General features: G+C 40.4%; 1 protein-coding gene across 8 annotated transcripts; it reads right to left on the reverse strand.

Moving 5' to 3' along the window:
* Window positions 1–29,069: 29,069 nt before the first annotated feature.
* ELAVL4 (ELAV like RNA binding protein 4) lies at window positions 29,070–112,286 on the reverse strand. 8 transcript variants are annotated; one of them, XM_037404689.1, is made up of 7 exons: window positions 112,206–112,286; window positions 72,697–72,937; window positions 49,501–49,604; window positions 38,916–39,069; window positions 38,289–38,514; window positions 36,876–36,914; window positions 29,070–32,549 (listed from the first exon to the last, which is right to left on the reverse strand). In XM_037404689.1, the coding sequence occupies exons 2-7, from the start codon at window positions 72,923–72,925 to the stop codon at window positions 32,222–32,224; spliced, it is 1,080 nt and encodes a 359-aa protein (XP_037260586.1). In that variant the 5' UTR covers window positions 72,926–72,937; window positions 112,206–112,286; the 3' UTR covers window positions 29,070–32,221. The 8 variants fall into 8 exon arrangements, with proteins under 8 accessions (XP_037260586.1, XP_037260580.1, XP_037260577.1 ...); XM_037404683.1 differs by lacking the exon at window positions 112,206–112,286 and adding an exon at window positions 95,154–95,355; XM_037404680.1 differs by lacking the exon at window positions 112,206–112,286 and adding an exon at window positions 94,725–94,856.
* Between the last annotated feature and the right edge of the window lie 20,062 nt (window positions 112,287–132,348).

A 132,348-nucleotide genomic window follows, 5' to 3' on the forward strand; every position in this document is an offset into this window, starting at 1 on the left:
AGAGTTGCATTATGCAGCAGCTATGTTGCTATTGTTACAATATGTATTTGTGATTATCCAGAGTTAGATTAGTATGGCTGATTTAGGGATTTATCAAAATGAGCTTGTACCTTCCATAAAGGTTAACTTTGACTTGTACAAAATGCATTAAAGATGAACAGTCTTCAGTACTATGCTCTTCAGAATTTTACAGTGAATGAGCTACATGTCATTGATTATTTACGGAGCACTCCACACCATAGTAATTCCAAAGTAATATCAAGATATATGTATCCTGAAGCTTGTTGGAATGGAAAAAATGTTACCAGTGATATTTTGTAAAATAAGTACAGTATAAAGGTCATTGTGGGGAGGTGTAAAATTACAGGATATCTTGGCCATGAAATTCAGTTGAAATAAGTTCAGAAATTATTAATCTGTCCTTAGAGTGAAATGATGCATTGGCAAATCTGCAGTGAACTGAATTTCACTTAGTTTTTTGTTTTAAGTGGAAAACTGAAGGGAAGAGAAACCCCAGCTGCACAAAGATTTTTCGATTTCACAATGTTCCCACAGAAGAACTGCAGTTTTGACAGGGCTTCAGCTTCAACTGGCAGCATGTCCCATAAGAGATTTTTTCCTTTCCTTTCTTATACAAAGACAGTGTTTAGTATTGTATCTCTGTGTGTTTGCCTGGAGCAATCTAAGGTACTATGGCTTTTCTAATACCAATTCGCATTTGATTTTCATATTAAGGCTGTTCAAGGTTTCCAGTAGTTTTTAGTTTTAATTTGACAGAAATTAGTAAGTATAAGGAGAAAGATACCATACATCAGCACTGTACAGCAGTATTGTCACACTTCCTAATTTGTTAGACAATAAGAATAATCTACCACTTCCAATTTAGACTCAGTAAAATAAACACATGTATATTAATGATTTTAAAATATTTCTGTTCAGTCAAGCATGTCTTCTTTATGCAGAATAGCATCAGATCAATAATTAGTTGCCATGCATTTTAATAACAAGAGTTTTTGGTTAAGATTTTTTTTCATAATTTTGCATTTATGTTTGACAAGTTCAAGAGCTTGTCTTATTTGAAAGAAAAAATATTAATGCAGAAATTACTTCTCATTGTATTATTGCTTGCCAAATCTAATATGTAAATACCCAGCAGAACTCATGCTTATGTTAATGGAGAGAGGATCATAGAAATCTTGTAGACAGAGTCTATTTGTCCCACTTTGTTCCACACATTAGTATTCTCTATGGTACTTAATTATTCAGTGTTTTAATTTTAAATTAAAAATAAATACTGTACATGAATGATAATTTCAGTGAAATGATAGGAAAACATTGTCACAATGAAATACAAGATATGTTCCCTTACGGTGTTCTTCTGGTCAAAAACGTATAATGAAGAACTACTCCTTATATTTCCTAAATTTAACTCCCTGCTATCATTATGGATATGAAGAATATGTATCAGTGACGGGTTATAATATAGAAAAGAAAGCCAGCCAAAATCGTTGTATAGCCAAAGGCACAGTGAACTTATTATTTAATACTGGATTTATTACTTCTGTGCACAATTTGTGGAGTATGAGAATTGTCACTTTTAGTTACAAATTTCATGCCTAGCATAAGAGGAAGGTTTTATATATGGATTTTCTTTTGTCCTAATTGCTTTTCTCCAAATAATTCATTAAGAACAAGATTATAGCTGACAATTTTGCCAAGACTTGGCTGACCTAGAAGGTTGCTCTGACTGTAGTTGTTGGGCATCATGGTGGACTGTAATACCACTCTGAAACAAGGGGACGCTTTTATCTCCGTCATCGAAATGTCTGCAGGAGTGACCTTCCTCTAGAAAATGGCTTTTCCATTTACACTGAATGCAGTGGCTGGCAACAGAATTAATTTTCTGGGGAAAACAAAATGCTATGGATATGTGAAAGACTTGAAAACTGACTCACTTACTTTGATATCAGGATGGAGATGAAGCTTGATCATAAGCATAAGGAATAAGGAGCCAGAAGCATCTGCTTTCTAATGCACTTCTGAGTTTACGGTGTGAACAACAGCGGCAACCAATGCTGATCACTACCATGAGGTTGTTGCACCAATACAACCCCTCTAATTATCCTGCTATCACAGTTACTGTGGCTGAAAAACAATATGACCTCAGTGACAAACTTTCTCATTTTCAATACCTACACAATGGGGGAACCAGTGCCTTTTCCATCTCCGTTTTGAACATAGTATTTAGGTAGTTTTAGCCTTCTGTGTCACACTGAAAAGAATATTGAGTTGGGTCACCTTGTGCTTACAAGTTTTATTTTTAAAAGTACTTATAAATTCTTATTTAATACAATAAGTAGGCTGTGGGTGGGAATATAGATGAATGCAACCAGCTGTTAAATTGTATTGAAATATCTTTAATTACTTGCTACTAGATTTGAGAACATTTTAAAAGAATCTCTTCATAGAAATAGAGCTAGAACTAAAAGAGTTTTTATGGGTCAGTCTCAGGATTTCAAAATACTCAGCTGTAAATTTAGAAGATAAACACAGATGCCAATTCATTTTCAGTTTCCACATGCTTATTCTACAAAGCCACATGTGTTTAGGTGACAGTACTGATATCAAAGACACATAGCAACCACAAAGAGCTACAAGTAATGATCTAGATGTTAAACCTCTTACTTCCATCCTCCCTCAGACTGCGAACGATGCTCATTTGTAGAAGCAAACCTTATTTCACAATTCCTTTATTGCACTTTCTCCCTGTCGGGTACCTGACTTTACTAGCAGGCTCCACCTGCAAACGGGTGTTTTGTGACCAGGACCTCCCTCTTTCTTGGCCCAGTTCTGTGATAGTTACTCTGGAAGGCTCTCTGTCTTCCTTCTTGATTACATGTGATGATAGCTTTCTTTGCTCTCTTTAAACTAGGAGCCATCTTGGAATTTTGCATTGCTGTGGTTGACATCCTTTGCTTTCCCAGACAAGCTTGGACCTGGACTGAGCTGTGGTTCAGTCACCTCCTACCTCACTCCTCTTTAACAGATTCCACTTCAACCACATTTTAAAACTCATCAGCTTGTTAGCTGCTTTTGTACTCACTGCATTTACTTTGGGGAGTTTGGAAGAGTACCTCAGTTCTAGCAATAAACAAACCACGTAAAATTACACATAGTTGCTGATAATATAGTTCAAGTAATAGTCTGATTGTTGCATTGTTAATTCACAATGGAAACAAGCAGGAAGTCCAATGCCCTGTTGTTACTGGTGCTTAAGTCATATAATCTGGTACATTTTTATTAAGCTCCATCTTACAGGCAATTGGATTTGTTTTCTGCACTACTCTTACTGGAAGCCTGTTCTAGAACACCTTTGCTATTATGATTAGAAACCTAATTTCTAGCCCAAATTTATCCTATTTATACTTTTTGCTTTAGTGTCAGCAATCACCTATAGCAGAGATTTTTTTTTCTCTCTTTAAGCTGTTTCCCATATTAAAATGTTCATTACTGCAGTAATTTTCCCCCTTCATCTTGCTTTCACCCCTCATCCCTCCTGTCTCAGTTGTCATTCTTAGCACCTCTTTGAGTTTTTCATTCTTGAAACTGAAGAGCAGAATTATTCAGACTGTTCCAGAGGAAGTGGAACAAGTTCCTTGTGGAGTGGAGTAAGTTTTTTGCATTTGGAAATACCTTCCTGGAGACATCCTGAAGTTGCATTTGTCTTTTGACAAGTGCATTACACTGACACCTCACAGTATCCGCAGTCATGGGGGAGCATGGGCTGGTGAATTCAGCAGCTACTCTGAGTAAGCCGGGCAGATGCTGACTGTGTGTGAAGGGTAGGGATGTGAATATTTTTTGTAATAAATCAACACTTAAATCTCCACTCTGAAAAAGTATCTGTCAGTTCTAATTGGTAATTTTTAATAGTTTGTAGGCTATAATTTAATAATGAAGGGCTGGGAATTCTAAATGAAACAGAAGAATCAAAGCAAAATTCGGATAGAAGTTACTGCTAAAAGTCATGTTATCCAAGCATTATTTTGTATTTAAAAAATATTATCCATTTATTATATGCTGATTTGCGGTTATCTGGATAAAGATTCTTTCTTCTGTGCCAATGAACAAAATGGAAAGGTTTACCTGAAATGTCGAAACATGAGCTACTGTTTATTTTTTGCTGTCTTGTTAATGGAAACAAGATAAGATAATTCTCAGTTTAGAAGAGCCATATTTCTTCACCTAGAGAACAATTCAATAAAAAAAGGTATAGAAATAAGCCACCTACCTTAGTAAAATATTCCTGTTAACTGGGGCAGCAAATCAATATCACAGGACCAGAGGTATAGGACATTAATAACCTTTTCTAGATGTTAAAACAAGAATAGCCTTTTCAGTGTGTCCTGGTTTTGGCTAGGATAGAGTTAATTTTCTTTTCAGTAGCTGGTACAATGCTGTGTTTTGGATTTACTATAAGAATAATGTTGATCACACTGATGTTTTTAGTTGTTCTGGGTGACGTTTATACTAAGCCAAGGATTTCTCAGTTTCTCAGACCCTGCCAGTGGGAAGGTTGGAGGGGCACAAGAAATTGGGAGGGGACACAGCCAGGACATCTGACCCCAGTTAGCCAAAGGGATATCCCGTACCAGAGAATGTCATGCTGAGTATATAAACTGGGGGGAGCTGGCCAGGGTGGGCTGCTTGCTGCTTGGGGACTGGTTGGGCAATTGATTCCTTTTTCCTCCCTTCCCTTTAGATTTTATTCCTCTCCCCCTTCTCCCTCCTTTTCATTACAATTGTTGTTGTTATTTTATTTTATTTCAGTTATTAAATTGTTCTTATCTCAACCCACAAGTTTTACCTTTGCCCAATTCTCCCCATCCTGCTGTGGGTGGGAGTGAGCAAGCAGCTGCGTGGTGCTTAGTTGCCAGCTGGGGTTAAACCATGATACAGTGGTACCAACCATGGGGTATAGCTGTGTACTAATAGACAGATACTTGAAATTAAGATTGGAGCCATGTTTAATAAGTTAATTCCTATTACACAGAGAAACTCTACTATGAATTACCAAGCAGGGTAGGATTTTGTTTAATTTTAAAATGAGAATTCAGTTTTGACTTGGCAGCTCTATCTTGATCCTGCCATTAGATAAATCATTGATCTTGTATGTTTCAATTTCTATATATGAAACCAGGGTATGACACTTATCTTCCATAAGGTACTAACTGTTACAATCAGGTCTCCTATATATGTAACAAATCGAATTGCGCAGGTATTCCAGTATACTATATGAATATAAATATGAAAATGCTACATCGAAATAATTTAATTATACCCAAACGTGATTTTTATTCTGACACCAGTACTCACATAGTATCTACTGGGGGAGATAATCTTCACAGCTGTTCAGCATAGTCTGTAACTCCACTGACCACAACAGCCATGCCAGTTTTGCTGTGTAGGCATGATTTTACCTTTTACATAGCGTTTTGGATGTTTAGACCCTGCTTTGTCACAGCATTTAATTGTGTGCTTAACATATGATAAGAGTTCAGTGGTAGATTTGCATTTAAGCATAGGCTTAAGACAGTTGCTTTACCTTCCAGCAGAAATGCAATAAGGTGGGTTTTTTGCATATATAGTCCAGAAGAACGAGTGGCAAATGATACATCATCCCAGAGCATATCTAATGTACCGAATATTAGGAATAGCCTGGATTGATATTACAAACAGCTATATTGAAAATACATCTGTTTTTCTATGAAACAAGATCTCTACTATAGTTAAGACCACTTGAAATTTTTTTGTCTAGCTTTGGTTTTGATATAAATAAGATGGGAATTCACAGGGTTGCTTTGGGGGTTAAACTGTGCAGCGAGAACAACAGGGTGAGTTTTGTACCTTACATAGGCATTTCTGCTCCAAAAACCTGTAAAGCTCAGAACTTTGCACCTTGCTAGGGATGGCCATATTCAGAGAAAGGGCTATGCAAATGTGGAGCCCTGTGGTTTAACTTGGACAAGTGCATATTCTGCAGTTGTTTTTCCCTCTGTCGACTAAACCTCCATTTGACCCCACAATATACTTTTAAGCTCAGAGCGCTACAAAGTCGAAATTGCTGTGGAGAAGTGGATGGGTTACTGTATCCCTTCTGCAGTTTCAATTAAAAGGCCTGATCATCAAATAAACTCACACTTCCGGCTTTGCAGTGGGTCCTGAATTGTCATTCACTTGCTAATTATGCAGTCTGGTGCTGGTGATTAGGGAGGAGGAAATAAAGGCAGAGTTTGACTGTGGATCTGAAAGTGAGCTTTCAAAGGTGATGATTAGAAAAACCCTCTTTTGACTTGCAAACTTGATACAGAGTCAGAGAAAGATTAAATCCAGATCCAGGAGTGTTGTTTTGACTGAGGGACATTTCCAGCTGCAGCTAGGCTTCACATGGTTACATTTTAGCCCGATCAGTATGCATAACGGGTGGGCCATGCAGAACCCATGATACTATCTTCTTACAGGGTTAGAAGTTCGCTTTCCAATCAGACATGCATGTTAGGCTTCAGTAAATCTGCTATGCTGAATCTGTGAAGCAATGCTTTTCAAATATGACACTATTGAAGTCAATAAATACAAAGAAATTGTCTTATACTGTATAAAGGATAATAACAAATTTTGGTAATGCTTTAGAATAAATGTTCCCAATGATGTCTCATTGCAGGTATTTTTACTGAGAGGGAATTCTGAAGTTTCAGGATGGTGAAGTCTTCCAGGAATGGAAACAGAGTGATCAACAGGAAGCCTAAGATTTGGAGCATGGAGGTAAAATGAGAACTGAAGGTGGCTTAGAACTTGCAAAAGCAGTTAAAACAAACAGTAGAGGTTTTTATCCATCAAAATTGGATGACAGCGAGGAAAATAACAGTGAGGTTGGCTTAAGGGAGGATGGGTTTAAGGTTGATTTTCAAAATCAACCTTATATTTGATTATATATAGATTATATTATAGAAGATTTCCAAAAATGAGATGATTTTGTGCCTTCAGTGTTCAATTGGACAATGGTTCTGAACTTGGATGGGAGAAAACTGGCTTTATGGGAGTGCATTTGGGAGGTTTGAAAAGATGCTTTTTGAGGTAGAAGTAAAATTTAAGGAGTGCTGTTTCAGGGGATCTGCGTCATGGTAGTCTGAAGGAATTGGCATTTGAAACTGCATTTCAACTTGAAGGATATTTAGGACTATGTTAAAGTAGGAGTGGTATGAGAAATTTCAGACATGACTCCTATATTTAAAGATAGGAAAAAAACGGTGATCTAGATAAATGTAGGCATATTAGCATGACATCAGTAGTATGCAAGGCATTAGAGTGCTTTTGGAAAGAAAAGTAACAGAGAGCATAGCAAATGGAAGAAGTAGGATAACACACAGAATAGGTTTACTGAAAGCAGATTTACTAGATTAACTTGATAATCTTTCTTTAGATTATCCTGATCTTTTTAGACAAAGAAAATGGCAGTAGCTATGATGTATATACACTAGGAGAAAAGCATCTGACACAGAGCTACATGGAGAATTGCTTGACTGGAAAAGATGAAGATTAGAGCCAGAATTGTAAAATAAGTAGAAACTGGCTAAAGGAGATAATAACAGATGATGCTGAAAGAGAAAATACCAGGTTAGAGGGAGCTAGAGCTGGAGTTCCTGAAGGCACAGTCTGGGGACCAATAGCACTTAATATTTTCATTAATCAACCAGGGACAAAAAGAATAAGAACCTGCTAGAGCAATGTGCTGAAGTCTGAAGGTGGGAGGGATTGTCAATAGCAAGGAGGCTCACAGCATACAGAAAAACATAATATCCTCAGGGACTGGGGAGATATAAATGGGATTACATTCAACAGTTCAAGTAGCAAGGTCAGGTAGCTGGGAACTAATGACAACTTCTAATATAAGGTAAGGCTTGTCAGTTGGACTGATACAGAAGAATTGGGCATATATTTGGCACTATATCAAAAGAAGCATTTCCAGTCGAGACGACAGGAAAAAAATTAATGCCCTTTAGAAGGCTTTAGTAAGGCTTTTTTAGGAATGTGGTGACCAGTTGTAACCACCTGTGTCTGAAAGAAAGAAATTCAACCTAGAGTTGGATCAGAGAAAGGTGAATGGTTTGGTGGGGGATACGAATTGTGCTTTAGCATACTAAAGGCTGCAAAGAATCATCCATAAACATGGTAGGAGTGAAGAGGATTTTTTTAAGCTTTGAAAATATTGTTATATAAAAAAATAACTGTAAACTAGCCATCAATAAGTTACCCGGTATTTTAGAAGAGGGGTTCTAATGAAAGACAGGAGTTCCTGGAAAAGCCTTCCACAGCAGCACTGGGGAGAACCCCTGTAACTAATTCTGTAGTGGAGATGGGTCCAGGTCTGAGGGATTCAGCAGTATGTCTGCATGCTGTAGCAGCAGACTGGACTCCACAACCATCATCCTTCTCTCATTCATTCTGGTCCCACATTCATATGAATCCATTTCAGCCTTTAACCCTGAAGTCCCCTCAGGTGAGCCCCCAGCACCACTGATCCAGAGCAGGGTTATGACACTTCTGCAGCTTTGACAGATGGGGTAGCAAGGAGATTCTCCAGCTTTAGGAAATCGAGGGAGGGAGAAATGTTTTGCCTATACCCACCCCTTTGGTATTGAGAAATGGGGAGGGGGGAAGCAGTCAACTTTGCTGTATAAAGATCTAAAATGGAGCTGCTCATAAATAAGAGGTGGGTTTCTCCAGTTACTCTTTTGCCTAGTCAGACCATCATCATTTCATTCCAAAACGTTCAGCTGAAAATAGTGCCTTCCATATTGACAAAATGAATGCTGTCCCCTCCCCCAGCCATTAGGGTTTCTGGATTTCTGTTAATATCGTTTCCATTTTCCATATTTAATTTGTCTAGCAAAATGAAATAAAAACATGCTGACATTTTCAAGGAAATCAGATACTTCCCATGAAAGTTTTGATGGAAAATTTTCAAAGAGCCCTGAGGCTCAGGAGCTGGTTGCATCAGGGTGTGGCCAGCTAAATCTGCTGCCTGAATCAGTGGGAGCAATGCCTGAGCATCTTTTAGACCCTCTGGACTTCCAGGTGATTACTTCTAAGAGGAAAACATCTTTTACAGCAAGCCACGTGCTCTGGGTGGCACTGACTTTGCTCTCACAGCAGTTCTGGCTGACCTTGATGCGAGTGGTGCAGAACGCTAAGACACGGCTGCCTCCACCCTCCCCTTCCTCCCCCTCACACTGCGGAGGCACGTAAAAACTGACCACAGCATAGCCCTAAATGTTTTATTTTTAACTTTTGCCAGACGACACGTGTATCTAAGGCCAAACAAAAAGAGCCAGAGAATGGGGTGTAAGTGCTTGTCAATGTCAGACCCAATCATTGTCAAATAGGGGCTGGATTCTGCAGCTACGCTTCATGCAGAGCTCCCGTTTCCTTCCGTGGTGCTCTGAAGCCACAGCAGTGAATGCCTAGAGAGATGGATAAAGGCAGACAGACATAGATACAGACTGACAGAATCAGCCCCCAGATGGAGGTTGCTTGAATTTACCAGAAATTAAGATGTTGTACTGCTTAAGAAAGAGTTCCATGATCTCATTAACTCTCTTTTATGTCTCCCTTTTTATTTTATCCTCCACGCTCTTACAAAAAAATACTTTGTGTTGTTTGCAGATTGAATTAGAGGAAAATTGTCTATGGACTAAATAAAATGTTTGCATTCTTTTGTACTAGCAAAGTCCTTAATTGAAGGCTTGTGTTTTTTAAAGGAGAAGAAAATGCAGTAGGACATAATAATGTCATATAGTCCAACTTGCTCTTGCAAATCAGGACTTCTTAATGTTTTCCTTTTAAATAAAAATGCCATTTATCAATATCAAATGAAGTGTTAATGGAATCAACTCACACACAAACTCATGCATATATATATATAAAAAAATAAATATAATATATACATAAAAAAATCATTACTGCGGAGAATGATCAAGCACCTTGTCAGCAATCCATATTATATTCGTTAATTTGATTCCTGCCAAAAAATCACTTAAGTGAGACCTTCTGATTTCTTTCTTTAACGCTTGAGGCTCCTTTCATCTAAGCAGTGTTTATTAACCTATTTCTGAAAATCAGCGTAGGCACAAGCTATATTTAATCTGTTCTTTTCATTTGCTTTAAGTTTATTGGTTTTTTTTTAAATGTATCTTGTTTTGGTTTTAATTCCAGTGTAAGAATTAGAAATTGATCATTGGTCAGTATTAAAAAAACCCCACTGGCTCAGGTAGTGACAACTGAAATGATAAATGCTAAGGTTTATTATGTCCATTTCTATTCTTTAGGGGAGACTGATTCTAGTTTCATTCTAGGACTAATGATTATGACAGCAAGAAAAATATACTCACCTGAAGAATACTGTGACCTGATGACCGAGGTTTTGGGGTACAGCTTCAAAACTCTGTGCTCTACCCCTAGTCTTACCACTGTCCCCTTCTGCTGTCTTGAATAGCAAATCCCTTGCCTGCGTGCCTCTGGGTCCCCATCAGAAAGGTGGGTACAAACTTACCGAACTCCTTAGTTAATTTGAAATCTGCAGATTAAAAGAGTTATATGACTAGATATTTTTGTTAACACTTTCTCACAAAAAATTGACTTAAAACTCCAATAAAGCGATAAACTCTGTACATCCCAGAAACCAGATTCAGTCTGGAGAAAAACAGTCGGCAAAGTTTTTACAGAGGCGGCAGATACACCTATAGCTGCATGGAAGAAATCCTGGTCCAATTGATATGAATGGGGTTTTGTCACGGAGATGAACATGTCAGGATTGTACTCATACTTTTCAGTATCTGGGCTAGAACAAGGAGGATTGGAACAAGGCAAACTTGCCATTGTGTTCAGCATAAAAGCAAGGTAGCACAGCACTGCCTGCATGACCTGATTTGTGCGTTCAGTCACAGTGTGGAGATACCCTCAGTCACCAAGTGCTCCACCTTTGACAATATTAAAGCTGGATTTTATCAGCTCCAAGGAGTTTCTCCTAACAGGTTATGTGGTGACAGGTTTTGTCCTTCTCCCAGCTCTGCAGCCAAGGATAAAACACTTAGCAAAACTAGACTATGCCTTGTACAATTTAATGAGGGTTCTTTTACCTGAAGTAAGGTTGTGGCTACAGATTTGTATAGCAAGGATCTGTCCTGGCTGAACACCCCCAAAATTCCTACCAGGAAGGATGAAACTTATTTTCCCAGCTGCTGTAAGAAGATGATTGGTAGTGAGATAGTCCTTATAAAAGTGATGATAATCTGAGAGCTGAAGCAGAAAGATACCAAAAAGGAGCAGGTAAGAAAAAGTTATTTTGTTTTTTTAACCTGTTTATTTAAAGAAGTGGGTGGCCTCCAGTCAGGAGATGACTTTGGGTCCCTTAGAGGAAGTCCTTTGCCTTCCCCATCAGGCAGGCAGGCAGGCAGGGAAAGCAATGGGACAACTTGTTGAAATTTAGAGAGTGCATCAACCTCAAATTCTCTGAGAACCCAAAATAAATAAGGTTTGCTCAAGCCATGCAGTTCAAACACATTCCTGAAAGATGTTATGCTTCACAAGTATTACTTGCATTTGTATACATTGGGAAATAGAGTGGGTAATAAATCTTCTTACTATTTATTGCTCTGCCAATATGTATCTTGGCAATATTAAAATATATGCATGCATGCTTATGAATTTTGTTTCTCTTCAAAGGAGACAGCTTCTTGTACTAACAACCACAGCTACGACTCGATAGACTCCTCTTTACCTGGCATGTCTATAGAAATCTCTAGAGAATTAGCATCCTTATGAAGTGCACTGGAAAGCAGAATTTAATCAAATGTATGCCAAAGCTTGCTGTTAAAAATATGCAACTATAAATTGCATTTCTGTAGAAGTTGTTGCAGTCCTACAGTGACCACTGAAGTCTTTTTTATTTATTGTACCATGAATACAGAATAGATAAAATTAAATCCTCCATAATCAATGGCTGCAATTTACTTGCGTTACTTGTCAAAGTGGCTTTCTCTGGTCCCCACCAAATACTATATAATGTGACATCTCACAAGTCTTGAGGAACATCCTAAGATGAATCTGAAAGATAAATATTGCAGTTGTGAGTCTTTCTGTCATGACGCAAATAATTTTAAAATTGCAGAGATGTATTCCTCTAACAATGTTAAAATTGCTCTAATGCAGGATAAAATGGTAGTTTTAGTCTCTATAATTTTTATAGCAGCTTGTAATTTCCATGCACTCGTTACAATTCTCAGATCAGGAAAGATAACAGGAGAAAACGTTTTCACTGGAAAATCTGCTCTGCTGCTCATATTCCCTGTGAAGAATATACCCAATGTTTAGTATCTAGGAAGGCTTTTGTGAGTTGTTTGATGCTGTAAGTGTCAAAGTCAGACCATTTGATTTGGATTAGCGTCATTTCTGGAGTCTGTTAAAGGGATAAGTATAAGCCCACCTCCTGGTTTCTCCCCAAAACATACTTTTACGAACACTGATGCACTCATTTGTACCTATTTTGTTTGAGGCCACTCACCAGCAGGCTGGGAAATGTTTGAGAAACATGAAATGTCAGAGTGAAAAATTTGTGTCCTTTGGTTCTGCTTTGAATTAAGGTTTTAAGTCCCCAGATTAGAAGAGCCATGATTACACAGAAGGGGTTTTAGAAGAAGCTCTTGAAGAGTAAAACCCCTCAAAATGCAGGTACCGTAAGTGCACTGAGGTCTGATGGAGTGCTGTTGACAGGTACGACTATTATTAAATACACTGCACTGGAATTTTGGGCTTGTTTGGCGATGTTACCACAGTGATCCTTTTGGGCTGTCTTTGGGTTAGGGTGCTGTTGTGACTGTAGCTGTGATGATGTGACAGAGGGGAAGAGCAGCTATTTTCTCGATAAACAGTTAAAGGGGAAGAAACAGGACCATCCTTTGGGCTCATACACAGGTTGGGAGAGGAGGCGGCCAAGGTAGTGTACAGAGGGACCACTGTGACACTGTTGCAACAAGTCACGTTGAGTTTGCATCACTGAGATTGCATCAGGTGTCTATGAATGTTAATGCCACGTCAGGCGGCACACCTACAGGTGGTATATCAAAACTATGTTTTTCTTTTAATTGAGGTGCTGAGGATACATTTTGGAGAGCTTCAGGGTAGCTCCAGGGAGCCCCTGAATGGGTGTTTTGGTATGTGTGAAGGGTGATGCACAACAGTATTGCTCCAGGGGGAATTCAGGTAAGGGTTTGGGCAGCTCAGGAAGGAAGAGTCCTTCTGGAGACCTGCCAATATAAAGAGAAATATTTTTACTTTATATCCAAGGGGAAAAACAGGCAAATCATCTGCTTGACATGGGGTCTGCCCCAGTAGCCCTGTGTTTCTTTGTACGATTGAGAATAGCCTGGGTTTTCTAGATGGTGAAGGGGCAGCAGTTATGCTTCATGCCAGTGGTCAGCAGAGAATTGCCTGCACCCCTCTCCCATTTTGTGTATCTCCATAACAGTTGGGAAAATAACCCTGCACTTAGGACAAGGAAGTTGTCCACAAAGCAAAGAGAGCAGACTCCAGAGGTTAGAGTAAGGGACCAAGCCGGCACATCCTGTCCTTCATCCTTCAGGCTCAAATTAAGGGGAGTTGCAATATCACTGCCTGTACCTGGCTGGAGGGAACTGGAACTGGGGAGTGAGGATGTTTTTCACATTGGTGAGGGGATGAATAATTAACAGTATTTACTTACATTTGACATTGAGAAATGTTTTGTAGCTGTGAAGCAGATTTTGAGAGACTTTGAGAGTTTTGTTGGGTTTTTTTGCTGCCTTACTTAGTGAACTGTATCCTGTGTGCTAAACCCTGTTCTGGTGCCTGAGTGAGGTTGGTAGGAGATGGGGTTAAGACCAGCCACTCTGAGCAGTTTTTGGCCCTTTCTCATTCTCTGGCTGCCAGGACTGGCTCCGAGACACAGGGCCCTAAATCACAAGCCTAGAGAGGAACAAGTCTGGCCTAAAGCTGCCTGTGCCTTTATACCCTTGACCCTGTTTGAAGCAGAGCCCAAATAAACACCTTCATTTTTCAAAGGCAAATTGCCGGAGCACCCCAGAGGCCAGCTGTCTGAGTGCTCAGTGCTAAACCTAGCCTTTCTGTATGACATCACTTCTTTTTAACTCATTCTCCCTGTTCTTAATGCCTGAAATTTAATAATTAAAAATTAAGACAAGTGGGGAACACAGACTTTTGAGCTAGAAACTGATAACCCTCCCTCTCCTTTTAAAATTGACGTATATATTTTGTTCTCGTAAAGAGCTGTTGGATACAGCATCACCTCAATTATAATGAAACAGCAAAGAAATTCCACATTGGGAAAGGTTTTCTAAGGGTATATTCTCAGTTACTGCTGAAGATTAAAAATAACCTTCTCAAGCAATAAATTGGTTGAGACAGTAACAGGACCAAAATCATAGTGAAATCTAGTAATGAAATATTAATGCTACCATGTTAAGCGGGGAAATTCATAAAAATTCATTTTGCAGAGCTGCGTAGATCATATTACTGGTGTCCTGAGCTAGCTAGATTTTAATGTGCAGTCCTTTCTGCTTGTGTCCTGTTCCTATATACAATTCCTATTAGCAGAAAGGATGACCAAACTCTTAAGTCATGTAACTGCTTCAGGAAAGCAAAGAAACCCTGTTGGAGAACATGGCAGTACCTCTCTAGAATTAGAAGGCATGTTGCGAGTGTCACAATAAGAGCTGTCAAGTACCTGGCGCTTTGCTTTACTGCTCCACTAAATGGCCATTGTAGAGCTGCGGCAGACATATGGGGAAATTTTATTTCTAGGGCAACATTATTTTGCGTGAAACTGAAATTAGATAAAAACTAGGCTTAAAGGTATGTTTGAATTTCAGTTAGTGCTTGATCTTTGTATGCCAAAAGGACCTCCCTTGGATACTCAGTCTAGCTGCAGGCTTTCTTTCAGGTCCTGGAACCTGCAGCTTTCAGAAGTCAGGCCAATTTAAATTGTGTAGATTTTGCTGCTTTACATAACCTCTTTGAATTCAGTAGGGTTAAAAACCTGCAAGGTAAATAGGCACATTCTGCATATGCCTGTCCTACTGGCTTAGGTGGTAACTTTAATGTCACACAATTAAACAAAGTGGCCAGAGGAAGCCTCGCAAGGTCTAGCCATGTGGCATTAACTGTGTGTGGTGCTTTCCAGAGCAGAAGGGGTGACTGATTCACTGTCCAACCAAGGTAACTCCATTTTATCAGCGTCCCTCATTCTCCAGCTTTTGTCAGCTACAGTCCCTTTCTGACACACCACAGAGCAGCTCATGCATTATTAGCAATGGCCATAGCTCAGCTGGAGGTGGCTGTGTTAAGCTCATAGATGTAACAAGGACTGTATATGTTCTATTTTGTACAGCAGGTTGGAAGGAGGGTTACGATCCTTACAGTCGGACTGACTTCCTGTGCCCAAAAGAAATGACTCCCAGAGACGCGCTTGGGCACACTGAGACACTGAACAGAAGAGCAGAGGTAACTTCCCTTGGAGAGATGGGCACCTCCAGGGTGAAATGGCAGTCACAGGGTCGGAGCAAGAGCACCTGGAGCAGCAGACCTCACCACAGAGTCCACACCTAGCGTAGCTGGTGCAGAGACAGAGGCATGCTTCCTCCAGAAAGTCAACGTTGGAAGCAAAGTACTGACCCTGTGATGAGGTCTTTGAAGGGGCAATAAAAACGATAGGGACTGGCCTTGTGCCCAGGACAGACATGAAAGCCTTGTAACCAAGCTGCTCTAAGGGGAAGGGATGTAAGAACCAAAGGCTTGTTCCAGTGGCCTGGAGAAATCCTGCTCCTCACCCCAGGCTGGGGTCTTTCTTGATGCCCGGCAGCCACCAAGTTTTGAGGCTGAATTAACTCCAGGCTGTCGCTACTACACTTTTTTTTTTTCCCCTCTAGGGCCTGAATATTGTAGGGGTTTGCTCCCCTTGAAATCTCAGAGGAGGGCTGAGTTAAATCAAAAACAGAGCTGCTGTACTTGAATTTGGTAAGAAAGCTAACAAAAAAAAATATCACAGCAGCTTCCTGGACTAGCCAGCCTGTAAGCATCGCCTCACAGCTGGGTCCCTCAGTGCACAGACCTTGCTGGCCTGAATTTTGCCTGGCCCTTTGCTGTACATGTGAGCCTTGCAGACTGGCCAAGGGGACACTCCAGAGTGACTTTGCAGAGCACTGGGTGCATGTGCCCTGGGGCAGTGCCTAGGCAGGCCGATCCAGTAGGGTAAGTACCAAAACGGAGCAGAGAGCATAATCTATTTTAATGGATCCTTCTGCTGCTGCTGAGTAACTCCCTAGTTTGGATTACTTTTGCTGCAGGCACGATTAGTCAGCAATTGACAGGGCAGGGGGTCTCAGTGGGGAGTCTGTAGCTAGCTAAGAATATGAGCCAAACAAACATTATTTTCCAGCTTATTGGGAGAAAAACCTGCAGAGAGCAGAAAGTTTGTCCCTCGCTGTTTTCCTGGGTAGGGGTGCAGTCTCAAAGGCGATGAGACAAACACTTGAGGATGGCTGATGGCCCTGGAGTGCAGAATAAACAAGGAAATGATACTGGATCCCAAGGCATAGGAATTATAAAAAAAAAAAAAAAAAAAAAAGAGAGAGACTTGCTAAAGACAGCTCAATATCAGAGAGAAGAAAAGCTTCCTGAAACCATGTGAAGTCACTTAAACAAGTGTCTGAAACAATACACAAATGGTTCTCACCTCCTTCCACCTGAAAGAATTGGGCATGTTCACAAAATGCTTCTTCAGTGTTTGCCTTTGAATAATGAAACAGAATATAATGGTCAGTAAAGTTAAGCCATTAAGAGTAAATCAGTTCTGCTTCCATCGGAAAGCAGCCTGGATTACCCTGTAACACTGAAGCCATCTGTAGTTCCCACATTGATTTTCTTCTCCGCAGCACCGAACACACAAAATCAGCAGGCGCCTTTGAGCGCTCTCTCAGCCACATGGAGAAAATAGATAAAAGCCCTCTGGGCCTCCTGTATGTCTATGCGCAACCTCACCTGTGTGACACCTGGCTGTGCCCAGCACAGAAATAAGCACAAGCAAGTTTGGCAGCCTGCTGAATCGGCATATTTGCTGTGGAGGAGAAAATACTGCCAGGAAGGAGTGACCTGCCTCTTCTGCAATGCACCGGTGTCCAGCACCCCAATAGGAGTGGCTTTGTTTTGTGCCAAGCAACTCTGAGACAGAGGAGACTGTGCCCAGTGTGGCAGAAATGAAAAGCAACCTCCTCTATCTGTAATTTGCTATTTTTGTGGAAACTCTGCTTCCCCTGATCTACTGCAAAATGCTGTTTTTGCTTTTCAGGTGGCTACAGTTTTGGCCTTCTCTAGAGAAAATACCTGTTTAAGTGCCTCTGAAGGCATGATAGCTTCTTCACTGCGCCTGATATTTCAGCACACCTGACCCTGCCTTGACCAGGCAATGGTACAGCGCTGGTTCCATCTGAGGCTGCCCATGGCACTTTCGGCATCTGGAAAGCCCACTAGCTCCATTTTCTCAATCTAGCCAAGTGGCTGAGTGGCACATGGCAGTTTCTGTGTCCCTCCTTTAATTAGACACTCTAAGAAGTGAGAACGGCATCAAATAAGGTGAGGCCCCACTATTAATACCTAGCAAGTGACTGTATATTTAGATACTTAAAAAAAGAATCAAAATAAAAACTTGTGAGCTTAAGATCAGAGACAAAAAGAGTCTTTTATCTTTCTGAGCTCATTTGAACTCTGAAGTCAGGGAATACACCCACTTCACAGGACCTCAGAGCCATGCCAAAGCTGTCTCTAGCCTTTGCATTCAGCATTGCTGTGACTGGTCACGGCATATAAGCAGCAGAGACCTAGACAGTCGTGATCTGCCCTCCCCACGGTGAAACGATGCACCCTAGAAAAGCCAGTGCTTTTTGCAGCCATGCAGGATGTGGTGCTGAATCTGTGTGAACCCACCTTACCTACAAAGCACCCTGCAGCAGAGCAGGTGCCCCCTTTTTTCACAGAGCATTTGCTGTGTTGGTCGGTGTGGGAAGAAAGGCAGTGCTGCTGTTGCTGCTGCTGAGCCCCCAGGACTGCCCGAGAGCTGCCACCCCGGTGTCCTGCAGAAAGCCACAAATGTCGGTGGAAGGTGATAAAGTATGAATTCAAAGGTTAGCCTGTTTTTTCCCCCTAAGCTTTAAAGGAGGGAATCACTACCTTCTGAGATGGATAGTATCATTAATCAGACACTGAGAGTTCAGTCCCTTGTACGGTGCCGAATCATCTGGACTTTTATCTTCCCAGCCCTGCACAAAAGACAAATCCAGGCCTGCTAGTGTTTGGGAAGGGGGGTGGGGAAGAAGTTATTAGGGGGAAATTTTTGAAGCATAAACAAAATTTCAGTGAAAGGTTGTTCCTGCCATGACATGATTATAAATGAGATGATCAGCCACAAAGAACGTTATTTTTTGTGGCTTTAGCAAAGCAATGCTTCTGTTCTAATGGTAGAAGTAAAAAATTTAAAGGGAGAAGGAGAAGGTTCCTTTAAAAATTCCAGATATTTTAATTAATGCCAATAGCATTAAAATATTATGGCTTGAGATGCTTATGAAAAGTCTCTTTTATTCATTAAATTTCCCAGACCCAACATAATTAGAATTCTTAACATTCGTGATCTCTCAGCATTGGCTTCCAAAATTAATGGTCTGAGTAATTTCTTACAGCAGATGAACGGAATTTCAAAATAAATGTATTGCAGTAGTAAACATCAGCTTTCTGTAAAGGCAGGATGCACCATTCAAAGACAACTTTCGAGAAGGAAGACATCCTCCATTTTCTCTCTTGGAATTCTGTATTCAAAGGACATAACGAAGGACTGTAAATTCCTATATTCAGAATTTAGGGAATCCCTGAACAGAAGCTGCCTGCACCACTTGTGCATGCAAATCATGCTGCAGTTTTAGTGTCACACGTTATTTCTGCTACGCTTGGTACAGGAGAGGCTGGTGCTCACAATGAATTACGAGGACAGGTTAGTAAGGGATGCTGTTTCCTGCAGGTCCCGGCTTCATTTGCTGTGGAGGTTGAGAGGGCTGTGATGAATGCAGCTGGGCTTGGGATGTTGTCCTGGTTCAGCCGCCTGAATGGTGCCCTGCAGATCTGGGTTCTGCCAAAAGCCTGCTCTGTGAGCCTGGGAAGGTCGTTTAACCGAGACGTTTTGCATGGGGTTGCTAAATGTATGCTGTTCATTTTGGCATTTGATTTCCAGAGCGCAGAGCACTTCCAGCTGCAGCTCCTGTGGGTGGGCTGTGAACCCAGGAAGAGCCACGCCGAGCTAGGAGCTGTAAAACCTGCCATTTCCGACGGGGCACGGCGGGATCTCACAGCTCTTTCTGGCAGCCTCCTGATGGTAAGACTCAGGATCCTGGATCCCATTCCCAGTCCTGGAAAGCTGGCAGCTCCGGTGGGTGCAAATCACTCTGCCCGTTCCCTTCCATATCGTTCTTGTTCCAGTTCTGTATTTTCTCACTCCGTCTCTTTGCCTGGCTAGTCCCAAACCTCCCTGCCTGGGTTCGCTTCCTGAGACTCAGCCCCCTTCTCTGCTCAGCACCAGGCTTCCAACACCTGCTCTGCTGCTGAGTCCTGTTGCCTTCACTCAGCTCAACAGAATTTTTGAAATGTCCCTGCCTTTCTTTATGGCTGCAGCTCCTCCAGGATCCTGGCCCAAGTCTCCTTTCTCCTGTGCCAGCATGGTTGGATTTGTTCCCCTTGTGGTCTGAACGCCAGAAAACAGGTGATCTTGGCACCCATAGCATAGCAACGAGGAGCTGTGACCATGGGCAGTACCTTGCTCTGACCCTTTGACAAGGCATTAACACGTATGTAGTGTGGCGACTGGTGGCATGTGAGCCTGCGCTGTGGTGAGTGCTGCAAAGGGATTTAGCTGCTCCGTGCTGGGGGTTGGGTGGGATGGGGCTACTCCATTCTGGACAAGCTGAAGGGCAAGATGAACCCAGCAGGACAAGATCCTCAGAGCTTTTAGGATTCCCACTGAAAAAAGTTTTTGCTGGAAAAGTTGGACTGGATTTTTTTCAAATGCTTTCACTTGGCCACGCTTGCATAGATTTTCACGGCAGTAATGAAAAGGCACATCCTTAATACAAAGGTCACAAGTTGACTAAATTTCTACTCCCTTATCCAAACCGTGAGGAGCTGTGGTGCATCTTAAAGAAGAGGATGTCAGTTCTTTTTCTCTGTTACCATTACAAAACAGCGCATTGTTCTCTGGCCTTGCCCTTGGGAATAGCTATATTGTTTTGGCTGAAGCCTTCCAAAAAAATTCAGCCTGAGGCAGATGCCCAGGATGGAAAATGACAAGTTACTGGTCAAAATATGACAGTTATAAGCAGCTGAAAGTAGAGTCGTGTAATTGGAAATGTCAGACGGTCTTGACAGTAGGCAGTACTACCAGCCCACCAACCTCAGGAAGTTTGCTCAGGATTTGATGTGTAGGTAGAAGGAGCACGTGCCCCTGCTAGTAGTCTCAGTAATTTTATACATGGCACAAAAAGGAGTAGCAAAGTTTGCTGGGTGTTAAAAGCATGGCAGGAACTGCACTTTTGCTGCTGGCAGTTTTGTCATCTCTTTGGTCACAAGCTAGAAAACCACCATGCCAGCTGAGCACAGCCCTGCCGCTACCTCCCGCCTCTGAGGCTGTGGGAAAGGCTCTGGACACAGAGCAAGGAATGAACATCCATCCACACCTGAGCTTCCCTCTAGCTGTTGCTTTCTCGGTGGAGCTGGATTCTCCAGCACTTGAGTTGCTAAACTGAAGCGTTTTGGGGCAATTTTGCAGGGAGGGATATGGCAGGTCTGTGCCTCCTCAGCGTCTGTCATGTGGATGGGTGGTGGGTGCGTTGGCATTTCAATTAATTTATTGGTCTGATATGTGTGCAGCGATTGGGTTTGATTCTTACAGCTTTTTGACTTTAGCCAGACGTTTGACTTTAGCAAAGGAAAACATCGGAAGGCTCCAGCCACCACCTGCACTTGAGTCAGCCGGTCACTACCTGCCTTTCAGACACCTTCCCGCGAGAGAAATTCACCTTTCCCTGGTGCAGGGGCAACCATCCAGCCCTGTAGTCAGTCACTGCAGTTTCATTAAGTTTTATATTTAACTTTCCCTCAGCACCTGGGACCAGGAGGAGTGTGTTAGTGTCACAGAGCTGGAACACTACATTGAATTACCTTGTTGGTTTATCTGGTCATAATAGCAAGAGAGATCCCAGTGCTATAGTTAAGAGTCTGTCAGCATTTCCATTATAAACCTCTTATTCTCAAGAGGTTTTAACTTAGCTGTAAAAATCTGTTTCATTGCACAAACTTAGTTTATAACATGGGAAAGAACAATATTTTATCTTTTAATATTGAAAATACACACACAGTCAGTTCATATTGGAATATATATGTGTGTAGCCAAAGATATACTGGTTTTAGGCAGTGACCAACCTGTTCAGCCTCTTCTCTTCTTTTTAATTTAGCTGACATGATATTATTACCCTGGCTATTTTCATAGATAAAATACTGTGGTTTGACAAGCTCTTCCATTATGGCACATTAACTCCTTTAATATATGTTAATATGATCATTCACGAGTGCAGCAGAGTCACACTGTGGAGGAAATGTTTGGCCCAAAGGCTGCCTGCCCTCCTTTTCCTTTTATTCTAGACACTCGTTCAATGACACTTTGCTCACACTTTGAGAAAGCAAAGCCAAAGCTTTGACCAGCTGCCTGGCAGGGAAGATTTGGCAAATAAATATGTCATCATGGTTCTCTCTGTTATGGTCTGCCGGGCAAGAAGGCACCAGCAGCTGAGGAACAGCCCCCTACAGGGACCCCTCTCTCGCCTGGACTGTCCTTTAAGGCCTTTCCTCCCCAGCACACTCTTGGTCCGCCAGGCGGTGCGGGCAGGTGGGAGAAAGGCCATGGAGAAGGCAGCAGCTACAGGCTCTGGCTCTCCAGCTCTCACCAGGCCTTCATCTGATTTCTTTCTGTCTTTAACCAAACATTTCTTATTTCCAAGCAGACAGTAGCTGGATCAGTGTCCTTCAGAGGAGCAGTGACTGTCTATCTCACCTAAAGATCCAGCTGAAGGATAACAGCGTTGGATGGCAGGGTTTGAAGTCAATGACAGAAAGCGCCATCCCCATCTGGCGCACATGGCCAGGCAGCAAGCAGGGCTGCTGCGCAGGGTCCCTGCAGGGCACAGTGAATTGTTTCTGAGTTTTTTCTTTTCTCTAAGCACAGGCTGACACAGGAAGGAAGCTCCTTCTCCCAAAGCTGCCAGCCCTCCTGAGATGAGGTGAAGCTTGCAGGGACACTGGGCAGAGTCAGCCATGCAGAGAGCCTCCAGAGTGAGTATCAAATGAAATATATCCCTTAGAAAGTGATTTTTTTTTTTTTCTGGACAAAATGCTCTTTATGTGTTAAGGAAAAACATCTTTTTTTCCCACCCTCAGACTTTAGAAAACACATGGCAAGGTAGTTCATGCTTTGGAGACACAGAAGTGCTCCCATTTTCTTGGTATGACTGCACAAAATTGAGAATGCAATTTTCTGTTACATAGACTGCCTGGCTGCTTTTGCTTTCCATCCCCACCCATATCACATGTTCCTCATTTCTTCTAGCTCTTTCCTTGTTGGTGCTGCTGAATTTCAGAATGGTCAGAACAGTTTGCTCAGGTTGGATCCGTCTTCAGCTACTGCTCAGTGTGGCCAGGCGGCCTCTGGCTGTGTTTGTTGGAGGTGGCTTCAGGATGTTCTTGCTTACAGCTTTCCTACCTCTTCTTCTAAGATCTGCATCCCTCTTGACACTTACTTTTGGACCCCCTTCTCCTACACACACTTCCACCCCTTTGACAAGGCTCATTTTTCAGGACAGGGATTCTATTTCTCATAAAAATGCTGGCAAAGATAAGGGCTGTACAGGTCTGTGGACCAGCTGATAGAAATTCATCTAAATCCCACGCTGACGGTTTCCTGTCGATAGCCAAGGCTATGCAGGCACGGCTGCAAGCCCATGATTCAGCAACTTTAACTGATTAATCAAGTCACTTCATTTTTTATGCATGCGAGTGTGCCCCAGCAGCTGTGTTAAGTCGGCTTCTAGTCAGAGTGTTAGCAGTACTAAGGATGTCAAAGGGTTTTGTGATATTGATGTAAAAATATATATATATATATGTGTGTGTGTGTGTAGTTTTCTGATTAGGTTGTGGTTTTAAATAGTCTTTAGCAGCATTCTTTCAGTTGATGGAATCCTTTCTGCAAATTTACATGCACGTTGTACCTCTGATGCTGCATTTCTTAATTACGGATACTCTTTATCTGAGTTAAACATGTAACAGGCCCCTTAGCATAAATTATACTCAGTGTGTGTGTACTGAGAATACTTCCCAGGTGTGTGAGAGGATAAGTACATGTTAAAAAAGTGCATGCATCTCAGAAAAGGTTTAGGAAATCTTTTCATTTTGCAAAAAAGCGCCTGCTAAAATCCATAAGAATACCAACCCAGAGCAATTTTTGGCCGTGGCAGAGGAATGCTGTATCTTGTATTTCCTATGTACTCTCGTGGTTTTGGGGATGTGCAGGTATAATTCCAGATGGGTTTGGTAGCATCCTAAGTGTGTGCTTTGAGACGACGTGTTTATAGCTCTTTTATTGATAAAATGAAGTATTAACCACAGAAAATGTCAGCATGTTTTCCTGGCACCCTGTTTAAAAGGAAACAGAAGGGCATCTGTATTTCAGGGATCACTGGTATGGCTCCAGTCATCCCCATGCTGCAAAAGACAAGCTTTTTGAGGTATACAGCTGGTGAGTGTGCGAGGAGCTGGTCCTGGGCTCATTTACAGCCTGTGGCTGCCGGGAAGTGCTTGGCAGTCTGGGCTGGCCTGAGGGTTAACGCTTAGCACAGAAAAGGCAGGGGCTGCAGCTGTACAAAGAGCCTTGCTTTCAGGCTGCTCCAGACGCTCATACGTACCCACGCGTTTTACTGGCATGTATTAGGTCAAGAGACTACACTGCCTTTTCTCGGCTGTGAAGATTCATAGCCATCTCCTCAGTACAGGAGATCAGGAGACATGACTTCGTATCATGTGATTCTACTAGGTGTAAAATTAAAAGCACGTTTCAAATCAATATGTTAGAAGAAAATGAGGAGGCAAAATTAGAAAATGAACGCTTGGCTTCAGGGGAGTCAAAGGGATACAGACATTCATTTATTAAGAGTTCTTTCATGGCAGCAGTAGTTGTTGATATTTATTTTGCCTCATTTCAGTAGAACAGTGTTTGTTAATAATTCTAATAATAAAACATCCACAACAATTGCCAGATTTGCCATTATTTTTTCAAAATTGTGGCTAAACTGAATATTAAAGAAAAGGCATGTCTTGTGGTTTTTTTTTTTTTTTTTGTTGTGTCCATCCCCCTGTTGTCATCCCCCCCCCAAAAAAAAACAAAAACCCACCAACACACCAACCACAAAAAAACAGAAGACCTGCCATGATGTGGTGGAGCTTTGTTCTGGCCAGGGGAAGCACTCAAATACACTTTACACAATTTGCATTGTGAGCTGCAATGATTATTGCAAATACACCAATATAAAAAACAAAACAAAAACCCAACCGTGTTAGAAATGACTCACAGATGGACAAATTTGTTATTGTTTTCATGATCTTTTGCAGTGTGTTTGCAGGTTTCCACAGCCTTGTTTAAATTCAAGCAAGGACCTTTTTGCACCAACTTTGCAGGATTTCATTTGTGAGTTGTACATTTAATTCTCCACAGCAGATGGTGATGTGTGGGTGTACTGCTGTATATTTGCAACAGATTCCTTATCCTACAAAATTAATTGTCTGATGTGCTGATTTAAAATCAGAATTGTATTGTTTGTAAAAAGCTAATTTTTTGCATATCATTTTGTCGGGACCTGTGCAATTCCAACAAAATTTAAGTGAAGAAAAGTCTAAGTGCTGCTTTAAAGCAAATGGATCGTGGCAGCTCTAGTCAGTTCTGACACGCAGACTGAAGAGCTAATGATCTTGTGTGTTTAAAAGTCACTTAAGTCACTTAGGTAAAATTAGGCTTCAGTGTCAGGTTCCGCAGATGTTGCAGTGAAGAAGGTTGCCAGGGCAGTTCAGCCTCAGCCAGGCTTAGTAATATGCAGCACAGACAGAGCCTCTGAATTAAGCCCCTTTTCCTTTGGTGTGTTTCTTTCCTTATCAGGGATTTTTTTTTTAAATGACTGCTCTTTCAACAGCATTGCTTATGTTCACTGCAAAGTTTAGGGGATTTTTTTTTTCTCCTTCCTAATTTGATAAAGCCTCGTGTCTTTATGAAAGGTGTCACTGGTGGCTTGCACCCTGTGTCGGGCATGCAGCCATTCCAGGCACATGTCTGGGTCTTGGGGAGAAAACAGAAAATGTGGGGCTGAGTGGAGAATTTCAGTGGTCAGGTATGTCCAGACCCCAGCATTGACCACTCCAGCACCCTTGTGTGGCGCAGAAAATGGGGCTTCATCTGGGACAGGGTCCACATTGGTGTCTTTGGAGGGGGGAACCCAGGGCCTTAATGGCTGTGATGTTAAGCAGGGGGTCAGAACGGATAAAATAAGGCCAAAGATGGTTATTTGCCTGCTCCTCCTGCCTGAGTGATGGCTGCTGTGCTGCTGTGACACAGGGGCTGGTTAATCGGAAATGAAATTTAGGAGCATCGGTTCATTGAGTAAAGGTTTGATGCTGTGGGGTGCCGTGTGCCCCACGGGCCAGGTAAGACAATGGCCTGGGTGGGGGGGTCTCCAGTGTGTTTCCCCTGTGCCACTGGGGCTATTAATAAAGAGCTGAATAAAAAGGACGGTGAGCCACTGGCACAGGCTGCCCAGAGCAGCTGTGGATGCCCCATCCCTGGCAGTGTTCAAGGCCAGGCTGGATGGGGCTTGGAGCAACCTGGTCTGGTGAATGGTGTCCCCGCCTGTGGCAGGGGCGGGTGGAACTAAGTGATGATCTTTAGATGATGCCTTCCAACCATGTTATTCTAGGATTCTTAAACTGTCTTTCTTGTCCTTCAGACATGGAGCAAGGCCGAGCGGGTGGGATCACCCCATGGCACTCAGGGCTGGCTGGGAGCTGTTGGTAGCACTGCTATGGGGAGGATGTCACGCTAGACAAGTAGGGCTGGGTGTGGGGGCTGCCACCTGCAGTGGGGGGTGCAGGGTAGCATGAGGGACCTTGAGGCTGGTGGCTGAAGTGTTTGGGGACAAGAAACTTGTTTTGGTGACAAAGCCCTTATATCCACCCCAGAGCGATATGCAGTGTTGGTGGCTTCTGAACTTGATGGCACACCCATGCTCCACTGGTGCACACTGGTTTGCTTTGTGGAAGATGGGGTGGGGGTGGGGGTGAGTGGAATATGAACCAGCCTTGGGTTGTGTTTGTCTGTGAACAAACAGCAGTAGCTGGGTCATGCTCGCTGGTGGCTCCGAACCCTGGATTTGAGGTAAGAGTGAAGGTTTATTGTGGAATGGATAGGATAGAGGTTTTAGGATTTTATTTTTTTGCTACTGCACAAGAAATAATTTGCAGCCCCGTAACGTTTAAAATCTGAATGGAATTCAAGATATATTTGAAGTCCTTTAAAATATGCTGGACTGGCGTTTAAAAATATCAGTGATACCTTAGGGCCGTGGTAAATGAAACTTCAAACCTTCTCTGAAAAGCAACTGTTTGTGTGTGTGCGTGTGTATGTATAGCCATGCCCCCACCTTCCCAGTTACTTCTATTGAAAGAGTATTTCAGAAAACTGCTGATCTGATAGTCAGAAAGAACCAGTCTGATTTCTTGTCTTCAGTTGTGGGCGAGTCGAATTAGTTTGCCTTTGTACAACTCGTCTTTGTGGTTGCTCTCATTCCTATAGCCCTTTCAGGTGCCCGGCTCTTGGAGATTTACAGGGACCAGGCTTTTTGAAACAGTTTTTGAGTTTATGGGAACAGAAGCACTTTAAGCTCAGTGACTCTAAGTTTCCGTTCTCCTGATCACCCTTGTACCCCACTGCACGTGATTCCATTTGTGTTTCTCAAGCACGCCAGTGGTGCCGTGCTCTGGGAAAGGCCTCGGTAGTGCCTGTTGCAACCAGGCACATGTACGTGTCCCGCTTGCTGAAGGTGCCACCCCCACACACCTGGGGTAAAAGCCATTTCCTTAGTGTGGGGCACTGCAGCAGCGCCAGGAGCCGTGTGTCTGTGTGTGCTTGTTTTTTGTTTCCTTTCTACAGAAGTTCCCGTTTGTCCCCAAGTGATTTGTCCCCTTATGAGTTACTGAAGCTCAGCTGGATTGGCTCCATCACATTTTTCTGGGTTTAAGAAGTCAGTTATTTTTAGAAGAGAGATACTGGATTAGTTGGAGATGTCAGAGCTTTTGTGTAGTTACGCGGGATTTGATCTCCTTTCATTTTGCTCTGTGTGCACAATGAATTACTTCCGTGCAGTGAGCTCAGTCTGCAAGATCTCCAGGGCAGGGAGCAAATCTTTTGTGTCATCACACGCTGACCTGGCTTTACCTCACCTATCCGTGGTCGTGTAAGTGACGTGTGCGAGTTAAGTCTTGCCTGGCTCCTGCTACTGGTGCTGGAGACAGGGGTTGCCCGGGACACCTTCTGGCTGTGCCCCTCCCATTAATTACATCCCGATGCCGGTTTAGGTTCCCAGGTAGCAGCCTCTGCGGTGCAGCAGACCCGGCACCCCTGCCCAGCCTTTCCAATGAAAACCATCAACAGCACCAGACTACTTGGCTGCGTGTGCTTGCTACAAATTCAGCGGCACCAGGTAAGCCACCTTCCCACAGTAAACACTGGAGTAGCTCACTGCTAGCTTGCACGTATCGGCCATCATTTTCAATGCACGCTCCCCTCTCTGTTCGTTCAGAGCCCAGCTCTGTGCCCAAGGTAGTCTGAAGTATTATATAAAGTGAACACACTTGAAATGCCCTCCCCCAGGTGATTTTCCGTTTATGCAGCAGGCTTGCTAATTGCAGAAAGAGCGATTACCCTTTCAGGAAAGAAATATAAAACTTGATTACTTTGAATGAGCGTTAGTGAAATTTGTTTCTGATCCCAGCTGGGCAGAAATTGTGTTTCAGTAAGACTTTCTAAAAATGCTCAGATAGGATCGATGTAGTGAACCAAGGGCCCATCTGTGACCACTTTTATCTAGCACACATTTGTGATGCTCTCAAAAGGGGCACCAAACTTTACATACCGGATCCTTAAAACTGGCACTGCCTTGTCCTGTGGGAGCCTTCGTGCAGCTCACAGCTTGCAGGCTGGGCAGAGTGGGGAAGTACCTTACATGAACGGGATGTAGATCAGCAGCCAACCTTTAGGGGGGAGGGGGGAAATAATCTAGATCAAAACTGGCCTGTCTGAAGTCAACAGCAAAATGCCAGTGTGGCACAGTCACCTTTCGGTCTTAAGAGCATCTAGAGTGTAAGGTGACTGTCACCTCACTGCTTTCTTCCTGTCCTTTCTTCTGTGTACCTCACGCTGTCAGAAAAATCAGGCAATGAACCTAAGAAATGTTAGAATGGAGGTAGCGTTATTTTAAAATGAACACTATTTACTATGGGCTTAAGTGGAAAGTGCAGTTTTTTAAAATGGGCTGGTGCATGTCACACTATGTTGTGAAGTGTCTGCATATATGTATATCATCAAAAGTGTGTGTATATACATATATAGATGGAAGGATGATGTTGTTCAGAGCCAAGTCATTTAAACACAGCAAATTAGTAACTTCTGTGTTTTACTATGGCATGGTCAGGTTGGCTTAAGGATGAATTAAGCAAGGTGTAAATTTAAAGAACAAACTCCTTCTGTGGCCTGAAATTAATTATTATAACCACCATGGTAACTTAATCTCACAAAAACACAAGTTTATTAATAGGTGAAGGAGCTGAAGAACCACACAGTCCATCCAGCCCTCTGATATAGTTTTCCTAATCTCAGTTACGAAATTCAACGCTGCAGTTTTACAAGGTACATATTCTCAATTAGTGAATGTTACAGAACATAAACATGAAGTGAATATTTGTATTAATGGGATTCAAACAAGTCAACTGAAAGAAGTATCAACTCTAGTTAGAACACATGGTGAAAAGAACCAGATTTGGAATGTGATCATATAGATAGACTGTTGTACAGCAGATAGTATGTACACTGTTTCATATTGCATGACATTCATAGCATATTCATAGAAAAGTTGAACTAAATGATGGCTTAAAAACTGTATTAATGCTGAAATTTGCTTGCTACTTTTGGTTGAGTGTTGATATCGACTGAGTTCATATTTTCATTGTGTAAAAATACTGTATATGATAGAAATCCTTCAGTAGCTTCCACATTCAAGTAAAGTTACAGTTAGGTATTTCATGTTCAACATCTCAAATGAAATGGCCGAGTCTTTCTAACCTTCAGAAGGAAAAACAAATAATGAATATGCTCAATCTGGTTTGACTAGTACGTTTCTTGAAGACCTTGCTTCTGAAACCAGGCTATCATCTACCTCGGCTGAGGTGCGGCTGGGATTACTAAAGCATCTGAACACGGTTAAAAAGGTGGAAAGTCCATAGCCATTCTACACACTTTCATTTATTGTCTGGACAATTAAAGTACAAATAATTCAAACACAACAAGGTTATGAAAAAAACATTTACAATACTTTCCCTCAGAAATGATCTAAACTAGCAAGGTTAACATGAAGTCATTCATTATAACTAAAGTATACAACTGCCTGGTCCTAAGAAAGATTTTTTAAATTATTATTATTATTCAGATAGTAAAACACATCGTAGAGAAAAGATTCTGACATGCCTTCCCCACTAATGCTTAGCAAATGCATCAAAACTTTCCCAGCAAACTGCGCTCATTCATAGCAGATGATGTATAAAGGTTTCCCTGAACATTGAATGAGTGTTCCTTTAAACTAAAATCTAACATTGTTAAAGTAAAAAACTGATAAAATTATGATGCAGCCTTTGCTTTAGTTATTTGTCTACTACAAAAAGTTTGCCTCTTCAGTGTGAAAAAACAATACTTAGTCTACATGCAGTTAGTGGGTATAGCATGGAAAAAATGCACAAAATAAGCACAAGTTATAAATAACCATAACGTTTTATTACCATTAAGACTAAACTTGTATTGAAAAGATTTTATATAACAAGACAAGAAAAGCAATAGCAAATTTAACTATCAACTAGATTATGCATAGCGAGTAACTGTTTCTAGTACTCAGGGAAGAGCATGACCCTTTTTTGTTTTAAATATATAACCGTACAAAGCACAAACATACTAAAATGATCAGTGCACTGGACATGGGAGAGCACCCCCTCAGTCATTTTGTTCCCTTAGCTCTGTTTTCCCCAATCTGAATTACATTAAAATAAAGACCCAGTTGTTTTCTTTTCTACTGTGCAGTAAGAAAAAATATTCACAACAAACATGACAATATATCAAACAATATTTCTACACAAGTTACCTTGATACCTCTGTCACTTAAGTATCATAAGAAAACATTTTAAGACATATACAAACAAAACTAGCAAAGTGTTACAACTTATAATAAATTAACCAAAAGAAAAAATAACTTTATATATATATATATTTATATTATATATACACATACACACACAACAAAATGACACAATAATATGCTTCTTCCCATAGTTTAAGTAAACAAATAAGTAGACTAGCCAAACTAGCTATATTTGATTTTGGCCATATGCATCACATCGGCAATTAAATAAATAAGTGTTTCAAGCAACATAAACAGTGTTCCAAATGTGCCAACACAGCCCAATTATATTAGCTTGGGCTATAAAGTGAATTTGAAAATTCTTAACAAATTTAAAGCAAATGTATTTTTTCTAAACACATTACATTTAACTATGATACTAAGATATGTAAATAATTTTGTAGCACCTACTGCTCAAACCAAGGAAGTTTTTGATCAAAAAATTAATTTTTTTAACTTTTGTTCTGCTGATATCCCATACTGATGACTTAAAGAAAAACCGTCTTGCAACTCATCTCCTTGCTTTTGGGTTTTGACTGTGGGTAACTGCGTGCCTGGGAAGAACACTCTCCCGTACTGTATTTAATATTTTTATTACATGCTATGAAAAGATACGAAGATCATCTGTTTGTAGCCCATCCTTCAAAAAACAATCTACTAATCCAGTTTAAAACACACATCTTGATCTCTAAAAAGTTACCAGTGCAGTATGAACATGACAAAGTTGTCAATTTCCCCTAAATTAGCCAGTCAAAATATTTTTTCTCAAATCCAGATTCTCTTGTAAAAATTCTTTATATTTTATAAAAATAGATTTTTCTTGAAACCCATTTTCAGCAAAGAGACCACCTCTTTGGCAACATTGTTAATGTTATTTAAATTGTTATGTCATCAGGTATCCCCCTTTACCCCATTCCCTAACAGAAGACTGTTTAGTTCACATGATACAAAAGAAAAAAGGAAAAATAAAAAAAGTTGCAAAATTATGTTCTTCTTTTTGCAATTTTTATTGTTCCTCTTTAATTTATGTGGGGGGTTTACCAATCTGATTCAATCAATGTTTTGAAAAAAAAAGAAAAGAAAACAAAAGCCTTTTATCTTGCTTTTAATCCCATTAGTTCGTAAAAATTGTTTTTGTTTTATTATTTTTTCAAATGAGTGAATGGTCATCTTAAAAAGACCCACCTTCAAGGAAGGTAGTAAAACTAGCTGGCCGGGTAAAAATCCCTGCACATTGTTATCTATGTATATTATATTCAACAACGACAGCTATGAAAGAACATTCAATGCATCAAAGGTTTTTTTTTTTTTTTCTAAGCATTATAAAATCCTTTCCTGTTCCTCACAGGATATCCAATGTTTTAATACTTAGGCAACACTGGCTTATAAAGTCCATGGTTGAATATAAGCCTTGAAGAGTTTTTTTTTTGTTTTGTTTTGTTCGTATATATATTTATATATATATATTTTAGTAAGTAAGGATATGAAATTCAGGATTTGTGGGTTTTATTGGTTTTAAAGGAAACTTGCAATACTCTGTCTCCTAAACGGTATCCATTAAGGCTGGCAATCGCCATGGCAGCTTCGTCGTAGTTGGTCATGGTGACAAAGCCAAATCCCTTGCACTTGTTGGTGTTGAAATCACGGATCACCTTGACATTATTGACTGCTCCAAAGGGCCCAAACAACTGCCACAGCACGCTCTCATCCGAGTCAGGAGACAAGTTGTAGACGAAGATGCACCATCCAGTCCCAGTGTGACCAGGGATATTCATTCCGACAAGGCTCGTCATACCATCAATTGTGATCGGAGAAAACCTACCAAGTAAAAACAGGGGTCTATTCTAAATATATCTCTTGGCACAAGCTACATGGAACCAAGACTTTAAAATCAGTAAGCTGATGTTAATGAAGGTTCTTGATCCTATTCCTGGAAGATGACTACATAGCCACCCTCAGTCTCTAACTCCTACTTAAGTGGCGGGGAGCTACGCTAAATAAAACAGACCAAATCTGGGCATGAACACATCTCCCTTCAAGGAGAAGCCCTACTTAGACATACACAAAGACCTAATAAAAGGAACGCTTAAGGCCAATCTTGAGACAAAAAGGGCCTGCACATGCTGTTTAAAAAGGCCTGTAGGAATTTGCCACCTTCTCCCATCATTAAAATAACGTAGTTTCAGGGAAACTGAGATCTAATGCTTTACCTTTCACTGGTCTGCAGTGACAAAACCCAAACAAACTTCAAGAAGTATTTTAAAGATTAAATATGAAATGCCACTGTCAGGATCCAGCTGTAACAGTAGCCTCTTCAGCTGAAAATACTATTAGATGTAGAGTGACATCTGTAAGCGGTAGATTTTGATTCTCCTCTTAACACAGTCCTTAACTGACACATACTGCCAAAAAATATCCAGTTAATAAAGTAGTCCTAAAGCTGGCCACATATTAAAAGAAGATTTATGCAGCCATTGTAGAGTAAGTAAAACAGCACATAATTAATGAGCATGTCAACTAATACCTTCACACTGTGAGACCTGATGTCCAGAACAGGCTCTTAGGTTCTTTGGATAGTCAACGCAGAGAGACAAGCTTCCAGAAATCTCATACAGCACCCTGACTTCCCCCCTCACTGTATTTTGGCACCTGTTTTCTTCAGCTTGAAGACCTGAAGAGAGGAGCTGAAGCCAGGTAGTATGTTTATGAGCACAGAGGCATTATAGAGCAACACAGGCTGGGTAGGATCTCCAGAGGTCACCTGATCAATCTGCTGCTTGAAGCAAGGCTAACTTCTCAAATCAGATCTGCTGCTCGTGGCCTTGCAGAGGGAAGTTCTGAGAGTCTCCAAGGAAGGGAACTCCAATCCTGGAGCCCTGCTCCAGGGCTCCACCATCCTCACTGCGAATGATTTTCCTTTATACTCAGCTGAATTTCCCCTGCTGCAACCTGTTACTGCTGACTCTTGTCCCTTTGCAGCTGACCTCCGAGAAGCGCTTGGCTTCATCTCCTTCCTGATGCCCCTTGTGGGGAGCTGAAGGCAGCAGCCAGGGGCTGAACTCTGCATCTGCCTTTCCTGAATTTCACCACTTCCCTCCGGCTTGTCAAGGCCTCCCCAGCAGCAGCCATGGGCAACAGCACGGTGGCCGTCCCCGCTCCCCCACCACTGTAGTCACCCGTTAAAGCAAGGAGGGTGCATCGCAGCCCGTGACTCAGGTTATTAATGAAGATGTATCAGCCCTCAGGATCAACATAATTTTCCTTTCATCAGTTTGAAAAAAAAATGACATGCTTTCTGAAGCTACACTTTGGGATAGGTTTTAAAATAACAACTGCACAGAGGAAATGTCTTAATAAAAATCCAGTTTCACATGTACCTTTTAGTATGATGAGTTTTAATACCAGAACTGAATTGAAATTCCTCAGGATTTTCTGAGATGACTGGAGGAGAGGAGGGGGGAATCAAGTGTTGCCGAGTGATCCTGTGCCTTCCCGAGCTTCTCCTTTTACACTCGCAATACTTTCACACACATTTAGTAATCTGCACAATATTATGCAGTCTATATTAAATAACCATAAAAGTAACTACACACTTGATGGCTGCTCACTATTCTGTTGACTCCTGATGGCACTTTATATGTATATTCAAGGCAAAAAAAGCCATTTGAATATATATCTTAAGCTAAGGAACTCACTGGGGTGTAGCTATGCTGTAAATGAGTTCACAAATGCTCACAGCACTGGATCCTCAGACATACATACAGGTTTGCAGCCAGTTTATTAAAAACACATGGCAATTTTCCAACTGAACTTCACTTTTGCAAACCCTGCTCTCAACAGCTTTTTAGTTTCTCTCCTGCATACTGAAACCAGTAACATTATCACAATGGTTCAGCAGGGCTCTCACCCACGGTATTTCCCCAGCTGCTCAAAACAAAGGTGGCTGGACAACGCCAATTTATACCGCGTCTTCCACCCCACGTGGAATTGTAAATAAGGCGGCCAGGATCGAGAGCTCGTACAAGCCAAGAGCTTCAGCTTCTTTTGAAATTTGGAAGGTGGGACTAAGCCCGCTGCTGACAAGTGCTAACTGTGCTGGTAACGTATGGAAGCCAAACGCTCCTTCTCTGTAATGTTTAAATTTGATATGAAGTACAACATGAATGTATACACTACCCTGTAAGTAACGTTACTGTAAAATCTGTACAATGCAAAGCTGTGCATGCCACATAGTATGTCATTAAAGTTTTGCATTTTTAAGGAATGCTGCACCGATGTAATGGAGAGCGGTTTTTCTCTGGAAACCTTTTGGAGCCATGCAGCTTTCAACTATTTATGTACCACGAGCACAGGAGCTGCTGTAAATCCAAGAAAACATGCACAAAACTAGTGCAAGTGTGTTGACACAAATAGGAGATAACCTATTGCGTAAGTAGCTTTGCTACTAGCAAGTGATCTGAAATTAGCATCATTAAAACCTCTGTTCCACATCAGCACATTCCATTTTCCATCAGTACCACATACTTCACGCAGGGAAAGAAGGAACCGACCCTCAGCCCCAGTAATGCTGCACCGCAGATGTTTCAGAGGCAGTTTCAGAAACTGTTATCCATACAGGATTTTTTTTGTCACCCTACATCTGTAGATACGGGGTTTGCCAGTGCAAGTACAAGTTTTCGAGACTGGCTGGGAGGAGAGAACTAATTCAAGATGCCTAAAAAACAAATACTCTTGTGATTTAAGACTAACACTGCAGACTCTGAATACGAAGAAAGCAGATACGTGACCCGGAGAGGCAGGTAACGCACTCTCTTCCCTCTTGCAGGTCCTGTGAGATCTGAATTCAAACACTCCCTGGGTCAGACCAAGCCCCCTTTGTCCCGCAGCACATACCAGTGCAATTCCAGAGAAGCAGCAGCACAGGGAAAACTCCCTGAACAAACCCATCCTTCTGACACCAACTTACACCTGACAGATACTCGAGGCTGAGTCCTGCCACGTTTTCGGCAGAAGAAGAAATCAAGACACAAATGAGATGGGGGAATGCAGAAGTGATGTGTGATAAAATCATGTGGTAAGTTCTGACTCATCGTATCACCATCGCCACTACGGATATCACAGAGGTAACAAACGTACTAAGGAACACCAGAAGTAGTGCTTCTGGAAAGATACACAGCCTCTGTGCTACTACTGTAAGTAGTCTTAAGATTTCTGATTTGTAGGATAGCTACCGTGGCAGTAGTTAAAACCCATACCGCTGTCCACTACTAGCTAGTGCAAAGATATACTTACCATACCGTTTTACAGGATGAGCTTTTTGAAAAAAAGAAAAAGCTCAATTTTCAAGTGTGGTGAGTAGACCATTTCAGAAGATTAAGTAGTATTTTCTCATCTTAATTGTGGGGGATGGCTGGACATCTTACGGTAACATCAGGAATAAGACTACACCTTTAATTTGCTGTGAGGTTCGCTTGCGTTGGTGTGTGCCATTAGAAGAAACACTAACAACACGTCAACTCCTTTTAGCTATCAGATCAAACATTAACATACTCATGAAACAGCATAAACATTTACAAATCAGCTGAGCTTTATCAGACATGCGTGCACAAACATACGAACACACAGAGCTATTTTAAACAAAAAATGAAATCTCAAGCACCGAGAAAATTTCAAAGTATTAAACCTGTAACAAAAGAAACTTAGGGCTGATTAAGGTGCACACAGCTATATTTTCAAGTCAAACTTGTGAAGCCAGATGTAGGAGAAAAACTATGAGATTTAGACATTAAATTTTCCATTATCAGATCAGAGATTAGTTAAAAGCGTATGTTAATAGTTCTGATTCTGGAAAAAGTGCCATTTAGCAGGGTGACTGCAGTTTGAATGCTTGTAGCTGTTGCACCTAAACCATTTGAGAAACCCACCTGTAAATAAAAAAAGGTTGAAAAAAACCCACAGAATTTGCATGTGGCCTTTAAAGTAACAAAACCAACTGAAGTCCAAACTTAAAAAGAATTTGACATGCTGGTGGAAGAAAAAGAAGGAATTGGAAAAAAAAAATAAAGTTAGTGAATTAAAAAAAATAAATTGTAGCACCAATCTGTGCCAACACGGACATCTGGCAATCTGTGGAATTCTAATTACCTCTTTACGCCATAGGCCATATTAAGCAAATTGTCCAGCCTGAAAAGAGAAGGAGGGTCTTTGGGTTAATGTCTCACAGATGGCAAGATCGCTCAATGGAACTATTATTAATAGCGTTCCATTTTCAAAGAAGAAGCGTTCAACAAGTTTCCCACACATCTAAGGAGCCTAACAACTCCCAGCCTGATTTGTTAAGTCTGAGGTTGTGCTTAAGTTTCTACCACAGCATTTAAAGCCATTTTTAACTTGCTTACGGTCTTAAGAGAAAAAAAACCCTCTTCATTTCCTGCGTTTGGTTTTAAAAAATCCACTTCTGATATTTTTTTATTTTTTAAAAAGACAATATTAGTATGAAGTTATTGCAAATAATTTAACTGTTCACGTTATATTTACAGTTAACTTAGAAACAGAATGTTACAGTCCAGAATTGCTGGAACTGGAAAAATTCTTCCTCGCTATATTACATATACTTAGTATTAATCCTTCACAATATGTCAAATGACCACCAAATTTTGCAGAATATAACCATCTGTTTTCCATGGGAGCACAATAAAGTCCTTCTATCCATGGAATGATTCAGTGATAACCTCAATGGACACAGCTGCATGCCAAAGACACAAAACCAAGTGTAAATTTAAAGTATCTGATGACTGACTTTTTTTTCTTATAATCTTTAATTCATTAGCACTTTTCATTACTGAAAAACTAAAATTACTTTTGAATAATTCTCTAAAAGCCGGTATGCAACTCAGCTACGCAAGTATGTCCAAGTTTTTTTTGAAGGCAGACTTTTTTATTCGAATGCTAGGCTGCCTGAAAATTATCCTCAAAGGTAAGAGTAATGCATCACTAACTCTAGCTTATGTATCAGATGGAAACAGCATATTCAGAATGCAAAGCATAAAACATCCCTGAAAGTATCTGAAGAATCACACCAAAGACTAATACAAGGTCTCTTTATACTAAGAGCAGATCTCAGGCTAATAAATTTAATGATACTGCTGCTGACTGGACCAGACTCAGCTTTTTTTCCTGCTACCAATCCGCTGTCATTAACATCAAAGTCTAAGCTGCATCAAAACTGTAATAATATAGCAGAAAATAAAAGCGTTACCAAAAAAGTGAGAAAGAACAGGATAGTCACTGCTCGTTTGATTATCAGTGTAACTCTATTCTGTCCTCCCTTTTTTTATGAGCCTTCATGAGATCTGTTTGTACAGTACTTCAGCTGTTTTAGTAAATACAACATGACTACTGCTGTCAGCAGATTTTCCTCCTCATTCTCCAGGAAAGAATATTTAATTTTACAAAGAAAATCAGGTCAGCCTATGGAACTAAAGCATATTTTCCTGCGCAGCACCTGCCCCACATTGTCGTTGCTGGTGGGACTTCAGCTCTTTTCCAGGTAATTACCTGAATCTCTGAGCCTGGTGGTGAAGTGGTCCAGGGTAGCGTCTGTTGGGAGACTGATACAGCTGTGAAAGGAGTGCCTGGCTTGTTTTCTGGCTGGGGTTATTGGCAAACTTCACAGTAATTGGTTCTGTAGCACCACTAGGCTTCTGGCCATTTAGTCCCTTTATGGCTTCTTCTGCCTCTATTCTCTTATCAAAACGGATAAATCCCACACCTCGAGAAACCCCTGGGAAGTAAAAACATGTGAACAGATGAATATTTGTAGGAACAGCCTCACCTATGTAATGAACAAACTGCATGTTGGTTTTGACTTCACAGAATATGTCTTGCAAATTAAGGAAAGGCCTATAAAGAAAAATGCTCTTCCCCATCTGTACTCTCCAGCGCACTGAATACTCTCCATCCGTATTGAAAAGAACGATTTTAAGTAAACAACATTCTGCATTTTGAGATCCCTCACAAAAGAGGCAGCAGCAGTTACGCCTCCAAACAGTTAGCTTATAAAGAACCAGGTATGGCATTTTACACTAGAAGTCACATTGTCTTAGAACCCAACCGCCAACAAGCATTTACAATTTTGCCATTTCCAGAAAAACATGCATTTATCAAGAAAAATTTTATTTTAACCTGTGACTTGATCAACCAGAATCCGTGAGGTGATGATGCGCCCATATTGTGAGAATAACTGCTCTAATTCTTTCTGGGTCATTGTTTTCGGAAGGCCGCTGACATACAAGTTCGCATCTCTGATCGATGCTGAACTTGGACGGGCATACGACACCTGTGGATTGAGGAAAAGGAAAGGCAGATTAGCACACCAGACCCACCCTTTGCATTTCAAACAGACCGATGATTTTCTGTTCTTTCACTAGCAATAACCCTCCAGTTCAGATGTTACCTGTTCTGCAAAACCAGCAGTGCCAGGAAAGGCTGGGAGAACAAAGGAAGAGCTAGAGAGACCTTAAGAACAGATGCAAGCATTCTTTAAGTGCAGTCATAAAATAACTATTGTTCCGAGGTAGATTAATGTGCAACTTCCTACGCACGGCTTTGTAAATTTACCCCTATGAGTTGTGGGTGTATGGATGATTTACTGTATCCAACCTGTAATAACCTTAGCACATACATAGCACTGAAGTTCCAGCACGGTTTTGTGTGTGTGTGGTTTTTTTTTCTTTCTTTCCCCTGCTCCAAGTGTCTGAAACAGATCAGGTTATTTGCAGAGTGATCTTTAGTTCTCTCTCTTTGTGTTTTCATCCTGAGCTGGCGAGAGCTGTTCTGGATGAACAGTAAAGTACTAGTGAAATTAGACTAAATGAACATCTGCTCAGGGAACTGTATACCGACACTCACTGTCATATCTGCAATTCATCACGAGAAGCTCCTTTGTACTCTAAGCCCAGAACCAGACCATAAAACATTATGACCAAGCAAACAGGAAAAATCTAGCCGAGGCACTGCATGTATGCAGTTGGAAAATTATTAAATCAAGACTCTTAACTGCTCTTCTACCTATGAATCAGATTTTTAATTATAGTATGTGCATAAAAAGCCTTCTGCACTTTTAAAATATATACATTTAGAATACACACATTTAACATAATAAAAATACTTCCTGGATAAAGCCTAATGGCAAGTATTCAGCATGGATCATGAAGAATTACTTTGCAGCACATCTGAAATAGCACTGGAGCCAAACCTGAAGATTTTGTACTTCATCTTGATCTATTTAAATATAAACAGATCAATACATTCCTGTGTTACATCTTTAAAATGTGTCTTGGAAGGAAAGGGGGGGGTGTCCCATTATGAATACAATGCATTCAGCAACTGTCTTCCCCTCTTCCCAAGCCTTAGCCCAAACACAAATGATGTCAAATGGATGTCTTTATGTGCTATGTGTCAAAGAGTTGTCTTTATGTGCTCCACACCTAAAAATAGATGTTGACTCACAGAAAATGATGTTAATGACTAATATTTGCTTCCACAATCTTCTCTGCATAATAGCAGACAAACTCTAAAGATTCTAGATTTTTAAGATTTTTGGCAACTTCTTTATAACTTACATGTTTGTACATAGCCTTCTCTGTAAATGTTAGGTTTAAAAGGTTAGAGAGAGGAGGTGGGAAAATTTAGGGAAAGAAATGTGGAAAAGAGGTTAGATAAAACATTTGCATCAACTGAGGCAAGCTCAGGAGGCACACAGCACCAAGGCACAAGCAGACAAACCTTCAGGTGCCGAGATCAGTGCTGAAAGGGAGAGGGTATCAGGGTGGAAACTGTTTTGTGCCTCAGCAATTTAGGACCTCAGCCCATGAGCTCCTGATGATGGGGTGCAGCACTGGAGTCACTTACTGCTGGTCCCAAACAACCGTCTGATGCTCCAGGACCGGAACACACACAGCACCACTTGGCTTTTATGTAACTAAGATCAAGCCAGGTGCTTGAGGAGACCAGAATAAACTACCCTGTGCTTTCACCTACGGATAGATACCATGCTGAAAACCCACTGGTTTTGATGCTTGGTTTGGTGGTCTCTTGTTAGTGCTTTCTCATTCGTGCCCCATGCTGGGGCATTTGGAAAAGCGGACTCCCTCCACACTCTGCAAAATTACCTTGAGAAGGTACTGTAAGGGTTCCGACACCTACAGTTTAACCCACTTTAGGAATAATGGTTTAAAAAACACTTAAAAGCCTCTCTCGAGTGGGGGTAGGGACCTTACCTATTCCTCAAAACTCAGAGCCGCAAAATTAATAAAGTTCCTGGGAAAACAGCCAGGGGTTTCCTTTGGGTTTTTTCCTCATTGTGGCACATTCATTAACCAAATGCCACATTACAGGGAAGATGAAAAGTATTGGGATATTGAAAAAACCCACTACTTCCCAAGCACCAAGTGCCTGACGTTTTATTTATCTATCTATCTGCATTTCTCAAACAGAAAATACTCTCCTCTTGTGGGCCATGCAGACATGCAGTGGAAGGAGAGGCTGCACACACACGCAAATCCAGCTACTCACAGCATATGTAACCACCTATTGCCGCTCAGGTCTAATTTTTATTTCCTCCTGCAATCAAACATTCAGGTTGCAGAGGAGCCTGGGCTAAAGAAAGGAGCTGCCAACAGCAACTCGGCTGTCTTTAATATCAAGGAGAAAAGGTTGTGAGCTGAATGGACTCAAGGCTAGTAATGTCAATTATTTATCTGCTTTAGAATCTTTTTCATCTTCCCTCTCGGGTCAGCCAATGACAAATCGATCGGTTAGACTGTGCCATCCTGCTTTCAAGCCATTATTCAGTTAGCACTGGGGATGTCTTCCCCCGTGTTAGTTATCAAAGGAAGAAATCGCCCACCCTGACCAGACGCTCCTTGTGCTGTGGAAGTTAAAATGGGAACCAAAACCAGCTCCCATTTTATCACTGAAAAGTGCTAAGCACTGAGTGAAGATGCTGCATTAATTCTTTATATTCACATTTAAGAATTATTTTTTAGCTCACGGCAGTGCTGGCACCCTATAGTGAAACAGGATGCTGAAAAAGAGTACGGAAATCCTAGCTATGACAAAAAAATTTAAGTGAGCTGGTGAACACCGACCTACTCTGTCCCAGGCATTTCTCAGAATAAAACATTTGTCCACCTGTATGACGGCTGGAGGTTGAATGATGTTGTTATATTTCACTGTGTAAGATCATTTACAAGTTCTCCGGTCAAATTTGCAAGGAAGATACTAATACTGCATAATTCACTTTATGGGTTTCTGGCCTCCAATGTTAAGCCTCTATAAAACTATACATATATCTCTATATACACACACACACACACACAGTAACAGCAAAAGACATTTGCTAGGGTATTTCTCATCTGACATTGAACATCAGCCTGCGTAAAGGCTTCTCTTCAGTATAAACACCCATCTCACGGGTCTGCACCACTGTCCCCAAATGCTACTGTGGAGTTGTATGGTCCAGCGTTTCCTATCTTCCATGGTCATGCACATTTTTGTTCAGGAGCACAGAAAATATCCTCAAGTAATTATTTTCCCTATTAATTTCCCACCTATTTTCCCACATAGAAAACTTTTTGAAAAATTTATAACCTCAAGACTCCTCGGAAGGTAAATTGAAGCGGTCTGGTCTTTCCAAGTCAGAGCCCACAGCAAAGGCACCCAGAGGCATGAACGCATCCCATTTGCCATACAGAGAGGAGGCACTGGACATGTAACAGCAGCCATTTAAACACTGACACTTAACTGCTTCACTGCTGCTCATCGCAGGAGATGCCTTCAGCTCATATACTAAACCCGGACTTCTCAAACATTAGGTCCATTTCTAGAAGCTTCCTCACAAAATTCAACTCCCACATGCTCCAAAGAGGAATGGCATCATCTTTCCCTGAAACGATGTGCTCTGCCAGCAGAGCCATCCTTCCCCACTCAAAACATCCACTGACAGGCAACACAGCAGCTCACATCTTTCAAAATGAAAACTTCTCCAAGGAGACGTGCGTCTTGCTCCACATCTAGTGTCACTCACCTGGGGAACGTAAAACCAGTCAGGAGACTTAATCAGAGCGGTGCACAGCAGCACAGGCACCCACAGGCCACCAAACCTGCCATCCCTGGGACCCCTCTCCAGCCCAAGCAGATAAAGATGCAGTTGGCATTAAGTGACTCCCTAGGCATGTTCCAAAAAAGTTTAACATTCAAAAATCCTGAACTTCTTGGTGACGTTAATTCTGCAAGACTGCTTTGTCTCTTTGCACAACACGCTCCAAGATGTAGGATTTCTCACCTGACTTTTGGGGTGAGCCACTTCGCTTTTTTTCTGCCTGATGTCCAAATGTGTAAAATGGGAACAACCCTTCCTTCACTGAACGCCTCTTATTCCACGGGTATGCAAGTGCTTTAACATGACCAAAGAACTTCACACACGTAAATAAGCACGCTCTCACTTGTTTCACACACATACAGAACTACAAGTAAAATCTGCTTAACACCAGAGGATGGGCTGTGGCCAGAAGAGACATTTCCCCACAGCTGCTTCCAGGCCCTCACCCATGCTCTAATTTTGTGCGAACACACAGATTTGAGGAACCCTCCTGTGAAAGCTATGTGCTTTGTCAGGACAAGCATAGACAAAAGCTCTCTGGTCCAAAGGCCGAAGACCAGAGTATGGAGTATTTTCACATCTGCTGCTTTACTGCTCTGTCCTTTATCTCTTCTCCAAGCCCTAGGCTGGGGGATGGAGGGGAGTGACGATGCAGTTTACTGTTGAGTGATTCAATGCCATTTTGCTGGGTTTAATTATGATTGCAGGTAAGATACAATGGTCTATTCCATCATTTCAGGAAAAACCCCACAGATAATAACCCAGAAGCACTCCGGCTGTATCAAGAGCAGGGCTAAGAGAAATGGCTGCTCTGGCTCTGTGGAATGAAAAGGACTCATTGGCAAACCTGAGTTCAGAGAAATCACGATTAAGAGAAGTTGCACAAAACTAACAGGTAAAAACTCTGGTGCCTGCTGAAAGCAGCAGAGCCAAATCTGAACCTTCAAAGGCAGCACGGAGAGGTCCTTTGAGCCACGACATCACCACAGGCACAAAGGGTGAAAGAAGATTTGTTAACAAGCACTACAAAGTCCAAAAGGTTACACAGACAGAGGTTCCTGAAGAACAGAAACTAAGCAAACTTAGTTGAGGGTTTCCAGGTCTGTGGCATCTTTAAAGTTTCTTGTCCAAAGCTTTGCCCCAGGGTGCAGCAGTCACAGCAGATGACCCCTCTTATGACTAACTGAGCTACCACAAAACAGAACAAGCAATTACTTTAATTTAAAAAGGAAACACAGAACAACTACATCCTAAATCTGCAGCTTGCAAATGCTATAATCTGAATTTACAGGGAAGGAAAGGAGTACATGCTCTTTTACACCTCTGCCCTCTACAAAGCTTTGCTGGACTTCGGGGGGAACGCAGCTGGGTGCGTCTGAAGGCAGCCGACGGGCTGGCAGAGCACACTGGGGCGGCACACACGGCATGCCTGTACGCACAGCGAGGCCAGCACAACTGTACGCACGGGCAACTTAAAAATGCAGGTCCCTCTGCACAGGCCAGTGGGCCTCGCTGATCCCAGTACCTTCCAGCTCCCGGACCCTCCCTTCTCCTCTCCCCCACCGAACACCTAAGCCCTCTCTGTGCCTTCCCCCCTATTTCGTCTTCCCCAGCTCCCCTACAAATCAGAGTATCCCCAGACCTCTCCACACACCCTCCCCTTACCACCCATTTCTTCACCAGGAGAAGCAGCTGCAGGTGGTGGCTGGCTGGCTCAGTGGCAGGTAGCCCCTGGGGAAGCTATGGGAGAACACAGGTGGAAAATACAAGGTTTTCAGCAAAGCACTGCACCAAGGGCACCCGACACCAGAGCTCTGTGACTAACTGCCAGCAAGCCAGCATTTTCTGGCTGCAGCTCCAGTTGTTGTGTCCCCCCGCTACCTTCCAAACAGTTTGGGATGGGGTGCAGAAGACGCAGCTCTGTTCCCCATTGCTCACTGCTGCAGCCTTCCTCCTCCCGGGCCTTGTGCTTCCCACGCCTCCTTCACTGCTGAGCATGACTGCAAGGCAATCTTTTTGACAAATGACTTTGTAGGACAGAGAAGTCTGAGGCTGCTGTTGTTTGGTTACCCTACAGTGACAGTGTGGTTTGTAGTTTTGCAGACAATTACAAGAATTAACATGGACAGATTTAGAGCCTGAATTTTGTAGAAATACCTGGCATTTAAAAAAAAAACGCTAGAGAAACCCAGATAAATAGCAAGATCTTTGGGCAGTTACATTACTAGTTTATTTCCAGAAAACACAGTAGTATTTTCTCCTACAGCCCTATTCACTGTATTTTAAACAAGGACCATGCAGTCCTATCAATCAAAACAGGAGAGTAACACCGAAGTAAACATTCTGAACTAACAATAGGAAGTGTTAAAATAGCAGTAGCTATATTCCATGTTGTTTATTCATTTAACTGAAAATTAAAATAGAGGAAGCATCTGACCACAGAGGAATGACCCCATCTGTTTGCTATTTTATCATCTGATAGATTTCACGGATTCAAAATACAGAAGGCATCAAGGGCTCAAGAGAACCCAGATTCCTTCTCCCCTTACTGGAGGCTTCTCCCTTTGCTCCAGCAGTGTCACAGCATGCTACCTGCTCCTGTGAGGGAAGAAAGAAACAAACCTATTTCTCAGACGACAGAGAGCAGGAAGGAGAGGGGGACACAAGACTGCACTTCAGGGGGTCGCTGGCTCTTTTTAGATTGCAAACTTCCTTTCAAAACTCTGTTCTGCCCTTGTTCCAGCGTCCCCCAACACGAAGCCAGGTCACCTGAATCCCCATGTAAATTGTAAAACGCTTCCTTCGCATCCTTTCAGACGCTGTCCCTTTTTCGGGACAAAGCAGCACAGTTTAAACAATCTGTACCCCATGCATCACACATTTTCTTTCTGATATTTGATGCAACCGAATTGCCAGGCAATCTTCAACAGCAGCAGTGACCTTTCGTATGCTTTTATGGATGGGCAAATTTAATTTCTAAAAATAGATTCAATTTCTGGAATATATATTTATTTCAACACATGCTGTATCTTCCCTCATTCTAAGCTGTTTTGTAGAATTATGTCAAGCTTTAGCTGTAAAAAATAAAGTGAAGCCCTTCTCCCTCACAAAATGATGATGATGTTATGAAATGGCATAAATAAAATATACACTATGATCAGCTGAGGACAAACATAACGTTTATAACCTATTACCACCAAATGCATAACATTTCCTTCAATGCTTCCCCAAACAGATACTCCGTAGTCACCTCTCAACTTTGACTTGAAAGGGCATCACTGACTTAAATAAAACGCACAGAAATATTTTAGCTGCTACAGTGAAAAGGGGTTATTTATTGTAACAATGAAATAATAAAGAGAACATTTCTTCAGTTATTTTAGTCCGCACATCTGAGAACAGACTGTGCCTAGCTGTTTTGCTGATCCTGCGATAAAACCAGGTCCTCCTGTGACTGCATGGCTGTTTTGCAAGGCATCAGGAGAGAGAGAACATTAAGCTGCCACAAAAATGTTACCGAAGTGAGAAGGACAGGATTTGGGGACACATACAGAAAAATATTTTTTTTTAAAGCAGGAATTAAGCGTTATAGGTCAAAAAATGAGTGCAAAAATGACCCTCCCCAGCCAGCTGATGTTCAGTTGAGGTATAAGGGACAGCAGAGACCACAACTGTTTGAGCAAGGAGATGGGATGCAAGCCATCAAGACCAAGGTGACCTTGGCAAGCGGAAGTAATTTGCCCCTGTAAAAGGGACTTTCACAAATTATTAATTTCAACTTTCTATCAAAACAGCTTCCAAAAGGTAGCCAGAGAAATGCTACCTGCAGGGCTGCAGCTACCCAGCGTACCTGGGCAGAGGCCATCAGCCTATCCATCAATAGGACGTTATGGATTTATTCCAGGCCATAAAAACCAACCACACTCACGAAAACGTAAAAAGTAATGCTTAGTACTTTTCCAGCTCAATGTTATTCTAGTATTTAATTAAATATTTTTTAGCCTGCAAATCTATATGCCACTAAATCCCTTTCTATATGTTCTTTTGAGACAGGCTCTTTCGATGTACTGAAGGTGCATTTTTAATAATGGTAAAGGGTATCTAGCTAGACTAAAGTAATCAGCTCTGACAATTAAATAAATTCCACGACTTAAAATACTTCAACCTTATAATGAATCACAGTGAGAGGCTGGAAAGGGGCGTGTGGGAGCAACAGGCAAGCTAGGAGACTTCAGTGGTGCTGAGGACGATTTTTCATCACTTCACAACCCTTTAGAAACTAGGGATGCCTCCAGCAACATGGGGGCTGCTGGGAGCGGTAAAAACACGATTCACTACTCGGCACGAACACTGGGAAACCTCTATCCCCACCACACAGTACCAAGGAATCAGATCTAATACGATTTCTGAGAACAAATCCTACAAGGGGGGTAAGGTAAGGTGATCGCATGCAATTCTGCAATTAAAAATTGGGTTGGAAACTGCTGATTAGTTGTCCATGTGTCCAAAGCTTGGCTATTTGAACAGAAAGCTCTCCTGGGTCAGTTTCAGGCATCTGCATAAACACTTACTTGAAAACAATTTTATTTAAAAAATAGCCTAAAACATCTTCCCAGCCACTGGAGAAATTATGCAGCTCCTGTGCATGTGGGGTTAGGTCAGTCTCTTTGCTTCTTACTAAGTTTTAACAGCTTTCAAGAGTCTGACAAAATGGCACATTCTATAAAAGTATATTAGCTATTAATAATCACGAAAAACCTAAACCTAATAAACTACTTATATTCCTAAAATTTATATTGAATTTAAAAACAAAGAAAAAAATATTCTGCGAAGGTGTTTTAGCGTGGGAAGTTCATGGATAACAAAGATGTTACTATACACGATAAAAGGAAGGCATAATAGTTTAATTTTGCATGAGACACACATGTAAAATATTTGGGTGGCTTGCAGTTTTTGTAGTTTGTATGTTTCCTGTAGCCTTGGAATATTATGAATACAAATACAAGACTCACAAAAATCAGAAGAGGCAACATAGGTACTTAGGATGAGAAATATAGCACCTTTGCTAAAGCTGAATAATGTTCAAAATGTACAAGTGCTGCATTAAAAACTGCTCTATATTTTTTCAAGTTCTACTGAGTTTTTAATGAATTTAGAAGATAGGTTAGTACTTTCAGAATACTGTATTTTTCCTGCTAATGTGCCTTTAAAAGCAATTTGGAGAGCAACTTACTGTTCAACTTTTCATTGTAAGTGGAAACTGCTGAGTCCAAGCGTGTATTTCCACCTGCAGCAGCAGATAAGACTGTAGATTTTGCTGCCTTGCCTTACACATTCCTGTAAGTTTTTCTATTTAACTGTGCAAAACCATGCTGTGAGCATTTTGATATATGGCCAACATATATATCTATGGGATGGAACTTTGTTGGTCTAAGGGAGGTTCTGGAAATAGCTATGTCTACGCAATCCATGCAGCTACCCCACCACTTTGACAACCCTCGGGCTCAGGACTTCCTCACTAATGAAACAGACCAGGAAAAAACTTGCTTGAAACCATCCTTAGAGATGCACAGGACTACAATAAATATTTTTGCTTTCCCAAATACCACTCTGTCCAAACCAAAACCTTTAATGAGAAAGGATAAGTACAACTGAAGTATTGACCATACAGTATCTTTTTTTGCAAGATACAAAAATCACTGACATTGTTTGAACCAGTATTTTCAGAAGTAAAAATTCTGGTTTTATGTTCTTCAACATTTTTGCCTTTGAAATACAAATTAAGTACAGCAGAAAAATTAAGAAAATAGTACAAATCAAAAGGCAGCATTTAAATACGATCAAAGTCTTAGATAAATCAGATCTGCTGTTTGTTTGCATTCAATTTTTTGATTCACATTCCTTAAGCTATATTATTTGTCAGAATTTGGGATGTGGAAATCTTTCATGAGCTGTTTCAAAAAAGCTTTATCAGCCATGCAGCAAAAAACGTGACAGTGTAGAAGCTTGCTTTTCTTGTGAGACCACTAAAGAAGGTCATTGAATAACTAATGGTCTATTACAATGAAGTGAGAGACTTCAGTGGGATCTCTAAAGCCTCCAGCTTTTAAAAGATTAAATCAAACTAAGGATGTGGAAACTGAGAAGAAATGTGGTGCATTTTTTTTGTTTGTTTGTTTTTTGGAGAATGACATATTCTAACTTGAGACAAACATACTTTCAACACCTGATAATGACATGAGTGTCACTAAAAGAGAGCTCCATGTCAAGGTATTTCCTATTAAAACATAAGAAAACCTCTACCTTATGAATACACCGTCAGGTACTTCACCTGTTTATGGATAACTATCACTATGGCTGTTTTATTCTACATTTAAGCCTCACTGCAATGCTTTAGGGAGCTTCCTGCTACTTTCCTCCCTTTAACAATAGCATCAATTTGAGAGAAGAGAGATTTCATCTCCTGCATGTCCTCCCATTGTTCCAAGGAGGAGCTCGTTAGCCCCCTTACAATGGAGACTAAAATAGTGATGAAATTGCCAGAAACCGTTTCAACTACTTTCACCACTTCCTGAATTGTGCAAAAGGCGTTTTGTATTGTCTTACCTTTATGGTTTTGGTCTGGAGTCTGAGTCCATTTAAAGTGTTAATGGCTTTCTCTGCATCCTTTGGATCAATATAGTTAACGAATCCATACCCTAAACTCTGCCCTGTTGAAACACAAGAAAGAAAAAAAAGGCCTCAGTGTTGATGTGTTTTTTTTTTTTTTTTTTTAAAGCACAGGAAAAGCTTCCAAGAGTGGGAACACAATTTTCTTGCACTGTTCATTCCATCCCTGCTTTCCCCTATGGTCTCTATGCCGTTCTTCACCACTTCATTATTTCATTAATACACTGGAAGCAAACAAACATTTTAAAATGCTGCTCTGAAGAGCCTGCTTCAAAAACAAGAAGCAGCAACCCCCCACCCTGCCCTCCCCAGGAGTTTACCAAAAAGCATGTGTATGAGGCTTGACAGCAGCAGAACCGTGTAATAGTTTTGTGCTGAATTCCTAATAAATGTGATGGCTGACCTGGCAAAGCAGTGATGAGGCCACCTCCTAAAAACGATCCCCCCACCCCCCAATTTTTCTGCTGTTGTTTGTAAGTGCTTAAAACACAAAAATCAGGAAATGGTGTTTTAACATTAACCTTGAAGCAGCTGACTGAGAAACAGACAACCATCTTTACGCCTTGTTTTATTGCTCGGTGAGCAGCCAGTAAATGGGAAGAGAAAGGACAGATCAAATCGCAGTAGAGTCAGAGACCGCATTAAAGCTTTCCTCTGTGTACTAGAGATGACGGCAAAACCAAAACAGTACACCAACTGCCGCTGCGCACGGGATGGCAGGAGCCCACTTTAGCAGCCAAAATCATTTCAACAGCTTCTGTTTTACTAGCAAGATCCGTGTTTGCATTTGCAGTAGAAAGAGGAGACCGGGTTATTAACCGGGTAAAGTAATACGGAGCTCGAGAGGCCGTGCTGGTAGCACTACAGATACTCCCGCACACAGCACAAGGACAGAGCTGTGGGTCTGCAACGGGCTGCGAACACCCACACCAGAGAGGGACCTTTTCCCAATTCCCAAACAGCATTTTTGCAGCATCAAATCTATTAATGCAACGTGACAGACAGCCCCTTCCAGATCCCTTCCTTCTTGAGCCTCCTACTGAAGTTATTTTGCAGATTTGGAAAACAAAGCAATTCTTATACATTTGGTGGGGTTTTTTTGTGTGTGCTTGGTTTGGTGGGTTTTTTTTTGGTTTTTTTTTTTTTTTTTGGTGAGGCACATACACTTAGAAACACACACAGATAATCAAAATTTCAGTAACAAGCGAGCCTGAGCAGGCAGGCAAGTGGTCCTTTATTTCAACCATGCTTCTCATCCCTCCCAGGGAGGGGGACAGCACTTGTGGATGAAGATTTCTATCTGCAGGAGCAGCAAATAGCAATCCAGCTCCTGCTCACCAGGAGCAAGCGGAGGTTGGGAGAGCAGCTGCACACCAAGTGCCTTGATGTACCCTGGAGGCACGGATCCTGCCTCCCAAGCACAAAGCTTTGTTTCTTTGTCTCCTGGACTACAAAAAAGCATCTGTGTGTTTCTCAAAGTCAGACGCCACCAAAAATACAGCATTTGCTGTAACACAAATACAGGGAGCGCTTCTGTCTTACGAAATCAGTTCAAAGCATTAAAAGCTGCTAACTATGCAATAAAAGACCTTAAAAATCCATGGAAACACCACAGTTCATGCTTAAAATGCCCACATGCAGGCGTAAGGATTAGAAATGGCTTTTTTAACCTACATATATATCCAGGGAGCAATTCCATCCAATCAATTTAACTTCAGAAAAAAATGTATAAAAACATATCTAGTCTTCCCAGAAAGCTGAATTAATCTCAACAAAAATATTCTTACCCTAGTTACACGACATTAACAAAGAATGAGCCGAAATCTGACTGAGCACGAAGTCTGGAGCAGAAATACTATGAAGATACTTCCTGTGCTGTACCTTCCTCTTCTTGCCTACCTGAGATTTTATACAGCCCCAATCCCTGTGCCTCTGAACACATCAAATCCTTAATATATTTAACCCTCAACAGTTCTAGGCAGAAGGAAGCCATTCTCTAGGAGACAAACCACTTTTTATGGAGGAAGGATGAGGGCTTAGAAAACCCAAGTTTGTGTCGCTACTTTCCACATTAACCACCCATGAACCTTCAGAGGCACGCAGGTAACAGGAGTCGCTGACGCAAGGCCCTGGGGTTTATGTCAGTCTGCCTGAACACAGGCTTCCATGTCCAGCCACTGTTACTCTCAAGGAACATGGTCTGACCAATCTCTACAATATGTACGATGATTTTTAATAGTCTCTCAGAGGAACCTTCTCCCCGTCAATACTTCTGCAAGGACAAACCCATGGATAACAAATGCCTAGACAACACAAACTGTAGGAAAGGGAAATAACAGCAAAATCATGATACAAAAATCTCATAGACCATTCACTCTTTTCCTTGGAGTTCTCCAGTAACATTATTCAAGTTATTTAGCTATCATCTTTCTCACCACCAACTGGAAACAAACAAGTATTTTCTCCAAGGTGAGGTATAAGGAGTACTAACACAAAGCCGTCTCCATGCCTGTCTGCAGAACTGGGCTTAAAGAAAATAATTACACTGTCATACAATTTCGCTTAGAAGAATAAGCACACAGAAACATGATTTCTTCTTGTTAGTATATTTTGTGATGTTCAGGACTATATACAAAACTTGTAATACAGTTTAAGGCCTGTTACTCGTAAGCTGTTGGTTAAGATTTCATATCAAATATATTAATTGCTATATTCGCTGTATTACAGTCTCACAACAAGGGTGGGTCTACTGGGCATTTTGAGCACTGAATTTCTGTTAATTCAACAAAAACATGTTTTATCTTAAGAAACCTCAAACCCCACACCCTTTGCAGACCACAGAAATCGTGGTGCAGTGGTTTCAATCAGCAAACTCCTGTTGCTGCCTTCGGCCATATGACTCATATTGTACCAGTGAAGCTGAAGGGAGAGCATCTTTCTGCTAAAAGCTTGCTACATCAGGGGTATATTTTTTTTGGTTTATTTTGTATTTTCAAGCATCTCCCCTAAACACCATCACTGAATGAAGATAGCTCCCCCCCACCCCCCATAGCTCAAAAAACCGAAGAGAAAGTAAACTCTGAAAAAAACCCCACATTTTGTGAAAAAGCTTTACAACTGCTGGCAGATATCATAAAGTTTTAGTGTGCTAAACATTTACAGCTAAGAAACTAAAAATACAATACATCCTGCTACAAATATTATTTTTAAATTACTCTCAAGAGCAATACACCTTACGTCAGACAAAACACAGTATCTAGATACTAAAAAATAAAAATCTTTACTAGTAGAGAAAGAAGAGAAAGATTTTTTTCAGAATGTGGTGAAGCAGTATGAACTTTTTTTTTTTCCCCCTATCGTGTACTCTCCCTGCACCTACTTGAAAAGGGTAACATTGCTTTGGACGCAATCTGGCAGCATGAAGCAAGCAGCTGGACCTCTCAGTGGGATCCCACACAGACACTGAAGTTCATTCCCATGCTACACTTCCCAGGAACAGCACCGTAAATAGTAAATATTTTCTGCGTTTTGGAATCCAGTACTTCATTGCATGCTGCGATTCAGTAGGGCAGGCAAGAGATTATTTCTGGATGATAGTAAACCAACACCTTGTTATATCACTATTACCATTGCTCTTTCTGAATGTTTTATCTAGCTTGCAGAAAAGGCGTAGTGGACCTCCTACTATCTGGTAAAGACCAGATCTAGAAGTGCACAGTAACAGGGTTAAAAATTATCAAGGACTTGACAGTCTTAAAACAACCCACCCATATGCAGAGCCAAGCCCAAGCTGGTAACGTACATAAAGGGCTCCATTTCAGAGCTGAAAATCACAAAGATTAAAACAAACTGTAAGAAAGAATATAGAGAAATCAATACACCCTTTTTATAATATTTACCTGTAAATGCAAAAACCTGCAACTATGAAAAAGGCGATGCCAGTTAGACCTGCACCTGCTTTTACTTCCTTTGTAAGCCAGTCTCATCAGGGCAATTCCGTATTTAAATTAAGAGATATTAAGAGATTAAGAACCAATGTAAGCTAGAACAGAAAAGTAATAGGAAATAAACAAAAAAACCCCAGAAAAAACCCTTCTGGTTAGTAAAGGTTGGAATAACAAAAGCTTTTTTTTTTTTCTTCCAGATTATGAACAAAGATCCCTTAAGACTCATGCTGACTCATCAACAGATACTAATAGTAACAGGGAATAGTACAGAGAAAACAGATGTGTTATGTATACCTGAAGAAGCTCTATAAAGTACTAACTAGCAACCCAGGTGGATGTTAAACAGGAGGTCCTAAAATTATACATGTTTAAATGAGATGATCTGGATTATTTGCATAGAATAGACTCCAAAGAAATGGGCAAATAGCTCTCTTGTGATTGTCAGCAGTTCTCACAGCACTGAACAAATTCTAGGAGCCTGGAGGAAAGACAATTTTGCACTAAATTCAGAAAGGGAAGACTGGATGACCGAGTAATTACAGGTCCATCAGTCTAATGCTGAGCAAGGCAAAATTACAGAATATTTGCTACTGGACTCTAATAATAAAGAATTAGAGAGGGGTAATAAAATCAATGTAAATCAAATTAGGTCTACAGAAAATAGATTCTGTCAAACTAAACTGACATCCTTCTTGATGAGATTACATGTTTGACTTATAAATTTTAAGAATGTCGATTTAATAGCATTGATATACTTGGTCTTCTATAAAGCACTTGATTTGGTACTGCTTATTAATTGACCAAAGCGAAATTAACATGGCACACATTAAATGGATTAAAAAAATATAAATCAGCCAACAGATCTCTAACTGAGAATTGTGAATAGGAAATAACCAGAAATATGTTTTCCTACAGGTCTATCTCAGGAAACAGATCTACTAGGCCCTACACTGTTTATTTCCATTGATGAGTGGAAAAAACCCAAACTCCTTGCTCCTGAAGGTAATCGACTGCAGAAAGACAGGGTGAGAGGATAAGAACAAAGAGGACAGAGCGAAGGTGCAAAGCAACTTAAGCTCGTCAGTAAATGACAAATACGTACATTTAGATAGGACAAACCCAAGATTACAGCCCAACAAGCCAAGTTAACTGCAGCATATTTTCCAAATGGGAAATGAAGGACTCTGATAAAGAATGACAGATAATCAACCACATCTCAAGCTTGCAATGCTGCCAAAAGGGTTATGCCAAATGCTGCATAAAAGCCACACACACTCAAAGAGGGAAAGAAAAATTGCTGCTTCTCATCTGGCTGTGTGCTTTGCTGCCGAAGCGCCGTGCCCAGTCCTGGTGTACGTGCTTCAAGAAAGACAGCAATGCCTTGGCGCTGGTGCCACAAGAATAAACTGCAGCACTTTCAATTGAAAGATGGGGGTAAATCTGTCTACCTGATCAAAAAAAGGTTAAGATGAACCTTAACAGTACTACATTAACACTCATCTGAAGTACAGGTATCTTTTTTTGTTGCCTGTCCAGCAGATAAAACATGGAGTTATGTATCCCAAGTCCCACTGCTGGGTAGCTGAAACAAGAGAAAGCAGGCTAGAAATAAAGCAAATGCTGTTTTCCTGGGAAAAGGCATTTGTCCTGTTTTTGACAATGAAAGTAACAGATTATTTTTACTACCTACCAACCATTTTGTCAGCTGACTGAAAATTCTGAAATTTTTTTTCTGAAAGCTATGCTCTAGCTCAAGAGGAACTAATCCAGGAAAGGTTTTGGTGAGATGTGTTAAGTGCTCAATCATCTCTTCCACTCTGAAGCTCTACACACACACACTGTTCCTGCTGGTTGTTCTCCATACAGCTCCTGCTGCCATCATTCCCACAAGGGAAGCAGAAGTTAACTACTTTTCTCAGACTAATTTGAAGCCCTCCTATTGCTGGAAACTTTTCTAGAAGCCGCTTATAGAAGAGTACAACTTTGAATTGCTCACCTATGACTGGTTGAGCTAGAAAAAGTTTTTTAAATATCCTTTTTCCTTGAAAAAAAAAATTACTCCAGAATGCAAAGTCACGTCAAAGGACTCTGGGACCCACTATGAACAGTCATGCAAAAACAAGCGCAGAACAGGACAGCAACAATGCAAACTGCCTTAATTGCGGTTTTGTTGTCCCCTGCCCAAATGTAAAACCTAAAGCTGCTCACCTGACAGTCGTAACATGAACGCCACTGAGCGCCGATGCTTTTCTGACACAATCCCTTCCTTCAGAAGTAGGCCACATCTGACAGCTCATCTCATATTAGCCAGGCAGAAGCCGTCAGACAGTAACAGCCTTCAGTCACTCCGGGTTTGGGACCAAAACATAAATAAAGGTTCACCATGAATTCTCTGAGCCTTCTGGCTCCAATTTCTGCCTGTTCCAACTTCGGCAAGTGTTTAGGGAAGAAACTGGTGCCAGGGTGAGCTTCTCTCTATCAAAGCTGCTGAGGTCAACTTGCTGTCCACCTGTGACTATTCCAAGCAGACCTTCCATGCTCTTCAGCCTTCCCCAATGATACCTATAAACTGTGGATGACCCTAATAAATACCACCTACAATACAATGACTGGCAAGGAAAGCAGCAAGCAAGAGAGAGGGGCAAGAGAAAGACTTGCCACGCTTTCTGCTTTCTAAGTAACAGTAGCAGGAGAGATTACTGATTTTCAAAGTAAGCCCTGCTCCAGCTGGTAGTCCCATTTCAGAGCACAACCTGTGAACCTCCAAACCATTTCAGAAGTGTTTTAAACACACTCCTGGAAGGACAAAGAATGACAAACTCATATGAAAGCTGTATGAAGGAAGAGCTTTCGGAGAAGGTTACATAAATACCCTTGAGAAGACACATTCAAAATGTACAAAGAGGGTCAATGTGAATAGCCTGCCTTTTTTTTTTTCCCCCCCTCCTTTCCCCTATGACAGTTACCAACAAATAGAGCTGTTTACCTAAAAAAAAAAAAAGATGTAAGCTGGAGAGATGATTCAGATCAAGGGAAAATGAGATCTGCTCATGAGACCGGTTTAAACTCTGCTCCTTGTCTGATGCTTTTTTTTATACCAGTAACATCAGTCTCATTCATCCTCCATCCCTTTATCAAGGAGAAGCACCTGCTGTCACCCCAGTGATGCACACTGCAGTTACAGGAGAAGGAAACCAGGAAGGAAGCAGCCTCTGAGCACAGCGCTCCTAGTACCAAACAATTAAGCTAAGGCTACTGCTGTCACAATTCACTGTAATCAGGCTATGAAAGTAACCTGTTCTGTACTTAGTGCACCTCTACCACAGCATCCGTTTAGTCTATAGCTTATTTAGACTAGATTCCTTATATTTGTACAGACTAGGATTTGTTAAGTATGTGTTGCTTATGAATAGCAAGAAAGCATCCTCCTATTACAATATAACTGTCACTTTTGCAGGAATTTAGGGGAAAATGCACAGTATTTCTCAAAACAGACACAAGAGAAGTATGAGAACTAAATAGCTTAGTTTCTGCCTTTTGCAGGAAGGTGACTGGGTTCTGGTTTTGTTTGGGAACCTTCCATCAAATTCTGTATTTTGAGTACCCTTGTTCTTTTGAGAAGATCTACCTTCTGGATTAGGAAGAGTCAGCTGTATTTAAATGTGATCCAATCTAGCGCCCCAGATACACTTCGATGCTACAGTGCACCTACAATTAAACAGCATGACTTATCCTTGGTTAAAACCAGCCAGCAGCAAAATTTTTGTCAGTAGATTCATCTTCTTAAGGTCCTACCAGAGAGACAGGCAGGTTCCAGACTTGTGCTGGGATACTCCTGCCACAGATCCCTTCCTAAAAAACATGTTCGTGGCTTCATAACAAATAAGTAAGCAAATCTTATTAAAATAAGCCTTGGGAAAAACCCCTGTGTTGCACAGGCTGGAGCCTAGCTGCAGCTCGAGCACCTGTAAAGGTGTACATGCTGACACAATCCTGCTCAGACAGGACAAGACTCCTCAGGCAAACTCTTCCCCTAAGGCATCAGAACCCTGATCCTCAAATAGCAAAGGCTGGGCCCTCCCCATAGGAAATCTGCAGGGAGAAAATTTGTATCACTGCCTTAATTCTGGCAGTGCCAGAGAAACTTGGATAAAGGCTTATTTGTGCGGAGACAGGCCTTTTTGGGGGGCTCATGGGGAGTCACGAGTTGCACAGTGAGCTCCCACGGGAGCTTTACACACACAGGATTTAATAAACTCCAGTCCAAGTGGAAGGGGCTTCTTTGCACCAGGCCTTCTGCAACAGAGACGCTGCTACATGATTAAAAAAATCCCCCAAAGGAAGCCCTTGCAAACAGCGTGCTACATCCCACGTAAAACTCTCCCTTGAGGAGACGATGAGAGGGAAAATGAACCAGACATACAGACACCACTCACTCAATTTTAATATCTGAATGGGAAGTGCCAGATACCATGACAACAAGCCTAGGAAAATAACTAGAAAAATAAAAGGGGAATAAAAAAAACCTGTTGCCCGAAACGTGAAGCAAATCCTATAAATGTAGCTAAAGTGTTCAAATGATTAGCGTTGTGAGGTAACCGTAACCCTTGGATCTCTGCATCTGTTTGGAAGAGAACCACCAGGACCTGAACACAGCGGCCTCAAAAACAAAGCAAGACCCCCAAAACCCAACTACAAGCAATGTCATTCAACCAGCACCTCAAGTTAGAGAGTGTGACTTCACCAGGCAGCATCAGAGATTACGCAAGTTTTGTCCTCCTCTGTAGTTTTGACAAATCCCTTAATGCAAGACAGTGTCTTAATGTCTTGATTTTCAGAGATGATTAAGCAGTAGCAGTTCTCAGCACATGAAATTCCAGTTGACGGTAGCTGCTACCCCTCAGAATTAGACACTCTAATGATTCTCATTCTGGAACAGCCCCACACATGCACCCAAGAAAACAGAACAAGATGGAGCGTGCTTTGACAGAACCTGCTGCTGCCCAGCACCACTAGATCCTTTCAAAAATCCTACTCCCACAGAAATTTCAGGAGGGCTTTCAAAAACATGCAATTACTTCATTTTAAACTTGACCATACCAGCAATATAAAACACACCTACTCTTGCAGATAGTGCCTTACAGTCTCTTAAGGGCTTCTAGCATTTCAGATGTTCTGCATTTCACCTGAAACAAGACTTTGCTCTTACCTGCATACTACACAGAGTTTTCAAAGTCAGCTGTGTAATTACTGTACTTGAGGACATGGACTAATCTGCATGCAAAGCTTAAGTGGCAGTTTGAGACAAATGCTGCTGAATTGGCTGGAGTCTTCTGCGGTTCCGATTACCAGCATGGAAGCACTTTATCTCTGTACCACACCTTTCCTCACAAACACAGAGGAAAGCACTTTATTCCTATTTTGGAGAGAAGAAACTGAAGGCGTGAAGATTTCCAGGGTTACTTGGACAGAGTAACACAGTCACTAGAGCAAGGCTCTAAAACTGGACCTGCCCCACCCTAAGCAATTTTATCACTGGACCACTGAGATTCATGCTGGGCTGGAGATACCCTGTAAGAATTTTATGCTTACAGAATATATTACAGAACATTTTATGCTACAGAATGTACTACCCTCTTCTTTTGTTTTCCTGCTTCTATCAGGTTTCTTTAAATGTAAAACTGATTTTAAGCACGAGTGTGTTCATATTACTGCAAGCAACTGATTAAGTACGTTTCCAGAAGCTACTGCTCCCGACATAACGCAAGACAACCAAGTTCCATTTCTGAACAAATATTTGGATTCCTCCCCCATCTAGCTGACATCTCTTGCTTCCCTTCTTTTTATCTTCTCCCTCCCTTCCTTCAAGGAGCACACAGCCTCTGAATCAGCAGCTGTTCTGAGAAAAGCATGGCTGCACTCCTCCCCTCTTTGTCCCAGAACAGAACAGGGACTGTACTATAAAAATCTAGTGTTCTGGGGACAGGCATGAATGGACAAGAAACAGCCATGACTTGTCTATCCGGAACAGTAAATTCTATGCTGAAGAGATGAATTAAACAGAGGAATGCAGACACTAGAAACAAACAGGCTAAGTTAAAACAATATTCAGTTAGAAAAAGTGAAAACAAATAGACCCAGAAAAAACCCGAAGGACATACCAGAGATAAAAAATGGTAAGCAGCAGTGTGAAAAGAAATTAGCAACAGGAGTTAAAGAAGTCATTGCATTACATAAAGGATGCAATATGTGGCAGGCAGCCTTTCACATCCCAAACGTGCGATGTCACATTAAGGAGTGGGAGGGGATACAGTATTGCTGGACCAGCAGTACCGAAAGAATGGTAAAGGGTGTATTCAACTTAGTAAGCAATGGATATACTGGAAATGAGGAAAGCAACAAACTGGAGGCAAATTTCAGCAACCACCGGGTTTTTAAATCAACAATGATTTAAGGCTTGGGAGCAACACTGGACACTTTTAATCTTGCGTCTTAAAACACTAAAATATGCTGTCCTTCGGGTAAATTGTGACTAAAAAGAAATGCAAAAGCCTATAGATACTTCCAATGCCTAAGGACTACGAGCAGAGATGAAATGTTCAAAGTGTGCTACTTAACACTGTTACTCATTAAGGGAAGATGAAATTAAGAGGGTAAAAAAAATACACTGTCTGAAACCAAAGAGAAAAGGCACTCCAACAGCGTGAATCAGTAGGTCATGGAGGAGGAACACGCTTCAGTCTTCCTACATCCCATCTCAAACATCAGTACTTTTGAAATTTCGATGAACGTGGAAGGCACCTAAAAAAATTTAATACTGAACAATGGAGCGGAAATTGAAAGCAAACCAAAGGAAACAAGCGATTCTTCTACTGGTAAGACTTGGACCACAGGGCCCAGTGAGTTCCAGTCCCAGTGATCCTATACCATACCACGTGCATAATTTAGGTGCAAACGTACCAAACGTCAACAAAAGTGATTCCAGGCACCTAAAGTAAAATCTCATGAGAAAACCCACTGTTCTAGAAGATGATGGTAGTTGGTGGAGTGCTGGGGAAAAGAACGGCAGAAGGACAGAACCACAACAGAGCCTGTGCACTCACCAGGGTTCACACCTTTGTGATGGATCAGAGAACTGCACAGGCAGAGTGAAAACTCAGTTGTGGCTTAAAGAAACATGCAGCTTGGTTTATAGGAGAGATATTTTTTGTTAAAGACCAAGAACATGCTCTCTCACTGTGAAGAATTATGCAAGCAGAGGAATCTGGAAAGGAAAGGTACAGCTCAGGTACGAAAATCCAGTGTATCCTCAAACCTGGGAGCATTTTATGTGCAAGTAGTGGCAGTAATGCTTTCAGTCTAAAGGAAATGGCAGAGGCACATAGAACTAGAGAAAAATTAGTTTGTTTTGCAAAACAAGAATATTAAGTAGGGCATAACAATACACTGCAGCAGCAATATCTGAAGCCTGGATGACTACAAATTCAAAAAGCCCTGGTAATTTTGTCATTAAATAATTTAATGCAGCAACATTTAAGGTTTTGTACCTCTGCCTCTGTCAAACAAAAAAAACAAAAGCCACCACAACACTAAGAAACTCACAGCAATTCTGAACAATGACTCGGAATACCTATTCTGTCTCAAACAGCCTGCTAATTAAGCTCTTTGAGCTCTACTAACCAGTTTTTCCAATGCATAGAGGAAAGTAATTTATTACAGACCGGAATACAAAATTTAATATTAACAACACAACCTGTGACTGCAGCATTTTTAATTTGATCAGCAAAAACATAAATAAAAGCTGCAACCTGACAGCTAAGAAGGTTAATCTGTAATAGTTAGATTTACGTAGATTACTTCACACAGCATCTGGAAAGATGCTGAGAAAAGTAAAGCCACTTTATTGTATTCCAAAATGTGCTACCCATAAAAATTTCGTTATCCATCAATACTCATGAGTGCAGCAAACCTACTTAACAAATTTGCTTTGGCTTTAAGACAGAACTTTCAAGAACTTCAAAACAACAGCAGAAATTTAAGTAAACTTTAAAAGTTTATAATATTCCTTTTAGATACTTGATGGTAATAGAAATAATGAAAAAGAAAACAGCTTCAAGGAGAAAACAGAACTAATATGTGCACACAACAAAGTCCTATCACTTAAATTTCTTGGTACTTTTGTTGAAAAGAAAGTTGGCATGAATATACCCCTCACATTTTCTTGAGACTGAGAAGCAAAAATTTTCCTTTTAAAAATGGCATATTTAATCTGTTTCAGCCTACACCTTCTCCTATATAGGACACTATTCACATGTATGGCACTGAATGTACCATGTGTTGTTTTGACTACAAGCCATTCCTGCTGGCTGACCACCACCAAAACCAGCGCACATTTTGATACACAACTCTTGTAGAAGAGCTCTTCACAATATTAAACGTGTAGGTGGTAAACAGAGGAGAGGGAAAATACATTTATTTTTCCTTTTGTTTCCAGTTTGGCAAAGCACCTAAACATGCCTAACCTGGCGCAAGTATCACAATCCTACCAGTAAACAAAGTTAAGGTAACAAAGCAGCTATTCCAATGTAGTAGAAAGGATAAAGGGGGGAAAACTGTTCAGGCAAGCTCTCAAGGTGTTCATGTTTGGGGGTTTTTTGGTTGTGGGTTTTTTTTTTTTTCTTTTGTTTTAAGACAAAGTGGCTTCCAGAGCAGGAAAATATTCAAAGAAAAAGTAGAGAAATAGGAGAAAGCTATGCACTGGTAAATAGAAATTACACAGATACAGCACATAGGAGAACAGAGGACTCTTTAAAAAAGGAACTGCTAGAGAATACTTCCTCCTTGTTACATGTCCCATCTTCTCATGCCCTACCTACCCATCCTCACAACAAGGAAAGTCAAAATACCCCCTACATGTAACCAACAGAATCCTAGGGAACAGGAAGCCTGTTGATACCTAATTTGAGGTGCTTTAAAATACGTTTGAGCACAATTATCCACACAGGGCAGCAGGCACATTAGACTTTCTAGCACAAAAACTGCAGCCCCTCTAGTACAGTAACAATTAATCATACTGGCAATGCTGCCATTTGTTTGCTTGCAGGTGAGTATGACACAGCTTTTTGTCCATCTGCTTTTGCAACACCACTTAAAAAACATCTAACTGGAAAAAAAACAGTCTGGGCTCTTGTGAATAAAAATAATAAAAACATTCAGGTTTTCTTCCCCTCCAGGTGATATGTTCCACTGATTAAACAGATGCTGTGAGAGTCCTAAGAACAGCACTACTAGGTCAGAGCAGAGGTCTGCCTAGTCCAATATCCTGTCTCCAGCAGCACCTGCAAGCCAGTAACTTGCACTGAAATTCCTAGCAGGGACAAGTAGGAACATCTTCAAAATCAAGTGATGGATACGGCTCAGGAAGAATGGAAAACAGCAGCTGTATCTAAGAAACCCCAGCAGCGAGTCAGCCAAAGCAGAGCCAGTGAGCAAAGTTGAAGAAGTGGACTTGGACTTCAGTGACATGGTGCTTTCTTCCCCTCTTTCTCTTTAGAAAGAAAATCTCACAGGGATGGTAATGACCACAAGATTGGGGCATCAGAGAAATGGGAAACATGGCACCTGGGCAAACCCTGTCTTAATAGGCATGTGGAGGCACAGAAGGGCCTGAACAAAACCCAGTCTGTACCACGAACGGTTTGAAAAGTCAGAGGCTGCAACACCCTATCAATAACCACTCCAGGAATGAAGCACAGGACACGAAGTAGAATGCTGCTGAAATCCAAAAATGTAGGCTTGTCTGTTGGCAAAGGCTGAGCATCAGAGCAACTTCCAAAAATCCTTCTCAGTAATATGTTGGCTATCAGTGCTAACTATAAGCACGCAATTGCCAGTAAGCTGTGTACAAAGGCTGTTGGACTCCCAATTCAGGCAGCAAGAGAAAGTATCCTTCGAACAGCAGAAAGGAATAGATGGTAAGCAGCATCAAGGATGTGCAGGTGTAGAAAACAGTGATAAACCCCCATTCTCCATATGTTCTTGTACGTTAACAACATAGCATTACTAGAAATTAATGCCTCAACCAGAAGTCAAATTAAGATGATACCTTAAGTTTCAAAGCATTAGGACTGAACCTCTGCAGTTTTCTGGAAGCAAAGGAAAGGATTTAAGGCCAGGCAAGACCTCCATGCAGTAGATATCCCAAAAGGAACTTGGCTCTCTACAGATGGCATCTCACTTAGGTTGGCTCGATGATGTAAATAGGTCCTTGCTCAAGTCAGTTAGAGTAACCCCAAAAGCAAAGCAGATCTGAAGGATGGGGTCCGAGTGGATTGAGTCTGAAGAGGTACTTTATCTCATCAGTATAGGGACTGCACATAAACTGAGCTAGCAGAAAACACAAGAGAGGAAAAAGACAGGAGTGCCGAAGACAGACACACTCCCATGGGCAGCAGATCCCAACTGAACTGAAGGCCTCAGGTTGACTGTTCCCAGAAATCAAGCAGAAGATCTTGCAGGGCTCTTCTTAATGTAGAGAAAAGCACCTGTATGCTAGGAAGTCAAGTGATGATGATGATGGATCAGCTCTGCAACAGAGAAGGGGGCAAGAACTTCCTGGCTCACTGAAAAACAGCTACTGCAGGCAGGTCAAATAATCCTGGTCACAAGTTTACCAAACACCATCTTAAAGCCAAGAAGAAACTCCTAATGCAGCGTTGGTAAAAAAGCAGTCTTGTGAAAAGGGACAGCAGGAGGTAGGCCACTTCCAAAACCATTTAGACTGGTTTTACAGAGGTCCCTTTTGTTCTTGGACAAGTTGTCTAGCAAGGGCACTGGGGAGATGGGCAGACGTGACAGCCACAGCACAGCCGTGCTGCTTTGTTGGTATGGCTGAAGGGCAGAGGGTCTTCAGTAGCAGGGAACAGATGAATGCGGGGAAAGTCAGCCTCAGAGCCCTGACAGGTATCTCTTGGTGTGCTGCCTACTGCTGCCCCAAAAGACCCTGCCTCAGCTGGAATCCAGCTCATCGTTAATGGACACTGCTGCCAAACTCCCAGAGCTTTCCTGGAACTCTCTCATTCCTTTCCTCCCCATTCTCCTTGTCCTTCTTGGGCTAAAAGGAAAGAAAAGAAACTGGTTAGGGACAGAAGCTGTGCATGAATGCTGCCGCACAGGGTCTGCACTTCTAGAGGGAAGGGCGTAACAAGGGAAAAAGGAGAGACAACACTGGAGGTTAAGGGTAGACTGCCATCAAATAGAGGGTTTCACCAACAGAGCCGTTCCATCTGGCTCTTCCCTGATAGACAGTTATCTTCAATGCAGATGATTTGAAGGATGGAAAAAAGTCAGCAGACACTGAAAATCCTCATAAATAACCCTGTATCTGGAAGTCACAACTTCAGAGGTTTAAGTGTACTTGTACTGTTAAGGAAAGCCATACTGCTAACCTTTTCTCACTAGATTTGATAGGAAGGTGATGTTATTTACCCAAACCAAGCAGTTAAAACTGAAGAATAAACTGAATATGCATTAAAGACATTTAACACACTTCAGAACAAGCTCAGGACTGAAACTACTGAGGTTAATTAGAAGGCTCTTTCACACCTCACAGGTCATGCCTGCTTGCTTTCTGCCTATTTGCCCCAACACTCATTTCAATTGCTTCTTTCCAATAATCAGAAATCAAAATTCTTTTGTTCGCCAGCGCAGAATATGCACCAGGCGACTGCAGAGAGGTGATAAAGAAAATGAATGCAAATTTGACCATTTTCTTCAGCACTTAGAATAGACATCAACCCATACCAAACATATTTTAGAAAACCAGCACTAAGACACTACTATTTCTGTGTTCCCTCCCCCACAGTGTTAATGAATTTAGTTCAGATACTTAATGCAAATGTTCATTTAGATAACCAATATTTGGGGATTGTCTTGAATCTGCAGCCCTTAGAATAGGATATGCAACTGAAATTAAGTTTATCTCTGCTGAAGAACAGAATACACTTCAGGAAATAAGCTGTAAGAATAAAATAACTAGGCTACCAAATTAAGATCAACTTATCAAAGCTCTTTAATGACATTCAGAGCCATATATTTAGTTTTTTTAAAAAATAATCCTAGATTTTAGGTTTAAATGACTCTTAAACATGTCTGTTTTTCCCCCCCTGTCTTATAATATTTTATTCTCCACATGCAGCTGGAGGTACCAGACAAAGACTATAACCAGAAATGGAAGCATGCTCTGTATTCCATCTGATTCACAGAAAGAATTTTCTTTTTCCATTCAACTTCTGCTTTTCCGGGCACTTGACTTTCAACTGCAGCTACACTGTTCTGACTACTCCTTCCTTGCTGCATTTTGGACCATGCACTCAACACAAAGAAATAACTCCCATACAAATCTCATGTATCCGCTAAAATACAGTGAGGCCAATCTAAAAGTCAATTCCTGAAGAACCTAAGGTAATTCACTTAATTTGGTATTATTTTTCAGACAAAAGAACTCTACCAGAGTACTCTGCTGCACAAATATTTTTTCAATTTCAGCAAACATTGTCTTCTGCTTTCAAGGAAGTCAAATGTAGAAAGCTGCACTGTTTCTTACAGAGATTCCCTGCACAGCTAATTTAAGGGGCACTACTAAATACAGCCTTTAAATGCAATCAAACCAAATGCCAGAATTATATTCACTTTGTACATGGCAACCACCACAGTATGTAACTTTGGGGTTTTTTTCCTGTTCTGAAGGATTGCATTAATTCTCATTTACTACTAGCGCAAAGCAACTGCTGCTAACAGTCTAGTCTAACAAGATCTACCAAATAAGTGATCAGAGATCAGTGAGTAGTTACTACCGCTTTATGGAGAATTACTAAAAATACCCTTCCAAGTCAACAAGGGAATAAACTACCTCTACAAGGTATTTTTCTCCTAAACCCTGTTATTAGGTGGGCTTATGCCAGGAGGCATGACTGTTTACATACTTGCTAAAGAGTTTAAGTCTTATCTAACGTAATCCCTACATTCTATAATCCTATCTGTTTAATGTATTTTAAGTGGGGAAAAAACCGCTGGAACCAGTAGTATCTCAAAATGGAAGGCTTTTTCAAAGCACAATCAGTGAACTGGACATCAAATGTAAAAGTAGTTTATGCTCAGATTAGACTTTCAGTCATTTAGAATCAGGTAACAACGCTGGGTTTGACAGTAAGCTGTATTTATCTGCATATGGGTCAATTTTTTCTTCCAATAGCAAACACTTCTGGTATGCCCTTTTACAAAATTCCCAGAGAAAACATATACAAAACACTGGTAGCCTCTGCATGCCCAGTTTCCAGTGAATGTATGTTCTATCTGAAGCTTCTAAACATAAATAGCTGAGACCTATTTTCCTTGAGTAAAAATAAGTATTTTCCCCCCATGACAAAGCAACAAAATTTTACTAGTATTTCTGCAATTTCCAGCCTGCGTATTTCAAATGCAGACTCAACTGTGTGATGGTTACCTATTGACATGAACTATACTACCAAAAGGTATCTTTCCTATAATTGAATTTAACCGTTACTCCTGGTTTTGCTTTGTGTCTTTCCAATATGATGAGCTTTCGGAGTCCCCCTTTGATCCCAAGATGGACAGTATGACCTCTCGCTCATTTATGCTATCAGGCATCAAAACCTCCCATTAAAATACGTAAAGCTTAGCTGTTGCCTGCTACAAACACTGGGCCAATACTAGTTTACTGTTTACTAAGGAAAGCTTAAGTAGTGTTTTCCTGCTACTGTACGCTTGCCATCAGATTCAAGAGCTTCCCTCATGAAGAGCTGTACTGTTGGGGAACATGATCGTACCTGGCTTCCTTCCCTCTTGCCTCCTAGGGTCACCACCGCAGTGTGCAATTAATGGCTTCTGCTCCTGAGGATACAGACCTTCTCCATCCACTGTTTTCAAAACAATTACTGATTCCAGATGCTGAAATTAAGGCTGCTTAATTAGGCCTCAAATTTCAGGGGACATCAAGCATGCAACCTCTGAACAGCACGTTCCAGACAAACACCAGTTCAGTGCCATCATTCACTGAACACGCTTGGTTAAATAAAATCTGGGTCTTTGCTTCTTACAGCAGCACCTTTTCGGTATGTGCTGGTAAGCTGCTTGTTACACAGCAAGACAGGAAAAGAGAATTTTTAGAGGCCAGATGATGCCAACTAAATGTAGTGTGGACATACTTCTGGACCAGAAGGGGTTCGTGGTAGCTTGCTCAGCGTACAGGCAGAGCAATTCCTAGGTTAGGAATTTACTGGTTTCTATGGAGAAATGAGCATTCAACACTGCTTTTATGTGGAAGATGTTTTCCTGTACTCTCTCATAATGCTGCATTACTTCTGACACTGCCATTTTGTTAGCTTTTGCTTCTTGGATCATATGGTTGAACATCCAAAGAGTGAGGAACGGACAATCCGTAACTTTCAGAGAGGACTACAGGTAAACCAGTCAGTATTTCTTTATTTCTTTCTCTCCTAACATGTAAGGACACACAGATGCTACTGCTTTGAGTCAATAGCTTGCTTGTCCTTGATTTTCACAGCGATCATCAGTATTTATATTACACTTAGAATGCCACAATTATTTCTGAACTGTAGTTTTAATCTGAGTCTGCATCAGTCCTACTACAAATACCTGAAATTAAAACAAAAGAGGTAAAAAAAATATCTTCGTACATAATCTTAAAAGAATTCCTTATTAAAGAAGGAAGGATTTAAAAACAAAGTTGCATTTTAGGCAGAGGAGCAATGAAGTTCCTGATTATGCATGCAAAGAACATCAAATTGTACCACACAGCAGGAATATGCAAACTCTGTCATAAGTTAAGTGATGCACAGAAATCCTGTATCAATAAATATTCTGCTTTACAGCACGCCTGGATCATTTTAAGACTTGAAAGACTGAGACTCAAAGATTTTTAGATATGGATCATTTGAAAATTCCAAGATGTAAACTCCTGTGCAAATTACAGGGAAACAAGAACGTAATTCTGAAGAGCTCACCTAAGGGCACCAAATCAATTAAAAAATTAGTAACAAATACCTCCTTCTCCCACACACAAACTATGTCAACAAGGACAACTCACTTGGCCAGCAGCAGTTAGTGTGACTGACAAGACACTACGCTGAGCGCATCTTTTGTTTTCAAACACAGGACAAAACAAGTTCAGCATTTCTTCTCTCAAAATTTTCCAATTAATTCAAGCCCTCTCTTTCCCCAAAGTCAGGAAGATACAGATCACTGGCTTTCTTTGGACAGAAGAAATAAATAGCATCTGCAACACTATATAGCTTCACATCACTTGTAAACACTGAGCCTCACATCCATCTGACGCCACAGTCTTCCTCTATGAAGTCATCTTCGTTCATCTAACACTGTTCTAAAATGTTTATGCCATTTAGTTTTTTTTTTAATTCAAGTTCCTTCTCATTTTTTGAGAGCAGCTGATTAAACCTGAACAACTGGGTTGTTGGACGAAATATGCTGTAGCTACGAAACAGTACAGCAGGGACCAGTTTCACTGTTAATTTAAAATGCTAGAATTAATTAGGTAGTGTAAATGAAGAATTTAATAAGCACACTTTACAACCACAAGTTCTGCTTTTATTAAACACCCCTGCCAAATGAAGGCAACTATCTTCAGTCTGTTTTTCCTTGTCTCATTCCCTTAAAATCTCTGCAGTGAAAAAACCCAATTTTTCTACTGCAACCCCTCCCCCATAATTAAAATGTATGCCTGACTTCCATCTCCTCTTTCAAGTCATTAGCATCTCTTAAAAATGCTACTGTATATCCTGCCTGTTCTGAGAAGCTACCAAACAAAACCGAAGTTTACAATTTTGGTTTTGAATACCAAATTAAAGGCTGTCTTAGAAGCTGTCATTCCTATTCAACTCAGTACGGTGTACTACCAAATTAGCATTTTTTTTTTTCCAGTAAAGGAATATGCTTGTTTAAAAACGTGTCTTTCCAAAGCGAGGGGTAACATCACAAATCAATTTTCTTAAAAAGCCCTACTACTGCTCTAAGACTGCAAAAAGACTGGGAGTAAATTATTCCTGACATATATTGTTTAATCCATTTTAAAATTAATAAAAAAGTTCAGATAATAAATTCTCTCAAAGAGATCTTGCATGTTTAACAGCATTTGTGTAGCTCTGAGCTCCTAGGAGAAAGTATTTTGGAAGCCTAAACATTATTTCACAAAATCTATGAAATTCCTATAACAGGACAGAGGGACAATCTTTTACATGAACCAATTCAATCCTATCTAGCCTCAGAAATACATTCAAGATTTTCTAATATGGTTTTGCCAGCGTAACTGTTTAATGATGATGTGGTTTATGACTTTTTATTTTTCTTGAAGCAACCTCTTCCCGTAATTAGCCTGGCTTTCCTTGATGTAACCAATATTTTACCTTGGCAAGAAGGAGAAAAACTTAGTATCTATGAAGACAACCCTTATTTCTAACTGAAAGAGCTCCAACATTCATTTGGAGGCACACTGCAACAGCACACTTTGCTGAGATTTATTAAAAACACAAAATTTTGAACAGAAACAATGGAAGATCCAAAAGCAGACAAAATCTAAATTGTTTCAGACCCTCACCAGTTCAGCAAGAATAGCTTAAGTAGTTACTGTTTCTTCTGCAATACAGCTTTTCCTGTCAAAAAATCTACACTGACTTTTTAACAAGAAAAAAAAAAAAACAGAATCCCTGAGAAGCCAGTCATTCCTGTTACAGCCTACTGGCATACTTCCTCCCTTCCCTTCCCAAAACCCATAAAACCCCCAGAAAGCCTAATGAGGAACACACTTACATGACGATCCAGAAAGATGAGCTGGGTATGACCTCAGTGCATTTCCATTTTGTTACTGTCAGTGTTCTAAGAACCTTTAAAAACATGGACTGCTTCTGGCAGGACTGCGTTCAATTTGCTAACTGAATTCAATGTGAGAAATGAACACGCATCCTAAAATCCAGTAAGGTTGCACAGTGCCTTGATAACAGGCCTGAAAACCTTGGCAGATTGAATTCTGTTTTCAAAAGTGGCACAGACACTTTGGAGGACAATTCTTTTTTTGCAAATTCGGTTCTGTTGCACTTGTATCACTTTTTAAAGAAACATGTAAGCTCCTCCGTCACTTAGGGGTGTAAAACTCAAAGCACCTGTGTACGTTTTTTAAAGAATGGTTCCTGTAAAGTATTTTACTGACCATAAAGATCGTACAGAAACAAAAAGCACAGGCAAAAAACTACTCAAGGATGTTAGAAGATTATATAGCAAATTTCTCACATTTTCAAATACAGAGACAAAAGCCTGGAGATGGAATGAAACAAAAAGGATACTGTTCTTAGCTGATGAAGTAATGGCTTTCTGTCCAAAGACAGCCAATTCTCTACAAAACCAACACTGAATATCTACAGTCTTGAAATTATATTGTGAGGAAATTGCTATGAATCTGAGGGATATGAGAAGCAAAAAAGCTCATGAAACGCAGGACCTGCCATGATCAAAATTCAAGCTAGGCACACTAGACCTTTGCAGATGAGTGTTAGGTATTCGCTTCTGTCTGAAATAACTGAACTAACCTGCAATTTAATTTCTCAGATTATTTTTGGACTAAACGAAAAACAACAGTCTGGAGATAAACTGGTCTGGTGACAGGTATCAAGGGTGGTATGTCACACGGAATACTGCACCAACTATGCTTATAAAAGGAGAGGACTTCAGTTATTTGCATGGATATTTTTGGAACAGGAGTTTAAGTGATTTTTTTTTAAAATAGATAAAAATAAATAATAAATAAAAGGCAATTCCATTTTTCAGTCTTCTTCCTTTTAATACCCCTGAAGCTGCAGCCCAATCAGAAGATATTTTGAAATAGATACATCATGGTCAACATGCTAAAGCAAGCTCTGCTGGACTACACTTCCGAAGACTTGAGCTGCCCTGCAGCTACTGCCATTTGTTATGTGCCTTGCGTTCAACCAGAACATTGCTATATGTCAGGAAGTAAATAAAGAAGCAGCATTGCATGTTTAAAAGCACTAAGCAGATCATCCTAATGCTGCCAACAGAACGGCTGCCAGGCTGTTATGGAAGTAGGTATGATAATTTGTATTTTAATTCCTCATCTTTACATGGTGCCTCTTTCCACAAAGCACACACCCAGGTTGCCAGGAGCTCATCTGAGACTGCTCCTTTCCTGGAATCCTTTCCTTCCCAAGGCTGTTGCTCTCTGTGCTAAACATAACAATGCAGGTGATGCACTAAACAGCAGTGAAATTTCAGCTGTTCCCCACCTACGGTGCGAGTAGACACACAACCTATAAAACTAACCTATAAAGCAAGCTATAAAAGCTGATTGTTCATCCCATCATCTTGTGCATCAGTGAATTTCCTGGCTGCTGCAGCAAGGACAGAGTAGGCTAGGTGAATATGCAGCCATCCACACCTCCTCTAGCAACAGTGCAGACATTTCTCTCCTTTTTGAGGTAGTAACTGTAAGGGGAGGCTTTTCTTATTCTGAAGGGACCTACCAATGGGTGTCACTTCACGCAGAAAAGGATCATGGTGAATTAAAATGTTTTCAGGGAACAGAGCTCATTAAACAATATCCAGAAATGTCCGAGCGAAATCCAGAGCAGTGGCTCCCAACTACAGAGCACTGCTGTGGTAAATAAACCGTGACAGGCACGCAGAACCACCTTGACTTTACAGTGTTGCTAACAGGCAAAAATTTGATGAGGTATGGTGAAAGAACTAGGCAGAATCTGGAACACTCAGTTGGCTCCAGCCATTTAGACTACCCTCCATAAAAACCCGAATGATCAGGAAAGTAATGTCATCACCTGAGCTCTGCTGCAAGAAGCTGCATAGCGTGTCACATGCACGCAGACTGGCAATGTTTGTACTTCTCCTCAGATCTGTACAGAGGCTGAAAGACAAGGGGCTTCTTCTACAGTTGTTCAAGATCCAATGTGCATCATTGAAAACTTAAGGTTTATTATCTGAAGAATTCATCACAGTATCTGCAGTATTCCCCGTGTTAAGCACTTGCAGTAGGCACCGAGGTTTTGCTGACCCCAAATGTAAACGGACCCTGACGCACAACAAGTCAACAATATGAAGCACTTACCTGTAATTTTGTCTCTCACGAGCTTGCAGGATTCAATTTCACCAATGCTCCCAAAGAGACTCCTGAACTCCTCCTGGGTCATGTTCTGGGGTAAATAGTTGACTATGAGGTTGGTTTTGCTGTCATCTGTAGCAGCCCCTGTCTGCATGGGGGAAGGGCAGTTTCTACTGTTGCTGGAGGGTCCATTGGTTGTATTGGAAGTAGGGCCATTCGACACCTGAGGCTCCATGGTGCTAATTATCTACATCAAAATAAGAGGAGAAGGGAAAAAAAAAACCCACCCTTAAGTTTCATAGATACAATAGCTATTTTTAAAGATACTTACAAACGAATGAGTAGGTAGCATTCATGGCCAATTTAGATACTTCAACAAAAAACCCAGCTTGATTCCTCTGTTATTGTTGCAAAGTAGGTCATGCTAGTCTTCGGCTGTGAGCATATACTAAGATGCAGTTAAAAAACCTTTTTTGTTAACGTGAAGCTGATGTCTGCTTTCATCATGCAGCCATTTTCACAAATGTAAATTTAAACCACAAATTTAATTATAATTTAAGGTAATAATCATAATTAAAATTATAGTTCCATTAAATCAGATGAAGTAAGTGTATGGCTCTATATGAAAAGGTAAAATATTTTACCTATTTAATAACTGTATCACAGAGTGCAATGACAACAACATTAACCAGGCACAGTCAATCTGCAACATGTCGCCATCCAGATTCCCTTCAATTAATAAACTCAGAGTGTCCCAAGACATACCATTTACTGGTTCCAGTGATGACCTATATTCTCCAGTTATATTTTTCACTAACAAAGTGACACCTCTTTAAATAATAAAGCCCTGGATTTGCAATCTTCAGAGATACAAAGGTCTTCAGATATTTACTGGAACCAGAAAGGTTTAATCAGAGAAAGGCTTATCAGGCACAGGTGCAGGCTGGAATTTTAACAAGCACATCTATCTTGGAACACGAAACTCCAATTTTCACAGAAGAGAGTCAAATAGACCTTTCCAAAAAATGAAAAATAAGAATCCAGCTTAGCAAAGTGTGTGCAGGACAGTAGCCCCATTGTCACCAGTGCCACTGGTCACGTGAGTAAAGCTGCCTGCATGTTTATCTGCAGAACACAAGCTTTCATCTGAAAATTGCACAGGCAGGCAAAGGAAGCAGAAAAAACTGGGTACTGCAAGCCTTTTCTATGTAGGTATTTGCCTCTACCACGGCTTCCAGACTGTCTTCACTGTCACCAGTACTGACAAGGGAAGGACATCTTAGTCTCAAATCTGGATAAATTAAAGCCATGTAAATGGTGGCTTTTGCTGTCTACAGAGAAGTTAGCAGTGTGCAGCTTCACTGGTATCTGTTATCAAAGAATATCCCTCAGATGGGCTCAGCTTTCCTTCATCAAAGACTCAGAGTCAATGATGCAGACTGCTGCCCCAGGCAGAAGACTCTATTGCCCAGGGACAGGGACAAACACAGGGAGAACTGAGGGCTAAGACACCACACACACTGAACCATGTGACCATCTTGAGTAGTAATTGATAATAATTATAATTATTATAATTACTCAAGACTCAATTTGCCTTTTTTTTTAAAAAAAAAAGATCTAGGGAGGTACATGTTGTGACAAATTGGGCCTGTAATTCAGGAGGATGGGGACACACACCAAAAAGGGGTGTCCATTCTAAAATTAACTGCATGAGGGTGGTTCAGACTCTAAATAGGCTGTATTCTGGTCAATTCTATTAGTATTTATTTTTACTTGAAATGCTTTGCTGTTAGTTTATTGCCTCATTTAGGAAATAACCCTCTTTTTCATCAATGGAAGTAAGTTTTGAACCACAATTATTTTTTATCATCAAGCCCAGGAATAGTTTCTTGGTTTAACATTTTTTAAATAAAAAGTCTTGCCACACTGTGCTTAACAGAAAGGCCTTAAATCACACAGCAGAATAGTTTTGAAAATACACCTCACAAAAATAGTTCACTTCGGAAGAAATCAGTACATCCAAACCAGAATCCCCCTGCCAATTTTACCAGCCACATGGCACCGAGCGCTGCTGACATCCTCTGTCAAGCTGTACACCAGCCCCATACACTCCTCAAGACTTTCCCTTTCACCTGGTACCAGCCATACTTCCTTTTTCAATCTGACTTCATACACATATTTACTCACACATACTACTAAATGCTTCAAATGCTGCTTAATCTTTTTAGCTCGGGATTCCAGCTGGAAGATCATCCTTTGATATCTGTACCTCTGTGACCCCGCAGACATCAACACCAACTCTAAGCTTCAGTAACAGCCTGCTGCAGGGTTGGGGTTTAGCACCCCAAGGCTGACTGTGCTTCAGCTGAGCACAGTGTGCTCATATATGATGTATCTGCATCAACTTGATTAAAACTGGGGGGGAAAGAATTCCAGTTTTGAGAATAAGATATACTCAGAAGATGAGTGAAACAGCTGATATGGTTAATTGCAGCTTTCCATGAGCATTTAAATCATCTGACCATATTCCTTCCAACATAAAAAACCTCACATGGTAAAGTGCAATTTTAGGGACTGATCCTGCCCTTCTAAACCAGACTGGAATACCACACCACTGGTTTCAGTTACAGCAAAAGCAGGATTTCAGCACAATGCACTGAGAAAGGTATATCACCTATTATTAGCAACAGACACAAAAGCCATCTATAGTTCCCCACAATAAACAATAACCTTGGATCTTTTAAAATCTGTGAAAGAACACAAAATTCAAAACGGGCTGGTGTCCTACTTCTATACTTCATAAACTTTTTTTAGTTACATTTTCAGCATGCTTACCTTCCACACCAAGGAAATTAAAAGAATTCAACTCAGACATTTAACACATTCAGAACATTAAAAGTAAGCTGTTCCTTAAAAATCTGTTCTTGAACAATGAGATTTCCTCATATACCTCATCAAAATAGCTTGGCATAAACCAATGCTGCACCAGGTGCCAGGTTTTCTTTCTAGTTATTCTCACTCAACTCCAATTAGATTTTCCTGATTTTTCAATAGTAGAAAGGAAAAATCAAGGCACTTATTTGCCTTTCAAATTATTGCAGTTTTGTAGATTACTGAAAATCAATTTGCTATATTAAAAAAACAATGGTTAGATAAAAATGCTGAAGAATTATTAAAAATGTTTCTGAAAAAGTACTTCAGATGTAATTTTACTGCATGATTTTGGTCTCCATTTACAGAGTGATTTCTGTGCAAAAGCAGTTATGTGCCAGAGCTTGCATTCAAAGTTCTCATGGGCACAAAGGAATAACACTTATTTTAGATGTACATATCGATTCACATCATTAGTAAACACTTAAATTATTAATGGTAACAAAAAGGTAAGTCCTAGCTCTTCTTTCCAAACATTCTGTCCTTTCCCCTACATGTCTGAAGCTCCAACCCACTGTTAAAGAGTTCAGTGTGCATGCACTGGGGCATTTATTGTTGATGACTGTCTTTAATATTAAAGTAGTTGCTGATCCCACCTCAGTCAGCACATAAGAGTAACATCAATTCAAGTAATAAATTTCAACATGCCATTTGCTGGTTTTTTTCTATCCACAACACTAAGATTTTAGATTTTTAAATCAATACCTGTACCACAGTATGAACGGTTTTTAAATAGATACCCTAGTTTCCTGGGCACACAGTTAACTTACATTTTAATTACTGGTAATAGCTTTTTTTAAAGGAAGTATTGGGCTTTAATTCAATTCTAGAGAAATACTAAGAGAGGCTGTAATTCTGTCTTACTCATCAAGCGCTTATTTGGATTCCAGCAAAATAAATGTGGTAAATCCAACAGTGATTTAACACCAATGTTATTTTTTAAAAAAACAAAATATACTCTTATCCCTTGAAGATTACATCTCTATAGATGCCACATTTTAGCAACACCTCTACGCTTTTGTAGACCTTCTCAGACCCAATTTATGCAGCTACTACTGGCCATGAAATATTACAGTGCAAACATCAGGTGTGATGACATATACATGCTACTGGTATAAAGAGGCATTTTGTTTTGGGTTGGGTTTTTTCTCCCCCCTCGCCCCCCCCCCCCCCCCCCCAGTTACCATTGGCAGACACTGATAATTCATTCAGCTGCCAATAATTTGAATATTCTATCTTTATAACATTGAAAAAATACTATCTGTGACAGAACTTAAAGACTGCAATTTAAGTTAAAGGCAACCCGTATTTCAAATTCTGGATGTATTTCATCAGACTGCTGCTTTTAAAAAATGCCTTCTTGGCGTACTACTTTTCTCAGTATGGTAACGTATCAGCAAAGTACACAGTATTTTAGTTTGACAGATTTCACAAAGAAATGCTTTGCTGCTCGGGAAGACAGCACAAGCTTTGCCAGTGTTTTGCAAAACACTGCTTACCAAAAGGCTTGGTATAACCCCTCCTACAAAGTATCAGCGACAAGTAGCCATTATAGCATCTCCTACATTACAAACAATGTTTCAGAAATACTTCTGTCATATCTCCTTTTGTTTTTTAAAAAACAATTAATTCAATTAATTTCAATGTATTCTTGAAATATTATCTTGAAACAATGATGCAAAGAATACCTGTATGTATAAACACAACTATTACAATGCTTAAACAAGCTAGAGTAACTGACATTAATCTTCAATTAATACAGTAAATGTGACATCCATCTACCATTACAAAGCAGCTAATGAATCGTTTAGAAAACTACCCACAAACTAAGACAGTCTTATCTCTCTATTGCATGCATAAGTAATAGCCAATGGCTTGATAAATGTAAATATACATGCTTTATATTTACAATTTTTTTTCTCAGCAGTCTAGGTCTCTAAGTTAAACTGAAAGACTGTCACACATGTACACTGAAAGGAGCTTGTATTTAGCAAGTAATTAGTACCCATTCTTGTTATCTGAATTACGTATACTCCACAACAAATAGAAATTAAGTTGATATGTATAGAAAAAAAACCAGTAACAATGATTAAGTATTATCTATAGGCACAAAAAAGTGTTCTGAAACACACCACAAGCAATCTTTTCCCAAAATCAAAATCTGAAAAAAATTCTAAAAACTGGAGAATTCATGTAGACATCCATTTTGAGGACTCAAGTCAAAAAAATTTATCTACGAATAATGAACTGTTGTTCACAGCACCTAAATGCCAAGAAAAATGATCATGGTAAATTACACCTCATGAAGAATTCATGAGATCTAATTTTATATTATTTCTAAGTGTTCATTAATGAACAAACTCAGAACATTCTCATAAAAAAGAGTTTAGATAATGTAAGAGCTTTGCATTATTTATCTAAAAAACTCTTTTAATTAGCATTGCAAGTTGTTTGCTTTTACAAGTGAAAACAAATGGTGCCATGGCAGAGGTCCCACAGCCATCTCCTGAATGATGACAAAAGGAGAAACAAACAAAACCTCTCGAGGAAAATAAACGTAGATTCACAAAAGTTTCCTTCTATAATGGGAAGCAGGCTTTAACTCCCAGTGTATCTGCTCTTTTGAATGGAAGTCAGCACAGCCCAAGTCTGTCCCACAAGAACTTTTCTGCAGGTGAGGAATACCTAATTTACAGGAGTGCCTGACAGATCCATCCACAGCCCTCCCATCTGCTGATCTTTATGTGAATAGCCATACCAAAGCCAGAAGGTCAGTCTGTAGGTATGGAGTGGAACATATAAATATATCCAAGACCAGGTAGGTCCCTCAGCCCTGGACCAGCAGCAGCATGCTCCCATCCCATTTTCATATGCAGCCACTGCTACTCACTTCAGGGGGATTAAAGACATCTGTACATTTTTGCAGAATGAGGCACTGGATCATAAAAATCTTCAGGACAGATCATCTTCTTCCCATAGGAGTGTTAAAAAAGTGATTTTGAGTATTCATTGGTTCAAAACTACAAGTCCAGACAGAGTGAGAAGTAGGTGCACCTGAACCTCACATACACATTAGGTGGGCTTCTTTCTAAAGTGACCTTAGGAGAGGCAAACGATGCTCTGTGTGCAGCTCCAGTAAAGATTTTCTTCTCTGTAACACAACTGTCAAATTTCACCATCAATTACATTTTTATGTACTGCACAACTACGCTTTGCTATTATTTACCTAGTAAATACATCACAAACATGATATAAAGGAGGAAAATGAAGCTTTTGAGTAAATCTGCCTGGAGGCAAATCCAATATCCCAGAAACAAATCATTATCTAACCCTCCATACTTTGACATGCTCCCCACTCACACGCACTTTTACATGCTCCATCTTTACCTTCCTTCAAGTAAAAGCCATATTTAAATATAGATACATAACTGAAAACTCTCAGCTCGGAAATCTACCAGTCTCTGGCTCTTCTGGCACAGATACAGCCTTCTTACAAGATCCTGGTTTCAGGGCACACTGCACTCAGGTTGAAATGGCATTCAAACATTTTCAGCAAGTTCACATTTATGGGTGCCACAGTAATTGTACAGAGCATGCAACTAATACAAATGGAGAAGACAACAAATACATTCATTTTAAGAGGCAAGCTCCAGTTCAAATGAAGGAGAAAGTTTTCTTTAATAGCTAAATTTATCCTGATCTAGTCCCTTATAGGCTTTTGCACAAGTATGCTAAAACAAAATATTCTGTCCCCGATCTGCAGCGAAATGAATACGAAGTTTATTGGCAATATTACTTGTTCTCACAGTAGTGCCTGAAGGATGTAACTGATACCAGTATGAAGTTGTGCTAGATGCTGTACAAATAGGTAGTAAAGGCAGGGACCGCCGCTGTACCAACACGGTGACAAAAAAATAGAAAGGCAAAACCTGTTATTTTTATTCCAAGTTTTGCAGAAGAGGAAAAAAAAAAAAACCACCACCAAACCAGAGGAAAGTATCTAGGCAAACTGCTGAAGTTACACAGTAAGCTGTGACAGCTCCGTAACACAACACAATATCCTCAAACCTGGCCCAGCGATAAGGTCACCACCCCTAACAGCTTTTCCAAAAAGCTTAACAGCATAATGAGGCACCAAATTGCCTATTTTTATTTTTATTTTTTGAGTTTCAGATAAATATGTCTTCTGTTCCCACAAAACATGGGCTCTACAGCTTTGCATTTGATTTCAAGGACAAAAGGAATGAGTGGGGGGGAAAAAAAGAAGACTCCAAAATCATTTCAATGTCAGTAACTACTAAGGCTATCGGCAGGAGAAACTGCTCGCAGAACTACACGTCCAGTAATGACTGACAAGATAAGAACAAAGGCATCGTATCACACACTTTATATGGTCTCTTACTGTTCCTGCAGGTACACTGGGGATAAGGAATTGGAGGAGGTGAACTACAATTAGCATACATACAGCTCAGCACTCCCCAAAGCCCTGAGGAAAAACAGGACTGGGGAGTAGATGGCATGGACAAGCACGCCATGCACAACAATTTCTGGGAAGCACGATAGGAGGGCTGCACTGCACATTTAAGGACAAGAAACATTCTTCCAGAAGCGGAGTATAGCTATAGCTTTATCATATTTATGATCTCAACTCACAGTATTTGAGGTTCTGTATGAACTTCTACTGGGCTTCATTTTCAGTCACTGTTTCCTGCTTCTTCACCTCCTGCAAAGACTACAGAGAAACTATGCACATTTGAAACCTCAGATATGTTTGGCCCTATTCTTCAGTGTTCTCCATACACCTTATGAGTCTAGAGCACTAACAAAACGGTGAGGAAAACCAGCATAATAGGTGACCACCACAGGAGTTTCCTACTATCCCTGTATCAGGGGCAACCTTTTCAGCAAGACAAACTGACTTCTAGAAAGCCAGTTAGCCCCTTCTTTATTTAGACTGGTTTCACCAGAATTTGCCTGTAATAATTCCTGCCATTAAGCATAATTTACCCATGAAGATACAGGAGAACACAGTCTTGATTCCACAGCATTCAAACATTGCTCTGGAACACAGCTTTGGAGAAAGCAATTGTCAAAAACACTGGAGAGAAAAATGGATGTGTCTCCAGTCTATTAAGACGAGATACACAACTAGCGTAGGTTAAAACCCCTTAGAACCCCTTTTGGTCCCACACACCAGTGACCATAACAAAGGCTGGTGGCAGGGAGATGTCCTACTTCTACACTGGGATACAGCCATCAACAGCTCCTGTCTGCCCGCATCCCCATGGGTCACCAGCCACCTCCACTCAGAGGTCTGTACTGTTTTGAAAACAGAACAAAAAGCAATGTGGTCAGGCTCTGCCTTATGAAGGAACAGCTATTTCCTCTTCAATTACCCTTCTACTTCTGCCAAATTTATACCAGGCAACTCCGTACCTAAAATTTTACAAGAGCTTTATTTTATTTATTTCATCATTCTGTATTGCTCCTTACTCCCTCCTGGCTTTTCATCTGGACCTACTACAAGCATATGAAGGCTAAAGGAGTCTGGAAAAACAATCGATCTCAACAAGATCAGATCAGATCTTTGATTGATGCTCCAATCCAAAATTGGATGGAAACTTACTCTTTCTTCATGGATTGCATTTTATTAGGCAGATACCACAAAGGCAAGAGGTCTCCTAGTGACTGTCTTGTCCCTCGTGAAAGAGGGACTGTGACTAACGAAAAACATATTTAAAATCTGTGTTAGAAGGTTGATAAAAAAAGGAACACCACCAAAAGCATTAAGTATGAGGCAAACCCTGAAAGACTGGAGGGTTTCTCAAAAGCCTGAATACTGGATGATAATAATAATAATATTAATAGAGCATGGTAGAGATCAACATCTAAGACAGCTCCTCAGTCTGAAGGACATACAGCCTAAAAATACACTGAAATGAAAGCAAAGGAAATTGAGGAAGTATTTTTATATTTTTGGTTACTTTTTGAATTTTATTTTTAGCCCTGAGTTTTGCTTCCTAATCACTCCTACTTGTTTAGTTTACTGACTGTATTACCAAGTTACATATTACTAATCTGTAACTGAATTATATTACTGACTTGGGAATATGTATGTTGCACTGTGTACTGATGCACCGATTCCCATGGGTACAAACATGTTCATGTAACAAGCAGACAGCTGCAAGTCTTCAGCTGCTGTAGACCTGTCACAATTCCACTTTGTTTTTCCCTTTAAGAAAATAATCTAGAATCATTCGCAACCTGAGAGTTTAGACAGTGAAAGCTGTATTACAAGCCATACTGAAACCTAAAAACGTCTACTTACCAGAAGGCAAAGCAAAGCAAGGACAGAGCAGGCTCTCCATGAAGCCTAGGAACATTCAACCCCCCACCGCTGTTATTTCTACTGAAGTTCTAGAAACAAAAGCTACAATTTTCACAAGCCCTTAAGCGATTTAAGATTCATTAACATTCACTGCAATAGGATTTCAGCTCCTAAACCTCAAGTTCTTCTGAAAATGTTGCCCATACATTTTTAATGCAAAGACAAGCTTATATTAGGCAGGAATGCACGGCTTAGCAAAATGCATGCCACAACCAAGATGTTTTAATGCTCTGTCCTCAACAGGACCTTAATGAAGACACACTGGTAAATGCAATTAGAAAACACTAATCAACATGTGTACATCTCAACTGCTGGCAACAGCATCTCTATGGATACTGCTTGCAGGTCTAAGAGACCCCAAAATAGGACTTAGCTGAACATCAGTTTCTACCTCCATCATTAGAAACATTAGCTTATTGCAACCTAACAGTGTATTTATCTTAAAAACTGAACTGGATTAGTAATAAAGAAAAAATGTCATTTCTACAATTCACCTGTAAGTCAGCAGCCTGATGACTGATCAGTGTACCACATTGATAGTGCTTATGTAAATAATCTTTCCATAAAATACAGGCATTCTTCTGTAACATACCTGTGGCAGACAAAGTTAAAACAAATTACTCTGAAGTAATATGGCCATTACCATCTTAAAGGTCATGAACAGATAGCAAGAGTTGAAGAATTAAGAAATTTCTGGTGGAAAAGTGATCAGAAATGACCTTCTAGTATGCAGAAGCAGCTGTTTACTCTTGGCAGTCTCATAAAAGAAGTATCCACAGAATGGCTTAAATGAGAGTAAGTTTTAGTGTATTGTATCGGATAGTTCAGTAACCCTTAAATTCCAACAATCTCATGCATAAAAGCTTCTCTGCTAAGCTCAACGAGCCATGACCACAGTTTAATAATATTTTATTCGTCAATACAGGACAAAATATCAAGTACATATGCACGTATCTGTCACAGGTCAGGCTAACATATCCTAATCGTTTATCCTGGACGCAGATTATTGATCTCTGTACTAAGGGAGGGAAATACGCCACAGGCCAAACCAAACACCCTCCTTATTCCAATTACTAAGATGCCTGCTAAAATTTCCACATGAAATATTCAAGTTCACCAGATTCTTATTCAAATCAAACGACATACCCTGAACACCAAGAAGCTAAAAATCTTTCAAAACTCCTCTTAAAAACAAAGTGAACAGACCATGGATAACAATACTCCTGGTTAAGACACAGTTCTGCTAATGCACCCAACAGGAGCCCTGCTGACCTCAGCCCCTGCTCAGACACAGGCGCTTAGGGACAGGGTGGCACCCAGGCCATCCTGGCTATCCTGACTCAAAAGCCATATGTTACATTTTGCTTAGATGTCAACAGGTAACCCCCAAACTGGCAGCATTATTAGAGATTACTAGGCAGAAATATCCCAACAGCCTGAACATGTAAGAACAGCTTACTTATTTTGGCTTTTTTAATGCTAACCAAGTTACTGCGCTTTCTATTGGCTAGATTTCCCTTACAATACCCAGCAGTCATAGGCAGACTCCTTAACAGAGCTGGATTCTCTCCATCTGTGTTTCACCTCCAAGAAGAACTTGGGGGAAGGAAGTGATATTGCATCGTTATTAAAACTAATATATCACCTAAGCATCCCTGACTGCTGAGGCATTCAGCCTAGGCATCCTGGTCCAGCCTGGTGTTGGAATGCTGGAGGAGAACATGGCTCCTGCAGCGGCCGCAATGGCTATGTACGGCTGCAAAGCTTCTTGATAATCACAAAAAAACATTACAAACATTATATATTCATTTTTGCATATAGCAAAGATTAACGATGGAAGTTAAATTCAACATTTCTACCCCAGTGAACATCTACATTTGTGAACACTTCCTTCAGTAGTTGGGTAATGACAAGTACAGAGAATTAAAAAAAAAGACTCTAAAAATATACTACTCTTTTCCCCTGGATTAGCGTGTCTACAGTTAAATATAAACTGTGCTCCATAAATTATCAAACACAATGTCAATTTCTGAAGTGCACTCCGGAATCTCTCACAGAGCACACAAAATACAGAATATTTTTTTCCTGGCCCAGTTTAGACTAAAGAACAATATGCCACTGTGCTAGATCATGGAGCTAGTCCCCATCAATGGTCACACTAAAAATGGCCACAGCCACCACCGTAGCTTTCGCACTGAATTTTTCAGGACCCTCTGCATCAAGCAAAGAGATTAATTCCCTGAACAGCTGCTCTCACAGGAAGGGAATCAACAGCAACATTGCCACAGTATAGCTGGCACACACGTATTAGGAAGCATTTCCAGCATTCACGCTTTCTGCTAAAAATCAACTTCCCCCTACTCATCTACTGCCAGTAACTTCATTTGGAACAAACATATACAGGGAACAGTATTAGAACTATTTTTATTTAAGGAGCATTTGTTTATGTGCATTATTACTTCTACAGTGTCGTGACTGTGCCTTCTGCTCTACAGATATAACAGCATGAGTCTTTGCCCACAAGTTCTTCTGCACATAGTAAAGCAAAAAGTCACTGACCACCATCTGAAGATAAGGATGACCAGTAGAAGATTAATAAAAGTACAGCAATCGACAGCCACATTTATAAACACTTAATCAAGTAAAAAAACAAATACCTCCGAGTATATCTGATCCCAAATCCAAACACTTCACCACAGTAGTGACTTAACTGCATGAAATAATATAAAATTCATGACTCAAACACAGGTTATCTAACATCAAACTGCTGATGGCTATGGGAGGCTATGTGTCAGCTTAGAAGGACTGAGAAAACACATGGCCTCCTCCCTAGATTAGTGTTCAACGCAGTAAAAAGGTGTGTTAGTATTCTGCCTGTGTGATTTACTACCACCCTCTCAAACCAGAACTACTATAAAGAGGTTGACTACCATACACTTTAAGCACACAGACATCAAGAGTTTAAATTAATCCACATATTAAACAAAAAATCCCCACTGTGAAATCTTCTGAGGAAGTTTAGTCTACGAATAATAATTCTCAAATTCACAAATATCAGGTTTGCTTTTAATAGCAGTAAAGAAATGTGGACTTCTGGCAACTGCCCTGGCCTGCAGCAGGAGAGACAAGGGAACAGAGTCAGTCCCTGGAATTCTATGTCCTTTCTGGACAATTAAGACGTAACATTACAAGAGCAGTCAGATCTACCTTAAATTATAAATTGTGATTATTGCTGTCCCTGCTAGTTTTCCAGTATGCAATAATGAAAGATGCGTAAGAGGAGGGAAAATAAGAAGGACAAGCTTCCTTCATCCCTCATGTTCCTACAAAAGCATTTCTACAGCACTCAACCTGGGAGTAAATACTTCGCAGTGCTCAGATAAAACAATCTGCTATTCCAGATAAGCGTGCATGCAATTACAGACCAAGACACAGGGCCCACGCACAGTGCAGTTACCTGCTCCAGCAGCAATCTTTTTGGTCTCTACATGGAGGGTCAGATGGGACATTCACACCAAACGTCCCTCTGGAAGCGAAAACCAGAGGGAGCTGTTTGGTTTTCCTTCCACAGCTCAGTGAACGCACCCAGGTACGCAGCAAAGTGGCTGGATCTGAAGGACTTAATGCTACTGGAATGGCTCCAGTGGCATTGCTGCCCTCCGCCAACACCAAAAATCACTTACGTGGACACAGACACATTACGTGTGGAAACTTCTCGAAGCACTGTGAATGGCAGAACCACCTCCCTTAGTCATTTGTGTTGGTTTTGAAACAAACATACATTACCGCACTGCCTCTACCTACAAGAGTTCTGAATGCTCAAAAGCCGTCAAACACACTACCATGCCGATTCCGAAAAATACTGGCATGTGGCTCCACACTGGGAAAAATACCAACCCACAATGTTTACGAGCTTTTATAACAATAAAAAAGTTTAATATTAAAACAATGAAATAAATGAAACCAAGTATTTCCCCCCCCCTCTGAATTCAGAGACATATAACTTCCTATCACAACAGCATCGCTGATGCAATTGCGTGTGCCTTAGCAACAAAGGCGTACTACAGAATTTTATATACATCATGACTCTAATGTCAAAGCCAGGCTTGTATTTTACTGTGCAACTAAACCATTTCCAGAGAGCATGCATAAAGATTTAGCCATTTTTTTAAATTAGTTTTTTTCTGAATATTCTGTCTTTTCACCTCACTTAATTAACGACTCCTAACTGGTTCGCAGCATTTCCTGACTTTTACAGATTTTCATCATTAAGGTGGAAGTCCTCACATAAGACACAGTCAATGGTAGAACAATAGGTAAGACAGGCTCTCAGCTTCCTCTCTACTTTTTGGGGCCCTAAAGAAGCAATAATGCATTAGGAGCTCCAAAACATTTAGGAAAAACATTGATTACAGTGACAGAAAATAAAGATCAACCTGATGCTGGTTCTATTAAACTAATTCTTAATGAATTTATGCAGGCAATGTAAATGCTACAAATAAAAATGTTAGGTAGTTGCAAAAATTAATTGCATTATTATTATCTCATCTGAAAGCATTTAGTTTCTAACACTGATGTTCCAGTGCTATTGCAAACCTGGATACTTAAGTAAGTAAACAACAAACAAAAGGTCTCATCTTCAATGCCCCAAGCTATCATCCAAAACTGGTTATAATTAAAGGTGTGAACAACAGAGTAACAAACCTGCAAAGTCAAGGTTCTGAGAAATTAATGGGCATCACACCACTGCACCAGTTCAAATTTATCACTCATTATCTCCCCGACTAGCACAGTGCTGTTTCACATATTAGTACCTCCTTCTCTTTCCTCCAAGCCTTTCCTGCCTTTTCTAGGCGGCTAATTTTAGACAATTACTGCCTCTGACACATTGAGACCTTTTCTCCCTCAAAGCTTTCTTCTTGCTGTAAAGCTAGTGACCTACAAAAGCTCCCCGCACCTAAAATAATTCCAGTATTTTAGAAAGTAAAGATTGATCATTTGAAGGGAAAAAGCAAGCAAGCGAACAGTCTTTACATCCATTTCTCCAACATCCTCACTTTAAATTATCTCAAATAGTTAAATGTACTCAAATGCAAAGGCAAAGGAGAGGTACAGGTCCCCATTAAATGCTATTTTTGTTAGGATTGAAGCTATTACACTTGTTGAGTTGAAACATTACCCTTCTCCTTGCAAAATTCTTTAGAAACCGAAAAATGCACCCTGCTTTTAAAGTTACTTGGAAGTCCTACGCTGCTGGTAACTGGACATTTACACAAACAACTGGAAAACATTACATTATGCAAACACTCTTTCCCTTCTCATACAAATCCTAGCATTTTCCTCAGTGTCCATTCAAACGAGAAGGGAAGATACACATGCATGAACACACACATAAAAATACATGCATACCCATCTCTTCCTCCGTCCTACTCTGAACGAAAAAAAAAAGAGCAAGCGAGGGAGAGGAGTGCAATGGGGGAGGGGTGACTTTCCATCACAGATTAGCAAATTCTGCAAAACCTGGCCTATCCTTTACAGAGGTACCATGCTTCTTAACATCGCCTCACTTGCAAAAGGACTGTTTGTGCCCACTTCTCCCCCAAAACCCCAATGACATTGAAAAAATACTGCATTGCAGTATTTGCCAGTGCATCAGAGTGTATCCAGTTAGCTGTCCCACAGACAAACAAATGTACATTTTAATGTGTCCAGGCATGCAAATGAGTTGTCTAGTGGACACAGATTGCCAAAACAGACAAGTGGATTTGTTGAGTTATCTGAATCTCTCCCCCTCTCGCTATAATATTCTCTGCTGCTGCCCATTTCTTGCCTGGGGTGTTTGCTGAAATTATTTTGAAAGTGCAAGTTCCCAAAGAAAACAACAAATTCCCCTGCTAGAATATGGGACACAATCATACTTCATTTCTTTTTAAAAACCTCGGGGTGTGGAGTGGCTCCAGGTTATGTACCAACAGTATGAATTACACACAGAAAATAACCTGCATTTAATTAGTACACTCCCAGCATACCAAGTAGGAAGGTTGAGGAAAAAAATTCACTGTAACCTAGAAGATATTATTTCAAAAAAATTAATACATTAAATATATGTAAGACTAATGCAACTGGATTTTCTTTCAATAGAGTCACAATATTTAAAAGGACCAAATAAAGATGATGAAGACTACTCCACACCCATTCAAATGGGATTTTTAAGTATACCCCTTCCAGCTCTTGTAACCATCCTTTGTCACAACAGCTCAGGCTCACTTTGAGAGAGCTCAAAACGGTAAAATTAATAAAGAGGAAGAAAGCGAAGGAGGCAACCAAGCTAGACACAGGGATGCCTCTCCACTGTTGACTAACATGGGAACTTGATTAGTAGAGTACATGGGGATACGATTTTAAACTGATGGCTGGTATTCACGTTGCATCAATATCCAATTGTAGTATCTCATCCCTTCTGACTAGTAGTTCACCAAGAGAACAATTTTTTAAAGAAACTATCATGTCTAAAGACAACTACATTTTCTCTACCTTTGTTTGAGCAGAAAGAGGTTTTAAGTTTTAACCTTTTAATATTTGTACCAATCTTAATTTAATTTCACTAACTTAATAGCTGTTTTTCTATATGGGGATATACAATGCGATCTTTTACATGCAAAAAGAAAAATGTCATTTATGTACATGCAGGCTGTATTCATTAATAAAATCTTAAAACAAAGAAAAGAGAAAGATTGGGGCAGGAACACGTGCACCATAAAACAAGGGTTACATTATTTTTAAGTCTTTGTAGAAACACCAAATTGAACAGAAAATGAAAATGTAACTACTAGCTGATGACTCTTAAAACAAACAATGCAGCTGTGTATAATAAAAGGCACCCTTATTTATTGTCATGGCTAAGTTAACAGATTTAGAACACTGTATCTCTGTTTTCAACAGAAGAAAAATTATTTTACTCTCACGTACAATTACAATGCATGTCAGAATACATCTCTGTGCACATGCACAGACTATAAAATATAAAATTTTTCACAGGCGCACACACACCCTTGAGATTCCTTGCCCCCCCAACATTGTAAAGCAGTGCAGTTGTCAGAGGGCCATTCAATTACTTCTTCACAGAAAGGACTGCAGCAGAAGCAATACTTAAAACAAAGCAAATTAAAAGGGGGATTTAATTTCTTTTTTATTCATATTTAAACTAAGCACTATCATTCCTGCTTCAATAAGCATTCCAAGTAACCCTGCACCAGAAAAAGGAAGAAAGTAAAAATATCCAAAAATCAGAAGACAGAAAGAAAGGCGTGTTCTATATTCTTGCTTTGCTTCTCCTTGTGCCTCCTGATGTGTGATAGATGAGTATTTTCTGGACAACCACATTTTTTGTATCTTTTACACTACCGTCTATCACTTTCTAGTCTACTACGCTTTTCTAACACTTCTAGCACCAATAGCTATTTCCCATTATTGTTTGCCACTACAATAAGAGACCATCGCAATTAGTGAAATATTCAGCTGTGGTTTAAAAAGTAAAGTTGCCACAAGGAGCCTGACAGTGGAAGTGGATATTGCTCCAGCAGATACATAATAAGACTGTGGCTAAAGGTGGGGCTGGAGACACAGAGAAGAATAATCTCATTATTTTTGTAAATTCTGCTCAGTGCATAAACCCTAGGATATGGTGAACTCCCCTGAACTGATTATTCTGCCATATAACCATCTGATTTTGTAAAAATACCAATATCACTTAACACAAAATCACTGCTTAGGGTAAATTCATTCTACCTACTGTTCTCATAGGGACATTTGCTGGAAAATTCTAAGAAATGATTTGCAGAAGCTATCAGCTGTGGGAGTTCACTATTATACCTCTGTCAACTTCATTCAATATAATTTACATTTTTTTTTATACTGCCTCACAGGATTCCTTGCAATTTTTTGCACGTACAATTTCACAGCAGGGAGGGGGAAGGAGAAAAAAAAGAAAGATAACCCTCTTTTGCAGAAGAGAAAGAACAGATGCTTAAAACCAGATTTCTAGAAATCACTGTAAGCCTGAGCCAGAAATGTAATTAACACCTATTTATAAAGAATAATTAAAGTTGTGACTGCCACAAAGAACAGCAGAGATAATCGAGGTAGCCCCTGCTTTTTTTTTTTTTTTAGATTTTTTTTTTTTTTTTTACACTGTTTGCAGTATTCCCACATGATTGCCACCTGCTCCCCCACTCAGCTTCCCCTATGCTCGTTTCCCCGGCAACCTTTCATTGGCTTTTCCTCCCAGCTATCGCTTTCAGTTCGGCTGCTCAGTCTAATCTTATTTGTTTTACACCCATCAAAACAAGCAGCTAGACAAAGACAATCCTGTAAGAATGGGAAAAGACCGTCGCTTTGTTTCCCCGTTATAATAAATATCCGCGGCAAAAGTCTGCAAAACGTTAAATTAAGGGAAGGGGGGACCCCCACACCCCCGCACCCCCCAGCATCCCATGGGGCTGGCAGGAGGGATGGGTATTGTGCGGGTTTGGTCCCAGCCCCCACCCCGGGTCGCCCCGCTCGGCACAGCCCAGAGTCCCCGGCAGTTGTATTTGATCATGCCATTTTGCACAATCTGTAAGGAAAGCACAAAAGAGGGGACGAGACGAGCACGTCCGGGCTCCTCTGCCAGGAGAATATAGTCTAAAAATAGAAATACTATTTTTCACATAAATGGCTTTGACTTCTCCTGGCATTTAAAAAAGCACAAAACAACACAGCTCCCCCCACCCCCCCAGCCCCCACCCCGACACAAAAAAAAACACACCCTTCCATCCACCCATCCATCCATCCATCCTCTACAGCACCGGCTCCATAGGAAACGCAATACCTGAATTTTAGAGGCGATTATTAGGTTTGTATTTAAGGCTGGTGTAATACAAACGGAGATTAAAAGGCATCATCGGCTGCCTGATCCGCCAGGCACATGCGGTACAATGACACCGTGACTGTCAGCAGAGACCATCCTCGCTCAACTGAAATGCAACGTTCAATGGAAACGCTGTGAAGTGCCATCACAGTTAGATACGTTAAATAGATATATAGATATATATACACACACAGGCAGACATATCCCACAAAAAAATAAACAAGGCTCTCTAATTTTATTTTATGACTCACAATCCGCCACCCCGAACAAAAGAAATTCACGAGGCACGCGAGAAGCGAGACAAAACCCCATGAGCAGGCTCTCCCCGTTCACTTACCATTTTCAAGCCATTCCACTCCATCTGTGATCACAAAGATGGACCCTTACAGCCCCTCACAGAGTCAAAAGCAAAAAGAGCGTTATGTAAAAGCTGACATTCCTTCTTACAGCGCTGCTGCCCAACGATGCAACAAAATCGACATATACTAGGCACTGCAACACATACAAGCCTCCTCCTCTTTTTATGAGGTCATGACAGGAAACTCTTTGAAATACAATATGCAGCATTTACTGAAGCTCATATAAATCACCCTCTTTTAAAATTACCATACCTATTGCGCAGTCCACCAAAAGAAAATTACCAATCTCTAGGCTTTCCCACCCCCCCTCCCCCCCCCCACCCCCCCCCCCCAGGATTTTGCTCTGCATTTGTATCTCCAAAATGTCAATGTGGAAATTAACTCCCCCCCCACCTCCACCACTTAAAAAAAAAAAAGCCTCTTCCTCCTTTTGCATTTCAGTTAGCCACGTACCAGCCTTGCATTAGAAATGAGCTTTTTTCTTTATTCTGAGAGAAATCGCAATTACCTTAAAATGACAAAGTACATCCTTTATTAAAGGATACGCACACATTAAATATGAAAGAGAGAGAGCGAGAGAGAGGGGGAGAGAGAAAGGGAGGGGGGAAAGGGAGAGATCATGTACAAACAAATCAGTAGCAGAAAACTAAATTCATGTGAAAACACAGACTGAGAATGATGCAGATTCGGGGAAAATCTGTATGTTAGCTTCTATATCTACCTCTATATATATATAAACCCGCTACAATCCGATTTTAAATCTACTAATACCTACCATAACCATTCTTAATGGCAAATATTGGGTCTTGAAAGGCTTCAACTCTTCTACAGATTTGCTAAGGTTTCAGGGAATTATTTTTATTATTATTTTTTAAAGATCCACAAAGCACAGTGCTAGACGTTTGTGCAGCGCGAATAATAATATTAATAATAATAAATTCTCTATTATTTTTTTTCTTTTTTTTAAAAATCAGGTACCGCTGTCCCCGTGCGGCAGCCCCCGGCGGCGGGCGGAGCGGCGCGGAGCCCTGCTGGAACTGGCTGCCGGCGTCTCCCCTTTACATCCATTTATGGGACCATCTGTCAGCGGCGGGCGGGCGCTGATTGGCCGCCGCCGCTCGGGGAGGCGTTGCGACATCAGGTGCTATTGAAATTAGCCGCTGCCAGATTGACAATGTTAATGATTTGGTGACCTCTACAACAACAGAGACCAGATTTCTGAACTGCTGCTTGTGTCTAGTAATTAAGGCCCGGTTGAAGAAACAACACGCATCCCTGTATTTTTAATTTTTTTAAAAAATATTTCTTTTTTTTTTTTTTAACCTCTTCCCACCCCACCGGCGCACTCGGCCGCAGCGATGTCATACCTCGGCCATGCTTCAGTGCCTACATCTTCTTACCTCCTGCACGCCCGGCTCCCAGGTCCGGCGTATTTTAACCACCTTATCTTTTTCGACAGTTGCTTTCCGGAGAAATGCATATTTAATGATCTGCCTCTAGGCTTAAAGGCACAACAAAAGCACTTCGACATGCATTTAAAGCTGCATTTATTTTCAGGTACTATTGATCTTAATAATCAACCCATCTCTCCTTCCTTCGGCCCTGTGAGTGTTGTTTGCCTTTTCTTTTTTTTTTTTTAAATACGTATTTTTAGAAGTGGATTTGATATTGCTGCCACTTGACGCTGTCTAAGGCACAGCAGACACCTATTTATCAGAGCACTCTCCCCGAATGACAGTAGTATTTCAGAATTATTTCACCACCTTGCTTCATTATTCTTCAGCTCTACAGGAGATAAAATGGCAAACTTTGGGCATTTAAAAGAATTTTTTTTTTTCCAGCCCTAGAGAGGAACGTGCTTAACTTAACAATGCACACTCATTAATCCTCCACTTGCTGCCACCAACAAACTAACAAAACTTCACTTCCAAACAACAATATTTAACCACCTCCCAAGCATGGCAAGTTAATTAAAAATTCTCACAAGTTCGGAAGCATTCCTTTATCTTACTTGAAGTTATTTTCCTAAAGCACATTTTGGCAAAAGTAACAAGGCATGGCATCCTGTAATTGCAACTAACCTTGAATTTATGTTCACATCCACCAAAATGACTGAGTATTACTCCATTAACATACGTACGAATCATTTAATTTTACCATTCACACATTTCTTTCAACAGTCAAGTATGTTTTTTAAAAATTCAGTATCATTGCAAGCATTTTTAAACCTGAGAGCTAAAAACAGAGAAAGCTAGGATGGGCCACGTTATAAGCTCACTTAGCTTTCCTGGAGAAAGATAACCTAGCTACAAACCACCAAAACCATTTTCAAAAATATGTAATCAGATAATCATTGTTCTAGAAGTTTTGTGGGTTTTTTCTTTTTTTTAGATGTATAAACATTCCCTCCAAACTACTAAGCTCTGAGCTGGCATTCTGTGCATTTTAAATTTCCTTAAACCACAGACACACTCAAACACACACACAGACTAAACACACCAGTAAAACATATGAAATACAGGGAGCATACAAAATCTAGCTACAATCAGACCAAGCAAAGAGAAAAATCACACTTAAAAGACATCATACAATCTATTTGTGGAATGAGCACTGAATTCAATTAAAATATGAACAATGTAAAAGGCTGCAGAGGATTTCTCTCACCATGCATCTTTTTGAGCACATTTGTAGCTTGGTCAAAACTAGTAAAGATTAAACTAGCTCCTAAGATAGATCTCCTAGCTCAAGTGATCTATTAGACTGAACACACAGGCATAAAAATGCTACACAGCTAGTATATTACCATACATTCTTGTGCAAATATACATTGAATATTAAAGTTAGATTTGTAATGCAAATTTTTACTCAAGGTCTCTTCAGGGGTTAACACCACCAAAGAAGGCATCCAGAAATTATTTTTAAGTCTTTCCAACTTCAGCCTACTTTGTTACTATAAATTCGTTATGAATATCAAAAGATTCAGCCATTTTTCTGAAACAACAATTGCACGCTGCCCCTCTGAAAAATTAGCTATCTTATCAGTCTTACAAAACCAGGTACCCTGCACACTGACCACTGTCCCCAAAAGCACCCCACACATGCAGTCTTTCCGAGGAACGCTAAAACAAATGCTCAAACACCCTCAGAGGCCTCTGTCTAAAGACAAAGGCAGAATCCTATTGTTGAAAAAGTCAACCTTATTCTCATGTTTCCAATAGTACTATTTATCTTTCAGGGTAAGGGACTGACCACCGCATCACGGTTGTGACATTTGTAAAGCATCAGATTCTCTATACAGTCTCTCCAGCATCAGCCAGCAAGCCCCTGAGCAAAGCATATTTTTAATGCAATCTTCCATCCCCACAAAAAGAAACTTGTCTTAAACAGCTAATCCAATATCAAAATGAAATCACAGGGTTGTTTCCCAGCCCCCCCTCCTTCTCCTTACCATAAATGAGCAGTTTCTTGACTCATTAATGACAGTTTCCCTTAAAAGAAGTGATCTCATATCACTGAGCCCCTCTCCACCACGCATACATCCCAAAGGTTGCGGGTATCTTAGCATCAGTAGCCGCTAGCAAGCTCTCTCATACAGAGCCCAGATGGACTATACCAGAAGCCAATTCAGCGTTAATAACTACCTACTCTGTGCAGTTTAGAAGCCTTACGTGGCATAATGTCCTAGGCAACAGCAGCCGATTGAAACCGCAAATAAAAGACAACCCAATTCTCAAAAGCATCAAAAGAAAAAAAACATAAATTGAAGAATGATTTTTTAAAAAATCTCTTACTTTCCTAAGATTAAACTGAATCCTTCACAAACATATGAAAAAGGAGAAAAAACAGATGCTGCCCAGAGAAAGTGACAAAATATTACCTCATTATTTAACAAAGCAGCATTAAGCGTCCTGCTGATTTCAAACATCTTGCCACAGATTTTGGTTAAGAGAAACAGAAAGAATCCTTTGCAAGCCCTCTGTCTGCAAAGGGTTCTTCAATTTTCTTGCGCACAACAGAATAGTCAATATGTTATTTCCCTAGAGTTCGCACATTAAAACATCTAGTCAGTAAGCTGAATTTTCCCCTTATCACACTGTAGACTCCTGTTATATGTACTGCTCTCTTTGCAAGATTAGCCTGCCCCAAACATGGCTGTTGTTTAAACTATTCTTTAAAGTAACAGTTCACTCCATAACCACCAGGTGGGCAGTGTACACAGATCCAAGTAACCATCTTAAAGATTTTTCTTGGAATAGCTGCCGGTTGCGATATACAGCATAAATGCCCCTATGCTTATCAAGCGGGAGGGAAAAAAAAAAAATTGCAGTTTTATGCCCTTTCCTCCCCAGAGGCAAGCCCACACACAAACCCCCTAAAAATCACTTAACTTTTACCACTGATTATGTTTTTTTTAAAGGGATCTTAAAATTTACACAGAAGCATTTCATTCGGCAAAAATGAACTAAAAGGTAAAATCCAATCAGTTCTGAGAACAAAGTGTAATTAAAAGGGAAAGCACGTCCATAGAAATGGTCTGTACTGCAGAAGAAACAAAATTAGCATTAAGTTCAGCACTACCATGTTCTTTCATGGAAGCACAAAATTCAGCACGTAAATAATTCACATGTGGGTAGAGTCTGTTAGAAAATATGAATTATACCTTCAAGCAAATTTGAAGACAACTTGATAAGATACTGCTATGACGTATTTTGGCTTCAATTCATTTATGAAGCCACTGTTGCACGCAACAGAGCACAAGACTAAAACAGACGGAAAGGATCCAGTTTTCAACTGCACCCAAGTCTCCAAAGTTATCAAACTGTCCCCATTCCTACATGTCTGTAAGCTATTTAAGTATTAGGTTTTTTGCGCTTTAAGGTCACATACCTCAAGGAATACTTGCATTACTATAAAAAAAAAAAGAATTCACACAACACTCTACAGCAGCACCCAGAGGCTTGAATGAGATTGGGATATTTGTGTTAGGTGCTGTACAAACACATCTGAAAAGTCATTTCATACTGAAGGATTTACAAACAACATTTACAAGATTGAAGCACAAAACAGAGGTGTGAGAAAGAACAATAAACAAAGAGCATCACATAATGTCTTTACCAGCTGGCATCAATTGCTGGAGAATTAAGACACCTCTGGCAACCACCTGTGCTAAAGCAGAACCCAAAAAGTTATTTAACAAGGTTAAAGAATAAATGCATTGTATGGACAAGGGCTTCTTCAGATTTATCACCTACAAAAGTACAATCACCTAATTCTTTCATTTATAGCAATCCTTGCTGAGTAAGTACATGCAGCGTAGTGATTTTCTTTGTTGGCCTTTAACTAATATTAAAGTGATGCAGTAATGACTTAACCTTCTTGAATATGTATTGAGTTTCAAGTCATCCCTTTTTATATGAGAAGAAAGGTTATTTGCATCGATTTCTGTTTGCATGAAATAAGCTTATTTTCTCATTCACCATATGCCTTGAACACTAATTAAAAGTGTCACTTTCTTCTAATGTAAAAACGTAATCATTTAGTAAATTAAGTATTCTTGGCTTTTCGGTCTTTATGATAATCTATTTAAGGACTTTTTATTTCCAGGTAACTTCAGTGCTTTGATCACCACACACTCCTCTGACTTTAATAAAGAGAAATGTTTTATGAGTACACTTTTTTTTTTCAAAATAGAAAGAAAGAATCTGGAAGTGCATCTTTAAGGACCCACACTTCTCTTACCCTGAGGCAAATCCATCCAATCAATATGAAGCCATTCACATGCCACCATCTGCCAAGCTGTAGAGCAATGTGACTGGAACAGACCTCTTATAAAGCAGCAGTGGTCTCATTTTCAGTCTATTAGGGAAGCGCCAGAGCTCTCATGTGCAAGGACACAAAACTAACTCAAACCTTCTCACACCAGTTTCTCTGTGCACTGCTGCAGAACTCCTGTAATTTTTGCTGCTTGAGTTTTCACGCTAATCAAAGCAAGAGGGAGGAGAAAATGACAAGTAACAGCCCTATTTCACTGCAGTACAAAATAAAGAACTCAGTTTAATTCTATCCTAATATGATTATAGTAAACCATTTAAATGCTGCTGCCTGTGAACTACAACCTGGCATTTTCCATAACCTCATTTTCCACTCTTCCCGAGGACTAAACATTTACACCTAGAACTGTATTATTCATTTCTAAGACATTCCTATCAAAGTTAATATTTAATTCTGATCAAAGAGTATTTTGTTGTTTGACAGATGGGAGGGTGCAGGTGGATGATGAACAAAGGAGATGCATGCAAGAGAGTTAAGAGATGGATTTGAACTACAAAGTGATTTAATAGAAGGCAATGGGCTGGGAGAGGACATTACACAATGCAAGCACTAGGGTTTGCCCTATGCAGTAATTCAAGAACCTCTGCAGAAACAGCCTCCAGTTCAAGATACCACATCAACACTACCTTTAACAACACTTAGCTTACACACAGCCTTTTCATCACCTGATCTCATAATAATTTAAAATAACCTCTACATTCTATACCACCAGCAAATTCACTGCATTACTAACTAAAACAGAGCAACAGAAAGGAACATGAAGGGGTGCAAGCCCCTAATGAATGTACACAGAGAGAAGAAATGAAATATTTTAACCATCCATGAAGTAACAAGCAAATGTGAAAAGCTAAATGTGCAATTCAGAGGTGGTGAAAGTCAAACTCAGGTGAAAAAGCTACAGCCAAATTGTTCGTTGCACTTAACCCAAAGTCAGACTTCAGGAAGAAACAACAACAGAAAATCAGTCCCATTAAGCAGACTGCCCTTCCCTGTATGTGTGTGCAGGAGACAGGATGGACCAGGGGAGGGAAAAACAATGGCTGGACAGGTTATTTACCTATTACAGTAAGGTTTTTTCCCCTCCTGTTGTTTGAACAGTTTACAATCAAGTGTATATATAAACAACAACATAGTTTATTTGGCTACTGAATAGTTTAAAAAACAGCCAGCAAAGTACACACCCTACCAACTGCCCTGTGGAAATTACGCAGGAGTGGGTGACTGTGACTGTTAGCACTGCATGACACTGAAAATCTTCCTCAGGAAACTGCTCTTTAAGGTTAGTGAATTCATGTATTTGAGGAAAAGAAGTCAGATTAAGTTTTCACTACAAAAATATGTAAGTCATGATACTCAAACACTACCCACAAGAAAAAAAAAGGCAAGACTGAAATACCATACACTTTTTGAGGAATTAGTAGGTGAAAAAGATGACTGACATGGTTTGGAGCTTTTTAGTTTCTTTTATTTTATGATCTTCTTGGCAACGCAGGGACCCTGCCCCTGCCTCCTCTTCTGCCCCTGCTGTGGACCCCACTGACAAGCTGTACAAGTACATTGCATCAGCAGCAGAGCTATCTGGTGCACTGAGATTCTTCTTGATGCTGGGGAGATTAATATGCCACGGATCTACCTGGAAACACTATCACCTTTTTGACTGTGCCCAGGAAAAAAAAATATTAAAAAAATCAAACTAGTAGATCTAGCTCCTTAAAGAGGTCTGGAATGGAAAGACGCTAGATGCAAAACCAGATAAAAAATTCCTCCTATATACTTGCAACCCTTAATGAGGAATTTAGATACATGAAGCTTAAGAAAGTAATCACAGTTCCCACAGAAATAACACTTCAGCTGCTTTTGCACAAATACACCATTTAATGTTGCTTGCCCACTTTCTCTTTCATGCCTTATGAGATGTGCAATTTGGATGCTGCATAGCTGCTCTAAGTACCACACACCAATTTTCCAAAGATGTGTATTTGCAAATCCCACTGTGGATACTTATGCTTGAATGCTGGGAGACTGGAAAAAAATTCTCCAGGGCACACCAGAACACAGAGGTTACAAAATGAATAGATGTAAATAGCTCTGATGGTGAGAGAAGTCTCAAGTGATAGGAACCACATCCTCATTTTCCAAACTGTGCCCAGAAAGCTGGGTATCTACACAGATTTAGGCACGCATGTATGTCAGTGAATCACAGGAAGCTTTTGCTGAGGTTAATGTCAGGGTACACACCTACCAGGGATGTGGGTCAACATCTCTGCTACAATGCAGGAAGGGTTTGGAGAAGATGATTCAGCACCTTCCCAGAATGTCCGAAGGCCCGTGATGTCCTTGGCACCTTAGCTCCTTGCTCCTCTTCTGTCTCCTAACTAACGTTTTGCAAAACACAGCATCCACTCAGTCACACAGTACATCTTGTCTGGCCAATTTTCAATCCATTTTAAAGAACCCACAGTCAGGGCTGGAAGAGTGAAAAGCAAACGGCAGTATACACTAGGTAAACATGTTAATACAGCAGTAAGAGATACCAGCAATTCTTTTCTCCCTTCCCAGTTCTCTTACTTTTGGCTCAGGAATATATATTTCAGTGCTTTCAGTTCCCTGATTTTGTTTTCTTCCATTTAAATTTAGAGATGTTAAAACTTAGATTAAACATCAGACACCCTAAATTCTACAGCTTGCTTTCCCATCACTACAAGCAGGATTCAACCCTACATACAGACAAAGAGTTAAAATGTTTCTGCATTGCTATTTTGTATAATGCAGTTAGTAAAGTTTCAACTGAGCACAAATGAAGACTTCTCAAAGATTTATGACTGCATTTTTAAAATGTATTTACTTGTAAATAATGAAAGGACCTAGACACTGAAGAACTCTAGACTTACCAGGGAGATTTACATGAGATCAGCCATTTTTAATGTGCCTATGTATGAGCACAAAAACCCTCATAAAAAATGTGAACAGGGTCTTTCAACAAGCATTGCCTAATTTTAGGAAAGTTGATGCATTCACTTTAAACTAATCTGTAATACAGTGTGCTATACACCTTGCACTCAGGCCAAATAATATCAATAACAAGAACAAAGATAAAAACCTGAAAGGGGGATTAATGTGCTGATGTTTCCAAGCTTTGAGACAGCGATCAGAAAAAGATCTGGGGAAGAGTATGAGGTGGCTGGATCAGAAGAGAGGTACAGCAGGAATCAAAACAGACCTACAAACAGCATGCAGAAGGGTTATGTCTCCTGCAACTTTGCAATTACACAGGAAGGATACAGAACCAGGGAAGATACCAAAGAGAATAAAGACAACAAAAAGTATCAAAAGCTATTAATTATCCAATTACTTCTTGTTAGAACCTCTGGCACTTACAGTATTTTAGTAAGAGTAGGCAGAATGCAAGTAAGTATTACAATTTCATATATAAACCCCCCTCATAATCACATCTGGGCAAACCCTATAATGGAACCTATCCCCAAACCCAGGGTGCTTAAAAGGAGAAAGTTTAAAACTGCTTAACTGAATAAATCAAGCTTGCCTCATGCTCTGAAGTTTACACTTGTATTTGCAAGTCTCAGGGCTTGTGAAAAGCTTCCCATGTACATAATTTTATTCTACTCCTTGAGAAAAAAAGTTAAATAAGCTGCACCAATAAGGTACCCCAAAACTCAGTGATAAACGGCTCCCTCATGAACATGGCTCACACAACTCTCTAGTGCCTAATTCAAATTACAGAAGTGACAATTTTATAACCGTAAGGAGAACAAAAGGTAAAATACAGAGAGGGTAGAAGTTAGAAAAAACCTGCATAGACACAGCATTTAAGAAAGAACCAATGCGAACTCTGAACTCTCCTTACTGACACACAAGTAGGAATGTTCTAAAGAAAGGCAACTAAATAAATTAGTCACCTGTGGCTCCTCTTTTTGCTCTCTACAGTTCACAGAGCTAGTGTCTTAGAATCTGGACGACCCCTGTCAGGAAGCCCTAAGGTTTTCCTGCCCAGATCTCACACATTTCCATATGCATTTATGGTTTTCTTCAAAATCTTCTTTGCAAAGTGTCAGATACATCTTAGCAGATGATTTTTAGCTTCCTTTAAAATAGGGCAGATGAAGAACAATGGGTATTTTTAGCACCTTCTAAAAAAGGAAACCCATTCAAAAATATGTTCAGCAGCTACAAAAATTGTTTGAAGCCTAACCTTCCTAATAAATATCTTCGGTTACAATTACTAAGCAATGCATATTTGGTGCTTGGGTTCCAAGGGATCTATCTGTACAGATGAGCTGGAGAAGTTGGTAGGTTAGCACCCAAGACAATTTACTTCTGTTCTGAACTGCCTCTTCCACAGCCACATGCTGTTAAGTTTTCCTCACTACTTCAGACCAACTTTTAACTCAATAGGCAGGAAAGAGAGGTGAAGCAGTAGCCAGGCTGCTTTTGTTTTTACCAGTCTGTGGACAAAACCCATACATGACAGGGTGAGCTCTACCAGTCCAGGGGTAGCATGGATGAATTTACCTCACCTAAGATTATACATGTGCAGGGGAGCTCATCTCTCCAAACCCCCTTGCACAAGCAATTATGAGAAATGGTCACTTCCAAGGCACAATTCATCTGTTTTGCTCTAGAAACCTCTTCTGGAGTAAGATGAATCATGGTCTTGACTTCACTGGCTGTGTGTTAAGCAGATCTCCAGCAATGACCAATGGAGCCTAGCTCAGGTAGGAAGTCCACCTTCGGTCAGACCAGTCCTACCACAGGTTGACCACGTGTCCAAGGCAGATGGTCTCCAGTTGACGCTCACCTAGATGCAAGTAAGTTTACCTGAATTTTGGCAGCTCTTATCACCACAGTGTAATCTTTTCTGTAACTCAGCATAGCCATTCTTAAGTACAAGTAGTGATTCAAAGAAGGCAAGCTCCAGACAGTCCAGGGAACCAGACCACAGACTGAGACACAATGCCAACACTAAATGCACAAGTAACAGCTACACCAAGCAAATCTTCCAGGACTATGCTGGTCTGTACATGGGAAAGCCTAACATATCTGGAAGCACATAAGGCACATGTGGATCCTACCAAAAGGAAAACCCACCAAGGCCTATTTCATGAACTCTACACTAGATGCTCTCTCTTCAGTAAGGGAAGCTTTGATTCTGGACCGTAACTACAAACAGCAGAAGCCTCAAGAAAAAAAAAGATTCTAGTACATCCAATTTATGACTGTTGGGAGAAGCAACAATCACAGCAAAACAGCTACTCTGAAAACCTATCCAGCTACAGGCCATCACCCTGCAGTTTAAGAGTATTTCACTCCATTGCTTGAACATTTATATTCTTCCAGGCAGTCTTCCTGATGTTTTAGAAGGATTCCCCAATGCAACAACAAATGATCTTTCTTTTAATAGTATCACTGGATGCACTGTAACCTGCATCTAGGGACATCCTGCTCTGCTCAGATAAAACTTAATTGTTCTGATATCGAACTATGAAGGAACTTTAAAACTCTCCTAATAAATGAAACAGGCCTCTATTTTTAACATTTTCCATAGCCCCAAAGCCTACAGGAGCACACACACAAAAAATAATCAAAGTAGTATTTCAAAAGAGCATGGATAACCAACGTACACCTAGTGAACAAATAACATGTGACACCACTTAAAGTAAGATATTAGATATTATTTTTTCTGCTGTGGTAGAGGTCCTACTTCTGCAGGTAAAGGAAAACCAGAGATCAGTGATGACGTGAAACATTTTACAAAGAAAAATTCAACTGCTTGCAACAATTGGCAAAATCCCACAGCCTGTCTGTATTGTCTCTTTCCCCAGATTACTTCCTTCAGTTTCTACTACCTGAATGGTCTTTTCTCTTCTGTCAAAAGATCAGGCAGTACAGGTGCACGCCACAATATACCATGGTTTAGCAGTGGAAACTTCAGCTCATTACCTTTTTGATTAATGGCACTATTTAAATTTAAGGCACAATGAAAATCAGTTAATCCCACTAACCTCACTGGTAACTGCAAGATGGTCAACATTGAGGAGGCGGCCAATTAGGCACTATCATCTGTTCAGGAAGACACCCTCTTCAGCTGCTTCGGAGACTATCCCAGGCTGCTGGGTTATGACATGACTATCTCTATTCCTGCCTTTGCCACTTCACAGCTGCCACATGCTAGGGCACAAAACCTTTGATGCTTAGGAGACTCCTACTAGCACGCAACACTCATCAGCTACCCCGACTACACACACCAAGCACCTTGTTTCTCTCTTTCTGTTGGCAACTATCAGGACATCCTAAGTTTAAGACTCTGGCCTTCACCACAAAGAGCCTCCATACACATAGCCTGTGCTCACAACACCACAGTCTACAAAAGTGTCCATGATAAAGACTGCAGCTCTGCACATGCTGACGGATGCAAATTTTCCTCAGGTTAAGAACTCCCTTAATCTCATCACTTGCTATCCATGTGGAAATCAGGGTCAACCTTTTCTTCTGTATCATGATAGTAATTTATTTTTTTAAAAAAAGATCTGTCAAAACTAGATGGTATTGCACAGATTTTGTAAGATTTTAAGTAATGAATGAAGGAAAAAAAGCCACTCCTTGCAAATACAGTTACATCAACTATGCAAACCAAAGTAAGACCAGATACTAAAAATGAATGTTGGAAAAAAAACATTTGAGTGTACACAGCAGTATTTTGCTCCAAATGCTTCCATAAGATCCTGACAGAAATAACTTTAAAAACATTGCCATCAGGCTTAATGAACACTTTATTTAAGAAACCAGAAAAAACTTCTTAATTTCTACACAAGAGACTACTTGTAAGGTTCAGATTAAGATGGACAGGCCAGATGCTCTGGTGTACCCAGCTTGCTCATCAGCACTTTCACATCCTGTCCACAAGCTCAGCCTAACCATTCTGCTAAAGTGTGACGGCTGAGCATCAAAACTGATGGGTTAACAGAAAGCAGACAAAAAAGCACATCGGCTGATGACAGCCTCATACCACAAGGGGATCCCAAATGCGTTGTTCAACACTACATAAGCAACATAACCTGGCAAAATTTCAAACAGGTTTCCAGTAGAATGATCTGCTGAGAACAGTATGAGATTCAGGGAGTAAGCAAGGAGGAAGGCCTGGGGCCATGCCACTGCCAGGTGTGCCCCTGGGTCTTGAGTGTCCAGATCAGTCCCACCTGCAGCTTCCACCACCCCTGGTCCAGGTACTCCATTTAAGCTCAGGGCTGGGCTACAGAGGTAAAAAAAAAAATCCAACCTTTCACTTTGTAAGGAGACCACTTTACCCTTGAGAAAATGGATGGAAAAAGCAGACAATGGACCGCATACGTCCAGCTGTAATCTCTGTAATACCTCTCTGGAGTACAAGGCTGGGATTTTTGACATCATAACCATTTGCAGGGCAAGACTGTTATGTACACTGACATGCACACAGATCCAAAAAGTGTCTGTACTACATGCAGCGTACTAGTACTACAGATGATTCAACTATGTGGTTCCATAAGGGTAGTTGGTGCTGGGTGTTACTAACCCTGCTTCAGTACTCTGTTCAGCGAAGTATTCTCAGTAGCTAGACCATCTGTGTAAAGGGAACAACCTATGCCATCACAGCACACAGAGCCGGGGCTGACCTTCGTATTTCCCTCCACATACCACCAGAGGACAAGAGGAGAGAAGTCTGGAACCAGTTTCTTTCCTTTCTGCTACCAGAAGAAGGTATGTGGGCTGGAAGGCAAGTTTCTCAGCCCTGCAGTCACATTGCCAGCTGCGGCAAATGTGGAGTGGCAAATTCTCTTCCTCCTAAGGTCCCACCGGTGAAGTGGGAAATTTGGCTGTGCTGTTAGTATTAAGATATCACAGGACTGACTTACTGGAAAGAAGAGAGGCTTCACAAATCATGTGAAAGAATAAAATCTCCTGACATTATTCACAGCCAGTGTAAATTACTTGGACTGGAAAGTGCCCAGCATGATATGAAATTGCATTGCAAATATACGGTGTTTGCTGCTTTTGATCTTCTTGCTCCTTCCTCTGTATCACATATCTGCCAAGGGAAGCTACTATACACCTACCTGGTAGACATTCCTGCAGATTCTTTCTACATACCTACACATAGGTCCTAGTCCTCCCTTTTTCTAGGCACACCATTCTTCCAGGATCTGCTCTTCTGGTCAAGAAATACCACATTCCCTCCCAAGAATGGAAAAAAGGCAAAACAAACCACCCAAACCAACTTGCTCAATGCACTACTAACTTCAGAAAATGCTACTTTTGCCTTCTCTACCAATACCTTTTTCATCTGTGATTCCTTGGCCACTTTCATCTACTGTGTTTATTAATTTCATCTGACTACCACCATGTCAAAGCACAATTGCAGAGGACAGTCCTGGTACTGCTGTGAGCTCTGTACTTACATGAGAGCCTAAGAGCTCCAGTGAGCCAAGCACAAACCCCGGTGTGGAGGACCGAGTGAGAGGAAACTCACAAGGAGAAGCATCTGAATGAATAAAGTGGATGTTTTCCTTAGAGCAGTTAAGTTCAGCTACGAGTACATTAACAGAAAGGCTTGTATTGCAAACACCAACAGACAACACACAGCTCAATTCCACCAAAAAGTAAATTGCCTAGATTATAAGATGCTGCCTAGGATGTCAGTAAGTTTGTATACAAAGTGCTTTATCTCTTCTCATCATAGCATGGGTGAAATCTTCTCCCATGTATCAAGGCTTCTAGCAGGAACCCTGTCCCATGGAAACAATGCTTCTCAAAGGTTTTGGCATTCAGTTTTACTGCTGTGCAATTCCCTTCTATCTAAGAGATGAGCTCAAATTAAGGCTCTTCATTGATGTTTGGTTTTGCAAAGCTTGTAATAGTTTAGCAACTTTGAAACTTCCATATTTCTGTCATCCATTCAAGACTTGCCGGTGGGTTAGAAAGCTATTAAGCAAGGAATACATGACCAACAGACAAGCAGGGTAGGATGAGGACTTTTTCCTAGTTTTCTTAAAAAAAAAAAAACCAAACAAAAGCTATTAAAAAACACATCTACTTGAATAAGGAACAAAGATTAAAAACTATTGGCAAGTGACAGACCTGGAAACAGGAGTCCAAGTATCACACCAGCTTTTTATCAAATCTTCTGTAAATGAAGCTTACTAATCTTGGATCTAGAAACAGTAATAACCTCTCTAGCAAAGCCATGGGTGCTTCATACACCTCTGTAGCACAACCTGGACTGGAGCCACCAAACCCTGTTAGCACATCTCGTAAGCAGTGTAGCAGTCACTCTTCTGCAAACCCCAGGAGACTGCACACAAACAGCCACCACGTAACTCATCATATCCCTTAACAAACTGAAGTAGATTAGCTGGGGTATTATTACTTCCGTAAATTGGCATGCATGAGGAGGTGAGATAAGCCTTCTGTAACCTACAGCTAGGTCTACAGCAGAGGGTGGGCTTTAGGATCCTGTGTCTGGTAGCAGAATCTTCCCAGGAAGAGGTTTTGAAATTTTGTGGGCAGTGCACACAGGAGACAGGGAAGTTTTCTTTGCCGCAAGGGTGCCAGACCTTCTCTTTTGATCTAGAAATCTCCTCCAATAAAAAGTATTTCTATTAAACCACAACCATTTTTATATACCTTAGAAAATCTGGGGTTCTTGCATAACCAGTGAGCAACAGTTTAGCCAAAGGTTACTGCAACTAAAGAAACTGATAAGGATGTCAAAATGCATTAACTGGTGTCAAAAAACTTGCTAAAAGAAATCTGTAATTATGCATTTGTAGAAGAAAATCACAAAAGCATACACAGTGAACACACGTGTTGGGAAGGTCAGGAAATCCACTGTTTATATATCACCTATAAGAAAGCATCAGCATATAGGTATTTGTACTATAGCAAGCCAGTGTGCCTAACTGAAACCTGTCTAAAAACAAGGGCAGACAAACTTGCACAGCAGGAAGGTGCAAAGACTTTTTAGCTATACATTGCATGCAAGTATGGAGGATGATGGTTCACATAAAATCAACTGCGTTGGAAATAGTGCATGAAATCCCAGAAGTGACAAAACTACTAGTCAGTGAAGAAAATGAAAGGAGCCAAGTGGAAGAAATCAATCAAGAAGAAAAAGTAAGCTTTTTTTTTTTAATAAAGGCAGGCAAGAGGCCAGATAACATAGAGGGACACACATGGAGGGGAAAAAAACCCAACCAAACAAAAAAAGTATAGCTTTATCTAGAAGTACAGCAAGTGATAAATTTGATGATAAACTAGGAAGCAGGGACAGATTTGCTCCAAACTAAGGAATGACAGCAAGCAGTGAGGGATGCAAACAATTTTTCTTGCACTGGAAAAATAAAACCTCCTAATGCAAATGGATGAGCTGATTAACAAAGCTTGCAGAGACTGTTGTGAAAGACGGGTGAATGGAGAGAACCCGAGGGAGACACTAAGAGCATGTAAACCAAATCAGGGAGCAGCTGACTGCATTCAAAAGGCAGAGGCTACCGGAGCACTCAGAAATAAGAAAACAAGAATATAACCTAGGCTGCATGAAGCACCAGTAAACATACTGAAGTAGATGGCAATAGGAAGCATCTGTTCAACATAATTCTTAAACTGAAGAAGTATCAAGGGTTTTACAAATAATACTATTTTTATTATTAGTTTTTATAATCACAGGAAAGCACCAGAATGCTTATTTTTACTGAAGTCCTACAAAATGCACATAGAAACTTGTTTTTCAGTACTAAAACCCAACTGTTTAAAGGTGGGAAAAATTCTTATTTTATGGAAATCCCAAACCCTGTCTCCCATACATTAACTTGAAATCATTATGGAAACAAAGGCTGCATATTTCCTCTATTGTGAAGATACAGAAGCATGTTACTTTATTTGAAAATAGTTTACTATGTCAATGAAATTGCAGAGGCTTCTGTGCACTTCAGGGATTTCAAACATTGCATCAATTATCTGAATAAGTAATGAAAACACATTATGAACAAAATGGTTCACCAAGCCTGGTTCACAAGTCAATTGTTTTTTGAATCCAGTAACATATTGTAATATTTGACATGTTATTTCTTCTCATGAGAGGTTAGGATTTTTCTGTGGTTCTATGCCATACTCACTGCAAAGAGTTTGGGGAGAAAAAACAAGCTGATAAAAATATAAAAAGCTGCAAGTAGTACAACAGACATTAGATCTTCCACTATAACCCTCTTTCCACACCAAAAAAACCCACTGGAACCGAAACTCTGAAGTCCAGCCAAAGGGGAAATATGAAAATCTCACCAGCAGTTCAGGCTAGTGATAAGCCATTTAATGCTTTAAAATTCAGTCTTTGACAAACTGGCCTAGGTCACAGTAGAACACGAAATGTCTGTTTGTTGAGCTATCGTTTCCAAAGAGTCTCTCTTACTGGCACCTGGAAACAGAGCAAGCATAAGGCTGATTATCATTTCCGTAACCCCCAAGGAAAACTATCATGCAAGACGTCTGAGTAAGAGCAATGCTGTTCGAAGGCAGCATTCATAAACAGAACAAAGACTAAACCAAAGGCTAAACAAGAACATCATAATTAACGACTACAACCAAACTTTTAATTAAGATATGTAAGAAAAATCAAGGAGAGCTAATTAAAAAAACACCAGCGTATAGACTTTCTTAGAAAAATCTGAACTGGTACTGTGAAGTAAACAGGCTAATTGGAAATGACCACAATTATTCTGTCACTGTTACTGAGTTTAGTCATGATTTTTCAGCTTGCTCTTTAGTATTACATCTTGTTTGCACTCCTTTGTTGTTTGAATGTTTGATTCTCCCATGGAAATTCTTCAAAAACTGAGCAAAAGTGAAGAAAATACCACAGAGATTTAACTTTGTATGACAGGCATATTTTGTCATTAGTTTTGAGACACTCTCTTTTCTGCCTAGGACAGTATTATTATTATAGGGCCAGAATTATAATTATACACTCCTCTTATTTGTCCTGAACAAATGCAGTTACTGCAAATGGATCCTGATACATTACTACATCAATAATGCTATACTCCATGTGTTTTTCTTTTATCCAGGCAGCTAGGCCAGTATAAAAATATGGTGCGATTTCACACAGATCTTGCTGTTCGGTATGAACTTCCCTTAAGGCCTAAAAGCAGTTACAGATAATAGGAATCTAACTGGCAATATTTAGGTTTTACTACTTTCCTCTTATATACTACCCTTCCATGAAAATACATCCATTCTCATTACTTTTGCCATTCTTCAAAACTGTTACCGGGCTGATTTGAACAATAAGTTAGTTAATGCTGATAGAAACAAGCAAAGAAAAATGCTGACAGAACCTAAAGTTATTTAAGAACTTATTTGCTACACATCTATTTCCAGAAAATTAACGAAAGTTGCTGACTCCCAGCTGTAAACATCCCAGGTATACCTAGGTGAAATAAAAATGGGCAAGAAAGGAATTCCCACCCACAATCCCAGAATGCAAACAGCAAAATTATTTGCAATCAACAACTTCTGCCTCTCCTCAACAGTGCTGGCATGAAACCCAATGCCCTGTTGAGATACACATCAACTGTTTCAGCTTAGTAAAATCTTAGGAGGAACTATCTTTCATAAAACTATTTCTGCAGCTATGTGGAACCAAAATTCTACTTTTTAAAATACGATCTTACATTTAATACAAATTGACAGGCTTTTAGAAAAGTTCTGTTCTGGTATATCAGTGCACATTAGCCCAATGTAACCCTTGAACTACCTAGGAAGAGTTCGCTGCCCACAGCAATGTTTTTCCTGTGCCCATTTTTAAAATTAGAGGCTGCAGGTCCACCACTGGATTGCTGCCCTGCCTGAATCTTTCAGGCTATTATGGCTGCAGGGTGTCACCTCTTTCTCCTCCACAAAACCAGGGTATCCTGAATCTGTAAAGCAGTCTTATTTTAGCTAATGCCATAGCACACATCTTACTTTAAAGTCATTCATTTTAAACTTTTAAATTTGAGGCATTTCTTTCTTTGTACCATGACAAAAATATATAAAAAGTCCTTCCTGTATAAGGCTAAAAGAAGTTGTGTGTTTCAAAACCCATTTAAAATTTAGAAAAAACCCATACATGCCCATGCCATGTATCTCACTAGCCATGCTGAACTGGAATGGCACAGTAATCTCCATTTCCCCAGATCATTCCCAAGCTTCTCTACTGCCAAAGCTAGACAAACACTTTCTCCCTGGTCTACATTTTTCTGTTCAATAGGTGGAGTAAAGTAAAGGCTTATTTCTGTGCAAAGGCTTCTTCTTCTGCATAACAATAAGCCTCACATTATAATTGATTTTTTTTCCAAATGTCATTTAAATTATTTTGGTATGATTTATCTTTCCTTTTTCCTAAAACATCTCAGAATATTAACAATGAAATAAATGTAGTAATACTCTAACATCTTCAAACATTACCCAATTTAAAAATCTAATTTACTTTTCATCATTTAGGCTTCCTTACTGTTTTGTATGTCACTCAGTGTGGATAGTAAAATTAGACTATGAATTCCATTTTTGCTTTGCATATGCTGCAGGTTCTGCCTCTCAACCGCTAGAACAGCGTTCTTGTTTAAGGTTTCAATACTGTTCTGGACTTTTTAAATTAAAAAACAACAACATGGGAACTGCTTTAATTTTATTAAAATACTCTACTGCTCTCCCTGGTCCTTTTTACAGAAACGACCAGGTGTTGGCACAAACCTAAACCTCCAACGTACCTGTTGAATAGCATTATGTGGCCTTCTATTAATACAGAGAGACAGCAGAAGCCTTAAATGGTGTTGAGGGTGCCATTGTGTACAATGACTTTCCAACCAAGTCAGTGGGAGACCTGCTTTAGAACAGACAGACAAACTGCACAAGTAATGTGATATGAATTATCCTACTCTTTACTTTGCTCAAATTTAAGATGATTTATCACTGTAATCAGCCCTACTTCCAAGTCTCCACAGCCAGTATGTGCCTACAACTCCTATTCAAGATGTGCCATCACACTTAAAAAGCACATTTAGAGACGTATGTATTCTTTTAACACACATGTTCATTGATAACACTTTAGCAATATAATTTTTTAAATTTTATATTATATGGAATAACAAGGAAAGAGAAGTTTCAACTATACCAAAGCTACCCTTCTAGTATCATGGAATACTCAGCATTATCAGCCCACTGCAGGAAAAAAAATGCTACTGGCACAAAACCAGTACTAACTTCCATAGTAAGTATTATGCAATTAAAACTATACTGTCATGGGTAAAAATTTTAATTAAAAACACCTTAATTGCGCTAATCACAGTAAACTAGATTGAGCCTAGAACGCTTACATTCTCCACCACGTATATATACGGAAATAAAGAGAAACCATTTGCACAGTCATTACGCCGGTGAACGTAACCTTCTCTTTCCTGGTTCTTACGCATTTGATGCAATCAAGCCACTAAACCTACTCAGTCATTAGAGGCGGTTAGCCGCGGCGGCCCGGCGCACAGCTGCCCGCCGCTCCCGCCCGCAAGCGGCGAGGCCCCCACCACGCCCCCGCCGCACCGGACTGCGGGGGGGGGGGGGCGAGGGGGATACCGGCCTCTGGCCAGCCCGCCGCGGGGGCTGGCTGCACAACAGCACTCCGGAGCATAGCTTTTCCCTCAAAAAAAAAAAAAAAATTAAGGAAAAAATCCCACTTCTTTAGATGCGGAAGAAACGCAGCCAGGCTGCGCGGGGCCGGCGGGCCGGCCGCCCCCGAGCCCTGCCGGGCAGCACCGCCCGAGGCCCCGCCGGGCCGGCCCGAGGCGCGGCCCCGCTCCGGGCTGGCAGGACCCCGCTCCGGGCAGGCAGGACCCGCAGCCGTTCGACGCCCCGAGGGGGGCTCTTCCCCCGCGCGGCGGGCCCGCCGCCACAACCCCTCCGGGGGGCGCGGGCACTCCCCCGCCCCACCGCCCGCGCCCCGGCAGCCCGCACAGAAAGGGCGGAGGAGGGGGCAGAACACACCAGCACCCCCCTCCCCGCCGCCATCCCGGAAAATTACGTTTTTTCCTCCGTTCCCGCAGCTGCCGGTGCAGCGGGGCCCTCGCTCCCGTGCGCTCACCCTCCGGCAGCACTTTGGGGGCCGGGGCGAGAGAGGGGGGTGGGGGTGGGGAAGGTGTTTCCTCACCGCGCCTCGGACTCGCATCATCTGTCGGGGCGGGAGGGGGGGTAGGGAGGAGCAGCACGCGACGACAGCACGTGGCGGTGGCGGGCACGGGGTCTCCCGCGCAGCCGGGGCGGGGCGCGGCGCAGCGTTACGCGGCGGCGTGAGGTGGTGTCCGAGGCGGGGGGGCCGGGGTGGGCTTTTTACCTCACAGGGGCGCGCCGCGAAACCAGCAGTGACGGGGGCGTTGGTAGGGGTGGGCGTGGGGCAGGTGGGGGGCGGGTCGGTGAGCCCACGGCGGTTGGGGGGTGAGGGTGAGCGCCGGGGCCGGGGTAACATACCCAACCGGTGTGCAGAGCTCTGCTCCCTCCCGGGGCCGCGCAGCATCCAGGTGCCTCACGAGTTGGAAACAAAAATAAATGAAGTGCAACCGGCAGGAAGGGGTTTGCTCTGGTCCTCTGCTTGGAGGTGCTTCCCCTGCTGCCTTTGACCAGGTCCGTGACCCTCGCCGATAAAGATTCACGAAAAATTTTGAGTAGGTTAAAAAGCCTCTGTTTCAATCAATGCTCAAGGAAAAGATAAGATGATGTGACACAAATGTATGATCGTGTGCCACAAATAGAACGTTGTGGGAAGCTTTCCCTTAAACATAAGCTTTGTCCTATATTTTTTGAAACAGTTTATTTCCTTGCTGTGTAGGTCATTCTTAACATTAGGCTAAATTTAGCTGAAGATACACCAAGAGCAAAGACAGGCTGTCTCGAAAAGCTGAATTAGACCCATGGTCTCAACTGCATGGCCTGGTCAGGAGGCTGGGTGCAAAACTATGTTTTCAGGGAGCTTGGTTAAAGGTAACAAAATCTCAGCCATTTAAATAAAATATCTCATGTCTAGAAAATTTGAAGTTTATAGGGTGGTTTGACTGGTATATTCTCATGCTGCAAGCCACGTATACAAATTGCATTAATTTCAAGTGTATTTCTACCACAAAGTGAGGAAAAACTATAGCCCTAACATCTCAGGCCTTTTGAAGATCTGTACCCGAAACTTCAAAACAGTGGTCTAATCTCCACTTCCAGTAAGGATGGCAGAATTTGTACTTGTTTACGCACTTTGATTTTCAGCTCTTTGTGTATAAATTTAGCTGTGGGTGGAGTATCCTGTGCCAGATTTCTCCCTATATGCCATACATACAGAATGACAGAAAGATATACATGATTCTGTGTTAGATCAACAATGAATTACATTTGCTAGCAAATACTGGATCAGAGCCATCTGTTTCAGAAATTAGCATAGCAGCAATTTGTTTGTTTGACTTCATCTGTCTATTAGTTTGGTCAAAATCCTCTTGTTTTAGAGACACACTATCAAGTACAGAAAGGACCTGTGATAGACTCAGTGCAGGCATCCCCTAAAATACGTAAATTATTCTAAAAAGTGGAGATATGAAGTGCAATTGTCAGAAATACAGACAAAGATAAATTACAGAGTTTTGGTTTCTTTTTTTCCTGGGAACAAGTTTGACTTTCTCAGTGCACTCTATTATATTAAAAATCATCTACCCCTGAACAGTATACTGATATTGAAATACTTTTCTCTGAACCAAAGTTGTGTTGCTGTACTTGTAGGTGCGCTGTACCTTTTCTTTGTGTGTATTTTGACAGAATTATGGAAATTCTGACTTATAGCCTCTACAACTTTCTTTTGAAGAGGTATTGATATTCTTAAAATTGAGAAGTCTAGCTCCAAACAACAGTCAAGTAAAGGGCATCAATCCATTAAATGATAAGGTATCACCCCATTAGACAACAGCTTTTCTAAAAGCAGTTCACTTTGTAGCTCTGTATACCTAAAGAAAATTACATCTCTTACACAGCTTTTTTATTGGCAGTATACTGAGTCTGCACTATTCAGTATTTCTACTTAATACTCCAGAAACTTGTATCTGCCATTTTATAGTTCCTACTGGATCTGGTTACAGTGCAAATACTTCTCCACAGGCATAGCAAAAGGTCTACATTGTTGTACAACTAATGATCATTATGTGGCATTTGCTTGATGATACAAGTTTAGATTCAGATGATATTTCTAACTGCCATTTAAAAATATATCAGAAGAGTCATAGGAAAGTCTTCTGTGCTCTTGAGAAGTGTAAAGCCTGATGCTGTTATTCTGAAAAGAGAGTTCTAGGTAGATCTGCTCAAATATGAAGAAATGTGAATGTTTCTTACAACTGAATACTGCTAATGCATGATTTAGATAACGTGCTACACAAAGTAAAAGAATTAGTTCATTTTCATGTTACTTCATATCTTAGTTAAATGACAAAACCAACAAGAACACCTTCTAAAATAAGGACTTACGTTTCTCCTTCAGAAAAACAAGTCGTGTGTTGTAGGCAATGAAAGTGATGTGAAGTCTCTACTCAAAGGACGTGAGTGCTCATTCTACATGTGAACTAGAAAAGCACCTGTGTTGCTTTGTCTATGTGCATCTGTCTCTACCTGAGCATCTGAGCCACATTACTCCTCCCACAATCCGCCCCATTTCTTTGTCTAACCTGAGCAACCAACAACAGGATCTGCAGAAGTTTAGAAACCTGGACTGAATGGAGGGGCGTGATTTGCTAAGGAGAAGTGGCTTACCTAGTTCACCATTAACATCATAACACCTGATGCAGAATTTTGGTTGTATTACTTCATGATGAAACAGCAGGACTAGCTGAAGTCAGATGGTGACAAAATCTGATAGCTTCATTGTGCTATTAGAGCACAATGATGAAATTGCCTATTCAGAATATAGCATTCTGAATCAATATATTGTTAATGCATACCACTGTTTTTAGAATAAATAGCAAATACTGTCAGAAGGAAATACGTATTTTAAGCAATGGAAAGAGATTATAAGTGCTTTTCCAAGGTAAGTGTAGAAAGCCATTACAAAGCTTATCTTTGCAACTGACCTATAAAAGCTATAAACACATCAAAGGCTTTGAGGACATCAGATACGAACTTTTAATTCTTCACACAGTCAAAACTCCCATGAAGCCAGCATCCCAGGATCACAACTCCAAGTATGCTCAGTAATACTAATGGAACTCAGGCTTACATAGGCAGCTTCATTCAGAATTTTATTGTAATTCATTTTACAATTTATTTAGTGATTTCTTGTAGTGAGGTTTTTTTGTGGTTTTATTTTTTTGTTTCTTCTTAAATTGCTGAATGTAAGGCAACACAGTGTTTTAGAATGCAATTTCTTGGGGGACTTATTATTACAGAAAAAAAACACTTTAAAAAATGTAATTAAATGCTTCTGCTTCAAGACAGCAGCTTTTTTTTTACAGTTGGCAGGTTAAGAGGTTATATTTGTGTCACAAGTAAAGACAGCTGAATTTTTTTCCAGGTGAAGATTCTAGACTTTTGTAGCAATCTCAGATTTTAGCAGCAAGCCATTTTTTGTATCTTTTTGTGTGACTCTAAGTGTAAGGCATTGAGTCAATCATAGCACTATTAATTTTAGTTAATATGGCTGTTTGGTTTATTAAAAACACTCTGCAAAGTTGTGCTTTACTATAAATACTTAACAAGTCGTGCAGATATCGTAAGCTACCAAATACAAAGGGGATAAAAATGCCACAGTGGATCCCACTGAATGATTTAGCCTTGAGGCTCCTGTAGGTTTTATTCAGATTCAGAATAGTAGGAGTGGGGAGGAGGAGATAAATAAAACATTTGTTTCAGAAAGTAGGTGACTTTGACAGAGCACTGATTTAAACCATGAAGACTCACAGATCAGAAGAATATTGTTAAGAAGCGAGGCTGGTGAAGAACACTCAACACCAGCCCCCTGAGTGGCGCTTACCAGTAAATTCCTGCTTTTCTTTTAACTATTATTGCACCTTCTCTGAAGTTCTGTACATAATTTAGTCAGTGGCTCCCACTGAAGTATCACAGTCACTCCAGCATGTTTTTACACCACTCATTGAATATTTCGGTAAAGGTCTAATCTCATTTGGATTTATTACGATTTATCTTGGATTAAGTGTTTATCTGCTAAGGATTATGACCTATACTATGAGGTAGTGATGAACCATTGGAGTTCAGGAATGTCTTAAGCACATTGGAATGAATCAGCAATATTCTTTTTTGACACAGGCTTCACACATTATCTTTTTTCAATCAACTTTGCAACATTCATACAGATAAGTATCTCGTTTTCATTTAATACGGGCAGTAACCTGGAAAGCTCTTAGCATCCAGTAGGAGCAATGCTGCATTTAATTAGGAGCAGCTTAAAAGATCAGGCCTCAGAGCCACATGGCTTTGTATTCAGTCTGCCTTCAACAGGCAGTATAACATTACTGATTTCTTTTATACTAATTTCAATACCTTTCCTTCTTTTTGAAATGTATTTTGGTAAGTCTTCCACTGCTACCCACACTTTCTACTTTTCCTGATTTGCACAGCCAGGAGTAGAAAAACAACAAGGATATTGTTTATTACCTTTCTGGACTTTTGAGATGCTTTTGTTGTTTGAATAGGTTTAAACTGCTACTTCTATTCATATGCATGGTACTGCACCTCAGGAAGAGTATTGGATTTCTCATGTGATTAAAAGAAGCTGGTTTTTGGCTTTCATTTGTGACAAAGCCACCAATGTATGCTATAGTTGCCCCCAAATAGGCTCCTAGCTATTTCCATACTTAATAATTTTGTATATTTGTCATATCTTAGAAATCCCATTTTATGCCACCTCAGTTGCCCCAAAGTGAGGAGAATTCAAACAGCCACTTTAATTTTGTGTGTTTTTAAGTTTTCCTTACAGCTTGGGGTTTTTCCCTCGTGATGATACAACATAAAAGTTTAAATAATACTGGAAATGAGACCTTGGACATGAAACTGCACAATTTAATGTGTTTACCCACGGTTACTAAAGGAATTAGGAAGAAAATATATGGTTCATTTCCAGTATATGTTTCTACTGCTCGCTAAATACTGTCACATTTGGAATGTGCGATCATGTAACAAATGATTGTACTGTAGTATTACTGTTCATTTTGAGGATTGCCTGCAATATCTTGCTAACCAGGAAGTTTATAGTATGAATGTAACTGTAAAGAGATGAAACCTAAGGTTGTAAGAGGACACTAATTCCAGTGTGTTTGACATCATTAAATGGAGTCATGTAAATAAATTGTGGATTTTGTGAGAACAGTTAAAATTCACATTTATTTACAGTGTTGGGATATGGCATGCTTTGTAACCAATTTGCATCACAGTTTCTTATCCAATTAATGTTCAGGGACTGCGGAATTACGGACACAGCAATGCATGTGAAACTATAGTTCATATTTCACTTATGCAAGGCAAAGATTCAGCTGGTGAAAAATTTGATGAAAGAAAAGACTGAGAAATGGATGAACGTAGAAAAGAATTGATCCGCTGTAACTAAAAACATCGATGAATAAGCTGTAAAGAGGCATAATCAAAGATAAAGTTATTTTTCAGCACCTTTTCTGTAAAATACCAAATAGAAAACCACCTGGATTCTGAAGAGAAAGGTCCCATGATAGAATGAAATTCTTCACCCACTTTCACAAGAGTACCTATTCAAGAAAGGAAAAGCAGTGAGTAAAAGGTATTTTCTGGTAATGGGATACATTAACATTGCAGTGGAATTTAGGTCAGTGTGCACAGGATATTGATCTTAAACCCCCTTCTGAGATACAAGGATAGGGAGGACATGTTAGTTTAGTTTCTTTTGACATCAGCCCAGAACCGCATATGTAAAGTGGCCACCCTAAAGATAGGATAGATGGTGAAGTCTTAACTTTGAAAAGACTCTTACATGAGCTCAGAATCATAGAATCATTTAGTTGGAAGGGACCTTAGGAGGCTTTCTAGTGCAAACTCTTGGTCAGATCATGGTCAACACTAAAATCACATCAGTTTGTTTAGGACGTGGTGCAATCAAGTTTTGAAAACTTGCAAGGCTGGAGATTCCCCAGCCTTTCTGGGAAACCTGTTCCAGTGCTTAAATATCCTTGTATTTAATTATTTTTTTTCCTTATATCCAGTTGTACTTTGGAAATGAGCCTAGCTCCATGTTTTTGGAAGCTTCTTCTTAAGTATGGGCAGATTGTTTTCAGGTGTTCTGGAAGCTGGCTCTTCTCCACACTAAACAAGCCCTCATCTCTCAGACTGTCAAGGAGCAAGAGCTCCAGCCCTCTAAACACCTCAGTGCTTGTCTGCTCAACTTTCTTGAGTTTATCAGCATCTTTCTTGTACAGGGGCTCCCCAGAACTGCACATAATATTCCAGATACTAAAACAGCCTAAAGAAGACAGAGTAAAAGGGAGTAATTACATCTGTAAGTCTACTCTCTATGCCCCTGTTGATACAGCACAATATGCTGTTAGCCTTTGTTGCTGCCAAAGTGTACTGCTGGCTCATGCTTAGTGTACAACATCGCCAGGACCCCCATGTCCTTTTCAGCAGAGCTGCTTCTCATTCAGCCAGTCCGACCCTGTACCACTGCAGGGAGTTAGTCTGTCCCAGGTGCAAGACTTTCCACGTGTCCTTGTTAAGTTTCATGAAGTTTCTGTCAGTCCATTCCTCCAGCCTGTGTGTGTCCCTCTAAATGACAATTCCGATCTTGAGAGTGCTGATGGCATCCCCTAGTTTGATGCCCTCTGCAAGCCTCACAAAATTGTGCTCTGTGTTCTCCTCCAGGCCACTGATAAAAGATACTCAGTGGCATAGGTCCAAGGGTAAACTCCCAGCGAACACCACTTTTAACTAGTTGTCAGGTGGAGTATGAATCGTTAGCCCATTGTGCCTGTCAAGCTAGATTTTCACCCATCTAACAGTCTACTGATCCACACTATAATGTTCCTGCTTGAGCACAAGTGTGCTGTGGGGGAGTGTGCTGAAAGCCTTGCTGAAGTCAAGGTAGACAACATCTACTGCTTTCCCTTTGTCTGTATATCTTGACATTTCATCACAGAAGGTAATTAGGCTTGGCCAAGGATGGCAAACCTTGCTCAGTCCACGCTGCCTACTGTTTCTAATTGCATATCTTCTTCAGAAATGGCTCCCATGGATTTGCACCATTATTGTCCCAGAGAATAACCAGACGCTGACTGGCCTATAGTTTCCTGGATCATCCTTTTTGCCTTCAGCATGATGGGCTTTTGGGTAGGTGTAAGTGTGAAATCTGTCTTTTGCTTCACAGTTAAGAGATTTGACATAGTCCATAGTTATACGCTCCCTATAAATTTGGACTAAAACGTCTATAAACATTTATTGATCTCCACATGCTACTGGGGAAATTTTCCAAGATCAGTGACAGCTTGGAAATCATTGGCATTTTAAAATTATAGATCACTGCCTCACTTTTTTGGCATTTACAATATTGCATTATGGCAATGAACATGCTAGATGTGTGTATAAAAAACCAAAATGCTTTTAGCATTTTAGTATTTTTCATTTGAGCAATACTGAAGATGGAAATTTCTTGATACAATTCAAAATAATGGGTTTGTTTATTAAAGGTATTTACCCAGTAAGATGAAGTTAGGATGACAAAAATGCTTGTTTGTGTGAAAATAATACCTGCTTTCTCAATAAAAGCATCTCCTGAGGCTTCTTTGATTCATACCTGATTAATGACTAAACCAATTTTTAACTCCTGTTAACACTGCAGAATGCAGACAGTTATAGAAGAGTAAAAAGTATTTTGCCCTCCCAAGTAATTGTCAACAGAACTGTCAATTATTTTTTTATTCAGGAATTATTTACAATGGAGAGGATTGGTTTCAAGTCATTGTCCTGTGTAGACAGATTGTCAAAGCCTCTGGTCAGCCACTGAACGTTCATTATAATTTGGGAGGAGCTGGGCACTTGCCTACAAAAGTGCATGTGTATGTGAAAGGAAAAGATGAGGTTTTAACACATGCTAAAATTACCTCTTTGCTGGAGAAGACAAAATGTTTGGAAATCCCAAGCTTGTTTTACACTGCCCAGGGCAGGAAGGATCTCATATTGTTAACACAATGATTCCTCGAGCTGATAAGGATCTGCTTTGATGCATTCTGAAGGATGTTGCGTATGCCTTTTTTGGAAAAATGATGTTTTCTATGTATTGGTTGAGTATAGAAATGATGGGGAAATGGTGAGAACAGTGACTCGAGTGATCTTTAGGGGAAAAAATAATGCAAATATGAGTTGAAGATGAACTCCATATACTTCCACATATAAGACTAATCAGTAGTCACAGAGTTCATAATTTCAGATTGTATCTATGTTCAATGTATCAGTTTTTTGCACTGCAAAAAATACACATTTTAAAAAATTGACTAATAAGATTAGCTGGATAGTAATGTTTTAATGCAAAAAGTAGATCATAGAAAATATTGTTAAATCTGAATCTGGAAAGAAAAAAACAAACATAGCACACAATAGGTTGATTTGAGCTAAGAACTTTGAATACAAACTTAAATTGTTCAAGATACAACAGATTTTTTTTATTTCTATGACAGCATCATGTTATCCTCAGTTTCTCATGACATGAGTTATGTAAAGATATGTGTTTTACCTTCTCAGCTGCTTTCAGGGAATGATTTGTGATTACTTATTACAGAGACTATTTCAAATGTCTCTTAAAATATGTAGTATTGCAAACAACGGATATAAAATGAGATTCACACACATAGCTTTGCTGGTGGCCAAGAACTGCATTGCAATATGCCGGAAATCCAAACATCCTCCTACTCCCAGAGCCTTGCTGACAGATCTACAACAACTTCTTTCTCTTGAAAAAGCTACATATAGAATCAGAATAAGAAATAAAGAAGCCTGTTATTCTGAGAAAATAATTTAATCTATAAAACAGGTTAAATATTCCTTATCAATATGAAAATCACATTTCTTATTGAAAATTTTACAGTTTCAAGTAACACTTGGATTACCTAACACCCTGCCCCCCCTCCAAAACAGAGAAGGAAAATCTTGTCATCCTTGAAAAAGCAACAACAGCAAACTTGTAGGATTAGTGTCATTGTTTTCTTGTATAGCCTTTTAGACCTACAAAAGATTGGGCTTCGGCGTAAGTACAGGGGTGTGCATTATGGAACTTGATACAGAAATAGATCCTTAGCTCAGCAGATTCTCCTTTGTTGAAAAACCAATTAAAAAAGCAAATGCAAGGGACTAGAAAAACAAGTAACTTTTACAGGGATATATTTTTTTAAACAGAGCATACTTTGCAAGAAGTGCCGTATTAGATGCTACATATTTTAATGAGCTGTTTAGAAAATCATGTTGACAGTGTCCTTTAATTAGTAGACTTTACTTATTCCATGTATATTATGGCATAGTGAATCCTATTAAGATAAATGTTTCTCTCTGAAGATATGAAATAAAAAATCCACTGTCATTTGTTTGCTTACCAGATTGTTCATCGTCAATATGGCTGCTATTTAAAATGATGAATTTTAGTCACATATTTAATTAGCTAATAGCTGATCTCACTGTAGGGTCTTGATCCTCCTTACATGTGTTCTTTCATCCTGAAAAAGTCTTTGGTTGTATGTTGGTTTTGAAGTTTTCGTTTGAAATTGTCCTTGCTACTTTTGAATATAAAATGCAGTAAATTCAATTATTAAAAGTAAAAATTATTGTGAAAACATTTAAGATTATGAGTATAGTTTTATATGTACTGTTCATTATAATATATTGCTAGAGACTATGAGTTTAAAAAACATTAAAAGTTTTTAAAGTTAGTTTTTCTACTTGCTGCAGATACATTGTGAGAAAATTATTAATAGCCTTTTAAAGTCTATCTTAAGATTTCAGTGCATTTGTGCACCACTGCTTGGTGTGCAGCCTTCTCACGGAATTCAAGTTGTTTGGTGGCTACAGTTGGAAAGTACAGCAGATGCACTTCAGCCTATACTGTGTCAAGGTAACTATTGAAAAAAAAAAGATGTCTTAACAGGGTTCACATGAAAGGTAGTAAAGCTTTTGTGGACATCATTGGTTTGGAAGAGGACTTCTTGGGAGGTTCTGTATTTTAGTTGTTCATAGTATATGACAAATGGTGCTTCTCGATCCCCATGGATTGTACTAGTGGACAGAATGACATTCAAGGGAAATCAGCACTCTCTCTTCACAGAAGAGGGATTATATGCCTGGCTTCTAAACCTCTTATATTCCTTTCAATTTGCAGAGGTATGTTATTCTACCAGTACAAAGATCAGCGAGATGAAAGTTAATAAAGCAGAATTTTCTTTGTTACAGAGAGCGCATTTGAATGGATGCAATGGCAGGAATGGTGCTGCCAAGTAGCAACAGCGCTGCAGATGCTACAGGAGGTTGAGGTTTTCCTGTGAATAACCTGGTGACAATTTGGAGGGGTTAGGTAAATCCTAATAGGCTGCCACCCATTGCAAAAGGTCTGAAGAAGCTCTACAAGAAGGATTTGTCATTGAATTCATAGCTACATGGATGTGTGTGTACCTGCCATTTAATTTGCATTAGTTCAACTCTCTATATATTTAAATATCCCTATCACTTGTAAATAAACTTTCTTTAAAAGAACATTTTGAAATAATATATGGTCAATGATACCAGTTCATTGGACATGGCTATAGGCCATATGCTCAAAATCAGAGAATTTGCTCTGTGAAAGCAAAGGACATGAGCGTGCCTAGAGCTTTGCAGTGATGGACTAATAATGTACCACCGAATAGGGTGGAATATCCATCAGGCTCATTTTGCTGCTCTTAGTTTCGTAACAAATTCTGAACAGTAATCAAGCTTCAATCTCTACCAAAAACCACCTATGTCACTTAAAGAAAAAGTATTCTCTGACCCCTGGAGCATGTTATTAGTAAAAGAAGGGCATAATTGACTTTTTGGATACACAACTATTTGTTCTTGCTGTTGTTGTCCCATAACAGCATGGATTATAAACCTTATATCCTAGTCATGCAGGCAAAACTCTCTGTTACCTTAGCCCTGCTGTTTAATTAGCTTTTACAATTGGACATTGTTTATATCCCAATAAACATTGCCTGAGTAAAGACTTCCCCTTAACCAATTATACCAGATGTTTTTCTGTGAAGGTCCTAATTAAATAGCATCTATTCTTGCATTTGTTTAAAATCCTGCCTATTGTGTAAATCTTTGTAAGAGTGCAATACTATGCTGGGCCACTTTACTAACATTTCTGTCACTTTCTGGTTCACTGGCTGGTTGCAGCTGCTCCCTTTAAAAGTTCTTGCTTACTGTATGGGAGGAAAGTCCTGATGGGTAAGCTTGAGACTCAGGAACCCAGATCAGTTCCTTGCTCTTAATGGGCTTCTCAAGTGATGCTAAGTGATGTATGACCCCATCAGGATGGTATAACTTAAAGACGGGTGATGGGGTTTACCACTGTATTGTCCAATCCTGCAGTTTCCGGTACAGAATTTTAAGCAAGGGTGGAATTTACTTGCAAGCCCTCCTCTACAGACATTGTCAAGTTGCACATATGGTATCTGGTTTGTGAACAACTCTGCCACCCATTCTAATTTTGGCACAGCTTCAGAAACGGCCAAGGTTAGCTGTCCTAAACAGTGCTGTGCCCACTCCTCAACCAGACCTTCAGTGCACTTGAACTTCAGTTCTCCTGTATAATGGAAAATTACATTCTGGCAGGTAACATATTAAGAGTGTTTCTATTCCAGGTGCTGTTTCAAAGAGCTGATTCCTAAGTTGCCACCACTTTTGTGTGTGCTCAAAATGTGAAAAGGAAATTGGCTTCCTTTCTCTGGTACAGCAGCCGCCATCCTAAATGAGTCAATGAGTTCCCAAATGTAGTAGAAGGAATGAGAGATGTATAAATGGGAACACTGTCTCACTGCCAATCCTTATGGGTCAAAGGTTTAAGAAATACAGTAGCCCATCTGTGCTTCACCAAATATCTTCATTTATAAGATAAACATAGCATATAACTGTATTTTTTACTGTGTACTTCCTTCATCCAAACTTCAAGTCATTCTAATTTCATATTAATGTCTTAATTTTTAAATTGTCTTTGGTTTCAAGATTTCCAGATGGATTAGGTAGTAATTACACTAAATTATTTCCGTGGTTTCTGATCAAATACACATATACCTGTTCATTTCCTTAAGATCTTAATTGAAAGGGGTTTTTTTCCTCTATAGGACCACTGACTCTTGCAGGGAGGGGCAGAAAGTTTGGATGCTGTGAAGGTCCCTGAAACTTTAGGATGCAGGAGAAGATGTTATGAATGCAAACTGCAAATGAAGTTCATGTAATTTTTTCTATAGATGCTATATTCAAGGTTGGGGGCAGATAATTGGGTGTGATTATGTCTTAATGAATATCCACATCTCAGCATTGCTAGTTATCAGGGGAAGCAACTTTGGTAATCAGTGTGTTCAGGAATACCTAGAATTAGACATTACTTGGACAAAATACAGAGAAATTAAAGATGCTGTGTCTTTTATGTTTCTAACATATAAAATAGTGATTTTAAAATGTTATTATTTGTGGTCTTGGTGTAACAGTTCTCTAATGACCCTAAAGCTAGATCTCTGCCTGTCTCAAGCTGGTCAGGCTGGAGTTTGCATGGGGAGCACTAATCCCTGATCATCTTGCTAACCATTCAGTTACAATGTTGTCCTTAGAGGCACATGACCTGTTTCACTTGAGGTCACATTATTTTGCCATAGCAGATAGTATTTAAGACTAGATTTAACAATCAATGCTATTTCCTGGGCTCTTGAAGGAAGATGGATGGCCTTGGTAGGCCCCATGTTTTGCTTTACTCTGTACCCTGGATTCCACAGGGCATGGCTCTGACATGGTGTTATCCCTTTTCTAAGCTGTTTGGGAGTGCTGCTTGGGGTTTTCCTTATTGTACTACTATTAAAGGCCAATGTTGATAATATTTTGCACTACAAGGACTTATTTTGGTGGCACTGCTTGGCTTATGGAATAACTGGCAAGCCAACAGTGTTCCTGCACGAGTACAGTGCAAAAGCAAAAGGCGTAAGGTGAACAAGAACCTTGATGGCTGACAGCCTGAAGCCATCTAGTGTATTGAACTCAAGCCCTCACACAAACTTAACTACCAGACAATCTACCTGCAGCCTCTGAGTTCATTCCTTGGGTTCTTTTAAAAGGAAAAAAAGGTCATTGTTAATCCACATGGCTTACTTACATTGGCATAGATCTATTTCATTCTCACTACTCACAGGCCTCGTATATGTTAGGCGAAAAAGACAGTTCTTTACCACTTAGCATGTGAAAAAAATCCTGGGGAAGACAAGTGCATACTAGGGTTAGCCAACTGTTTACCATGATCTGCTGACAAATGTGAAAACTAAAAATGGCCTTTCTGCACTGGGATTTCGTCGTGTATTAGTTGCCATGTGTTAGCTAACATAAGCTTATTGCAGTCTAAAGTAAATTTCTGCAATTTCAGTTTACCTCCTCTCTCCCAGCTGCTACATGTAGTGATTGTCTCCCAGTGATTTGCTGCTCCTTTTTCTGTGCCACTGGTACCTTGAGAATTGTAACTAAAAATGAATCATGAATTTATTTAAAAATCATGGAACGTAATACGGTTCCTAAATCCATTATGATCTCTTCTTTCCTCTAAAGAATGACATTTCAGTTGGAGGCCAAATAATCAGCTTCAAGACAGCAAACAATCATTCAGTTCATCCCAAATTAAGTTCCGATTCTACCTCTCTCATCTTTCCAGATGTTCACTAGCTACATTAAAAAAACAGAGTAGATGCTGAAAAGGATTAAAAGATAGAGGAGAATGGTAGAGTTTATAGAATATTAAAATGCAATGCATAAAATCTTAGGACAGAGTCTGGAAAATGTCCATAATAATACAGAAATATTAATGAAACCCGAATACTTAAGATGTTAAATAATTTTCAATAAATACATGAGAACATCACACAAACACACATTTTAATTTCAAAGAATAGGTGTAGTAATCACTGCCACCAGGACTGTGTCAGGAACACGTAGACCCCTTGGAAATATCTGCAAAACAATGGAGTGTATTTAGCAGCTACACGATTAGAAACTACTAAAAAAAGGGCTTCTAAACTACTAAAAAGAGGGCTTCTAGGGAATTGCGGGGTTCTGGTGTAGAAGGGTTCTTTGGGCCCCTTCTACCTGCCTCTGAATGGCACAGAACTCTAGCTGAGCATTATACTTCAGGTTTGAAATTCCTAAACTGTCTTGATTCACATATTCAGAACCCAGAAGAACTGACTTAGCCTTTCATCCTTCCCAGATAAAGTGCACTTTTCTCATGTATGTGTGTCTACCTTTCTGATGGGAACTTAAAAATGAAGATTCTATATTTCTGGAAAGTAATTATAAAACATCAGTTTTGTAACAGTAAGGGTTTGCTCCTGCCCTTGGGTAAAATTGCTTTTTCCATTCTGCACCCAGGTGGCTGGCACGGACCCTTCTTTACTTTCCTATTAAATGCAGTGTGTAAGTGCACACTGGCAGCCAAGCCTACATCCAAGCCTGCATCCTGCTCAGAGGAATAGCGAAAGAGGGAGTGTGCCTGAGAAAGTCCTGCACATTGGTAGTCCCCTGCTTTTACAAGCTCAAAAGTACTTGTGGAAGAGTGGAAAAGCAAGGTAGCATTCCAGCTCCTGGAGTCACAAATTGCTCACTGTCCGTACCCAGTGTGGTTGTAATTTATAGGCCGAGTTCCTTCAGGCTGACAGTTTCTCTGTGTAATTACACAATATTGATGCACATCTGTGAGGACAATCATTGGGTACAAATAGTTCAAAATATCCGTAAGATGTAAAATTAAAAAAAATATATATTTTCAGGACTGAAATGAGATGATGCTTCGCCTGCATGGGCACAAATTGATCCAAGTTTTGTGATCACGGTGTCTCAGGTTTTGTATCAGTTATCTCAGCGTAACTTTTTGATTACTTCTGAAGTCATGCACAGAATGAGGGGAGATAACAGTTCGACCTTTCCAGACTTGCTGCATTTTAATTTTTCCTATGCTTAGAAATAATACAGAAAAACCCACGAGGTAATATTATTTTTGTATAGAACGTCTAAAATTATAGTAGGCATGTTCAGAATACATTAAAGATAGTCTTGACACAAGAAATTGACTATCTGCTTTTAGATATTACACAGCTAATGAGAGCAATAAATGCTGGAAGAAGAGAAAGAGTGGATGAAGGTTACATTAATAAGATTATAGCATTCCTCCACTATGTATGCATGTTTTAAAATTCACTTCAATTTTGCTACCTCAGTCTAGGCTTTGGTTTTTCATTTTGGCTCTCTTTTTTTTTTTATCAGATTTAATTTTCTGTCTGAATCCACCAGACCATAACATCCTGGCTAAAAAGTCTGACCAGACTTTTCTTTCTTTCTTTTTTTTTTTAATATATTTAATTTGGATTGTACCAACTCTGCTTGCAGAGCCAACATTGACAGCCTTTTCTCTGACAGCAGTCAAAGCTGAAGTACCGATAGAACATATATTTGAATGCATGCACTACTTTATTCTACACAGGGAAAGTGGTATAAAAAATTATATGATTACACAATTAAACCTGGATTTTTAAATCCCCACTTTGAAGAACCATACCATACACCACACCATATATGTGGTGTGTGAAACACATGCACAACTCATGTTAATACTCTATCTTCTCATTCTCATCCAGCCTTAACAGTCACTTAAAAACAATTTGTGAAAAATCAATAGTGCACCTTACTGGCTTTTTTGTAATGTATAAAAAACAGTGGCTTTTGCCAATTTTTTAAACACTCTGAAAATATCAGGATTGTAAAATTGGATTTTTATCGATTTTCTTGGAAGATCTTTGGGGTTTCAACAGATACATATTGACAGCAGCCACCTCTAGTCGAATCGAAAGTATTGAATGTGTAATGCAAATCCTTCTATCCTCAACATATTTGAAGTATGTTTTAAAAAAAAGCAATCAGAAATCTTTTCTCCTTTCAGTTTTTGCTCTTGTGGCATTATGCTTTCTCATGTTCATAAGTCACCATGCAATCTTGTGGACTGCAGACAAAAGATAAACAAAAATTGGAGTATCCCATGTTTCAAATACAAGCACAGATAAAAAAGTAAAACATACACCTCAAGTCCTTGTAGATTATAAATAAACAGAGAAATAGCACAAATCTGTATTTAAAAAAGTAATTTCGTTTTCATTATTTGTATTGAAGTTGTCAGTCACATTATATTTTCTGTAAATTTACCTAAACTGATTAATTATAACTGAATTATTGCCTAATGTTTCTGGTTTTGGCCAGTACTTCTGTTTTATTTCTATTGCCTTGATTTATTTTTATTTGTTTTTATAATAGTTTTTAAGAGTCCACTCCAGAACCCTTAAGGAACACAGTGAAAAGAAGGGGCCTGCTTCAAGTCACTTTCAGTCTGGGAGTGAATGCAAGAGACAGATCAGAATAAGACAAAACCAGTCACCATGATAGGCAGTAATCTTGGCACACAGCTGAGTATTCATTGTCATTCCTTCAGCAGACATCACAGCATAGGAGATTTTAAGGGAGGGATTTAAAGGAGGAAAATTAGGTGAGTGGGAGTGAGAAGCAGCAGCAAGGGAAAGCAGGAAGGTGCTGGTTTGAAAATGTAACAAGTAGGGAGTTATTACTGAATGAAATGTGTGGGGGGAAGACGTTGGTTTCTCTATAGGATATTAAAAGATAATAAGGTGGGAATAACCTGTAAAGAGCCACAAAAGTGAAGTAGCTTTTACTTGCTAAGGTGCTGAAGGACGGAGGGATGGATACACTGAGATAAGGAATATGGCTGAAACAATGGGTGTGAAGATAACCAGGGCAGCAGTGTTTTCCAGTGGTGTTCTGTTACTCTTTGTTGTGATGTCCAGAATTAGATTATTAGCTTTGGAAGGGCAGGGACCAGAGTAGTCTTTGTACTAATGAGCACCCTGGCATATTTTCAGGTGCTCTAAAACTACATAAATATGAGCAACTGCTTCTCCTTAATACTCTTTCCTTCGTTCTTCAGCCCTTATTCAAGTTACACCATTCAGTTATCTTTCTATTTTCAAAAGAACTTTTTATATGAACTTTCCAGTTCCCTCTTGTCAAATTATCTTACTGTTTTTGGAAAGACTGCATATCATCTATATTTAACACCATTTCAGCTTGGTGAGGTGAATATAACATAGCATTAAACTCAGACTAAAAAAAATGAGTGTGGCATTTCTAGGTTTTTCAAGTGTGTTAACTCAGAAGAGCTAATTTGACTGGAAAAAGTGCTTTCTCCCAGATGCCTTGGATTTCAGTAGAGTTTCTTGCAGGTACTTGAGTTCAGTTAGTAGAATGGCAGATGCAAAAGGCCTTTGGATTAGTATTTGTGGTCACCATGGAAGTGAGTCTCTCAGGGAAATGTGAATAAAGAAGTCATCTGGAGACCCAATATGGAAGGTTTCTCTACAGGCACTTAATTCTTAGAAATTTACAGATGAAAAATGCTATATGGGTATTAATAGTTAGGAATGAAATATGGATGAGGGGAAACTAAAGCTGGAATAGCAAGTAGAACAAAGGGAATAAGGGGACATGGGGACATGATAAGAAACCAGACTAGAGCTGCAGACTTGGACAGAACTAAGACCTGGGGGGGTGGGGGGGAAGGAAAGTTTGGATAAAGGAATGAAGAGGTAACTAATATGAGAAATTATTTGAAGGAGGGCTGCGATGTGGGACATGGATATCAGGGAACCTGAAGGAAAGGGGTTGTAGCAGGATAAAAGATGCTTAGAAGCAAAAAGTAACCTAGCTACTGATACAGATATGATCCCCTTTTCATAAAGAAAGAGAGAGCTAGACTTGATAAAAGACCAGACAAGTAAAGAGGAAAAGAAACAATTAGGTTAGGTTTTTGTGTCAGACAGACAGGTGGGACGTACTGTAATGCACATATATGGAGAGATTCCAGGAGAGAATGTTTTTGTCTGTTAAGCCTGAATTGGTGCTGATGTTTCTCAATGGATGTGCAAGAGCATTTAATACAAAGATCTGAATGGAAGGAAGAAAAGGATGAGAGTACACACGGCATATTCTGAAGAGGGATGTCACAGGATCATTTGCCCAGCGACAAACAAGGAAGAGCACAGGGCCTGGGTGCTCTGCTAGCCTGGAGAAAGATAGGGGAGAGAATATGTGTGTGTGTGTGTGTATACTCACAGTAGTTCACTGTCAGCAGTAAGACAACTCAGCCTTTGTAGTATGCTAGTGACCACCTATAGCTTATGAAGACTGCAGAGGGAAAAGTCTAGAAAATATTTTCCAGAGCTTGGATCTTGATGACTCTCACTGAGCAAAGGTTAGTATCCACACTCCAATATTCCTCTGTGCAAGGGTGTATTTTCTAACCTCATCACAAAACCCTCTCGGTACACCACTTCAGACAGGTATTTCATCAAGTCGCTGGCACAGGAATGTGGCTAAGTAATATTAAATTAGCTTATATAATACTAAAGTAAGATACTTAGAGTGAAGAGAAGTAGATGAAGGAAAGAGGCCTGAGTGCCATTGAAAAAGAAAGGAAACAGCAAAGGAAGAGACACCACACAACACAAGCTGCAACCCCCCCCCCCCGGGAGAACTATAAACTGAAAGAAGAATGAACAAGTCGGCAAAAGTCAGGAAGAAAGGAAGCAACTGACCCTACAGAGAAGAGTTGAACTGGAACAGAAAAGGCACATACCAGGTAGGAAGACAAGGAGGGGAAGTGGTGTTTAAAGAACAGAACTTTAGATGGAGAAAGACAGAATTCTACCTGCCTTAATTTTTAAGTGTGGAGCATTTCCACGAGTAGTCATTGGTCACTAGGAAGTGGTTACACCAATTTATCAGCTATAAGGAAGCAAACACATGAGTGTGTACATCACCATTTAACACAGCTGTGCCCATTTCTGTTGCTCAGCATTGCATACATGCTACTTGTTCCACAGTTTTAACAGCCACCCAATCTGGGGTGCATTCACCCCCGTGTCTGCCCATGTATGCAAACATACATGATTCTAGGCCTTGACGCTTGCACTTGCAACACCGCACTTGTCCCAGGGCTTGCCTCGCTTCTGGGAGTTTGGAGTCTGTCTGCATTGAGGATGTACAATGAAGCTGCCATCTCGGTCTTGCGTTAGCGAGACACGCATGATCAGACCCAACCAGCTGGGTCTCTTGGGAAACACACACATAATTAGCCCCTTTGCACCAAAGCCCTCATTGCTGTATTTGCCACATGGTGAGTGTCACCCACTGGGCTTGCAAACACAAGCACACAGAGTCGCTCCCGTCCCCAGGAAGCAGGGCTGTATTTGCCATATGGTCAGGCTCACCTGCTAGGTCTAGGAGGAGACAGACGGGTAACACTCACACACATAATGAAGCTCCCCACTGGGCTGCTTTAAGATATTAAAAAAAAAAAAAAAAAAAAAAAAGTTGACAGAACTGCCACACGGTCAGACTCACCTGCTGAGTTTTGGGGCAGGGTGGGGCAGCCCCACACATGGATTTGCCATCTCTGCCTAAAGCGCCTCCACCTCAGCGCATCAGGCCGGAAGCCAGAGCGGGAGAGACGCGCTCCCTTCCCCACCGGGGTGACACAGACCCCTAAGCCAACGTTCCCCCCTCCCCTCCAGGCTGTGATCGCTCCCCGCCGTGGGTGGAGGGGCACACCACCCCCATAACGAGCCTCTCCTCCGAGCCCGTGACTACCACAGGGCCAGCGCCGACTCCCCGCGGGCGGGGAGCGAGGCCCGGCTGAGGGCTCAGGTACCCGGCTGCTGCCCCGTCCTCCGGGGCGCTGTCACTGTAATTGCCGAGGCAGGGCCAGCCGCCGGGGAGCAGGTAACGAGCCCTGCCTCCCCCGGGCGCGCAGCGCGGGTAAACACCGGCAGCGAGCGGCGCGCAGGGGCAGGCGGCCGGCGGGG

Source organism: Falco rusticolus, chromosome 11 (assembly GCF_015220075.1).
Source record: "Falco rusticolus isolate bFalRus1 chromosome 11, bFalRus1.pri, whole genome shotgun sequence".
Taxonomy (NCBI): domain Eukaryota; kingdom Metazoa; phylum Chordata; class Aves; order Falconiformes; family Falconidae; genus Falco; species Falco rusticolus.

Excerpts from the sequence above, each read along its gene's own strand:
- ELAVL4 (XM_037404680.1), bottom strand. The coding sequence starts at position 94,841 with ATGCTAAGATACCCGCAACCTTTGGGATGTATGCGTGGTGGAGAGGGG. Across the intron at positions 72,938-94,724 it reads CAAGAAACTGCTCATTTATG|ATAATTAGCACCATGGAGCC; the intron begins GTAAGGAGAAGG and ends ATTTTGATGTAG. Across the intron at positions 32,550-36,875 it reads ATGGCCTATGGCGTAAAGAG|GTTTTCTCCGATCACAATTG; the intron begins GTAATTAGAATT and ends TTTACTTGGTAG.